The 128004-nt window shown below is 44.7% G+C and overlaps 7 protein-coding genes and 1 long non-coding RNA gene across 12 annotated transcripts; 4 read left to right on the plus strand and 4 right to left on the minus strand.

Moving 5' to 3' along the window:
- Window positions 1-4171: 4171 nt before the first annotated feature.
- LOC120738423 (latent-transforming growth factor beta-binding protein 4-like) lies at window positions 4172-63059 on the minus strand. Its single transcript, XM_040039642.1, has 38 exons — window positions 62604-63059; window positions 56446-56516; window positions 53727-54402; window positions 48721-48944; window positions 39178-39384; window positions 30756-31001; window positions 30357-30430; window positions 28238-28414; window positions 27551-27653; window positions 25264-25323; window positions 23866-23988; window positions 21461-21637; window positions 21229-21366; window positions 20444-20731; window positions 18819-18986; window positions 18443-18574; window positions 17882-18007; window positions 17508-17621; window positions 17123-17242; window positions 16154-16267; window positions 15934-16053; window positions 15579-15698; window positions 15042-15167; window positions 14794-14919; window positions 14355-14477; window positions 13707-13838; window positions 13438-13563; window positions 12806-12949; window positions 11760-12023; window positions 11583-11654; window positions 11132-11260; window positions 10899-11039; window positions 10527-10679; window positions 10048-10146; window positions 9794-9953; window positions 9434-9720; window positions 9094-9246; window positions 4172-8865 (listed from the first exon to the last, which is right to left on the minus strand). Exons 1-38 carry the CDS (start codon window positions 62807-62809, stop codon window positions 8723-8725), a joined length of 6162 nt encoding a protein of 2053 aa, XP_039895576.1. The 5' UTR covers window positions 62810-63059; the 3' UTR covers window positions 4172-8722.
- Window positions 60135-68164, plus strand: LOC120738425 (integrin-linked kinase-associated serine/threonine phosphatase). 2 transcript variants are annotated; one of them, XM_040039644.1, is made up of 11 exons: window positions 60135-60140; window positions 64439-64500; window positions 65366-65509; window positions 65637-65754; window positions 65837-65943; window positions 66311-66404; window positions 66485-66572; window positions 66657-66787; window positions 66860-66979; window positions 67295-67376; window positions 67930-68164. In XM_040039644.1, the coding sequence occupies exons 2-11, from the start codon at window positions 64458-64460 to the stop codon at window positions 68068-68070; spliced, it is 1068 nt and encodes a 355-aa protein (XP_039895578.1). In that variant the 5' UTR covers window positions 60135-60140; window positions 64439-64457; the 3' UTR covers window positions 68071-68164. The 2 variants fall into 2 exon arrangements, with proteins under 2 accessions (XP_039895578.1, XP_039895577.1); XM_040039643.1 differs by lacking the exon at window positions 60135-60140 and having other exon boundaries at window positions 64196-64500.
- A 1958-nt stretch (window positions 68165-70122) lies between these two features.
- zgc:162872 (BAR_ACAPs and ArfGap_ACAP domain-containing protein) lies at window positions 70123-79511 on the plus strand. The gene is made up of 22 exons (XM_040039662.1): window positions 70123-70526; window positions 70606-70663; window positions 71027-71146; window positions 71377-71430; window positions 71521-71579; window positions 71718-71901; window positions 71980-72024; window positions 72124-72219; window positions 72315-72389; window positions 72530-72633; window positions 72710-72761; window positions 74592-74692; window positions 74768-74879; window positions 74981-75174; window positions 75407-75476; window positions 75931-76025; window positions 76116-76183; window positions 76534-76694; window positions 76897-77006; window positions 77095-77205; window positions 77477-77538; window positions 78033-79511. Exons 1-22 carry the CDS (start codon window positions 70474-70476, stop codon window positions 78155-78157), a joined length of 2109 nt encoding a protein of 702 aa, XP_039895596.1. The 5' UTR covers window positions 70123-70473; the 3' UTR covers window positions 78158-79511.
- A 792-nt stretch (window positions 79512-80303) lies between these two features.
- wdr74 (WD repeat domain 74) lies at window positions 80304-82985 on the minus strand. Its single transcript, XM_040039664.1, has 3 exons — window positions 82853-82985; window positions 82038-82756; window positions 80304-81257 (listed from the first exon to the last, which is right to left on the minus strand). Exons 2-3 carry the CDS (start codon window positions 82647-82649, stop codon window positions 80742-80744), a joined length of 1128 nt encoding a protein of 375 aa, XP_039895598.1. The 5' UTR covers window positions 82650-82756; window positions 82853-82985; the 3' UTR covers window positions 80304-80741.
- A 2-nt stretch (window positions 82986-82987) lies between these two features.
- On the plus strand, window positions 82988-94292 carry LOC120738434 (protein IWS1 homolog). 2 transcript variants are annotated; one of them, XM_040039660.1, is made up of 16 exons: window positions 82988-83177; window positions 84155-84237; window positions 84887-85571; window positions 87006-87077; window positions 87194-87401; window positions 87572-87623; window positions 87710-87813; window positions 87897-88047; window positions 88144-88226; window positions 88343-88472; window positions 88551-88668; window positions 88747-88858; window positions 89440-89496; window positions 90458-90514; window positions 90637-90748; window positions 92219-94292. In XM_040039660.1, exons 1-16 carry the CDS (start codon window positions 83135-83137, stop codon window positions 92342-92344), a joined length of 2193 nt encoding a protein of 730 aa, XP_039895594.1. In that variant the 5' UTR covers window positions 82988-83134; the 3' UTR covers window positions 92345-94292. The 2 variants fall into 2 exon arrangements, with proteins under 2 accessions (XP_039895594.1, XP_039895595.1); XM_040039661.1 differs by lacking the exon at window positions 89440-89496 and having other exon boundaries at window positions 82989-83177.
- Window positions 94293-94324: 32 nt separating this feature from the next.
- Window positions 94325-100342, minus strand: ostn (osteocrin). Of its 3 annotated transcripts, none has more exons than XR_005696979.1 (5): window positions 99841-100342; window positions 97277-97375; window positions 96098-96327; window positions 95875-96019; window positions 94325-95801 (listed from the first exon to the last, which is right to left on the minus strand). XR_005696979.1 is itself a non-coding variant. In XM_040039665.1 (4 exons), the coding sequence occupies exons 2-4, from the start codon at window positions 97373-97375 to the stop codon at window positions 95932-95934; spliced, it is 420 nt and encodes a 139-aa protein (XP_039895599.1). In that variant the 5' UTR covers window positions 99841-100342; the 3' UTR covers window positions 94325-95931. The 3 variants fall into 3 exon arrangements, 1 of the variants encoding a protein (XP_039895599.1); XR_005696978.1 differs by having other exon boundaries at window positions 96098-96330; XM_040039665.1 differs by having other exon boundaries at window positions 94325-96019; window positions 96098-96330.
- A 3896-nt stretch (window positions 100343-104238) lies between these two features.
- Window positions 104239-106236, minus strand: LOC120738403. Its single transcript, XR_005696969.1, has 2 exons — window positions 105551-106236; window positions 104239-105459 (listed from the first exon to the last, which is right to left on the minus strand). It is a non-coding gene; the product is annotated as an uncharacterized LOC120738403 (long non-coding RNA).
- Window positions 106237-120596: 14360 nt separating this feature from the next.
- On the plus strand, window positions 120597-125672 carry gmnc (geminin coiled-coil domain containing). Its single transcript, XM_040039619.1, has 4 exons — window positions 120597-121021; window positions 122344-122429; window positions 122997-123113; window positions 123839-125672. Exons 1-4 carry the CDS (start codon window positions 120889-120891, stop codon window positions 124784-124786), a joined length of 1284 nt encoding a protein of 427 aa, XP_039895553.1. The 5' UTR covers window positions 120597-120888; the 3' UTR covers window positions 124787-125672.
- The last annotated feature ends 2332 nt before the right edge of the window (window positions 125673-128004 follow it).

The raw sequence follows: 128004 nt of genomic DNA on the forward strand, positions 1-128004 counted from the left end.
CCACTTCACTGTCTTTAGCAGGAAGTGACTGTTTGCTGCACTCCAACAGGAAAATCACGCTGTTAGTTGTGACGTTGGTGTTTGTACAGCACTTTATAAATCAGGACTGTGTCTTCCTTCTCTCACCCCAACCAATCACAGCAGATGGCCCCGCCCCTCCCTGAGCCTGGTTCTGCTGGAGGTTTCTTCCTGTTAAAAGGGAGTTTTTCCTTCCCACTGTCACCAAAGTGCTGCTCATAGGGGGTCATATGATTGTTGGGTTTTTCTCTGTATGTATTATTGTAGGGTCGACCGTACAATATAAAGCACCTTGAGGCGACTGTATAAATAAAAGTGAATTGAAAGCAGATGTTCGACAGATGCGATCAGCACGATTTTATGGAATAAAATATTCTCTCTTTTCCCAAAACAACCCAGCAGGTTACTGCCTGTGGATCACACATACGCACAACAGACAACAGTCTCCTTCACTTACACCGGGGCTTCACTTTTACTCAGTAATCAGTCAGTGAGATGATGCGAGGAAAAAACAAAGGTCTCCAAACGTTCTCCTCCCTGCAGAGGTGCTGATGGGATTCCTGATCATGCTAGGGTCTCTGAGCATGTGGTGGCTGTAACCGTGTAAACTGTCTGCATGTGTTGCTTAGAGATTATTTTACTGGATAAAATAGCACAGAGGGGGAAAAATCAGGCTCCTGGTTCACACAGGCTCTCCTCCAAAGTCCTCATTTACAAACGCGAACATTACAGTGTTCTGACAAACCGTCCTAATTTGGCAAAACGTCCTACCGCAAGTAGTTTATGCACATTTCTGCTGTCACAGAGTAATTCCAGCACAAATTTCAGTAGGTATGACGGTTTGCCACTTAACGTTGCCCATCAGAGTATGCTTGTAGCTCATATTCATAAAGCCAGGACAGTTTGCCACTTCATTTTACCCGTTAAAGTATGCTTGTAGGTAACATTCACAAAGGTAGCATGGTTTGCCGCTGAATTTTAGTTGTTAAAGTATGCTTGTAGGCAGTGTTGGTCAAGTTACTTGAAAAAAGTAATCAGTAACTAATTACTGATTACTTCCCCAAAAAAGTAATCCCGTTACTTTACTGATTACTTATTTTCAAAAGTAATTAGTTCTTAGTTACTTTTTTAAAAACACGATTTACAACCTGAGTAGATGATAAAGTGATAGATCTTTCAGCCCAATTCTACTTTTTCTGCATAATCCATCATACAAAATGTAATCAAATGGAAAAGTCTCTTTTTAAAACTTGTTTTATTAGTTTTAACCTTTTAACTTTATGCATCAAGCAAACAGTGTACTCTCATGCTTGCTCTGAAGTTTAGGGGGTTTTTTTCGCTGTAAAAAGAAGTTTTCTTCCCACGCAGTGAACAACGGACACTAATGTTTTTGTCCCTTTTTACAGAATCAAACTCAAAGTAAGGTCAGTACTTCCACGCTTTAAACGCTGCACGCTCATACTCTCTCTGCACTCGATATATTATCCATTGTTGATCTGCACACAGCTGTCGCTTACGTCACTGTCATGAGACACTTGCAAAAAAAATCACGGTTTTAGTAACGCAGTAACGCAGCGTGCTTACAGGAAAGTAACAGTAATCTAATTACCTTTTTTGCAATAGTAATCCCTTACTTTACTCATTACTTTAAAAAAAGTAATCGGATTACAGTAACGCATTACTGCCCATCTCTGCTTGTAGGTCACATTCACAAAGGTAGGATGGTTTGGCACTTAATTTCGTGTTGTGCGCATAAACAACGGGTAGGATGGATTCCCAGAACAGCGGCTAACAGCTGGGTCATCCTGTCCGAGTGCAGCAGGCCAAACAGCAAACAGCCACTTCCTGTTACAGACAGTATGTCCTCGGTTTAAAATAAACTCACTGCTGCAGCACTAAACTGCCCCCTCACACTGCTGTTTAGTTTCAGTGTCCTTATTTTCCTGTGAGTTATCGATCCCGTCACTAGTTAGCTAACATAAACTAATGCTAGCCAACCAATCACATGACGTCACGTCCCGTGCTGACAGCAGATGGCGCCAAACATGTTTTTAAAATTTTGAGCAGTTATTTGTTAAACCCAGCGTCACAGACATTGTTATATCTGACAGCGGGGCTCCGTGGGGTAAACCGGTGTTTCATGCCGTCTTTCTGCCATCAGCGCCTGTTCGAAGGCGGGAAGTTTGCATTTTATGCGCAGCCGTGAATCATCCTGGAGTGCAGAGAGCTAATCTGAGCCGAGAGGTCTGTCAGTGAACCCTGCGGCATCAGCTGACCCACTCACCTCCATCAGATCTGGGTCAACCTCGTGTCAGACCCTGCAGGACTGCATCCATCAGCAGGACTCGTTTATTAACGTGAGCCTTCATGCTCCTGCAGTCACAGCCCATCGTACAGCAGTGCTTCTGCCTCGATCCTATTACACTCTATTTTGGTTAATGTGAGCAGGTAAAGGTGTCTTCAAGGAAACGTGGAGCAGCTTCGTTCAACTTGCAGCCCTTAACTTCTCCACGTGACCGACCAGCTCCTTCGGGCAAAGTGTGGTTGTCACAGCGACACTCTCTCGCCCTAAAACAATGGTTCCCAAACATTTGTTTTGATAGGCCACCCTTTTGTTTTACAAGAAAATCTTTCAGCATGTGAACATAACCTGATGCTGCTGAAGTGAAGCAAAGTTACAGAGGTTTGATTACAGACACGGCTGAGCAGTCATTTGTAAAAGTTTACATTTGTTCCTGGACGGGCTGTTGGTCAGTTGTCCAGCAACTGTTTTATTGACCAGACTACAGGAACTCTCAACCCAGGCTTTTGAACCTCGTTCAGAAACGAGCAGGTGACGTCATGGCGATGGCGTCCATCTTTTATACCGTCTACAGGACGGCGTTGGAGCTGCAGGTGGACGTGTGTGAGATTTTCTGTGATTCTCAGATTTTTCTGGTCTTGATGCTTCTGCGTTGATTTTCTGTAAAATCTTTGATATTGTGTTAAATTATTTACGTTGAACCTTGAATTAAAGAAGTTGAAGCTTTTATTCTTCACTTTCTTTTAACTGCAGGCTGTGTGTGCTTAACTGAGCGTGTGCTGAACCAGGATATCTGCTGTGGCGTGTAACCAGCGCTGGAGGATCTGCGGCTGAAAGCTGATATTCCGCTGGCTCACGGCTTCAGCCTCGTATTGGGTGGACCTCTGTAATTCCATTAATGCTGCCTGCAGGTGAGAGTGTGTGTGGACAGATTGGCCTATAATACAAAGTGGCTTACAGGCCTGGATCTACACACACAGTGCAGGCATTAAGGTTATGGAGCCAGGTGGAGGATTAAAGCCGGCCAGCACACGAGCATCACCTGAGGTGACTCCGCAACAACGGCTAACTGTTAGCAACACGCTAATGCAGCTTTCCAACAGTGGACAGTGTAAACAAAGAGCTCAGGACGTAACGCCGAGGAGGACACTGATACCAGCAGCAGACCAGTCAGAGCAGTGACTGCTGCTGGTTCCGCTCCTCTTATTAACAACCTATCAGAGTTCAGTCTACAAGAATGCCATTACATTTAAGACGTAATTCTCCTTACAGATGACCACTGTCACCGAGAGGACATCAAATACACACACACTGTTTGACATGTGTTTGTGTGCAATGCGAGGCTGACAACTGAAGATGTTCAAACAGCCTGCAGAGTGCAGCAAGGACAGAAGCAGGAAGTTACATGCGCTCCATGAAGTTGGAAATCCTGGGTCGGAAATTTGAGCTGGAATCCCTGAGTTAAGCTGGAGTTCTCTGTCTAAAGTACAGAGAAGCCCTCTAAATCAGTATCTCCTCACGCTCCAACATCCTCTCTGCCTGACACTAATCACGCTAACCTGCTGCACATCCTGTCCAGCTCCATCTCTGATTAGTCAGCTGATAGAGGTTTCTTCATGTCCAGCCTCACATACAGCTCACGGTACGCGTTTCCTTTCCTCTGTTGGAAGGATTCACCACTGTTGTGTATTTGTGACTCGCTAACATACTGCAGTGTTTATAAGTGCAAAAAAACAGCCAGTGTAAAATGCTTATATCTCCGTAGTGACCGGTCAGGGGCTGCACGACCTTTGCTCCCAGCTGCTCTTCCTGTCCTACAGATTATAAAGAAGGGAAACAAAACCACGGATGCAGGTTTCAATAAACATGTGCAAATATATTTTCATTTCATGTCATACAAACAGTGATAAAAGTGTGAATCATTAGCAAAGTTAACAAGTGAACAAACATCAGAGACCAAAATGTACAAAACGTGCCACGTGAGCAAAAACGTGGAACAGTGCATGGTATACTTGGAGACAGGAAACAGGAAGTTCATCATGCTACGCTTCAACACGTTAACTGCATCCAGAGGTTAATAAAACACAATCAACACGTTCTCTTACAGGCCAGAAATATTATGGTCAAAATAAAGATTATTCAGTGAGCAGGTGAATTATTATATACACAATATGAGTGAGCACAGCTTCCAGTATATTCAGGAGTGGAAACTGCATAAAGTTTCTATTCATGTTCTGGAAAACACAAAAGTACAGACATGTCAGCAAAACAGCTAGTATTCCCACAAACAGGTTCAACCTAAAGTCTGGCCACGTTCTCAGCAGTTCTCGGCAAATTGAAATGTATCTGCTGATATTAATGTGCGTTAAGTTTAGTGAGACTCTGTATTAGCAGGCAGGTGTTTACTCGAGGCTAGAGGCAGAACATCACACGAAACCACCGTTTCTAGATTTTTCTATTATTTTTACACACAAATACATTTTTTAAAAAGACACAGTTTGGTTTAACTATAATGTTTCACATGCCTGTAAACGTCACTTTCTAGGTTATCAAAACATAATTCCAATTCAAATCAATTTGAAAATCACGCTGTCACAAAAAAACACCAAATTTGCGTCGATCAGATGTGACGTGTTCGGAGCCGCACCTGAGATTTGATGACATGAAGACAAATAAATAGAATCAGACTGTAAATCAGATGATCACTGAAATCTAAAAGTTAGAAAAAGGTAGCAGATAATTTTACAGTGATATAAACCTGCTCAGATTAAAGCCAATATTTTAATGCACAGTCTGAAATGTACGGAAGAGGATTAGGGACACTGGGAAAAAAACTGGCACGTCCTGTTTTTTTCTTTTCTAGAAATCTGAGGAAAAAACTGAGAAAAAACTTCTAACTTTTTTGTCAGAATTCTGACTTATTCTCAGAATTAAAGTGATTAAAGAGATTAAAGTTTAAAGAGATTAAAGTTTAAAGATTATTCGGATGAAAAAGTTTTTTTTCTCAGAATTCTAGAAAAGAAAAAAAAAAGACATCCCCATTTTTTTTTTTTTTTTTTTTAAAACAGTGGCCCTATTCCTCTTCCGTACTAAAGAACATATAACTGTCCTAATATTTAAAGTTAGGAATGTCTGTTCACAAAGGAGATTTTCTGTGACATTTTGTACATATCTGAATTTCAAAACGATATCATTTGTGAAACTGTTGGAAAGCTTAGTTTATAAATTAGCTCTTGAGCTAACAGTTAACAGTCCACTCGCTGCTAAAAGGCTGACAGAATATTTACTTTGGTTATTATAGTAAATGAACTCTGGGAATTCTGACTCAGTATGTTAGTACTTTGGTAAATAAACAACTTTCAGTACAAAAAAAAAAATTTCTGTTCCAAGTTAGTTTTTTTCAATCTCATCTAACATATCAAAAGTTAATAAATGTTGCCATAAACTATAAATCAACAATTAAAAAGGCACAAACTAGGGGACTGTGAACCCGTTGCCATGGTATTTCAATAATCAATATCTAGTAGAGAAAAAAAAACTAGCCTATTATCCTGCAGCTAACAGATCACTAGCTAGCAAACATGGCCAGAAAATAAACAAATATTCAGTTAAAAGAATTAAATGCAGTCTTCTAAAACTGTTGCGTCAGTATTTTTGCGACTACACAGAAAATTATTTTGAAGTAGAACAGTGCGTCAAAGTAAAACTCCCTGCTTCTTCATTCGGTAGTGTGCTAATAGCTAATGAGCACACGTGTATTAATATTTTTCAAGCTAATAGCTCATTAGTAAGCTTACTAGGTGTGTTGAATATTAATTTAAATATTGCAGTAACTTTTAGAACAAAATATTAGCTAGTGCTTGATAGCTAACATTTAAAGTCTTTAATTAGCATAACTTTAGGTTACGCTAGCTTTGACTGTAGCACATAGTGAGTGTACTAGCTTTAACTTTGCGCACTAACACGCATTTAGGCTCATGCTAATAAGGTAAGAACTGAGGCTGGTCATTTTATGAATGCATATGTTAAATACATTGACTCCTTTTTAATCTCAGTTTAATTGAACACATCGTTCTACTTTAATTTCTTTTACTGTAGCACACCAGAGCTAGCTGTATAAATAAAGCTGACGATTACGTCTGTAAAGACTTATCTGAACTTCACAAATCTGCTGGTTAAACAAAGCAAACATACATAAAGCATTTCTTCACCTGCAGGACAACTTCAGTCCTTTTGTTTTGCTGTACATGACCACATCCTGACAGTGTGTCATGGAAAACCTACATTCATCTCTCACTTTATTAGGTACACCTGTTTAACTGCTTGTTAGCTCAAATGTCTTATCAGCCAATCACACGGCTTAACCCAGTGTGCAAAGATGTGGTCGAGGAGACCTGCTGAGTTTCAAACTGTGCATCAGAATGGGTAAGACAGGTGATGTGTTGTTGTTGGTCTGAGTGTTTCAGAAACTGCTGTAACTGGGATTTTCCCACCAACCATCTCTGTGTTTACAGGGAACAGTCGGAAAAAGAGGAAATACCCAGTGAGCAGCAGTTCTCTGGGAGAAAATGACTTGTTGAGGTCAGAGGAGGATGACATAAAGGCAACAATAACTCAAACAGCTGCTTGTTACAGAGCCGTGTATAAAGAAGAGCACCTCTGAAGCTGCTGGTGTGGTGGCATCGTTTAAACCCCACAGCCTACCTAAGTGTTGTTGCTGACCATGTCCAACCCATCTTCTGATGGCCGCTTTCAGCAGGATAACACACCGTGTCACAAAGCTCAGATCATCTCAGCCTGGTTTCTTGAACATGATGATGAGTTCACTGTACTCAAATACTGAGGGAAACCAATGTTTCAGCCCAAAATCTCATTCCAGTGGATCACCTTTGTGATGTGGTGGAATGGGAGATTCTCATCATGGATGCAGATGACAAATCTGCAGCAGCTTTGGGATGATGTCATGATGATGTCAGGTTAATATGAACCAAAATCTTACAGGAATGTTGAGACATGAAGAATTAAAACAGGAAAAAGGGCGTCCAACCTGTTACTGCAGAGGTGTACCTAATAAAGTGACCAGTGAGTGTATTGGTGGGCTTTGGGTGCAGCTTGGTTCCTTGTGTAGTGCTTTAAATGAAACGGGGTCAAACAGGGCTAGACTGGGTCAGACTGGGCACGACGCTTCAAGGAGGTACGAGTCGTTAACTTTACAAACTTTAATCAACTCTTTAGTCTGATTGGAACATTCAACTCCCACACTCTTTAGAGGACTGTGGAGTGGACTGCACCACCAAGTCATACATCAGCTACAAACATCTGAATATTAAAGGAGACGAATTCTGTTTCCTGTGACGAGTTAGAGTTTGAAATACAGAGGGAAACAAAAGCTTCGACAGTGAGTCAGCTAACAGAATAAAGGAAGTACAAGCCAGAATCACTGGGAGCTGCTTCCCAACAGGCTTCCAGAAGCTGGCCAATCAGAAGAATGTGGGCTCATAGGGAGGGGGGCCTTAAAGAGACAGAAACAAAATCGGCTCGTGTCGATTAGAGGAAGATTAATGTGCCACTGTGTGTCATGTAAAGCTATTCTAGTGGAGTCCAGGAATAAAAATGTAGATGAAAGTGGTCCCTTTTAGGCCAAACCTTTTGTTCCCTAAAACAGAGTTTCTAAACCTGAAACATTTTTCACCCCCGTGTTTTTATGCTTTATAAAGTTATTATAATATTAGGTGATATTTGCTGTGTGTCACTGAATTTTCCGTGTCCTGTGCACTCCACACACACAAGGTGATGAAACAGATGCGTGTCCAAATGGAGTAAATACTGCAGTATAATAAGAATACTCATCCATGGGGCCATCAAAGGATAATCCTGGCTTCCTATGGGGGTTTGAGACAATGACACGTTGATCTGCTCAGGTTTATGTTTATGTATGAACTCTGACTGAATTACACACAATTTGAGGCAACCAGGTGTTTTACAGCAACCACACTGGGCTCTAACAGACACACTGATTTATCGTTGCTTTTATCACCACTCAGGTCCAACCAAACTACCACATGTCTGATAACTACCTGCCCAGTTAAAGAAAAACAAACACAATCCACCTGCAACACAGGTGAGGTGAACAAATGGAGGGTGTATTCAGGTCTGGATTGTGGAGGCATTAGTGAAGTGTGTTCAGGCTAAACCAGGACGATGAGTTGCTCTCTAATCAGACGTCGCCCTGTGTTGTTCAGGCTAACCCAGTCTAGCTTTGCCCAGTTTAGTGCAATCTAGAGTCTTTTAGTGTCCAGTCTATTCTCGCCTTGTCAAGTCTAGTTTATCTAATCTGGAGAATAAAAAAGCCTGAGCCAGTCTGCGCACTGGCCTACAGATCCCAGTCCAGCGCACTCTGCTCTAAGCAGCCACGCAGTGGTTCGGTCTGCGAGACATGACGTATCCTCTCCTGCAGACGCAGCGGTACGAGCCGTCGGTGTTCACGCAGCGAGCGTTCACGCACGGGTACTCAATCCTGACGCTGTCCTCACACTCATTTACATCTGCAAACACACACACACACACACAATCAGTAATTCAGTACTGGAAATCTAACATATAAATGTGATTCATCAAGCCCTGGTCACACAGCAAAGGACGACTGCCTGGCAACTGCTGGTTGCTAGGGGGAAATGTGAATCGGGTCTCTGGGAGTCTGTGATTGAGGCTTTAACAGTTTAGCTTCTTCTTTGCTGTCTCATAGTGATCTGTGCTCTTCTCTGCAGCCTTACCTATGCAGGTCATAGTGGTCATGTCCAGCTCGTATCCTTGGTAACAGTCGCAGGTGTAACCCTCTGCAACACGAATGCACCTGCCGTTCTCACAGCCGTGCAGGATCCCACAATCCTCAGCTGTGCTCAGGCTGGCGTATGACTCGTAACGCCCTGAGAGATGAGAGAAGGAGAAAGCAGGCTTCACTGTGTTGGTAGTTTCAGGTAGTTCACCTGCTGCTCACCTGGCCTGACCCGGTCCACCTCGACCTTTGACCTCAGCACTGAAGCAGCGCTTTATGTTCACACGTTTTTATATTTTTCTTTGCATTTTAAATAAAAGTTTTGTTTCTGGACTCACTCTCATACAGCCTCCTCGGTACCCCTCCTCCTCCGCTCCTGTCGGTGAAAGAAGGGAAGGGCGGCCCCGGCCTCCACGCCCTGTCCTCCCCTTCCTCCTCTGTCTCCTCGTAGCGCCCTCCAGGCAGCGGGGCCAGGCTGAGAGGAGGACTGTCGGGCCTGGATGGTGGAGGAGGCAGGACTCCAAGCCCAATGTCAGCTCGTGGGTCCGGAGGAATGCGGAAGGGAGGCGGTCTGGACTGGGAGCTGTCAGGAGGCCCGTAGTCTCCCTCGGAGTAGTAACCAGTGCTGTGACACACAAACATCTGTTAACGTAACCTGATGATTATTAGAACAGCGACAGCCATGAGTTTGGTCTCACCTGTACTCAGGCCTACGATACGTTTCATCTGGCAGGCTCCCTCTGAAGCCTGACCTGCTGCCCTCTGCTGGAGAGTAATCGTCATAGTCGGAGCGACCGTAGTCTCTGCCGGGAATCACAGGGAAGTAGTCGAGTCCATAAGGAGGCAGGTTTGGAGAAGCTGAGTTCATGAGGAGGAACGAGAAAGTCAAATTAAACTCGACTTTAGATTAAAACTCAAAATAAAACTGAGAAATGTGAACAGTTTTCTGTACCACTCCCTCGTCTTCGACCCGCTTCCGTTTCCGAGTCCGGATAAGTCGCCGGGAAAAGAGGCGGAGGAGGGAACGAACTGCACATACTGGCATACCCCTCTGTGGAGAGACGAATGCCAGTTAATCTGTTAAATATGCTACAAGGTCATCATACCAACTGATGATATTTGGATGTTTAAACTACAGCTGTGACCTCTACATTGAAATTCATCTTTGGGCTTCCACAGGGGGTGACAGCAGGAAGGCTTCCCAATTCAAATTCCAGTTTAACAACTTTAACAACAACAAAATTCTTCTCCTGTAAATGTCACCGCGTCGGGGTAATGGCTTCAAAATCTACAACACTGAATACACACGGCTTTGGAGCTTTTGTTGATTTCTGGAGGTATAAAAACAATAAAACCTCTCGACGTCTTCCTAACAGCCTTCCTGAGGAGACACCAGATGTTTTTATAGTTTCCAGTGGTTCTTTTGTTTACCTGTGTCGGGGGCAGGACAGAGGGCGCAGCTGAACCCCCAGCCCTGCCCGTACAGACAGCAGCAGTCTGTGAAGGTGATATGAGCTCCCATCAGAACGCTCTGACACACCAGGCCTGTCGTCACGTGCTGCCAGCATATGGACAGGTTCTCATCTGGAGAGCATGAAGAAGTCAGCACCAGAGCAGAGAAAGCAAAGCAAAACTGATGGCAGGAAGCTATTCATATAGTTTCTCGACTTTTGTGTGAGTCTGCATGCTGCGTCTGCCTGTCACTGTGCTGCTGGAACACCAGAGTTTCCGTGATGATGGACAATAAAGGATATTTCTATTATTTCTAGGGAGGAGAAGTAGAAGCAGGAAGCTCAGGTTTACCCTCATTGAGGTCGGAGGAGTTGACACAGTTTCGTTGGGTGTCGTCGAGGACCAGAGGAGGCTGACAGCTGCAGTAATACGAACCAACTGTGTTCACACAAATCCCTCCCACACAGCTCTCCTCTTCACACTCATCATGATCTGACACAAACAAGGAGGGAAAAAAACTTTATTGACACAGAAATTCAAATCGGTTTGAGCAAATTAAGCTGCTGAGCTTCGGTTCGGCGTACCAACACACTCCAGCAGTGTGCTGTTGTAAACGTATCCGCTGGAGCAGTAGCAGCTGTATCCCGGGATGTTGTTGACACACACGCCGTTCTTACACACCTCTGGATGGAAACGCTTACACTCATCCACATCTGGCAACAAAGGCACGAAAAAGGACACGTGTCTCAAAGATGTTCTCATTCATGTCCGCTGTACCTCCCTGCAGCGTTGTGACGTACGGATTGTTACTGATCCTGTTTTTTACAGTCCAGACTTTCTGAGTCTGAGGGTTTTAAAAACACTCTTATACCTTCTGGGTTACTAATTCCCAACTTTCTGAAAACACAGCAAATATCTGAAAACATATGGAAACGGTATCTGTGCCGACCGGACATTCTGCGACCCAGTAACATCATCAGTCAGGAAGTGAAATGCAGTGGGGTCAGGGTTAAAGAGGTCTGTCTGTGTTTGTACCTCTGTAGCTGAAGGCTCCTGGTCCTTCTGTAACATATCCATTCCCACTGGGACACAGAGTTAGAAACTCAGCTGCAACACAGAAAGACTTTATCAGAAAATGAACCAAAGCGCAGCTCTGAAGTCCTGATAGGTTGATAGGTGGCCTGCATTCACTATACACACAAGCTTTCCCACCTGTGTATGCTGTAGGGCAGGGGTGGTACTGGCAGCCCAGCCCCCAGCCCTGCCCCAGTGTGCAGCAGCACTCCTGCTGGGTGGTGTTGGTGGCCAGCAGGCTGCAGGTTCCCCGCTCTGCCAGGTTGTAATAACACTCCCTCAGCTCGCCGGGACGAGCCTGAGGAAGGGGCGGCAGCATCGGAGACAGCTCCACCACACTGGCGTGGAAAGCGGAGGAGGAGGTGGTGGTAGAGGATTGGCGGGCACGGACTACGTCTGTTTCTGAAGAAAAATGAGAATATGAAAGTTAAATTAGCATCTACCAAACAGGTTTGGGTGTTTGGCATGTTTTAGCTTTTGTTCAGCGAGGTCATCTTTGGCGACCATCACCGGTTATTTCAAAATACAGTTTTTCCTGTAGCCAGACGTGACCCAAGATATCAGCTAATGCTATCAAGCTTGGTTAGCATGCTCCAGGACACAGACCCAAGAATTTCACTGAGCAGAACCAGAGCTCAGACCTCTTTAGTACAATAACCTCACAGTAGCCTTTTTATTGATCCAATAATTGCATCAAAAAAGCTCAAACAGCGCAAACACAGAGGAGAGGTTCAGTTCAGGCATGCTAGCTAGCTGAGGTGAAGCCTAGCAGACAGCTAGCAGCTACAGCTACCATCCACCTGTCAGTCAAACAAGGCCAACTTTAAGCCTTAATAAAATTAGTCAGTTCAGTTCTAAAAATCATTCCCCTCTCATACTGTTGTTAAGAAGGGGTAACTTTTGTTAATTTCTGTTTTAAAGCTGGATGCTTTAACAAGGAGACTGACTCACTACAACCTCAAGTGGCTATTAGAGGAATTGCAGCTTTTGTTGGCAGTTGGGGAAAAGAAAGACCAAGGATCGTTATTCCATCTTCAGCAATGGAAGAAGCCCCCACAGCAACAACATCAGCAACAACAGAGATGAAAATCTTATTAACGGCATGGGGCTGGGATGGAGTTGGGTTGTGGCTCGTGTGAGCAGCAGCAGCTACACAGCAGCCATGTAGTCTCGTATGTGTTTACCTAGAGCTGCAGCGTGGACGCACCGTCTGGCCGCCGTGTCGTAGCTTTGACCTGCCTGGTCACATTCACACATGAAGGACCCCTCCACGTTCTCACAACGAGCTGAGCCACACACACCCGGCAGAGACACACACTCATTCACATCTGAAAGACACAAACGCATAAAGTAATTTCATTTCATTCACATAAACCTTTTTTAGATTGTTTTTGCAGATTAATCCATTAAAAAAACAATAATCTCAGGCACACGTCCAAATTTTGGGAAATAACACAAAACAAGAAAGTTAACAGCAAAAACGAACAATAATGAAACTGATAAAAAATGCTTGTCTTTGCGGGGCTGCTGTGACTCCGTGCCTGGGATCACCGTAATGACCCTAATATCATTGAAAAGCGCAGCGTCGCTGCATTCAGGAAGTGTTGGAATTCTTTCAATTGAGCAAATGGTTCAGGAGTTACAGATGTTGAAAACACCCATCTGATCCTAGCGACAGGTTAGGCTTTAGAGGGTCAAACATTGTGATGCTGAAAAAAAACATTTGTAGGATCCAAAGTCTTAAAATGTCTTTTTGTATTTTTAGACCCAAGAACCCAAAAGCCTTGAATCCTCACACTTGTGCTCTAACACGTACCCACACAGGTCTTTCCATCGGCGGAGGAGGTGAAGCCTTGGTCACAAATGCAGCGGTAAGTTCCAAACAGATTCTGACAGTAGGCGTTGGCGCCGCACACTGTCGTGTTGCCACATTCATTAATATCTGATTGAAAGAAGAAACGAGAAGGAAGTCAAGTCCATCCGTTCATCCATTTTCTACGGCTCGTCTGGCCTAAGCAGAGATGAGGCCTCCCTCGTTTGTTCTAAGTGGATGCTGAAGCGTCGGTGACATGTGCTCAGACTCACCTTCACAGATCCCAGCGTGGTTCACCTGGTAGCCTGGCTCACAGTTAGTGAGGCAGCTGTAGGAACCAATGGTGTTCTCACATCGCTGTGACCCGCAAATGGAACCACCGGACAAGACGCATTCATCAACATCTGAAAGAGACAGACAGAGGTCGTTAGACGTCAAGGTTCACAGCTTTGGATTGGCCTTAAACGTCAGTAATATAAACTTTGATTCACATGAGGCCAACACTTCCTATGGAGCACCTCAGGGTTCAGTACTGGGTCCAGTTAAGATATATGAGTAAGTATGTGCAGCTCGTTGTACGTTTATAAGACCACTGCTGGTCAGATTACAGAGACTGTATGGAGAAGAGCTTTGAACCACTACACGATGCACCTCATGGAAACCCATGAAGGCTTTGAATACATCGGTCCTATTTTAATTTCTTTCTTTGGCTGACAGGAAATCAAAATACTTATTTTAATATTCTTCTTCTATTTGTTACGATTCATTTATCAGTTTATCTGTTCGTCTATTTTTTGGATGGTACTGGCAGCCACGAGGAGATGGATACAGGCTGCAGGGTCATGACCTAATTAACAGGTCAGGCCTACTTAAACTGGGCTGAAGGTGTCACACTTGTGTGTGTGTGTGTGTGCGCATACCAAGGCAGGCAGTCCCCTCGGGGTTGGTGGTGAAGCCGATTTGACATTCGCACTGGAACGAGCCTTCGGTGTTCACACAGCGACCGTCCGAACACACCCCCGCCTTAACACACTCGTCCACGTCTGCACGAAGACACGAGAAGACAAAACTGAAGAGCCACAAACAGGCAGCAGCCGAAGGCCTGCAGAGCATCTCACGCAGCATGCAGTGATGTCTGCGGGCTCTGCAGGCCATCGCTGACTGCACAGGTGTAAAAGATTTTTGGACCTGACTGTAATATATCCGACACAACAGCTCCGACATCAGTCCTGCTTTCCTGCGACGGTCATGAGGCTGCTGTAGTATTAAATGAAATACTTAAACATCTGAATACGGACGTGCGCACAAACCCAAAGAAGCGTCCTGATAAACGTTCCCCGTTTGATCGGCGGGACTCACCGAGGCAGGCCGTCCGGTTCTCACTCGGCGTGAATCCCTGCGAGCACACACACGTGTAGGATCCAGGCGTGTTCACACACTCTCCTCTGGAGAAACAGAAATCTCCCTCCAAACACTCGTTAATGTCTGAGGACACACACACACACACACATTAAAATGATCTGTTTAACGCACCGTTCTGTACGAGGGCGCCTCATCACCACCCACACCTGGTAAAGTTATATTTAACTAGCAGAGAGCGACCTCACCTCTGCACTGCCTTCCCAGGCTGGAGGTTCGATACCCGGGCGCACAGTCGCACCTGAACGAGCCGACGGTGTTCACACAGACCCGCTCTGCCTCACACACCCTGCCGCTCGCACACTCGTCTATGTCTGCAGCACAGAGAGTGACATCATCATTGATCGCACTGTCGCCAAAGTGCTGCTCATAGGGGGTCATGTGATTGTTGGGTTTTTCTCTGTATGTATTAATGTAGGATCTACTGTACAATATAAAGCGCCTTGAGGCCACTGTTGTTGTGATTTGGCGCTGTGTAAATAAAATTGGATTGAATTGAATTGAAAATTGATCGGCCTTTCCTGACTGATTTGCTCAGAGGCTCCGCCTTCTGCCACTGCAAGCTGAGGATGGACGGATGATGAAACGGTGATGAGTCTAAACATAATGTTGATTTCTAAACAGGCTCAGCTCGTGTGTGTGTGTGTGTGTGTGTGTGTGTGTGTGTGTGTGTGTGTGTGTGTGTGTGTGTGTGTGTGTGTGTGTGTGTGTGTGTGTGCGTGTACCTGTACACACTCCATCCACGCTGTGGTATCCCTGCCGACAGTCCACACACCTGTAGGAGCCTTCAGTGTTCACGCACCGCTGACCGGGACAGGAGTCGCCGTCCTCACACTCATTTATATCTGCACACAGAGTGTGTGTGTGTGTGTGTGTTTAGACATCTTTGCGAGGACAGAAACTATACTTGTGGGGACCAACAGCCCTTACAGGGACAAAGTCCCCAAGAATTTTACAACACTTTTAAGAATCTAATTGTGGTTTTAGTGTCAGGGTTACAGTCAGGTTAGGCTGAGGGTTAGGGAAAGCACGGCAAGGAGATGTCCTCACTACGATATGAAAACGAGTGTGTGTGTGTACCTGTGCACTGTCTGTCGGTCAGTCTGAATCCTGCTCTGCAGGAAACACATCTGTACGAGCCCACAGAGTTCACACACATCTGCCCGGGACACTGAGATGGCTCTGCACACTCATCCACGTCTGCACACACACACACACACACACACACACACACACACACACACAGTGACGTCATACAAACAAACTAACATTTACATCACTAACTATCTGTGATGTGTACCTGTGCAGGTGTTGTTCTGGGGCTTGTAACCATGGTGACAGACACAGCGGTAGCTCCCCGGCGTGTTTTCACAGCGGCCGTTGGAGCAGGGATTCTGACGACACTCGTCGACGTCTGAAGGCACAGCGGGAAAGAGGAAACGTAAACAAACGGGAACGTCAGCGAGTTTCAGCAGGAAGGAAAGGTTTTTGGTTTTTCAGTCACTGACAGTTCAGGATCCATTTTTTAATAAAAAAGAACAAAACAATTACAAACAGAGAAACAAGGTTCAAATATGCTGTTTTTTTAAACACGTGGGCGTCCTCTGTAGTCCTGCATTTAACCCATTCGCCCAGCGCCCGGGAGCAGTGTGTACCTCGCTCAGGGGTACCTCAGGATAGCCGTTCGGTGGATTTGAACCCCGACCTTCTGATCATGGGGCGACCGCTCTACCTTCTTAATTACATGTTAGTATTGTTTTTAAATTTTTGGGATACTTTCATAGTTTACAAACATTTTCAAATATTTTTTATTTTTATTAGAGCTCAGCAGCATCTATCACACAAAACAAAAACATTCTGATGCACTATTATTTTACAGATACTTTATTTAATTTAGATTTTATTCTATATTTATCTTTTCACATTTTGACTTTTATATGAATATATTTACAGAAATCTTGTCATTTTCACAAGTATAAGTAACATATTTACTAATATCTATTCAGTTTGGGAAAACATGAATATTAATGCTTAAAGGCTTTGTAATAGTTTGTAACCATAATAATTGAACGGCAGGACGACAGCGTCTGAATGAAACAGCAGCTGAGAGACGTTTTTATAGAGTTTACTAAGAATTCTTTTCTATTTTTCAACTATACTGCTAATTGTAAAATTGTATTTTCTAATGAAAAAAAATCAACTAGATGTTTTCATTGAACTATTTAAATTAAAAAAATAATTATTAATATATTATAACATATTTGTTTACCTCTGCAGACGTTGTTGAGCAGTCCGTGTCCCGGCGGGCAGGAAACACAGCGGTACGAGCCCGGAGCGTTCACACACTCCTGACCCGGACACTGCAGAGGGTCGGCACACTCATCCACATCTGACACACACACATCAGTGATGTCATTTATAGCAGATTTATCAGTCAGTTTTAGACAGATGATTAAGGCCAGCTGTCTTCTGATTGGCTGACTGACTCTCTATGACAACTCTATGACGAGTTGAAAAAACTCCTGTAAACTGAGTGTTTAGAGCAGTCTGCACACGTTTAACGTGAGAGTGCAGCTTTTCTGAACCGTGTGAGGCTGTCTGGAAGTCATCTCTAAAATAGAAATGAATTAAGCTGAGCCATGGCGGCCCTTTACCTGTGCAGGTGTTGCCAACGAGCCTGTAACCAAGCCGACAGATGCACCTGTAGCTGCCCGCCGTGTTGTCACAGCGACCGTTAACACAGGGATTCTGCCGGCACTCGTCGATGTCTGAGGAGCCAAACAAACCTTTACTAACATGTTCTGATTTATGCCAATTTTTCCAACATTTCAATAAAAAGGTTCCAGAGTTTTATTTTCTGCCATCATGTTTTTCAGTCATATTTTCTGTGATGTGGTTACATAACTCGTGTTTATGTTGTGATCTTAAAGGTCCAGACTGTGCAGACGTGCTGAAGCGCCTCACGGCTGTCACCGGGCAGGAAAACAAACACGAAAACGCTTTAAAAAAGACAGGAAGTGGCCGTCACCTTGGCAACTGGTCTGCTGGCTGTTGCTTCTGTATCCAGATGGACACACACATCTGTAGCTTCCAATGCTGTTCACACACTCTCCTACTGAACACACAGCTGGAGACTGCAAACACTCGTTCACATCTACACACACACACACACACACACACACACACACACACACACACTATTATCATTATAAAAACATTAAAAAACAACTGAACAAATACAACATTCAGTTTCTGTGTGTACATATACACAAAACATGTTTGGAAACTATCCACGGAAAAGACAATAAGGAAAATATTGAATGTAAAATAAACAAAATCTATTCAAATTATGTTGCATTTGTTTATTTGTAAAATAAAAATTACTGTTATTGTAAAATATCTGTTAAATAATGCAGAAATATTTTTCTATAATAAACATGATGTGATACAATATGATGACTTTCAATAAGTTCATCTTTATTTGTTTTGATATGTAGTAACTGTTACTGCTACAGATCGTATTGTTACAAACTCTCAGTCAGCTGACATTTTCAAACAGGGCTGAAGGATTCACGTGTTCATATCTCACCCTGGCAGTGTGTGTGCTGCGAGCTGAGCTGGAAGCCCCGATCACACACACAGGTGTGTTTCCCACCTGGCTGATCCACACAGCGGCCACGGCCACACACACCCGGCCTGCTCTCACACACGCCTTGTACTGCTGCACGCACACAGAAACATGGCGGTTAAGGTTCGTCACCCGCCGAGCGTCTGCAGCTGACCTCAGGTCAGCGCTCTCACACATCAGATCATTCACATAAACACACCTTTGATCTTTCATTCTGCACAAAGACAGTTTTATCAAACGGATTCTGCTTTGATCTGAGTGAACTTTTTTCTTTTCAAAGGACGGAACAGATGAAGAACGTCCTTCCAACACGCCGTCCTCTCCGTCCAGTACTCACTCTGAACTCTGGGGGGCGTCGGGCTCACAGCCGGTCTGGCTTCCAGAGGGAGGTCTTCACTGGGTCTCGACCCACGCTCGGGGCTCTGCGGCTGGGCCGGAGCGGGGAGGGAGTCCCCTCTGGATGGTGGCGGATCGGCCCGATACACTGAAGAGAAACGATCAGCTGCTGAGAGCAGAAACAACAACGACAGGTCAGTTTGTCTTCAGCAGCTCCTTCCTCTCAGACTGACACAATCATCTTCATCAAACCAAGGTGCAGCAGGTAAAGTTTTTTCATAAACGCTGCCAAAGACTTCCTGCTTAGTAGATGCAGTTTTTATAGAAAAAGCTCTGCTAAGATTTTAACGAATCACTCAGCCTCGATTCAAAAAGCAAAGGAAATTAATATCAAATATAATAATAATAATAATAATAATAATAATAATAATAATAATAGTAAATTTTATTTAAAAAAGCACCTAAGACACCCAAGGACACTTACCAATGTACCACTTAGAATAAAACACATAATAGAACAACGACACAATGAAGAACAATAAAACAAAAGCACAAGATAAAATGAACAAAGTAGGTTCACAGTGAATATGCAGATTTGAACAGATTGGTTTTGAGTTGAGATTTAAACTGGGGGAGAACCAGTGTTTCTTATGTCTGGGGGCAGAGAGCTCCACAGCCTGGGAGCAGAGCAGCTGAAAGCTCTGCTTCCCACGGTGCTGAGGCAGAAGGAAGGTACAGCAAGCTGGACAGAAGAAGAAGATCGAAGTGAGCGGGCAGAAGAGATCGTGCTTAACAGGTCAGACAGGTAAGGAGGAGCGAGGTTATAAAGGGCCTTGAAGGTGAGCAGAAGTTTGTCTGAAATTTCACTGGGAGCCAGTGGAATTCCCCCAATTTTGGGGGGAGACCATGCAAGAGAAAATCACAGTAGTCAATGCGGGAGGTAACAAGATTGTGGACAAGAATGGACGTAGACTGGGTGGAAAGAGAAGGACGTAATCTGTTAATGTTGTGTAGATAGAAATAGGCAGAACGGGTGAGATTTATAGAAAAGTGAACTGTCTAGATGACACCGAGGCTCTTAACCTGAGGAGAAGGGAAAACTGTGGAGTTATCGATGGTGAGTGAGAAATGGTTCGCCTTCAGCAGGTTGGATTTAGTGCCAATAAGGAGGATTTCAGTTTTATCCTCATTAAGCTTAAGAAAATTAGAGCTGAACCAGGATTTTAATTCAGTGAGGCACTCTGTCAGGGAATAAGGTGGGAGGGAGGAATCAGGTCTGCAGGAGAGATGCAGCTGGGTGTCGTCAGCAAAACTGTGAAAGTGAAGATCAAATTTGAAGAAAATATAAAAGTGCAATAATAAAAAACAGAGGCAGAGCCAACTCACAGTGTTCGATGCTTTTATATGCTGCAGGTTGTTGTAAATCATGTTGTGTTCATGTTTGTGCAAACGTGTGTGAAAAGGCTTCTTTAACATAACCCAACAGCTCTTTAGTGCCAAACGAGGATTCTGCTCTAAATCTGACCTCAGATCTCCCGAAACCGTCTCACTGTCTGTAAAGTTGAAGTAAAACTGTTGCTGGTGTTTATCGATGATTCCGAAAACAAAACTTCGCTGTTTTGCTACCTTGGCTCCCGGCGGACGGAGGCTGAGGTCTCAGTTGTGTTGAATCAGGTCGGCTCTGCGAAGGCCGGGTTCTGCCCTGGGTGGCCGAGGTGCCAGCACTGCCAGGCTGCACAGGCCTGGAGGAGGACGAGGACGAAGAGGAGGAGGAGGCGGGAAAGCCTGTGCCTGGGTGGGGCTGAGGTTGGGGCTGGGGAGGACTGGGTCTGGTCCCAGCTCCTGTGGCACTGGAGGTACTCGCTCCACCAGAGGGAGGGGGTTTCAGTAGAGACCCGGACCCCGAAACAGGACCTGCAGGGGGGGGGGGGGGGACTCAGGCTCATCACACTGACTAACACATCCATCTTTGTTTAAATCGATCTGCAGGTGTAATCTTAATCAACCAGGGATTTTTTTAATCCTAAAAAAACAAATCGTCTTCAAACATGACTTAGAAACAACCAAAAACAAAAAACAAGAGTTCATCTGAAACAGAGTCAGAATGTAGCTGTAAATGCTGCAGTGTAACGGTGACAACATTAAATACGAGTTTAGGTTCAGTTTAAGAGGAGCTCAGTCTGTCAGCAGCTGCTGTTTCATTTATTAACGTCATTAATAGGAAAACTGGTTCTCAGGCAGGCTGTGAACCGTTCGTAGACGATAACTTGTGTCAACTTTAAAGTTTTTAATGCTGTCATAATTTATTATTATTATTGTTATTATTGATCATTAAGGTGGAGCAGACCCAACACTCCCATGACAGAAGCATGAGCAGCCGGTGTGCAGGATGCTGTGTGCTCAGCAGGTACCCTGGTTGTCCTTGTTGCTGCCGTTTACCAGCACAGCTCCGCCGCCCCCCTCCAGTTTGCTGACTCTCTGGTTGAATTTAAGAGTTGAAGGCGAGTATTGGTAACCAGGACCAGCGGGACAGATCTCCTTAAAGGCCACTGAAGGAGGAGATGGAGGGAAGAGAGAGGACACACCTGAAAATTCACCTGAAACCAAATAAGCTCAGTCGTGACGTCGTCCTCCTGAACCTACCTGAACCGAAGTACGGACACCTCTGGCAGTCAGGTCCCCAGGCTTTGCCGACCCGGCTGCAGCAGCAGATCTGCTTGGTGATGCTTTTGAGAATAGGCAGAGAGCAGGAGGACGGACCCAGACCTGAACCCAGGACCCGGTAACACTGACCCTTCTCCTCAGAAATGACACTCTGGGCTGAGGAGGACACACAGGAAGGAGGGGGACTCGTTACACAGATGATCCACCCCAAGCTCGGCCGGGACCTGAAGCAGAGCGCTGCATGCAGAACAAGTACATGCTGTACCCCGACCCGTTCGGTTTAAATGACACAGGAAGAGATTCAACACAGACGTGGCAGGTGATGCAGGAACGGGAAGCTTTCCGACGACACAGAACATCAGCAGGCCGTGTCAACAGATCTAAATTCAGATGGAAGTTTAACCACCTGCAGACATGGCTTTACAAGGATTTCAACCTCAGTAACCTCCCATGCAAACATCTGGATCATGGCTTCTATCAAAGAGGACACGAGTGTTGGCACCGCTCTGATATGGGCGCAAATTCTGGGTCTGAAAAATGAAACCGACACTGAAGTGCTCCAAAGCTGCATTCTCTCTACTGACCAGCAGGGGGCAACTCCTAAAAATGAGTAGATGAGCACGAAGCGTTCCTTCCTAACCAAGACAGTTAGGTTAGGAAGCTTCATCCATGCCTGCTAGTTAGTGTTCAGCAACATCCAAGTAAAATCCAAGAATTTCACTCATTGAAACTGGAGCTCTGATTCGTGGACAGGTTGTTACTACAGTAACCTCACAGCAGGTCACATGATGTCATTTAAAATGCTCCAAAAGGCTCCAACAGCACAAACACGGTCCAGAAGTCCAGTTCAGGTGAAGCTAACAGACAGCTACTGACACCTGTGCCACCATCCACCTGCCAGTCAAATAGGCCACGCCCCTAATAATGCACACTGTAAGCCTCAACATTATCCAAACAGGTGAGTTGTGCAAACATTCTTGTTATGAAGGAGAAAATTATCTGTAAAAACCAAACAGTTTATCAGTGTATCAGGCTGTAAACGTGTTTATTTCTGCTCTAAAGCTTCAACATGTGAGTCTGACTGACTCACTGCTGCCTCTGCTGGACGTCAGAGGAACTGCAGCTTCATTTGCTTCAGTGTTGGCTTCATTTTTATTCTGCTTTATTTCTTTTACAGGAAACAGACTCTAGACTGTGGGGAGGGAGCTGCTCCGAGGGGATAACTCAGCCCAGTAAGCGCAGGTTAAAACACAAACAGGAAGTAGAACAATAGAAAAAGCACAGCCACTTTGCTGCTTGTCCAAGTCAAACAAAAAACCTTCAATTTGACAAAACAATAATTTGGATATAAAAAATATTTCCAGGAAAGGATAGAGATTGAAAAACACACAAATCCAAACCAGACACACTGTTAAAAAAAAGTAAAGCTTTGATTAGAGCGCTGTCATCAGTTACCGGGTAGACCAGCATCCTGAAGCTCCTCCTCCTCTGATTCACTGAATGCCGGTCGGAATAAGCAGAGCACCGGTCAGGCTTCACAAAAACCATCTGAGCACTGAACCTCTCCCTGATGTTCCCCAAAGAACAACGAGCAGAACAAAGATTTAAAGTCGACCTTTAAAAACGCAGAAGTCCTCTCATTATTCCTGCTGAAGGTCTGAGCCCCAGTCCGATGAATCTCATCTTCAGATTTTCAGAAAAGCTCAGAGTAAATCAGCATTTCTTTGTAAGAAAAATTGTGTTTAGAACATCTTTAAACTTCAAAATACAGCAATGCTGTATTAGCCCAGTGTAACTTTAATACCTGAGTGGCTGTTTGAAGTTGAAATCAGCCAACACTGTGTAGCTTGTCTAATAAACTACACAGACACTGTAGTAATAATTTGTCCTGCGTTATATTATTTTATCAATTTCAGTTTGCAGGTTGTCTGTGTGTCCTAGACCGGGTTTGTGAGTAGACTCCTGTGGTATCAAAGTGAAAATCTTAAGTGACATCATTACACTCGCCAGTCCAGCCTTTTACACCTTAACACAAAAATGGCTGTGATGCTTTTGAACAGAACCTAAAGTTAAAGCTGAAAGTCTGCAGTGCAGTTGCTGAGGTGGTGCAGGGAGCCAAATCCTCACTGCCCACTGTGTTATAGCTATAGTAGAAATTAGAGTTATTTCCAGCTGTGCAGCAGCTTCAGCTTTTCTGTACTTTGATGGCGCTGCACAGCTAAACTTTGAGAAGTTAATAAAAGAGAGACGAGCCAACCAAAGTCCGGGAGAAACTTGGAGAGCTCAGACGGATTCAGGAAGTCCTGACAGGAGTCGGCGTCATTCCTCATTTCATTCCCAAGCCGGCGGCGGCGGCAGCGTGCATGTAAATGTGCGTTACTTACAGATGCAGATTCCATGTGAGGCGTCGAGGATGAACCCCAGCCTGCACACGCAGCTATAGCTCCCCCTGGTGTTCACACAGATGCCGTTCTCACACAGCCCCGGCTGCAGGCACTCATTCACGTCTACACACACACACAAACACTTCAGGCTTTTCTCAGCTGTCAAAGCGATCAGACGTCAAACGTCCTCTAAGACACCGTTTATTTACTTACGCCCGGATCCCGAGTGGGCTCATCAGAAAACTGATAAACTTTTTAAAGATGGATCAGTCCTCTGGTCATAAATAAAGAAATCCATTGCATAGGAAACATGGAGACTTTAAACAAATAGTCACATGAAGATTTCTTCATCTTGGAAGCAGTTCAGAAGGTCAAGAGCTGAAGATCGTACATTTGGTAGCTGACAGTTCGTTGGTATTATCTTTATGTTAATTCTGATCGATGTCACTTTTGTTCACGCAGTAAATATGTTTTTTATCGCTAATGTCTAAACAGACTGGAATATGAAGGAAACCAATAAGAAGAAAATCAGAGGAAAACAGGGCACCTTTTATAAACTTCTGACTTTAAAAGCAGTTACGACAGTTAGTTATGATTTTTTCTCCAAGAAATCTGTGTGTCGAGCTAAAGAGATTAATGACATCTGTGACCATGGCAGAGTAACTGTCCATGGCTGAATCATCACACTGAAGCCATTAATGCTAATATCAGCCTGTAGAACTACAGTCTAAGGTTAAATTAGGCAGTTAAACCTTTATTTGTTACAGCTCAGATTAAACACTGCATTTTTGGTTTCTTTCTACTAAAACTTTCTGATAAAATGTTGGTGGAAGAAGTTTTAGTTCCCTTTGCAAAGACGAACAAAGCTCAGTATAAAATAGATTAAATAAGGATTATTTTACATATTAATTCGTTAAAAGCAGCCACTGTAGTGTTGTTATTCCTGGATTTATTTGTAGTTTGATGACACATATCTGCAAATGACCACATGTTGATCCGATTTTGTCCTATGATAAGATTATGCCGTGTCATCGGCATAGTATTGTAACTGACCAGGGCTGCTCTGAGTATTTTTTGTACAAGTTTTGAAAACAGGAAGGCATATCTGCTAATTATTCCTTTATGTAATATTTTCATAACAATTATTCAGGCACTACGTTAAGCTGTCAGCCAATCCCGTGAAAACGTTAATTTTACCAGCATTGCTTCTTCTGCTGTGATTTAATGACAGAACAGGAGTGGATGGACCTGCGTACTGATCCGTTTTTCATTTAACAACAGAAGTTCACATTTAGGAAATGAAAAGAAAGAACCTTCTCCGATTGATCGTTTAGTTTCTCTGTTGTTTAAAGAACAGAATATTTCCACCGCCTGTACGATTACAACCGCCAAACTCACCGACACACTGCGTTCCATTGGCTCGCTCAAACCCAACTGGACAGCTGGCATCGCTCTGACCTAACAATGATCAATAACCAAATACACGGTGATCAATCACCAATTCTTGTGGAATAATTATCTGATCACATACTTATATTTAATGTTTGCTAGGAGAGAACACAAAACACAGTTCTGCACTGTTTATAAGAAATATATTACAAATTAAATTATTTATAAGAAAAAGGTTGTAAGATGTGCCACCGTGCTGCCTAATGTAAGATTAGGCAGCACGGTGGCACGGTGGTTAGCACTGTTCCCGCACAGCAAGAAGGTCCTGAGTTCAATTCCACCATCAGGCCGGGTCTTTCTGTGTGGAGTTTGCATGTTCTCCCCGTGTTTGCGTGGGTTCCCTCCGGGTACTCCGGCTTCCTCCCACCGTCCAAAGACATGCAGCTTGTGGGGATAGGTTAATTGGATAATCCAAATTGCCACTAGGTGTGAATGTGCGAGTGAATGTGAGTGCGAATGGTTGTCTGTCCCTGTGTGTTAGCCCTGCGACAGACTGGCGACCTGTCCAGGGTGTACCCCGCCTCTCGCCCTATGACAGCTGGGATAGGCTCCAGCGCCCCCCGCGACCCTGAAAAGGATAAGCGGAAGCAAATGGATGGATGGAGGTTGTAAGATGAACTCCCCAGAGTTTGTTACATTAAAGTCAAATTAGGTCAAACAGAAACACCAGGGGGCGCCATCACAAAGCCAAAGCTATAAACCAGGGGTGCCGAACTCGAGGGCCGGTGTCCTGCAGGTTTTAGATCTCACCCTGGGTCAGTTCATTACCAGGAATCTGGAGAACTTCAAGACTTGTTGAGGAGGCCATTTAAATAAACCGTGTTGGATCAAGGACACATCTAAAACCTGCAGGACACCGGCCCTCGAGGCCTGGAATTCGACACCTGTGCTATAAACAGCTTTTTAAAGATCTTCTGGTCAGTTTTAATGAACCGTGACAAACATCAAAAATCGTACCAGTTGTGTGTGTGTGTGTGTGTGTGCGTGTGTGTGTGTGTGTGTGTGTGTGTGTGTGCGCGCATCCAGGCCCTCTTTTCTGTTCTTTAAAGGTGTATGCCGTCATTCTTTACAGGCTGGTGTGAAGCTGGATGCCAGCAGTTGAGCTAACATGATTTCCTGAGTGTGTGTGTGTGTGTGTGTGTGTGTGTGTGTGTGTGTGTGTGTGTTTGTAAAGCCTACAGTCCCACAGTTGCATTCCTTTACTGTTAGTCAGCTCTAAAAGAACAAGGAAGCCCGATTACTTACTGTGTGTGTGTATGCATCTATGCTTGTGAGGACACACTGCTGGGTTCTCACTTTGAGGCAGACCTTGGGAGGCCTGTTAAATGGTTTGGACCTGATTCGATTTCAGTGTTGAAATCATGATGTTTCAGTTACGGAAACTCAGAAGGCATGTATTAACTACGGTCCCCACAAAGACAGATGAACAAATGTGAGTGTGTGTGTGTGATGAAGTCCAATAGTTACATAAGCAGCTACTGGTGAAATATTTCCCAAATATTAAAGTCATGAAGTAGCAGACCCTCACTCACAGAAAAAGTGTTAGTATAACTGTGCTAGTCTAGGTATCTTTGTGAGGACCTCTATAAATTCGAGCCTAAGTGAGGACATTAGTGAATAGTGAGGACTTCTTCTCTTGCAGAAAAAAGGAGAGCTTTCGAAAGACCTCTTTTATGACACCTTTGCTTGCTGACCCTAAACCACTAAATCAAGCCGGTGTAATGCTGCAGCAACACGTGACTTTACATAGCATGTGGCCGTCAGCTTTTCACATGAATGTCGGTTTCAAACTCCACTGCTGGCCCCTCACTCTGCCACCTTTCTACCTTTTACAGAAAAAGGCGAGGAGGAATAACAGTGCATTGTTTTAATATTGATGGGTCATTTTCTTTTGGTATAAAACACTGCAATGACCACCAGCATGAAACAGATGTCATACTATAATATTCTTGCTTGGACCAGGGAGTGTAAAGGAAGAGTTAGTCAAACCTTCAACAGTGCACGTCTGGGTTTACTGTCCAGGGATAAAGTTAGCTATGGGAACTTTTTTAATTACCAGAAGGTTTTGGGGCCTAATTTAATGTCTAAAGCAATAATAAAATGTCAGACATATAAAAGTCTTCAATGTTTTCTGACTGATCACAGTGAGGTCACTCAAGGTAGGTTATGGAAGCCTGAGTGGACCACACAGTGTGTTATGTTGTGTTATATGAGTATTGTGTGTATTTTTGTATACCTGTGATCTCAGGACAGATGACACAGTCATCGATGCCCCAGGCCTTTCCGATCCCTCTGCAGCACATTTCCTTGCTCCGAAGGCCAGGAAGAGGAGAGCTGCACTAAAAACAAACACAGTCCAGGATAAATCTGATGGACCGCAGCCATGCTAACATCTATCAGGCTGGACTTTCATCAAAACAAGACACAACAATATGCATCGTGTAGCAACGGGATGATTTAAGGACTTCTTTGTCATTTTAAAGGATGTAGGACCATGTGTTTGCATTTTCTGCTTTTTGTAATCACATTAAAGTTGATCTATTCAGTATTTCCTTACTTCCTGTCATATGTCTCCTAACACAGTGATAACTCGCTAAATGATGAGGTGTATATGTACAAGCTTTCAGACTGTTTGTTCTACTCTTGGATCCCTATGATGTCATAGACAGCACTTATCCCTAACTTGGGTTCAAGGTCATGCTGACTTTGCAATCCAGCAGTGACAGAAAAAAAACAGCCTATGTGGGGTAAAAAGTGCCGAAAAGGTTGTTTTTTGTTTGATGTGACAGAACACAGTAATTATCCACCTGACAGTCGTAGAAATCTCCAAACATGGAACATTGAACAAAATCCATGTTAATGGGTTAAAAACTAAGTTCTCCTTTGAAAACCTGGTATTTTGTGTTCATATTTTGCCACCCACCTGTCCGTCTTGAACCTCTCTGAAGCAGTACTTAAAGCCGGACTGCTGGGTGTAGACGCTGTCCCCTCTCACAGTCTGGGCCAGGACTCTGCTGCCAGCAGGAGCCGGAGCACCTGCTGACCCTGAGGAGGAGGAGGAGGAAGAGAGCGTCCGCAGGGTGGGAGTGAATCCAGACACCTGGAACAAGAAGATTCAACTTACCTACGAGCAAGTGAATGCAAAAGACTACAGGCATATTCAATGAAAGGGTTAAAAATAAATGAATAAATTACATTAAACTTGATCTGTGGTTAAAATTTTAAAACTCCTGCAAGAAATTAAGACGACTGTTTAGATGTGCGTCTGTCAGTCGAACCTCGGATACAGGAGGAACAATGTGGTTTCGTCCTGGTCGTGGTGCTCCCAAGGATACTGCACAGGAGTTTGCCCACCAGTCTATATGCTCTTTGTGGATTTGAAGAAGGCGTTCGACTGTGTGGGATTCCTGTGGGAGTTGCTTCGGGAGTATGGGGTGACTAGCCCATTGCTATGGGCCATTTGATCGTTATACAACCTTTGCAAAAGCTTGGTCTGCATAGCCGGCAATAAGTCGGACTCATTCCTGGTGGGTGATGGACTCCGCCAGGGCTGCCCTTTGTCACTGCTGATGGCCTCCAGCTCGCACTGGAGCAGTTCCCAACCGAGTGTTAAGCAGCGGGAATGAAAATCAGCACCTCCAAATCTGAGGCCATGGTCCTCAAAAGGGTGGAGTGCCCACTCCGGGTTCAGGGACGAGTTCCTGCCCCAAGTGAAGCAGTTTAATAATAATAATAGTGGATTGCATTTATATAGCGCTTTTCAAAACCCTCATAGCGCTTTACAATGCCACTATTCATTCACCCTCACACACTGGTGGAGGCAGCTACAGTTGCAGCCACAGCTGCCCTGGGGCAGACTGACAGAAGCGAGGCTGCCATATCGCACCATCGGCCCCTCTGACCATCACCAGTAGGCGGCAGGTGAAGTGTCTTGCCCAAGGACACAACGACTGAAACTGTCCGAGCCTGGGCTTGAACCGGCAACCTTCTGATTACAAGACGAACTCCCAACTCTTGAGCCACGATCGCCCTGTCTAAGTATCTCGATGCCTTGTTCGAATGATGCGAGAAGTGAGCGGGAGATCAACAGACGGATTGGTGCTCTGGCTGGTCACGAGCTGTGGGTAGTGACCGAAAGAACGGGATCACAGATACAAGCGGCGGAAATGGCTGGCCTCTCCCTTAGAGATAGGGTGAGAGGTTCTGCCAATCCGGAGGGGCTCAGAGTAGAGCTGCTGCTCCTCCACATCGAAAGGAGCCAGTTGAGGTGGTTCAGGCATCTGACAAGGATGCCTCCTGGGCACCTCCTGGGCACCTCCTGGGCGAGGCATGTCCCACCCCTCCAGGGCAGACCCAGGACACGCTGGAGAGATTATATCTCTTGGCCGGCCTCAGAAGGCTTCGGTGTTCCCCCCGGAGTAGCTGGAGGAGGTACTTAGGCTGCTTGCCAAACGACATGGCCCCGGATAAACGGAAGAAGGTTGATGGATTTAGATGTTTTTAAAGAACTTCCAAGAAATTTTTTTTTAAATAACTAAAGAATTCTATATTTAAGAAAACAATTGTTTCAAATAAAATCAAAGATTTAAATGATAAAAAAAATAAATTATATATAGATGTAATATAATTATTATTAATTATTAAAAATGTAATAAAAGATCATTAAAAGATTTAAAAATTCCAATTGTAAAATTTAGAGATTATTAATAACATGTAAAATAATAAATCTAAGAACAAAACAGAATATGTGGAAATATAAAAATATGTAAAAGCAGATGACATAAATGCAAAAACTGAATATTAATGTTTATGAAATATCTACAAAATGAAAAGCTTGTAAAACCTCGATGACTGTGAGAGAATATTATTTAAATGCCTGTGGCCAGTAATAAACAAAGATATTTACAAAACTATAAGAATGTAAAAATACAAAAAACGAAACAGCTGTTCTTTGTTTTATCAACAGCTTGAACAAAAAGTTTATCATCACATGATGACTGACAGTTTAATCGTCCAATCAGAGAAGCTGTTAATGTTCTTACCTTCACCTGGTGGACCTTCACGTTGGCCTCAGGGGGGTGCTGAACTCTGACCTTCACCATGGGCCCGCTGGGGGCTGCACGTGAGTGTGAACATTAAAGGATAACTGCAGTGAGGCACCATTCACAATAGCAACAAATTACCAATGGAAGCCCGAAGCTGCCAAAAATGTATCAACTAAATGACCAATGACAAACGAATAAAGATATTATTACATATAAACATAATAATGTCAGAACAAAACTGAGCAAACTAAAACAGAAATAAATAAAAATCTGTAAAATATTGAGATATCAAGAAATATTTTTAAAAATTCTATATTTCTAAACTCCAAAGAGTTACACAAAAACGTCATAGCCACCCACAGACACAGTTGGGGTTAAAGGTCACAGGTCGCTTACCTCCAGCAGTCATCGTCTCTGCGTCCCGTCCTAGCGGCAGCAGGAACTCAGACCGAACCAGCTCCTGATTGGATGCCATGGCAGAGAGGAGAACGGGCTTGACGATCTCATTGGTGGAGAAGGCTGCAGAGGAGTCTGTGGGTGTGACAGGGATCTGGCAGAACTTCCCGGTGAAGTTTGGCGGGCACAGGCAACGGTCCTTCTGCAGACAGACTCCGCCGTTCTTACAGAGCAGAGGACAGAGGACTGCGGGAGGCAAACAAACCTGCTTACTTATCTATTCAGTAAATAAATACAATCACAGGTTCATGATTCCTGTAAGCTGTTTACAGAACAACAGCAGTAAAATCTGTCAAATTAGGAAGAGCTCACACACAGGCTAAGGATCGAAATAAAAAATAAAGTACCAAAAGCTTCAGTTCCTTTAATGGACAGCAGAGGCAGCAGTGAGTCAGTCCCCATAGACTGCCATGTTAAAATAACACCTCTACGCTGGGAGGATGCTTGTATTAATTGTATTAAAGCTTAAAGTTGAATAATTGAGTGCGTGGCCTCTTTGCCCAACAGGTGGATGGTGACACAGGTGGCTGTAGCTGCTAGCTGTCTGCTAGGCTTCACCTGAGCTGGACTTCTGGACTATGCTTGTGCTGTTGGAGCTTTTTGGAGCATCTTTAATGACATCATCTGACCAATAATATGAAATAATTCGTCATTTTCTACATCAGTGTTTGATTACTGAAGTAACCAGGAGACAGAAGAAGTTTCCAGAAGAAATCTGACCGTGTGTGAGTTTAATGAGCCTGCTGCTCTGTCTCCTGGGGGTACCATCTGGACCAATCTGGGAACAACAGAAGAAGCATTTTAAGAAATGATTGGTGACATGTGGGTCTGAACAAAGCTAACTGCTACGATGGGATAGCAGGCTCCACCCACTTCCTGCATGCTGTGTGAGCTCAGCCTCAGGACGCTGGTGTACAGTTACCCAGAGTTCAGCTGCTGCTAATTAACTGATACACAAAGGCCTTAGCACTGCAGCCATGACCTTTCTGGTCTTCAACCTGCCAGTTTGAGTCTAAACACCAAAGCTAGTCCTGTTCCCTCCCCACAAAAACACAAATGCCATCGCTCTGTGATCTGACAAAGTGATTGCTGAGGGTGATTCTGCACTTACAGCTGTAATTCAGGCACCCGACACTGTCATCTCTGTTTGATGAGTTCAGGTTTAAAAACAGACATCGGTAGATGTTTCATATGTTCAGTTTCTTTCTTTTTAACTGTAACCACTGAATGGTTATTTTCAACTCATTTGCAGTATTGGAAATTAAGACTTCTTCAACATAACCTTTTATAATCCACAGGCAGTACCTTTTCAGCCCCCGGGGGAGTCTAGCGCTAAAACATAGACGATATAAAAGATGAATGTTGTTACTGTGACGTCCTGTTCTGAAGTTAAGCGTTTTCACCATTTACAGTGTTTTGACGAGTGAGGGGAAGCTCTGACCTCTTTTCTGGCACTTAAAATGAGCAAAATTTCAAAAATGGACTTTCTGTTTTATTGCATATAACCTGCGATGACTGAGCTCATAAACCCATCAGGAAAATGTTTACAGAGCTCGGGGCTGGGGCTGTTTTTCCATAGGCTTGCAGAGGAACTCTTGAATCGGATCAAACTCGTGTTTGAACTTCAGTAAAAAGATGAACGACTTCCACTGCTGACGCTCCGTGTGTGTCCGTGTCCACGCCCTCACAGTGTGCGTGTTTGTTGATGTTACTCTATCACTCACACACACACGCACGCACACAGCACTGCTGCGTGTGTTGCTGTAAACACAGTTATCATGCTGGACATCAAACCACAGATGGACCACATCAACACAAACACACTCGGAGAGTTTGGACGACGTTCCTGGGGCAAAGCTGAGAAAAGACAGAGCGAGTGTGGGGGATTACACTGATGAAATACTGTAAACACTGAAAAACTGATGGAGAGAATAAACAGAGACAAACATGAAAAATCTATGAGATGAACTTTGATTTTGCCCGTCTCCATTGGCCAATGTCTGGAAGCCTGCCGAGAGGCAGCACCTGGAGGCTTTGAGCTGTAGCTGTACTTTATCCTGTGTCTGTGAGGAAGTTTAAAAAATGTAGGGTGCCAAGTATTCACAGCTTCGGGCTCACATTTTATGTCTTTAACGAATGATCTGAAAGTCTGGTCAGGTTTAATCTGAAAATCTGAACGTCACAAAACATCATCAAACACACTCCAACCCAAAGCCACAAAAGAGCAAAGACTAACACTGATTTAGTTTAGCTCACACACAGCACTGCAGCTCACTAATGACTCAGTCACACTAAGATAAACATGAGACAGTCACCTCCTGAAGACTAGTGAAAGTTGGTGTGTGCCCAGTCATTGCATGGAATATTTTCAAATCAAATCCCTTTTACTGTCACATCACAGTGCAAGCTTTACAAACAACAGAGGTGTGCAAAACACAAGAAACATAAGAAACAACAAAATATAAGAGCAGGAATGTGGGAATTTTAAGGATAAATATATGTACAAATATAAGAATTCACTCAGCAACCATTTGGAAGTAGTTGAATTGACCAACCTGGACTGACTGAGACAGACAGACTGACTCCATCTTAGTCCCTTTTTATCAGCGTGTCGATCAGCGTGTCATTATCCGGTCTTTCAGTGATGATGTATGAATCCTGCTTCCGGGTCCAAACTACTCTGCGTTTATTAAGGCTGTTGTGTTTTTAACATGTTTTAATGCTTTTTATTTTGTTCTATTGAATCTGAACAAGCCCCTAAAAACAGTCAGTGATCACTGTCGGCCTCTCTGTTCATTTTAAAGCTCAGTTTTTAAACCTTACGATGTAGCTACAGCCCAGCCCATGCAGCAGTATGTTAATGACTAACCTCGTATTGTGGATGGATTATCTCAGTTGTTCTCCTGACTGAAGTTTGGTCCGTTTACAGCATCCTGCCATGCGATTACATTTGTTCCTGACCATCGGGAACCCTCAAGTTAACTTTTATCGAGTGGAAAAAAGTTAGCGTTCATCTTCCAGCTTCAGTGAGTTTATGCTATGCTAACATAGCTGCGTAGCTAGCGATCACATAGCACATCATTATATACCAGCTAGCCCAACTTCAGTAACCCTACAAACGTCACTGCTGTTTAGTTTTCTCTCTTCTTTATGTTGGAAGTGATAACAGAGCTGTACGTTTGAATTCTTTCAGAAATCTCTCAGTCAGAACATGTTATATCATGTTTAGGTGGAAGCTAGCGAGCTAACTTCCTGCTAACTTCTAACTCTGTTAAACTTCATGAATTCTGTTTTCATGGATGCCTGGATGTTAAACTTTATTGTTACACCTGGTAAAGCAGCAACGCTGATGCAGACCTGGTCAAAGCACCAATTTGAAAGGCAACAAGATCACAAGTTCACCACACGTGGTTGCAGTAACTGTGGTTGTGCCGTTGCCTACATACACTATTTAGCACCCCTGTGTGAGTGTAACATTCACGGTCACTGGTGTCTTTACAGGTTTTAAGGAGGTTACCCACAGAACCTTTACGTCTAATGCAAAGCGCACATCTCCGTGTTTTTCAGTTATGGAAACTCGGTACATCTGCCCTCAGATAGGACTTCAAAACCAGGAGCTTTCTAAAAATGTTGCACTTATGATGTAAATGTGAAAAAAGAAGGAAGAAAACAACAATAGCATGTGTGGTTTCCTGCCACACCGCAGTGACCGTGACCGTCACCTCCAGCAACTCCCACAGCTCACACTCAGCTTGTTTTTTCCTGACCCGCAATCCGAATTTATCACTGAACAACAGATACGAGTGTGAGACGCAGCAAACCGCACATGCACAAACTCTCCCTGACAATTCAGCAGCTAATTTAGTCAGCTCCTGCTAGCCTGGTGGATTTACTTGAAGAAGTGTGATTAAAAGTAGCTGAAGAATCTGCCAGCCCCCACCCGTGGATGTGCAGACAGCCGTCATCGGGTTATTGGGATATGGAAGAAAAACTTCAAAACGTTAAGAGTCTCAGGAAGATTTTCTCCTCTTTATGGAGGCTTTTGTTGCTTTCTGTTTTGGTTACCCAGTTACAGTCCAGTTCCTGTAATAGACTTAAATTACCCGAACCCCACAAGGAATACATTATCCCCCACCTCGCTCTGTAATGTTAATCCTGTCCAAATGGAATGACATCCATGCTAGCAGCTCTGAGAAGTTGCTCTGAAATGTTAATATTTAGTTTATTTAGTAGAATTTCTATTGCTTTGGTTTGTATGTTTTGACAGATAACATCTCCCATGATTTCCTTTACATTCGTGTACTTCTCTGTTTTGATTGTTAGTCTGTATGTAAAGCGAGAGAGGCTGATGGGGGAAACAGCTGTTTGGACAGGGGGATTAACCTCTGACCCTATGATGTCACCACCTCCTCCCTTGTGTTTGTGTGTGTTGCTGTCCAGTCTTACCTCACTGCCTGTTTAAACATTCACACATCACCAGCAAAATATCCTGGGCACATATGTGTGTGTGTGTGTGTGTGTGTGTGTGTGTGTGTGTGTGTGTGTGTGTGTGTGTGTGTGTGTGTGTGTGTGTGCATGTTCCTGTCTAGCTATCTTTGTGAGGACCGAAATCTGCATTCTACTATACTTGTGAGAACCAACAGTCACTTGTGAGGACACACTCACCGGTCCTCACAAGTTTGAAAATGTGGTTTTAGTGTCAGGGTTACAATTAGGTTATGGTTAGGTTTAGGGTTAGGCATTCATTTTTAATGGTTAGGGTAAGGGGCTAGGGAAACCATTATGTCAATGAAGGCCCTCACTAAGATAGCTGAACGGGGCTGTGTGTGTGTGTGTGTGTGTGTGTGTGTGTGTGTGTGTGTGTGTGTGTGTGTGTGTGTGTGTGTGTGTGTGTTACTGATGTTGTGAGGACAAAGAGCTGTAGTCCACATACTGAGGACTTGACATCCTTATGACGACAAAAAGCAAAGCCCCCCCGTGACATAAGAGTTATATTGCTTGATTAAAACTTGGCTGAAAGTCACCATCAGGTTGGCTCTCCAACAAACTAAGTTACTATGATGTCCTCTGAAACACAGGGACGTGCAATGGGGCTATTTTTATGATCAATGAAAGCCATATGTCAGTGGTCACTCTTCTCCCTCTGCCCCTCTGATTCCTCTCCTTCTCTCCAGATGTAGCACTTGTTGCACAAATATCCAGAAAACCAGCAAACAGCCATCGGTATTCATCAACATGAAAATACGATGGCGCAAACTCTTCAAACCATCAATGAGGGTAAAATGAAAAAATGTGGAAAACCCTTTTCTAAACCAAGGCCTTTAAAGCATAAAACAGAGGTAGGCACAACTACATATCTGCAGGTGTACACCCCCCACCACCTCCTGCTCTGCAGAGGAGGATTTATGGTTTACTGACCTACAAATAGTCACAGACAGCTATCACTGTTAACCTTTACTGCAAGCAGACTGCCACTTCCTGAGTTTAGTGTTTGAGGCAGCAGCTCTTTCTAAGAAATTTAGGTATGGTGCTGAAAGTTGCCAGGGAAACACCTGGAAAGAAACCATGCTTGGTTAAAAAAAATAAAATCAAGAGCAAACACTTTCCACCCCTCAAGACAGCGTGGAGAGAATACAGGAATAAACAATAATGCTGAACTTTAAACGCCTTTTCTAGACTGGTGAGATGAAAACTGGTGATGTTAGCCATGTAGCAACAGCTTATTACGTGAGCGAACTGATACAATTTACTGCAAACAGACTCCTGGTCTCTTTTTCTAGTAGTTCAGAAAATATGGATGACTACAATCAAAGCATTGTCATTTTCTAATTTTGAGTCAGTCGCGCTCTGCAGGAATCTTGAGTATCTCATACAAAGGGCACCTGACTCTTGGGATCTGATAATCAGCAAATTGCACTTCTCTTACACAGACACCAGTGCAGCGTTCACGACCTTTGCCTTAATAGCAGAGCATCTGCCCAAAGAGCTTATTGCATAAACAGGCTAATCTCAAACTAGAAAACATCCAAGTATGAACTTAATTACCGTTTGGTATTCAAATGGAGAGCAGCCATCACCAGCACCATGCTCAGTTTCACCGAAAAGAAGAAAACAGGAAACATCGGGGTAACTTTGCACTGCTGGAGACAGTGAAGTCAATAAATGATGGTGCTGAACTTCTAATAATGTTTACACTGATAAAATGAAAGCTGATAATGCTTTTGCATCAGCAGCCTGAAGAGGGAGCCAATGAGCCATTTGTTAAGACTGAAAACAATCAATTTATGGGATTAGCTCAATCAAAGCTTCAAAACTAACTGCCAAACAGTTAAATTAATACTGTAAATACTGCATTTTCTCTTGGTGTAATACCGGCTCAGATGAGGCCTTAAGCTTGTTGGTAAAATGCTGCCCCCTGCTGGGGAAGGTTTTAAAAAGTGCTCAATTTAAATTCGCAGATTATCTGGTAACATGTAGCTTCCACTCCTGAGGGGTTTTAAAGGTCTGACTATGGAAAAGAATATTGAAATGTTTAATTTTCGATTAGTTTTGACCCTTTTCAGATCGTTCTGCTGTGAAATTTGGGATGAATTAAGATAAGCACTCATCTTATCTCAGTGTGAGTTTGACTTCCAGTTCGAAGCCTTTTTTGTGGGGCTTTTCTGATCGAAGCAGATTAAATATGAATCATGGTAATTGCGATACAATTACAGTTGGAAATAATGTAACAAGTGATTGGTGATTAGATAAACTGCTGGCTTGTGTTTCGACCCACTAATTAAGTTTAAATTAAACAGCGCTGGACGCTCTGTGCTTCCTGCGAGAGTCCTGAGCTGTTTGACAGCTCCGACTCGCTGCCAGCAGGAACGATTAACACTCACTGACCAGGGATCAGATCAGACTATACAACTATTCACTGGCTGGGCTTCAGCCTCCCAACTCTGCCAACCATCAAAGAGCTGCAGGTCACATGACTCAGCTGGAGCAGCTTCACACGTGAAGCCTCATTGAGAGCGTGAAGATCAAATGTTCAGTGCAGGAGTTATTATCTCTGACGGGCTGGAATTTTCTCGAGCTCATTCGCTATAAATTTTGGTGTAAATCTCAGGTTTGAGCCTCTCATGTTACCTCAGATTCAAGTCCAAGAGTCCAATATCCGACTTTAGCAAAGTAAATCTAGGCAGAGATCATCTGACAACACTTACAGTAATTCATAAAGAATGTCCAGATTCCTCAAACAAAGAAGAAGAAGAAAAAACCCCAGCAGCATTAAGATAATAAAACATTCCTCGCTATTTACGGGCAACAAAACACAAAAACGGATGATACTGCCAGCAGTGGTGGACTCGGCTGGGAGAGAAGAATTAAGCAGACCCATTAACAAAAGCTGCAGTTCCTTTAACATCCACAAGAGGCTGGTGTCAGCAGTGAGTCAGTCCCCACAGACTCCCATTCAAAACTTTACAGCAAAACTAAACATGTTTACAGCCTGATGCACAATCTGTTAGGTGTGTAGATAATTTTGCCTTCATCACAACTGTACACAAAAAAATGTTTTTATAGCTCACCTGTTTAAACTGTATTAAGGCTTAAAAGTTGTATTATTGGGGGCTCTTTGACTGACATGTGGCTGAGGCTGTTAGCGGTCTGCTCGGCTTCACCTCAGCTAACTGGAGTCCCTGAACTGGACCTTTGGACGTGTTTGTGCTGTCAGGGCCTTTGTTAATACTAATATGTGACCGATAACATGGCCGTTGTGAGGTTTATGGTACAAAGCTAATGTAGCCTTTGGTGATTCACATGTAACGTGAAGCAGGTCAAAAACAACCCGCAGTAAAACTGCTGGTTCGTGTTTGTTCGGTGAGTGCTTGTTTTTTAGCTACAGAGGATTCTGTGGGACATTTGGACGCTGCCCATTTTAAATAAGAACATATTAATGACTCAAATGCGTTTTCATGACGTTTTCAGGGACATGAACGGGAAATTCTGCGTCTCAATTATTTTCATAAATAAAGGTTGCGTGGTCTCACAGCACCATCTCGTGGTCTGAACTGGGATTACATCAAGACCAGGTGGCCCTAACTGGACTTCAGCTGATATCTCTTCAACACAATACACGGATGTCGTGGACATAAAAGTTTGCTCACATCCTGCTGATCGCTTCACATCACTTCATACTGGAAGCTTTACACCAACTTCCAGCAGGAATTTAAATTTGAAGCAGATTTAAGACAAGCTGCACAAACCTGCACGTGTGCATTATTTACTGCACGCAAACATGGCAGTGAACCTGACACTGTCCCTCTCTGTGACAGAGTTATTTATTCACATGCAGGTCTTTAAAGTTAAAGCTTCAACTCACAGACTCTGAAGCCTGGTCCGTGAGAGCCGTCTCTCCTTCCTCCTCCTTCGCCGCCGCTGTACAGTGTCGTCACGTTGCCTCTCTCGCAGTAGTTGACACATCGGTCCTGGCTACAGCGCACCTTGCAGATGGTCGGCGTGAACATCACCTGGATCGTCTCTACTCCTCCCCCTCCTCTCACTCCTCCTCCTGCTGTCTGTCCATCGGCTGGCAGAAGAGAGGTGAAGAAGAAGATGAAGGAGCAGGACAGTGACAGGAAACAGCAGAGTCGCCGCATGTCGAGTGTTTGGAGTCAAAGTTTGCGAGCGTGATGCATCGCCAAAAAACTCCCAAACCTCGGCGCTCTGGCTCTGCCCCGCTTTCTCTCTTTCTTGCTCTGTGGTGGAGTGCGAACGAGCGTCGCAGGAAAAAAGGAGGGAAGGAAGGAAGAAGAAAACACGTTTCCCCCCTCCCCTCTCCCAGTTCGGTTTTTCCCTAAACACTCCTGAGTGAGAGCGAGCGAGCAGGAGAGAGAGAGGGGAGAGAGATAATTGAAAGCAGTGTGCAGGACTGGGCTCCGATCCAAACAAAATGTTTAGCGGGGATCTGGTCCATCAGTCCACACTGAGAGAGCAAGCATTACTGTATCAATCTCTCTCCCCTCTTCACTCCTCCTCCTCTTCTTGCTTTATTGGCCTTTTCTTCGGTACAAACAGAGCCCCACTATCTCTGCACATAGTTTCATAACCCACTGCAGAACATTGGAGGACGTCACGGTGGTGATGCAACCCCGGTTTTGGGTTTCTGGGGGTCAAATTCACCAAAAGTTTTAAAGTGGCTCCATGGTGCAGAGTTTGAGGGAAAGCCTCAACTTTAAACCGACAGAATCCGATCATTTCCTCCACCTGTGAACGCAACACTGACCAACACTGACCTTTGACGCTGATACCATGCCAACGTGACCCAGCATTCAGTGTGTGTTTGCTCTGTGTTTTGTCTCCATCAGCCTCCAAAGGAGGCCCAACACATCCATACACAGTGTAAAAGATGGATGTCACATGACGAGCGTTTTTGCCGTCGCCATTTTGGTGTTTTGAAGCCAGATGTGTCAAACGAGGATTGGAGCTTCCATTGAAACTGCACCCCTGGTGTCACAATCCTCCCCTACTTTATGATTATTTGCTGACTTTTGCTGGAGTCAGCAAATTATTTTGCTTTCCTCTTTTCTATTGCTGGAGGTTTCTTCCTGTTTAAAAGGAGTTTTTCCTTCCCACTGTCGCCAAAGCGCTCGATCAAGGGGGTTGTCTTTGTACTATCGTAGGGTCTTTGCCTTACAATAAAAAATGCCTTGAGACAACTGTTGTTGTGATTTGGCGCTGTATAAATATAAGTATTGAAGTGCACACTAAGCAGTGCGACTGGTTGGTTATACTGGGAAACCAGTGGAAACAGTCTGTTTTATTTCAGCTGTGTTAAACTGTCTGAGAGAAACCAAAGAACAAATCAAACATGCAAACTTCATATGAGGGTGAGCTGTTCCACACACAACAAAGAAACTGCTTTGGACGAATAAGGGATCAAGTTGATCCTAAGGATCTATGTTTCTACCCTCCCTCTCTCTTTCTCTCTGAGCACTGAGGTCTGAGGGATATTTTCTGGAGATCTGATTGGTCAGTGGATCACGATTTCATGCCTGCTGATCTCTGATCAGCTTTAGAGCAGCTTCCATATCACTCCATACCATATCCATACCATATCACTCCATCAGAGCACTTCGCTCTCACACTGCAGACTTACTTGTTGTTCGTAGAGTATTTAAAAGTACAGGGTGGGCCATTTATATGGATACACCGTAACAACATGGGAGTGGTTGGAGATATTAAAGTCCTGTTTGTGGCACATTAGTATATGTGAGGGGGCAAACTCCTCAAGATGGGTGGTGACCATGGCTGTATCCCAATTCAGGGTCTGCAGCCTTAAAGTACGCATTTAAGGCCGATTACGTCACAGCGGCGTGCCGAAGGCTGTCCCAATTCAAAGGCTGCTCGAAATGCGGCCCTCAAATGCGTCCTTCATTTCCCTGAATTTTAAGGCTGTGGCAGTGTAGACTTCGTGGCCCAACATATCCCAGAATGCATAGCGCGGCGGTGGGTGTGGATAACTTTGCCAAAAAAAAACGCCGGGTGAGGGGCACCCGAAGAGTGAACTTTAAGTACTGAATATTACGTCACTTATTTATGTGCAAATGTTTAATAACGAAGAACATTAAACATTACTGTTGGCCACATGTCGGCAAAGTCATGTGACATTAGTGACGTTTGTACTAACTTGGTTTTAAAGCCTTTACTTTAAAATATACGCCGTTCAATAGCTGAGCTTAATCTTACAGAGAATGATCAAAGCTCATGTAGAAACAAACAAACAAGTGAACAAAAGATTTCATTTCATTTCTGTCAAACAAAGCTGTATGACACGTTTCCAGCTGTTAGTATCATGGTTGCTAGGCAACCTGGGCAGCGCAACGGAGGCTAGACCGTCCCATTTCACAAGCCTCGCACTTCCGGCCTTAGCGGTCTTTGAGTACGCGGCCCTTGAGGATCGTTGAGGCTGCAGACCCTGAATTGGGATACAGCCCATGGTGGCCATTTAGAAGTCGGCCATCTTGGATACAACTTTTGTTTTTTTTCAATAGGAAGAGGGCCATGTGACACATCAAACTTATTGGTAATGTCACAAGAAAAACAATGGTGTGCTTGGTTTCAACGTAACTTTATTCTTTCATGAGTTATTTACAAGTTTCTCTTTGTTCACAGCCATTGACATGTCAAAGAGGTTAACACGTGAGGAGCGGATCGAAATCGTGTTGATATCTGGTGAACACAGTAACCGGGTCATTGCAGCAGATTTCAATGCAAGACACCCTACGAGACCACCCATCTCCCATGCTACAGTCAGCAAACTGCTTGCTAAGTTTTGGGAAACTGGTTCAGTGTTGGATTTGCCAAAATGTGGACACAAGAAAACTGTCACTAATGAAGAAACATCAGTGGCTGTTCTAGCTTCATTCAGCAAGAGCCCACAGCGTAGCACTCACCGCATGTCACTGGAGAGTGGCATTAGTTGAACATCCCTTCGGCGGATATTAGCTACTCACAAATGGCACCCTTACAAACTCCAGCTACTGCAGCATCTCAGCGAGGATGAACCAGATCGGCGCGCAGAATTTGCAGAATGAACAAAACAAAAATTGGAACAGGACCCTCAGTTCACGCAGAAGATTTTGTTCAGTGATGAGGCAACTTTTATGTGAATGGTGAACAAACAAAACCACCGCTATTGGTCTGACACTAACCCACATTTGATGGATCCCTCCAAGACTGTTGGAACAACAAAAGTGATGGTTTGGTGTGGTATATGGGGCACAACGATAGTGGGTCCATTCTTCATCAATGGAAACCTCAAGGCCACTGGATATTTGAAATTGCTACATGATGATGTGTTTCCCTCTTTATGCACTGAAGCTGGCACGTTCCCTGAGTTTTTCCAGCAAGATGGTACACCACCACATTATGGGTGCCAGGTCCGAGCATTCCTAGATGAACAGTTTCCTGGAAAGTGGATTGGTTGTTGTGGGCCAGTTGAATGCCCCCCACGGTCTCCCGATCTGACCCCCTTAGACTTTTATCTTTGGGGTCATCTGAAGGCAATTGTCTATGGTGTGAACATACAAGATGTGCAGCACCTGAAACTACAGATACTGGATGCCTGTGCTGGCATTTCTCCTGCAGTGTTGCTATCAGTGTGTGAAGAGTGGGAGAAGAGGGTTGCGTTGACAATCCAACACAATGGGCAGCACATTGAACACATTTTATAAGTGTTCAGAAACTTGTAAATAACTCATGAAAGAATAAAGTTACGTTGAAACCAAGCACACCATTGTTTTTCTTGTGACATTACCAATAAGTCTGATGTGTCACATGGCCCTCTTCCTATTGAAAAAACAAAAGTTGTATCCAAGATGGCCGACTTCTAAATGGCCACCATGGTCACCCCCCATCTTGAGGAGTTTGCCCCCTCACATATACTAATGTGCCACAAACAGGACTTTAATATCACCAACCATTCCCATGTTATGACGGTGTATCCATATAAATGGCCCACCCTGTAGAATGGGAGGCAGAGCCTTTTCGTCAGATCAGCGATACACGGCTGCTCATAGGGGGCCGTCTGATTGTTGGGTCTTTGCCTCACAGTATAAAGCACTTTGAGATGAATATTATTGAGGTTCTGTGCTGTATAAATAAAACTGAACCACTGTTGGACTTCACAGGGTGACACTGCGCACTCCAAACCGGCCCCGTGTCACTGAACCAGTAACGGGGGCCCCAGCAGAGGTGAGGCTGTTGCTCTGGCTGGAATAGAGGCTGGTTGTTCCTGTGGGTGTTTTCCTATGAGCTCATGTCCTGACTGACAGACGGAGAGCTGCTGTAAGGCAGAAACAAAACAAGCAATATTATTATTGTTATTACAGCACCACCAGTTTCTTAAGGCTCCGCTCTCACCGCAGGAGTCAGCTTTCACAAATGCTCATAATGATCTGCTCTGTCACAGTTTAAGGAAACGGGAGCTGATGGCCGGCGTTTCATGCCAGCGGGAGCTGCAGGTTTTATTCCTTTTAAAAAGTGAACAACAAAGGTGTGCAAAGGAGGATTTTGCAGCTCACCAACAGGTGCCAGCTAATATTTTTGTTAATGGTACATAACAAAACTCATAAACTCAGTTTTTTTGGACCTGGGTTTGTTTTTATGTTGTCAGCTGTTTTTTTTAACTGATAATCTGACAACGATGGACAAACACACAAAAATTATGGATGCATGTGTTCCAGTCATCCTTAATAAAAGGACTCAGGTCAAGCCAAACTGGAAACATCTCAGAACCAGCTTCCACCAGAGCTATGAGAAAGCCTCCATCTGCAGCTTTCAGCCGTTCCTGCATGAACCGGGTTCTCCCCAAAGCAGAACAAAGACAGGAACTGTTTACAGGTCTAATCACGGCGATCAGGCCCAGACTCTGACACCGCATTAACGCTGTCCTTATCTGAAGCGCACAATGAAAACATGGCTTCCAGCTCCATTAACACATGGTGGGTGGAAACAAACAGCGCATTCCTGCAGCGCATGGCTGATAGACACGCACCTTTTATCCATCAGCACCAACATATCGGCTCCGCTCAGGTTATTAGAGAAAATAATGATCCACACGTAGTGGTATGTGAGGCAAATACACGGTTACTCTTACTGTGCCCAAACATGATCGGGCACGTTAAGAGCGCTGTGATATCTGTAACACCACACCAGAATTTTCACTTTTTTTTTTAATTTTTTTGGCATTTTAGCCTTTATTGGATAGAGAGAGGCAGGAAAACAGGGAAAGAGAGAGAGGAAGACATGCAGCAAAGGGTCGGACTGAAACCCAGGCCACTACATGCAGCACATAGTTGCCCGCTCACCCACTGAGCTAATCTGGCACCCTTTTTATATGAAATTATATGAAAAAGCCAATATGGCAACCTTAGAGTGCAAAGGGTGCATCATAAAGAGTTGTTTGTATTTTACTTTAATTTATTTCAGAGTCAACCTCGACCTTTGGTTATTGTCTCATCAGCATCAGGTCCAGTATTGGACACAATTTTGTCTTTTGTGCTATTTTATCAAACTTTGGCCCATTCTTGATTTCTTCGTTTTTTTGCTTATTTCTCACACTTAAAGTTACAGTGTGTAAAATCTCACCACTAGATGTCAGCAGATTGCAGTTATGTTTTCTTGCACTCCCACTGTAGCATAATCCTAGCTACAATGGCTGCTGTAGGACAAAAAGCTCCCATTCATCTGTACTGAGTGTAGGCTGTCAGTCCGCTGCTTACCTCAGCTGTTAGTATGTGTCCACGTCTACGTACTCTGGATATGAGTCGATTTGAGCCGGTGACGCTCACGTCTGTCTGATGACAGTGTCACTAAAGCTAGTTGTTGAGTATACCCTGAACTTTTCTGTCTTTTCTGTATTAATTATACATGTGATTAACAAACTATTTAATTTTTTTTTATCAAGTTGGTTCCATTAATTGTTGAAACATTAAATACATTAATAAATAATTCAATCAATTTATTTTTGCACTCATGGCCCTCAGTGTTTATTTTTGCTGCTGTTAGCTGCCATTAGCTGCAGTTAACTCCTGTTTGCCTCTGTTCTCTTTCTCTTTGATCCCTAGCTGGCGTTGGGTCTGGATCGACTCCTAAGCCCATACACTGCTGTGGGTGCCAATGGTTGTAGAATTTCCTTCACAACTCGTTGCCATGCATGGCGATCGTTGGCGATTGTCCTGACCTCATCAAGATTTATTCTGCCCCTGATGTCATCTTCGACCTGTTTTAGCCATGTTTTCTTCGGTGCCGTTCGGTGGATTCTCTACTGGGTGGGTCGTTTACGCCAGAGGAGTTGATGTGGTAGTCTCCTCCCATCCATTCAACACACATGGCCAAACCATCGCAATCAGCGTTTTTGAATTTGCCCCTCAATTGGCGGTTGGTTGTCGCATCTCCGTCAGATGTCCTTGTTTCGAAGGCGGCCTTGAAGTGATACTCGTAATATCTGTCGAAGGCAGCGTATCTGGAAAACTTCAAGTTTGTTGAGGTCTGCTTTGAGCACCGTCCACGTTTCAGATCCATAGAGTAAAATCAGCAGGATCAGCGTCCGGAAGAGGCAGATTTTGGTCAAGATGGAAATATTGGTTCACTTCCACAAGCACCACTTTAGAGAAGTGAATGCTGCAGTTGCTTGAGCTATTCGACTGTGGATCTCTGCTGTGGACGCGACCTTCCTTTGCTTGATCAGTGAGCCCAGGTATTTGAACTGCTGGACTTGCTCTATTTGGATACCGTTGAGGTAGACGTTGGCAGGCAACCCATCTGTTGTCAACACCTTCGTCTTGTCAGTATTTATCTTCAAGCCATATGACTCGGCGGCGCGTGCGATCTTATATTGAACGTCCGTGGCTTCGGCGTCATCCTCAGCCAACACACTGCTGTCATTTGCAAACATGGGATCTGTCACGGTGGCATTTTCATCAAACTGGACTCCGTGTCTGCCCCTGAAGACTTTCCTCATGATGGTGTTGACTACGATGTTGAAGAGCAGCGGTGAGGCGACGTCTCCCTGGCAGACTCCAGTGCGGATGGTGAATTTAGTCGACATTTCATTACAGATGCATATTTGGCTCAATTATCCATTGTAATTTTCCTGCAGGAGCTTAATGACTTTTGGTGGGATGTGCTCTGTCTCCAGCGCCATCCAAATTGCTGACCAATCGATGCAGATCGATGCGGATCGAAAGTCAATAAAGACGATGACCATCCGTTTCCCACATCGAATTCGCTCTTCCATCACCTGGCGAATGCTGAATATCTGGTCACAGCACCCACGGTAAGGTCTGAAGCCGTCTTGCTCCTCACGGCTCGTTTGTTGGCAATGTTTCTGCAGGCGTGACTGAATTACTTTCATGAAGACTTTTACAATGATCAAGAGCAGACTGATGGCCTCGATAGTTTTGGCATTCTCGGTTGTCGCCTTTCTTCAAATTCAAATTCAAATTTTATTTGTCACGTACACAGTCATACACAGTACGATATGTAGTGAAATGCTTGGACAACTGCTCGTGACCTAAAGAAAACAAAAAAGGAAAAGGCTATGAATAAGATAGGAAATAAATATGAAAAATTAAAAAGGGTAAATTTAACTAGGAAGGAATAAAATATAAATTGAGGTTAAAAATGAAATAACTGTACAACACAAATTAGAATGAAGGGTAAATTTAACTGGGAAAGAATAAGATAAAATATATAAATTAAAGTTGAAAATAAAATAACTGTACAACAAAATACACAATACACAATATAGAACTATATAAGAATGTATGAAGAAATATAAATAAATATATACACAATAACAGCAGCTGTACAAGTATTAACTGGAAATGAAGAATGTAGTGACCAGTGTTGTGCAATCCACATTATGTCTTGTGCAGTGCAAATATGCTTAAAGTGATTTAAGTGATGAAGTGAAAACAATGTCCAGAATGTCCAGTGTGTGTGTAAGAACTATATGTGTGGGTCAGTACTGTGTGGTGGTGTGATTGAGAGACCGTATCGCCTGCGGGAAGAAGCTCCTCCTCAGTCTCTCTGTGTTGGTCTTCAGGGAGCGGAATCGCTTTCCTGACCTCTTGAAGACTGGGATAATGATGGCTTTCTTCCATGTTCTCTGAATCGTCTCCGTGAGCCAGATGTTTTGTAGAAGAAGGTGCACTCCTCGGAGAAGAACATCACTGCCAGCCGTAATCGATTCCACGGTGATTGCATCCACACCAGGTGCTTTACCAGTGTTCAAAGTCCGGATGGCCGTCTTCACCTCTGCCAGGGTCGGTTCATCATTCGACACCGGGGTCTCTGGTGCATCGATGGGTGGCGGTTCTGCTGGTGGTCCTTGTGGCGGGTCGTGATTGTACAGTGTCTCGAAGAACTCCTTCCAACGCTGTAGCCGCTCAGTCGATGGTCGTACGAAGGTGCCATTGGCCTTTCGGATGTTGTCGTTTGTTGATTTGGTTTTTCCACTCAGGCGTCGGAGCGTTCGATAGTTTGCCTCTGTTAGCTGCTGTTAGCCTCTGGATGTAACTTTTTGGACTCCGATGCTTGTTTATCAGAGAGAAAATTTGATTTTTAGGACACTTGAGCCCCACATTAGCTGACGTAATGTTAGCTTGTGACCAGCTGTTGTTGTTTAGCCAGGTTGTCAGCTGTCTGGAGACGGGAGGTGCTGACAGTAAATAATTGCAACAATAATTGCAACGGGAATAAATAAACATGTTTATGTAAATTTTTGGATGTTAAAGCCCTGACTTCATTAGAAGGCTAGAGGTGAGGAGGAAGACGATGAGGTGGAAGGAGGAAGGAGAGAGAGCAGTGCATGAGCTGCAGAAAGATATAATCAGAAAGAAATTTTGAAAATATACACATAGAATGTTAAATGGCCATAAATAGTTTGAAAGAGCTTCTTGCAATCTGTGAATTAAAAGTAATTTTACTAATTCTAATTTTATGAGAATACATCAATTCACTGGAAGACGCAGTTATGCACTACACAAAGTACATCTATCAGTACAGTATTCTCTTGTTTACTGCACTGTTTTCAGACCATCAAACACATTTTAATAATAGACAGAGATACCTGAATATATACAAAACGTAGTTTTCAAACAATAACTTCATGTATTAAAGGGGGAAAAAAAACTCTATCCTTTCCAAAGAGTAAAGTTAATAAATTCCCAACTTAACAACGGCGGCAGTTACTTTTTCACACAGGGCTTTAAGGAGATTTTATCCCTTCATAAACAAAATTATCATTAAAAAACTGCATTTTGTATTTACCTGGGTTAGCTTTATCTAATATTAAAACTGTTTGACAATATGAAACATGTAAGTGTAAAAAAACATTCAAATAACTGACATCACTGACCTGTCAGGGTGTTGAAATGGACGCTGTACTGCCCCTTCTGGGTGTGGAACGTCTTCACACTTGTTTTCAGCGAGGAGGATGAGGAAGCATTAAAAGGGGAGGTTGCACTGTGAACTTTATTCCTCTCCCTCTCAATGTGCTTCATCAGCAGGGCGGCCATCTTGTCACCTCTTCCTCCCTGTGACAGAGTCTTTCTCAGCAGCACTGCCTGGACCTCTCTCAGGCTGTTACATACATTATATAACAGTGAACACATAATATGTAGTCAATAAACACAAAAAATACATAAACAAAAAATTTACTTTAAATATACACAAAAAAAAACTATCATTTACAATGTAAGAATATATGATTACAATTTTACCATCAGACTAAATAACACTAACAGCTGAAGAGTAATAACACTAACAGCTGAAGAGTAATAGCACTAAAAGCTGAAGAGTAATAGCACTAAAAGCTGAACAGTAATAGCACTAAAAGCTGAACAGGAATAACACTAACAGCTGAACAGGAATAACACTAACAGCTGACAGCTTCTGTTAACCACAAGCTGGAGAAATTTACATCATACTGGGAAAACTGGGTCAAATATATCACACCTCATAGGCCAGATTTTATTTTTACAAACCAATAACTGTGATGTATGAGAGTATATATTTATAGGATCACCCCCTACCAACACATCCGTTTTTTTTCTTTTTTTTTTTTTTTTTTTTTTTTTTTGTTTTGTTGTTGTTTTTTGTTTGTTTTTTTGGGTTTTTTTTGCTTTGTTTGTTGGTTTTGTTTGTTTTCTTATTTCGGATTATGTGATTGTTTCAATTGCTTCTATAGTTGTAAATATTCTCTCTTTATGACTTGGATGTAAATTAAAATACTATTTTGGTATCTCAGGCAGATAACCTAAGCAAGAAGTATGCTTACATGATGTACATACTGTGAATGCCTGTTTTTGAAACCTTAATAAAAAAATATAAATCAAAAAAAAAAAAAACACTAACAGCTGAAAAAGAATAACACTAACAGCTGAACAGCAATAACACTAGCAGCTGAACAGGAATAACACTAACAGCTGAACAGGAATAACACTAACAGCTGAAAAAGAATAACACTAACAGCTGAAAAAGAATAACACTAACAGCTGAACAGGAATAACACTAACAGCTGAAAAAGAATAACACTAACAGCTGAACAGGAATAACACTAACAGCTGAAAAAGAATAACACTAACAGCTGAACAGTAATAACACTAACAGCTGAACAGCAATAACACTAGCAGCTGAACAGGAATAACACTAACAGCTGAACAGGAATAACACTAACAGCTGAACAGGAATAACACTAACAGCTGAACAGTAATAACACTGACAGCTGAACACTAATAACACTGACAGCTGAACACTAACAGCTGAACAGCAATAACACTAACAGCTGAACAGCAATAACACTAACAGCTGAACAGTAATAATACTAACAGCTGAACAGTAATGGCACTACAAGCTGAACAGTAATAACAGATAACAGATAGCTAATTAGATAAGTTCATTTAATAGTAAGTTAATAGTAAGTTATTAAGTTAATCTTTTATAACTTTAATTGTAGGTAGCATCTTTTAAAATAATTTTATTCATATTTACTATCTTTCTAAAACTTCAGCCACTGTTAGCATGTTTTTAGAGAGGTTTTGCAGACACGTGACCACTTAGTGCTTGTCAGCCATTTTGCGTGTGTAACAATCTTGACACCTGAAGTTAGTGAAACACATACCAAATATTATGCAGATCAGATAAACTATGGCAACTATGAGTAAACAAGTGTTGGTGTGAAGTCCCTGGCACTTTCCCGGACTTCATGCCACATGATTTATATCATTATGTTATCAACGACCCCTCAAATTATACTGGAGAAGATCTGAAGCCCAACAAAATTTTGCACGCTTACTAGTATTTTGTGTCAAGATAGGTAACAAACATCAGTCACTGGACTCTGCCTGGAATTGCAGTCACTTGAATGAGTGGACCACGGTCACTGATCACTGCTTAGACATTTACTTGATTTTTTATGACATTTTGACATGTCTCTGTGTATTATTCCTTACACTGTCGACGAGTCAGCCTCGCTGATTGATGACAGTGACACTGAGGTAAATTGTTGATGAGAACTGTTGTAATTTTCTGTCAGTAAGCACTGCTGTTTTTGCCTGTTAGCTGCTGTTAGCACCTGTTTGCCGTTGTTACTGAAAACCTTTGTGAAGTGGCTCTAACTTGGGCACATTCCCACTTAGCTAAAAACTCTCATTTGATGTGAGAATATAATTAAGCTGTTTTTCAAACGAAAAGTACTTTTAGGATGCTGGAGCCTAATTTTAGCTGGCATGATGTTAGCTTGTAAAATTATGTTGTTGTTCAGCTGGCCAGGTACTGAGGGCAACGTGTCTGATATATTTTTAGTCTTCTTTTATCACAACCAGCAGGAAAGTGATAAAAAAGATTCTCTTTCTGTCGCTGACAGCAGAATATAGGTGTTGGGAAAAAAAAATAGCATTGATAATTTCTATGTAAACAATGTTACTGGGTATGATCCGGTCATCATGTCCAATCTGCACATGATGTCACAGGCAAATCTTCTATAACTTTAGTTCTTGCTACCATTTTTCTTTATAACTTTAACCATAGTTAGCATTTATCTGTGATCCTTAGCCATTCTTAGTATAGTTCCTTAACTTTAGCTGTTTAGCAATTATGTAGCAAATGTACTTTTTATGCACTATCTTTATGGCATCCATAACGTCTAAAAACACAGGAAAACACTTAAGTCAGAAGACCAACTTCACAACTAGGGAAATGTAACCCTCTAAGAAATCTTTTTATGCAATGATTTGCTGTAAATTAAAAAAAAAAAAACTGTTTTCACAGGAAATCAAACAGAATGTCAGTTACAGATTATACATCTGACCCAGTGTAGCTCCAGTGTTATGCTTTCCTAGGGCAGTAAACTGAGAGAATGATTTCAAGTAGCCATAAATAGAGTGATAGAAAACAGTGGTGCAGCAGCAGCAGAGTGAACAAACAGCACAGATTAATCTGCTGGAGCTGATAACCACAGAGACGCCCTACAGTCTGATGCAAAGTTTATTTTTCATTCCTGAACTTAAATGTTACAGCTGCCGCTTTGTCGCTTTTTATGAGCCACAAAAAGCACAGTACAGACAAAACCGGCTCTAGATTTAGAGCTCTGCAGAGATCTGAAAAGCCTGTTCCAAACATGCAGCTTCTGAACATTATTTCAACTAGAAGAAAAGATATAACTTTAACCAGTTTAACCCTCTGGGGGGGGGGGGGGGGGGGGGGGGGGGTCAAACTTCTTCCAACCAAAGACTCTGTAAATACTCGAGAACTCCCACTTTCTGGAGTTCCTGTCCATAGGATGTGCTTTCAAGCTTGTATGGACTGAATAAGGAGCTAATAATTTAAATTTTGTGGGGTTAACCTTTTACTTCATCATGCTTTTAGTTTAGACACGTGAATCAGTGCTGGATTTATTAAAAGTAAAACGAATTGCTGTAAATTCAAAAAGCTGTACTTTCAAGATTGTTAGTTAGACCAACGGGTTTTTGAAGCGTAGCCTGTAAAGGTGAGTGCATGCTCAAAATGATGAGTTAACATCGTTTGGTAAGTGACACGATGTTGACAATATTGATCCGATCCTTACTCAAAATCCTGGATCAGATATCAGCAACCAGGTCTATCACGTCTGAGTCCGTGTTGTTCTGAGTTTACTTCATCAGAAATGCTGAATATTTTTTTTAACAACTCATTCATTTCACACTGCATCAGTACAAAGGTACCAACAGACACCTGACGGTAAGGTGTTGGTAAAAACCTTCCTCATCAAGAGGAAGTTTCTCAAGCCGTCCTCAGGATGATGTCAGCTTAAGACACTGAAACAACACCGAACACCGACCTGATCTTAATGCAGGTTTGATGTGCAGCTAGAAAAAAACTTTAGGTTTTTGTTGATAAATAAGTGTTGATGAATTATTAAATCCTTGTTTAGTCATACTGAAATTATCAGCAGATACCCAAAGCCATGATTTCAAACCAGAGAAGGAAAGAGATGAATTGCTGACACTCTGTCCCAGATCAGAGGGGTTCGGTGTTTATCCAAAATCTACACAAACTCAGAGGCATCCTTAGCAACCCTCTTGTTGTTGTGATGAAAAAGGTCTTTACTGTGAAAAACTTCTGTTTAATCTGCAGCAGACAGAACATAAAACATTCTCCCACAGCCTGTAGGGACCATGGCTCTAACCTTTGACCTCCACCACCTGACCTATGACTCAAGGGTTGTGCTGACTTTCAGTTTGTGAATCTGGATTTCAGCAGAGGTCAGACTCTCCGGAGAAGTGAAAGCTCAGGTCTTTCTTCCCATCTCCTCATCTGGATCTGAGGGGACGGATTTGTGGAACAAAGATCAGGATGGATGGAGAAGTTTTCCCAGCTGATTCTGGAACATTTAAAAAATTTTAGAGCTTCCAGCAGCTTCGGGAAGTAGTGCCTGATCTTTGTACAACATACAGTGTACAGTACAGCGTATATAATCAAATAAAGAACTCCACCTGGTGTCTGAACAGAGAACGGCACTGACTGTGCAGTGATGATGAGGAAGAAGAAAAAGCAGGCGAGAGAAGGACAAAGAGGAGCTACAAAACAGCTGGTTAAACTCTCCAGATACTAAGGAAAGGTGCCTCAGTGCATCCTTCATCATCTCCTTTAGCAAAGGAGACACTGGAGGATCCTTTGTGAAAGGAGAGGGGGTTAGACTGTCCCCCCACCTTAAACACGCTCTGAGCTTAAATAAAGAGAGTTACAGAGTTAAAGTTTCCCATCAAGGTCGAGGAAGAGTGGACCAGAAAAGACTCAGGAGGGATTTTATTTTTGTGACCCAGGACAGAGGAGTGGAAACAAGGAGGTTGGGAAAGGAAAAAGAGGAGATGAGTTTTTTGTTACCTCAGCTTTTTTGCTCCCGCCATCTTTTTCTCCTTCCTCTCTTCTGTCCTCCTCTCCTTCTCCTCTATCCTTGCCTTCCCATCATTCTGATCCTCCTCGTCCTGTCCTGGATCAAACTCGGGTGGAGGCGTTTCGAAAGTGCCTGGTCTCCTCTCCTCTGCTTCAGATCCAGAATCAGAACTCTGATTGGAGGCTGTCAGCCCTTCATCTGGATCTGGATCGAGCCGGATTACAGTGGGACTTTTTGGGGAGGCTTGGTTCTCCTCACGAGTCAGAAACCGCTTGGAAACACCTCCTCCACTGTCAGCTCCATCATTCTCTTCAGTTTGACCTCCAAAGCCTACAGCCTTGGCAGGACCAGTGTCAGGGACCTTTGTGTCCTCCTCTCCTTCAGCCTGAGCGGAAGTCGGGTACGGGTCTGAAGGTTCAGGTGGAGGTTCAGGTGGAGGTGAGCTGGCAGCAGGTTTGGTGCTTCTCTGGGGGCTCAGAGCTGGTTGTGGTGGGATCCGGAGGGGTCTGAGGTGGACCGGGAACTCTGTCGGGTGGATGGATGTCAGCAGGCGTCCTGGTGCAGAAAGGGGCAGCTGACAGCGGTAACCATGGAAACCTCGTCTGCACACGCACCTGTTAAACTGTCGACACAGCGCCCCGTTACGACAGGGAGGAGAACACCTGGCTGAAGAAGAAGGAGAGCGCGCTTCATTACAGAACATTACTGCAGCGTAGACAGCAGTCAAATACCCTGATGTAACAAAGCCAAGCCGATCTCACTGTGAAACCAGCAGCTCATTGGCTAATGGACCATCAGTCATAAGTCATTAGCTAATGAGCATACCACAAATAATCCTCCATTTGAAATGTAGACTTATTATTATTCAATGTGACCCACAACGACAGTCTGAGCCCCAAACTCAGCAGGAAGATGTCTACAGGGGTCAACAAAAAGCTGTTTTCTATGTCTGTTTGCACAGTTATCGCCATCTGGTGGCTTTCAGGCAGAATGCAGCTGTAACACTTATCATTACGCACTTTGTAGCTGAAAGACGGGTCGGTAACATGATCAGGTATAAAAAGAGCATGTTTAGGAGGCAGAGTTTCTCAGAAGGATAGATGAGCAGAGGCTGACCACTCTGCAAAACTCTGCGCCTTCAAACTAGAACAGTTTCACAATAATGTTCCTCACTGTGAACATCTGTGAATGAACATATATATATATATACACACACACACACACACACACACACATATATACACATATACACACACACAGATATATATGTGTATATATACATATATAGCACATCTCTCTCTGTGAGCGTCAGCAGCGCTGCATTAAAACATCAGTGCACGCGCTCAGGAACGCTTCCAGAAGCCAGCGTCTGCGAGCAGCTCAGCGTGCAGGTTACTGCTGCATCACTCAATCACTCAGAGGAGCACCTTTAAAACTGATCTGAGGTCAGACCCAGGTTGGGGGGGGGGGGGGGGGGGGCTGATATTAAAACAGGTTTTTAACTCTGCAGTTTCTCAACAATGTGACTAAACACAAAAATTCACTCTGCACGCCCTGAGCTGAGTGTGTGTGTGTGTGTGTGTGTGTGTGTGTGTGTGTGTGTGTGTGTGTGTGTGTGTGTGTGTGTGTGTGTGTGTGAGAGAGAGAGAGAGAGAAAGCGAGTCAGAGGCAAAATCTGTTTCTATTCACGAGTTTCTGCTTCAGACAATCCCCATAATCCCGTCCTGAAAGAAACCATTAGGATCCACGTGAGTAAAATTACTTTTATATGTGGCTAATCTGCACAGAATAACAACACACACACACACACACACACACACACAGATGTGTATAATATAATATCCCATCATATCCTGCATGGATTCAGCCCCTGGATCCAGATTAGTCTGAGATATTTTGTCTGGGACGTCCTGATGATGTTTCACAGTTTGATTTGTTTTTGCTGATATGAAGAGAAAAGCTGAAGAACAATCACCCAGTTTATTCTCCTCTCGTTTGGAGCTGAACTGCTAAACAATAAGTGTTGAAAAAAAAAAAACATCATCTGGATGAACAAATCAATCATGTGACCCTGTGACAGAGGGCGAAAAAAGTTGTTAGGTTTTAGCTAAGAATTCAAATCTGAGTTCAACAGTGAGCGCTCAGTTTTTACGGACTCAGGAAGTGAATTTCCTGCTCATCGTCTCCACTAATGTTTCAGCAGCTTTTGCCGTTTCCATGTTAGCTTCGTTTATCAGCACCAGAGGTTTCCTTTGATTAACAGGAAGAAGCAGGTTCAGATTTTATGAATTAAAAACGAACCGTTAGCTTTGAGAAGCAACTCTGCTTTAAACTTTGTTCTGTGGGAGCGCCTGCAGGTCTGCAGGTGGAGTGCATAAATCCAGCTCTGCATGTGGACTCCACCACCCAGCATCATTTCACACTTTAAACTGTGATGCACGCTGACAGCAGCTCCACCTGACCTGCATTATCAGATCCGTCTGTGCAGACTCAGCAGCTGGACACTGGGTGGATGCTATGGGCATCCATCTGGGCTGCACCCTGAGGACCAAAATCAACCAAATCTGCAGATGGATCAGTGTGCATGCTTGTTGCAGGTGTGTGCTGCAGATTTGTTAAACTGCGCAGCAAGCTGAGTGATGTTGACTAAAATAAAGAAGACTTCTAACAAAATTCATGCTAGTGGTAGTTCCCTCACGTCATACTCACGTTTGGTGCATCTCCTGGTTTTAGGCGACAGCATCCATCCAGCACAGCAGCGATCTCCACATACTCGAGGCCTGCAGAGAAAGGAGGCGTTTTAAACTTTAACACTTGATTTAGAAGTAATAAAAGGTAGAAAACATTCCCTCCTTACAAACAGGCAGTCCGCTATTTGCGGCTGGGTTCACTGTCTTCCAATAAAATCATTTAAACATTCCCAGTAAACCGTTACCTCGCAGGTCTTCTGGAAAAAGGAGTCAATTCACAGACAAACCTTGGATCAAGAGCCGCTGCCCCTCATCAAAGTGACGGGCCAGTGTGACTCCACAGCTGTGTACAACAGGAAGTGTGAGGGAAACCAGAGAAAGGATTTGTTTGAAAGCTTAACACAAGCAGTCAGCTGATCAAAGGTGTTGGATCACCCTGCAGAGAAAACATGATCCCAAACAGCCAATCAGAGCCCTAAAGACACTGAATCCTGCGCATTAGGGTTCGTGTTTTTTTCCGAGACAATTGCTCTAAATCCAAAACTGAGTCTGAGATTAACTCAAATCTAGAACGATGAAACCAAAGTGGAAATCACTCTAGAAACACTTCCCAAAGACAAAAGGTCTTTGTGAGTCTTTCTGGCATCGAGACCACTTAAATCCACCCAAGAACTCTTCCACACCAGGGGAGCTGGTTCTAGGCTGTTGTCCATTGGTACAAAATGCTCCAAAACCAGAGATTAAATATCATTGAAGTCTATTTTACTCACATTCACATTAAAAGTGAAGAAACTGAGACAGTCTGAACAGCAAGTTTCCAAGAGGTCCCAAAACCAAGTCCTGAAGTGGTCAAACTCTGTGCAACACAAGTTATGGAGTCAGTCTGAGGTCACACAAAGACCCGAAGATGAGCAGCCTAAAAGTAAATGGGCAAGTTCTCTGGTGCATATTTTTGATGGAGACATTTGTGTGTTAGGCTACACTTTTGGGAAATGCCACTGATGCTTCTCCACTGAAAATAAGTGGAACAAGTTCTAGATTGTAAAGAACGCTGTGGGAGTCGTGGTAACTGTGGGAAGTTCTCCAATATTCATTAACAGAGAAAGTTCTGTCTCGGCAGCAACTTCACTGCAATCCTTTGAAGCCAAGTCCGTAGATCAGTCTGAAAACTGGTCTTTGTGCACCTGGAGACAGCTTCGAAAACATCGAACATCAAATACTGATCCAGTTCTCGCTTTGCATCGTTTTGCATGAACGTAACAGAAACACAACTTTATGTTAAACATCTAAAATGCAGCTGAAAAAGGCTTAAGAACAATCTGGGCTGCAGGCTTGCTTCAAGAACATCTCGGTATCCCAAGGAAGTGGATGTGGAGGGGAATGTGAGGGTATCTCTGTGACCCGGGTAAGTGGAGAAAATTGATTATATATAATGTTTAGGCTGGAGATCTTCTGATGTTCAGACATGAAAGCAACAAGGCGGTCTAACAGATATAACTCTGACAGCGATGAATAAACCGGGCTCGGGCTTGGTTCGGGTTTCGGGGGCGGCGGCAGAGATGAGACGCTGTTTGTTAAATGTAGCCGACCGAGTGTGGACACAGCTTCTCTGCAGAGGATTTAATCATTACTCACAGCGTACCGGTCGTATTGTAGCAGCACAGGAGGCCCCACTAACTCACACCGGGATCAGTGTGTGTCCAAACAAAGATTTAGCATTACCACACATACAGTCCTGAACCTGTATACACACAGACGGGTGAGTCCGGAGAGAGGCGCAGGGGTACAAGTTAGAGCAAAGACCCCTTCATACAGGAACGGCAGCTGATAGAAATAAGCACGTCGCAAGATTTCTGCTGGTTCACCAGATTAAATTTAAGACTTTAAGACCTTTAATACAAAGACATTCGAAGGATTTTCCTGAGTCTGCAAAGCACGACAAAAAGCTCCGCTTAAATACGTTTTGTTGATGCTTTCACCTGCAGCCTTAGAGCAACACAATCATCGAATAATCCCCAAGTATTCAAACTGCAGAATAATCTGAAGTGTCTGCGGTTTAAAATAACCCTTCTTTATCTTATACTGGAACTTAGTGTGTCCTCTCTCTGAAACAAGTCTTTTAGCGTCTCCCACTTTAAAACAGCTTTCACCTGATCAAGTGAAAGTTAAAGCTCCGCTTTCAGAGTCAATCGAATAAATAAAAATCGAAACACATTCAGTTTAGTAGAAACACATCAGAAGCTAAAAATAAGAAATCTTTCCTCAGGAAAGCGACTGAGAACAAATCGTCCTACAAGCAGAGTAATGACCCTCCTCCAGGTCATGCATTTCATTTTGCAGCAGCTTTTATAAAATTAACTGTTTCTCATCTAATCGCTGCACTTTAAGGAAACGAGGGACTAATGAAGTTAAGCTGCCAACAATAACACGGTGACGGTCATATGAGACTCTTTCTGGGGACGAAGCACAGTGCTGAGTCTGAATTTATATTTTCATTACAAGCTGTTCTGTTAAAATGACTACAACCTGTGCCACGTCAGGTGCAGGGGGAGGGGCATAAACACACACACACGGTTGTTTCACTGACTTTTCGGGGACATTATCCCAGAGTTTCACCAACACCAAAGACCTACAAGAATGACCCAGAAGTCAGGAAGGAGCCCGAGTCGGGTCGAGTCAGGGAGTCCACAGCTTCTCTGAAACCACGAGCCTGTGTTTGCTTCCTACGCTCTCAGACACTTTGAGCTTCAAAGATTCTCCTTTAGCCTTCAGACACTGAGCAGCCTGTTGGCCTCCACATTTCATCCACAAAGAAAACTACAAACACAAAGCTCGCCCTCAGTCAGTCTGAGCTTTCTCTGTCCTGACGGGACGACCGATTAGAGTGACAAAAAAATCAAGTGCTATAAAAGAAACAACAGAAATGTGCTGGAGAAGCTGAGAAGGGTCGATAAAACATTTTATTTATTAACGTGTAGGGTTTTTGGTATTTCCTGTCGTACATCTCCTGTTCCAGAGGGAAACGCTCATTTTAAACATGACCAAAACTTTAAATACTGATGTCGGTGTAGCTTCAGACTTCTCTTAACACTCAGTTTCTTACAGTTTTTTCTACTCTTGGATCTGTGAGGTCATAGAAAAGGCATAGCTCTAGTACGGTCACCTCATGTTGAGAAGCTCCACCCACCTAATATCTATGAGGGGCAACCAATCAGAAGAAAGATCCTTTGTGGGGACAGAAATGAAAACAGCTTTTTTCAGATAGAGAATGAACTGACGGGCTGCATCAAGGCCCAGAACGACATAAAGAGGGATTATTTTAAACTGTGACTCATGCAAAGCTGCTCTAACAGAGTCCAAGAAAAAAATATGGAACTGAAATAAACAGAATAGATCCACACAGAAATATGTGTGCTAATACACACATTCATACAAAGAAACTTAACATAAGCAGGAAAATGTAAAAGTATCGATACAGGACAAAAATAAAGGTAAGCACAGTGTTGAGCATTTAATTACGCAAATAAAATAAAACAAAAACTCGACTTTCTGACTGCTACGTGGACGCAGAGCAGAGCTGCTGTCATTAAACTGATCTACGCTGGTTTTAGTCGCAGCAGCTTCTTCTTCTTCTGTTTGAGATTAAACCGGTGTCAGCAGCAGGGAGGCTTTAAGATGTTTCAGAGTCAGCAGAATCACAGACAGACGTGTGCCGTCCTACACGCTAAGTATTAACATGTTTTATATACGATTCTGTCAGACAGCATCTCCACCATCAGCCGGCTTCTCTCCTCAGCAGATGTTGCTGTAACGTGGTTCCTGCTGCAGACACTCGGATCATTCAACGTGCAGCATGTGCACGGTGAGAAAAGAAAAGTGGACTTTGTGATGTCTGGCAGATTAACAGCAGAACTTCTTTGATTTGTACAGAAAATCCTTAAAGGATTTTGACTTTTGAACAAACAAATGTTTGCTGCTGAAATTAATGCAACTCTGCAATAAGCAGCATTGTCTTCTTCTGTGGTTTTATGTAGAAAGACCGTCTGCAGACTCAGCAGAAGAAGACTTTTAATGTATTTATCTCACAGCAAACAAACAATGTTTGTTATAAAGAGTTTGTCAGAAGCAAAGTGGCAGGATTTTGGTTTCACTGCAGATGCTAATGTATGCTAACACGAACACCAAACTCCCCACCGTCTTCTGATTGGCCAGCTTACCAACCTCACTGCGACAGGAGTGACTACCAACTCGCACTCTCCCATTTTACCTGAGCACACCTGCACTTCACCACACAATAACACACAAAATTACACCACATACATGTTGAAGGTCATGTGATCACATCACATGACAACAATTTCCAATCAAATTAAAAAGATCACTTCATGGGTCAAAGCACCAAAAACAAAGCAAATCAGCTTTACGTAGAGTGTGGGACCAAAAAACGTTGTGTGTACGTTTGATCATGTAGAGCGTTTGGAGAGCATGACGCTAAATCAGCCGCTTCCTCTGACAGTACGCTGAAGCCAACGAGGCCTGCTTCTACACAAACATGTCTGCTTTCCCCCCTTTAAACCGGCTCTGTTTAAACACACACTGTTTATAAGGACGATAACCCCGACCTGAGCCTGAATCTACCCCTAAACCCGCACGGTCAACACACACGCACGCACACATTCCTGAGCTGCCTTACGGTCACACTACATCACAGACAGGTAGACCAGATGCTCTCAGACATGTTGTTCAGGGTAATCCAGCTGTTTTAATGTGTCCAGCACCTGGAAAGCAGCCTCTCCTGAGGCCTGCACGATGAAGCAGGACTTTGGTCTTATCCATAAATATGAATGTAAGGATTTCAAAAATAAGAACAGCATAACATGTTTTGCATCGAATATGAACAGAGACATCAAACATCTAGTTTGATAAAAATATTTTTGAGCTTTAAAATCTGTAATTCTGTTCACATGATGTCGACTGTTTTAAAGATATCAGTCCCCTCCTGCAAACTTCAGCTGCCTACAGGTGTCCAAATCCACCTTCAAGCATCCAGCTCTACGTGCCCAAAAGTGCTCCCACAAACATCTGTGCATTCTCCTGATGGGAGGTGGTCAGCTCCTCCCAGACCTGGGTCAGGGCATCCGTGAGCTCCTGCGGTGCAATACACAAACCTCACCTCTGGATTCAGGTCTGAGGAGCATGAGCGCCGATCGGTGGCATCAGTGCCTTCGTCATCAAAGAAATGCCTGAACACTCTGAGGCCAGGCATCGTCCTCCACCAGGAGGAGCCTGGGGCCCGCTGCAGGTGGACCCGGCCTGACAGAGTCTGAGGATTTCATCCTGGTTTCTAAGGGCACTCAGGTACCGGTAGCTAACACCTGGAGGTCTGTGGGACCGTCCGAGGATTTTCCTCCCCAGGGTGCCGAGCCGGTCCTGCTGGATGTGGCTGAAGGGTCGTAACGTTCACCGCGGCGTCTCCAGACTCTGTCTCTTGTGCTCAGTGTGAGCCTGCTCTCATCCACTAGAGCTGGACCTGTTGGTTCTGCACAGTGATGTGAGCAAAGATTCCCGTGCAGCAGGTTTGGCCCTCCTGCAGTCTGATTCTGACAGTCAGTCGGTCAGAAACGTGCACGAGGAGCATGATGGAGGTCTTACTGTAGCATTCGTGCAGTGCTCCTCCTGCTCCTCAGGGAGATGCTCTTCCACAGCTCCCGTGGACACAGAGGAGGAGCCGGTGCACCTGTGCAGCAGGTCCCAGCAGTTGGATGACACCAGCAGAGCACAAAGCAGAACTAGAGAGAAATCGGTCAGGATGAATAATACCTGCACAACCACTCACCTGAGGGTCACACCTGCACAGCCTGAAGCTGAAGTCCTGTTGTGTCTGTGATGATAGAGATTTAAACAGCAGACAGCACACCTGCGGGACTCGCTGTGATGACAAGCCAACACAAAGCACACAACCAAAGCTCCTCACTCAGCTGAGCCTGTTTACACACGGGTGTGACGTCACCGTGACCAGGACACACAAAGTTTTTTGTTCTCTCCTCTCAGATGATTTCAGACATGAAGTGAGCCGCAGACCGACAGCAGCCCGGCTGATTATAAGTGAGTTATTTGGGTTGGTGGTGTGCTGTGGAATGTGATGGTGATGATGATGGTCATATGTGCGGTGCTCACCCTCTCGGAGCTGCTCTCCGGCGGTCCCCGGGCTTCCCTCCGCTCCCCCGCGGTGCTGCCGTGGTTGTGCCCGCGCTCAGCCTCCTCCCCCCGGCCGGGCTCGTCTCCAGTCCCGCGTGCTGTTGTGCGTGCCCGGCGGGCTGCAGTGCTGCGGAGCAGAGCGCTGCAGCCCAGCAGGTCCAGAGGCAGAGCTCACAGAGCCGCATGTTCTCCGCAGGAGCTCCGAGATCAGCTGCAGCTGAGAGGTTCAGGCTCTCTGTGAGTGTGGGACATCCGAACACCCACAGCCGCTGCTGCCGCCAGCCAACTGGAAGAGAGCAGCAGCCAAGCAGCCAATGAGAGGCCAGAGGCGGGCGAAGGAGGCAAGGAGGGAAGGAAAGGAGGGAGAGGAGTGTGCTGTGGAGAGCCTGTGCTGATGGTCTTCTGCGGTGGCTGTTCTCTGGCACCAGAGGGTGCCATCACAAACACCTGACTGTGTGTGTGTGTGTGTGTGTGTGTGTGTGTGTGTGTGTGTGTGTGTGTGTGTGTGTGTGTGTGTGTGTGTGTGTGTGTGTGTGTTAACTTGCTTTTCACATCTCTCCCTTCATGCAGTGATCTCTGCTTTCACTCTATATTCTGGTCATGTCCACTTTTCAACCAATCAGGATTCAGCCTCTGCATCATTGTAGGGTCTTCACCTCACAATAGGCTTTTTGAGGAGGCCGAAGAGCTTATTGCGATTTGGTGCTACATAAAAAAAGAACTGAACTGAATGGGCTGTCAGCCTTCTGCAGGACTGCACGCGAGCACGTCTGCGTCGGCTGCACACCTGTCTGCACAGACAAATAAGACACAAATGCAGCACCGTAACTTCAGCATTACTGTGTAAGCTGTCAGCAGCCTGGGATCAACAAATAGTTCTTAAGTCTTTTATCAAATGCGTGTTTTACTCGTTTTATGACATGTAACCTCAGTTTCTGTCAGGATGAAGCTGAACCATCGCTTATTCAGATGCCCCTCTGTGTGTCAGTGATTGACAGACCCATGAGGTTATCCTCACTTACTTAAGTTAAGATCAGATTAAGATCTGACCGGGGACTTTCCTGACTATGGATCCAAAACACTGATCTGTAACGTGGACAGCTGCAGGAGTTATGGATGGACTGGTTCTTATTTACTCTCTAGTCAAGCACTCAAAGCACTCTATACAGCACGCCGCATTCACACAGGCACATTTGCTTTTCCCAACTTAGTGCTTTCCAGCATTCACACTCCGATGGATGCATCAGTATCTTTGGCTGGTGCAGTCAGGCATAGACCACCAACCTTCTGATTAGTAGATGAATACACACTCCCTGCTGATCCACAGAACACTGTAAATACAGTAAATTCTGATGTTTGTGAATGCTCTTTATTATTTGACAGAAACATGTAAAACATAATTAAATAAAACCTGATGTAGCAAAATATGTGCAACTGCTAAAACTTTAGGTCCTTATTGCGGGTTAAACGTAACGATGCTATGGAAACGAAGTTGTCTTTTTTTAGAGCTTGCTTCACAGACTTCCGGACATTTGCAGCTCGGATATTTTGAAGCTTTTGTTTTGAAAGCAGCGGCCGGAAGTAGGTTGTGTGTAGCCGTGTGTTGCTAATGCAGGGCTAGCTCTGAGGCTGCAGATGAAGAACAGTTCCTGCTGCAAAAGAAGCGACAGCGGGTCTTTAGCACAGTTTGGCCCGCTTTAATAATCGTGTCGGTTTAACACGAACTGGGTCAGCTCACACACCCTGACACGGACACCCGGACACGGAGAGCTGGGGCAGAAGTGGCGGTTCGCTCAGGTATCCGGGTTCGTTAGCTTGTTGCGGGGCAGCGGGATGGATCTGTTCGACGATCTGCCGGAACCGACTCAGACCTCCGGTGAGTTAACGGGAAGGTTTGACGTTAGCAGCAGGGCTAAGGCTCCATCACAGAGCCGAGTGAGCTAACGTTTGCGTTACTGCTGCGGGAGCCGTGCTTCAGTTCACACCCCACAGACATGACTGATCGATTACGCATCGATTTATCGGTCAGCAGCTGCAGGTTTCATTAGCTCAGCGACAGTTTTTCACCTCTAAAATGTGAAATCTGACTGTATAAAAACACTAAATAGTCAGCAAAGCACCGGGAAAATGAAAAGTGACGTATTTCCTTCCATAACGTGGTTGTAGTGAATTACATTTTTTTTCTAAAACTCGGTATATCCGCGTAAACTCGCAGTTATTGATCTCTTTGATTATTAATAACTGGTATCAGTGAGGAACAGCCAGACAGGCTGTCTCTGAATCATCACCATCTCACCCCCCCCTGCATGTACGTCCCTCCTCTGCACATGCCCAGACCATCTCACCCTCTCTAACTTAGATGCTCCTGGCCTCACTTTCCATATCAGTCACGGCTCTTTACCGTTCCTGCTCTCACCTCCACACTCCTACCTTTCTTTCTGTCTCGCTGCCCTCAAACACACCTTCCTCCTCCTCCTCCTCCATCTTTATCCAGCAGGAGGATATTTTCCACCAGCACCCTTTGCAAACGGACAAGAAGCAAAAACCCGTAGCTGGTGCTCCTAAACAGGTCTATGAATTCAATAAAAGTATAAAAAAGTGTGAAATTCCACGAGCTGAGATGTGGAGTGTTTGATTTTGGTGATGTTAGACTGTGATGAATGCAGGACCAAACGCAGGTAAATGGCGAGGGTTGTGTCAGGAAGGACATCGGGCTAATGTTTGATGCGATTCCTCCTCAGGTCCTGCTCTAGCAGCGCTCACAACTCCACCCCCAACCACCAGAGAAGAAGAGGAGGAGGAGGAGGAGGAGAAAAGGTTGAAACGGAAACGAGATGAAGCACACAGGAAGGAGGAGGAGGAGGTCAAGAAAGTTTGCAAAGAAGGTCTTCAGCTGTTCCACCACAATGTTTGTTTGCTTCTTTTCCTCCAATCAGACGCGAGCACACGTGAATACGACTCGCAGAGGCGAGGGCGGACGCCGCCGGTCTCACGCTCTCTTTGTGTGTCTAGGCCTCCCAGTGCTCAGAGGATACGTGGCGGCGAGGCGTGGCGAGCGCGAGGAGATGCAGGACGCTCACGTGCTGCTGCCGGACATGAGCGGCTGTCTGTCCACGCTGCCAGGAAACGTGTAAGAGGAAGTCACGCCCACCAATCATGATCGGTCACAGCTCCTCCGTGTGGTCTCTCTGACGTCGTGTCTTTGTCTGCAGGTCCCGAGTTTCGTATTTCGCCGTGTTCGACGGCCATGGCGGCGCTCGAGCCTCTGGATTCGCCGCTGAGAACCTCCATCACACTCTCGCCAAGAAGTTCCCCACAGGTGAGTTTCCTCCACGCTGTTCACGACCCGCAGTGGTCAATCCCCCCTCGCTCTTATTTTGAAAGTCCAGTTGCTGCTGTCTCCTGTTTCCCTGCTCGCTGTGCGGTCATAGACGTGATTGGATGGATGATGGATGATGGATGAGGCAGCTGCTTGTTTTAATGCCGCAGTAATAATAGTGACGTGAAAACTGACATAAATCACGTTTAATTATTAGAAGAATTAAACTGCTTTAATATCACGTCATGTCCACAAGAGGGCGCAGTAGTCCAGAGAGACCCAGAGTCATCTGTAAGTTTACTTTGACATAAACGTGTGACAGAGCCGTGGTGCCTTCTCATTGGTTAAAGCACGTCGTCTGTTTCAGGAGATGCTGAAAACGCAGACAAGCTGATTAAGAGGTGTCTCCTGGACACGTTCAAGCAGACCGACGAAGACTTCCTGAAGAAGGCCTCGAGCCAGTAAGACTCTGAGCGCCAGTGTGCCGCAGCTGTTTTTAAATGTGGAGCAGGAAAAGTTGACGAGCTGTTTGTGTGGACAGGAAACCGGCGTGGAAGGACGGCTCCACGGCCACCTGCGTGCTGGTGGTGGATGACATGGTGTACGTGGCCAACCTGGGAGACAGCAGGGTGAGCCGGCGTTTCTTCACCTCCACCTGCGCTTCTTTTTCTTCCTGTCTTAAGCTTCCTGCTGCGCCGTTTCCGTGTCTGCAGGCAGTCATGTGTCGGATGGAGGCGGCGGCAGACGGACAGAGGAGGTCGGTGACTCTGGCGCTCAGTAAGGAGCACAACCCGACCATCTACGAGGAGAGGATGAGGATCCAGAGAGCCGGCGGCACCGTCAGGTCCGAATCCTCACCGTCCTCCACCAGCGCCTCTCGGCCTCAGCTAACGGTGATGTGTTCGTGTCTCCGCAGGGATGGCCGCGTGCTCGGTGTCCTGGAGGTGTCTCGCTCCATCGGGGACGGTCAGTACAAACGCTGTGGCGTCATTTCGACCCCCGACCTGAGGAGGTGTCAGCTCACGCCCAATGACAGGTAAGGAGAGACCAAAAGGTGCTCCACGAATGTAGAAACAGAATCGTGACGTTTAAAACAGCCCGGTCTGTGTACCTGAGCTCACCTGAGCATCAGTGTAGTGACAGTGAAGGTGGAGCTACATCAGTGCACAGCCCGTTGGCGCCAATGAGAGCGTGATGGAGAGTTCACTAACTAGAAATAAAACGTGTTTAATACATAAGATGCTGCACAGTAGAAACAACTGGAAACAGCTGGATTTGGACCTAAACAGCTTTGGTTTGCTGTGATCTGGGAGGCGCCCAGGTGTGTGAGCACTGTCCCTGCTCTCTGCAGGTTCATCATCCTGGCCTGTGACGGCCTGTTCAAAGTCTTCTCAGCCGACGAAGCCGTGAAGTTCGTCCTCGGCGTCCTCCAGGTATCAGCCCGTCCTCCTTAACACCACAAATCACAAGTCGCTGCGTCAGCAGGAAGTGCGACGGATGAGTGTAACAAAATAAGAGCGCAGTTAGCGTGTCTGCAGATTAGCTTCATGTAACTTTGGATTGTTTTTCATCTGTGAGGGTGTAATCTGTCACCCAGGTAATCTAAGGAGCTCAGGAAGAAAAGCAGCCGTTTCTTTAAGTTTCATGTTTGACGTTTGACCTCTCACTGTAGGATGGTGGAAGCTGGACCCTTAATCGAATCGAGGAGGGGGCCCAAGGGTCCATCTTTCACCATCTCACAGTGAGAGGTGAGACGTCTTCATGACGCTTAAAGAAACAGTCGCTTTCCTTCCTGAGCTCCTTTAGGCTACATGTTCAATCGAGGCTCTGCTTCATAGTTTAGACTTATATGTATGTTTTAAAAAAAGAGACTGTATGCAAAAGATGGAGACACCCACTGCGACGTCACCCACTGGTTTTGGCCTTAATCCAGTTAAACATGTGAGTTCTGCTGGGTGACCTTCATCCTCCTCTTCATGCCTACAGGACGGGAGCAAAGAGAAGGGGGCGGGGCAGATGGAGGAGGAGCGGCGGTTCGAGGCCGCCTGTCAGCAGCTGGCAAGCGAGGCGGTCAGACGAGGCTGCGCTGACAACGTCACTGTGATCCTGGTTTCTATTGGCTACTGAACTCATCGTCCTCATCTTTGTTTCTGTGTTCTTGCTGCTGTAACGTCCGCTTCTTTTACAATAAAAATTTTTATTTTCCGTCTCCATCAGCTGATTTGTCCCGTCAGTGTTTGAATTTGTTAACTTTATTAACACAAACGCGACATAAAGAGGAAACGCATCAGACCGTGCAGCCCGATCATTAAACAACACAGCAGGGACAGGTTTTTTTCTTCTTCTGTGATGCAACAAAAAATCCAGCTGGATGAAGAAAACCTTTCAAATTCTAATTTTATTTGTCTCATGCACAGTATGATATGCAGTGAAATGCTTACACAACTGCTCGTGGCCTAAAGAAACAGAAAAGAAAAGGCTATGAATAAGATAGGAAATAATGTGAAAATTAAAAAGGATCAATTTAACTAGGAAGGAATAAAATATAAATTAAAGTTGAAAATAAAATAACTATAAACAAAATACACAAATACACAGTATAGAAATATATAGGAATGTATGAAGAAATATAAATATATATACACAATAACGGCAACTGTACAGTATTAAGTGGAAATGAAGAACTATAATGTCCAGTGTTGTGCAATCCACATTTGTAAGAGTCTTTTGCAGTGCAAATATGCTTAAAGTGATTTAGTGATGAAGTGATTCGATTAGATGTTCAATGTTTCATCGTAACTTCTGATAAAAAGCTATGTACGCCATTTTTTCTGCCAATAAACAGGAAACGAAAGGTGAAATTATGCTGGTGAAAGTCGAACGTTTCACTTTGTTGGCCTCGAAAGATTACGTGCATTTTATTCCTCACAGAAGTCGGTTTGCAGCAGCGAAAAACACTGAAAACATGCAAACATCTTTTTTTAAAAGAGACTTGAAACTACAATTAATAAAAGAAAACTAATAACATAATTTTGTAGGGCTAAAAAATATTTGTATAGTTTTTTTTTTTAATATTTTGTCAATATATTTGTTCTAATCTGAATTTTAAAACAAATGCATATACACTACACATAAAACCTTAAATATTTATGTATTTAAGTAGTAGTGTCTGTTATTTACTACATGTTGAGTTTTAATTCAGTCAGTGAAAGGAAATCAAAAAACAATTACGAGTAGGCGTGGGTTCAAAAAGATCGATATTAGCTTGAATAACACGATATCGATTCATTAAATCCTGAATGATTTTTAAATATAAATTTATTTTGACAGAATCTCAGGTTAAAGCTCACGAAGCTATTTCAACAACCACCAAACAGCTAAAACAGTAAGTGAGAAGCACAAAGATGTAAACGCAGAGCGTGGATCGTCCACAGACGCCGTCGGCGCTGAGAGTCGACGGCTCACAGATCCTGAAGCTGCAGGTTTCGTCACTCTGACCAACACTGACTGAACCAGCAGCAAAAGAAGATCAAACTGCGCTTCACGTTTGATAACCATGCTCATGAGCTCCCTCTGACTTTGGCTGCTGTACTTCCTGCACAGCTCTCTCTCTCTCAGCACTCAGGGGCCAGTTTACCATCAAATCTCTGTTTCCTGCATTATTCTCTGTTTATTAGCCACCAGTCTGCTGCTGTGTTCAGTGCTGTCGGCCTCTGACAGCAAAGCCTCGTCTCTGCTGTTCAAACTGGACGAATGGAAACTTTTACAAATGACTGCTCAGCTGCGTCTGTAATCAAACCTCATCAGGTCATGTTCACATGTTCATTCATGGTTTGCTTCAGTTTTTGATCGACTGCAGAATATTTTTAAGGTCTTCTGCTATAAAAAGCCAGAACAGGAAAACCTGCTTCATGTTTTTCTGTTGGATCCTCAGTTACACCTGCTGTGATGCTCACACCTCTGATGAAGTCTCAGTGTCAGCTTTGGTTTATACACAGATATAAAACATGGATATGTGCTGATAAATGATCAGAATTAGAATATTTCTGACTGTCAAAACTGAATCGAAATCAGCGACGATACTCAGCCCTAAATAAATAACGGGCACGGTAGGTGTGGTTCCGCCCCGGGCCGCTGGGGGTCGCTGGAGTTGCTGTGACTGTCGGCTGGCTCCGAGCCAAACAAAGCGGATATTAGGCGGACGTTGTCGGTTAGCAACAAGTCTGACAACAGCGGGCTGCAGCGGGACAGCTGTTAGTCCGAGAACAGCGGCTGACCCGGGTTAGTTACTCTCTGATCTCAACCGCGCCAATATGGAGGGCCGACCGGGGCGCGTGTGCTGCGCGCGACGGATCCACCCGCTGTGAGGCTGTGGACCAGGCGCGTGAAGGAGTCCGTCCACGTCCCCGGCGCGTGTTTAAAAATGATTCATTAGAGCGGAGCTAACGGCTAACGGCAGGATGAAGCACCGCAGCTAACTTCATTTACACTCGCACTCACTACAGGGACACGGGACTGCTGGGTGACGTCATGGACTGCCTGCTGGACTTTGAGGATTGCGTCAAAGACTCACCTGAGTTCAGGTATGCGCGCGCGCACGCACACACACACCAATCTGCGCATGTTCATTTGTAGTGATGACGCTTTATTTATTTTATTCAGGCTGGCTCTGGATCAGTTTGAAACAGATGTTTCACAGCTGGAGACAAAACTGGACAAGGTACAAGTACTACTACCATTACTACCATTACTACCATTACTACTATTACTACCATTACTGCTGTAATAAAAACTGTTAGAGACGCATGGAGACAAGGTACAAGTACTTCCACTACAAATAGTGGTAGTACTATTTGTACTAGGCTACTGATACTGCATATACTAGCGCTAATACTGCTAGACAGTACAAATACTGTAGCTAATACTATTACGATACTAGTTGTAATTTCACAGCTAATAGTAGTACTACAAATACTGTTAATACAGCTGTATACTCACTAGTACTGATGAAGTACTGTTAGAAGCTAACTGTTACTAGTGAGGCAAGCTGATTGGTCTGTACTGTCTGTTTCTAAACAATCAGGTGATGAAGCTGTGTGGGAAGATGGTAGAGGCGGGACAAGCGTACAGCACTGCCAATAAGCTGCTACTGAGCGGTCTAGCTGAGCTGTGCACCAATCAGACGAAGGACAGCGTGATCACAGTAAGCAGCTCCTCGATGCATCTGAAAAACGAAGAAATCGCTGCATCCGGTCGTCCAATTTACTTTCAGCTCCTGACGCCCCACAACGTCTGCTCTGTTTCCTCTGAGTTCATTTATCCAACACTACCAGCTAATAAGCCAGGAAGGACTAATGACCTAACATGTCTGCTCAGTTTCTCGGTGGGGTGTTGGGGCATTTCCTGTCTGACTTCCTATTTCCTTCCTCTCAGACCTGCTTGAACCAGTTCCACCAGGGCCTGCAGGAGATGGTCAGCTTCCACACTGTGAGTCCACGCTCAGCTGTACTCGTGTTTGTTCGTCTGAGCTCCAGCAGAGACTCATGTGTTTGACTCGTGTGTGTGTTTCACCTGCAGATGTTGTTTGATCAGACACAGAGAGCCATCGGCCAGCAGCTCACTAACCTCTGCACGCAGTAAGGCATCACTCCGGGGGGCTGATCAGTATGTCGGGGTTCCCGGGTTCAGTGTAGAGGCCGTTGCCACAGTAACAGTAACACAGTTTAGCTCTGAGCTGCTCTGGTGATGACACTGCTGCTCTTCATCTCTCTGAGGTTCCTGCCCCAGTTGGCGGAGACCAGGAAGGAGTTTGTCCGGATCGGCGAGGATCTGGAGACGGCAGCGACGAAGAACGCTCAGGTGTCTCGACATAAAGCCGCCGACGCCGAGCGGGCAAGTCACCTGCTGCTCGCTACACGCAAATGCTACCAGCACTTCGCCTTGGATTACTGTCTGCAGGTGTGACACCTGAGTGTGTTTAACATTGATGACATGAAGGAACATCAGATGCTTTATCCTCTGTGTCCTAATTTTCAGCTCAACACCTTCAAGACTCAGCAGAAGGTCGACATCTTAAACTCTGTGAGTGAAAACACAACTCGTGGGTCTGTGTGATGTCATAGAGGGGGGACATACCTGATACGACCATCTTCGTGTACTGACTCAAGTTTGCGTTTCCAGATGTTCTCCTTCGTCCACGCTCAGTTCACCTTCTTCCACCAGGGCTTTGACCTGCTAAGAGACCTCGAGCCCACCATGAAAACCATGGCAGCGCAGGTCTGTGACCTCTGACCTCTTTGTGCTGGTTTGTGTGGTAGCCTCGGTGTGGAGTAACGGCTGTGTACACGTATGTGTTTGTGTGTGCTCCACAGCTGTCACAGCTGTCTGCAGACTGCACGGCCAAGAGGAAGGAGCTGGAGAACAGACACCTGCTGGTCCAGCAGAGGGTAAGGAGTCCTCACAGATCAGCACATCTGTCCCAGCAGACGCTGCAGACAGATGTTAGATATGTTGTTCAAGGAGGGACGAATACATTTAGACTCGAAGCAGAACGAACGCTCTGAAACACGCGTGTGTTTGTTCTAAGGATGCTTCAGGTGAGCCGATGGTCAGCGCGTGTCCTGGCAATGATGACATCATCCGGGGTTACCTGTTCAAACGCTCGAGGAGGAAATCTAAAATGTGGAAGAGGTAGAGACCCGCAGTGTCACATGGCCTGCTGACCTTTGACCTCAGTGAATCCTTCTAACTTGTAAACCTGTTTCAGATCCTGGTTCACCATCAGAGACAACCAGCTCATATACAGGAAGTCCCACAAGGTGAGACCCGGCCACTCAATCAAAGAACAGCTAATCAAAGGGATCGATTTCACTGCCTGATAACTGATCAGCTCAATCAAGAGGTCTGAATTTGTTCCCAGCTGGACGTTCTGTTTATGGTGGTTTAACTTCTGATTGGATTCACACCCTGTTACAGCCATTAAACAGAGTTCAGCTCCTCGGATTGATTACATGTAATCAAATCCAGCCTTAAATCCACCTGCGGGAGAAAATTACTGCCCAGCTCCAGCTGAGATCACAGCTGAAGACACCTCACGTGACTTCATGTTGGTGTGACAGGTGTCCCTGAGATTTCTCTGGAAGCTGACCGCTCTTCCTGCTTTCATTCAGAACAATCGTTAGCATGTTTTTGTCTACGTTTATTCATTCTGCAAAATTTACTTTTTTCTTTCTGTTCACAAATTTTTACATCAGAAACTCAAGTTTAACATTTCTCAATCTAAATGTTCACATGATGACAGAAAATTAAAAGTTCAGTTTAAATCAGTTTTAAAGTGGACCTCCTCTGATTATTACCTGCTCCGTGACACTTCAACAGGAGAAGCTGTGATAAACTGTGAGTTTAGAGCTCACAGGGTTTACTCTGTGTACACTGAGCTCATTATTAATCCTTTGGTCATGTTTGATATGAACATCCATGACAGGAAATAATGAAACACTGAAAAAGGTCCACTTTAAAAAAAAATCTGTATTTTTCACTTACTCTGATTCGACGCTAAATTCAAATAAAAACAAAGTAGAAACCCTCCAGACAGTCAAGTTACACTCCACTGGTCCTGGAATCACAGGAAGGCGTCCGGTTATACCACCTCACACTTAGGTGAGTTTTCTGCTTTTAGTGTTTGAAGAAAGAATTTCATGGATGAATGTTAGTCGGAGGAAGAACTGCATAAAATTCAGGATGATGATGGTGGTGTGGATGATGATGATGGTGGTGTGGATGATGATGATGGTGGTGTGGATGATGATGAGGATGGTGATGATGTTGGTGAGGATGGTGAGGATGATGATGTTGCTGAGGATGGTGATGATGATGATGATGATGTTGCTGAGGATGGTGATGATGGTGAGGATGGTGATGATGTTGCTGAGGATGGTGATGATGGTGAGGATGATGATGATGCTGAGGATGGTGATGATGGTGAGGATGTTGGTGAGGATGGTGAGGATGATGATGTTGCTGAGGATGGTGAGGATGGTGATGATGGTGAGGATGGTGATGATGTTGCTGAGGATGGTGAGGATGATGATGGTGATGTTGCTGAGGATGGTGATGATGTTGCTGAGGATGGTGATGATGATGATGATGATGTTGCTGAGGATGGTGATGATGGTGAGGATGGTGATGATGTTGCTGAGGATGGTGAGGATGATGATGATGGTGAGGATGGTGATGATGGTGAGGATGATGATGGTGATGTTGCTGAGGATGGTGATGATGATGATGGTGATGTTGCTGAGGACGGTGATGATGGTGAGGATGGTGAGGATGATGATGATGCTGAGGATGGTGATGATGGTGAGGATGATGATGGTGATGTTGCTGAGGATGGTGATGATGATGATGGTGATGTTGCTGAGGACTGTGATGATGGTGAGGATGGTGAGGATGATGATGGTGATGTTGCTGAGGATGGTGATGATGATGATGGTGATGATGCTGAGGATGGTGATGATGATGATGGTGATGTTGGTGAGGATGGTGATGATGGTGATGTGGTGAGGATGGTGATGTGGTGAGGATGGTGAGGATGGTGATGATGTTGCTGAGGATCATGATGAAGAGTCATGTTGAATCCCACGCCGCAGGAGGAAGCTGTGGTTCTGTTTGAGGATCTTCGACTGTGTGCTGTCAAATCTCTGGATCACGCGGACCGACGCTTCTGCTTTGAGCTGCTCTCCGTCCAGAAGTAAGACAGTGAACACGGCGTTTTCACACCTGTAGGGTCATGTGATATGGCGTTAATTGACCTGTTTGTTTCCAGGTGTTGTGCTCTGCAGGCCGACTCGGAGCAGCTGAAGCAGGCCTGGCTCAGTGCTCTGCAGGGCAGCATCGACCTCGCCTACAGAGAGCGAAGCGACACTCAGCTGACGCAGGCCGGTCCACACCACGACCATGATACACTCACCTCTGAATATTACAGCTAACTCCCCTCCCCCATCCGTTTGGCTGACGAGTTCTTCCTCTCTATGTGCAGCCTAAGGAGCTCCCCCCTCTGCATTGTGGCGGGGACGTCTGTCCGGGCCCTCCCGCCCAGAGGCCGGCAGCATTGAGCGTGGCCCTGAGGGGCCTTGGGAACCAGAGGTGCTGTGACTGCGGGGAGGAAGAGCCTCGCTGGGCCTCCATCAACCTGGCAGTCACCATGTGCATCGAGTGCTCGGGCATACACCGGTAACAGCCCAGGTTTCAGGAGGACTTCCTCCTCATTTCTTCTTCACTGCTTTTTAGCAGGTTTCAGGCTTTAATCTCGCCCTTTGATCTTTCATCAACTTTCTCTGTCCACACACAGCCTGTGGGAACCGTGAGAAGTACCCACTGGTGTTTGGTGATCTTCATAGTTTACTGTCAGAAGATGAAAACCAGCAACACGTTGGCCGATGTTCTTCTTTCTCTGTGTCTGCAGGAGCCTCGGAGTCCATCTGTCGAAGGTGCGATCTCTCACTCTGGACTCCTGGGAGGCCGAACAGCTGAAGGTAGAAGCGAAACACTCTGCACTGAAGCTTTAACACTCCGGCATCATAAAGTGAAGAGCAGACCGTAAAGTGAGGAAGCTGTCAAATATAACGCCACGAGGAGAAACGAGAAAGCTCAAAAATCAGATTTCTGCCTCTGTGTGAACCAAACACCCTGAACTAATAACAAGCCGACAAATCGCTGCTCGGTCATTGAATCATTTCAGGAAATTGCTCTAAACAGTCTCTAAAAGGCAATCAGCTGTTTTGTAAACTAACACAAGAAGTTCTCGGCTTCTCTGGATCTTTATGTTTGAAAACCCACCAAACTGACCCCAGAACAGCCCAAACTGCCTTCACCTGCCCCGAGTCTAACCGGGAGAATCTCACAGTGCTGCTCACGTCTGACGTTGAAAAAAATCAATGAAGAATCGATCGCAGGCCCAGATTCTAAAATGTGAATGCTCCTCCTCAGCTGCTGTGCGTTCTGGGAAACGATGTGATGAACCAGATCTACGAGGCGCGATGTTCAGAGGAGGGACGAGTCAAGCCCCGAGCCGACAGCCCGCGGTAAAAACACGAGCCGCTGAAAGGAATCGGCTTTGGTTGAACGTGAATGTTGGAAGCAGAGACTCAGCGTCCTGTTTTTCTCCCTTTCAGGGGCGAGAAGGAGGCGTGGATCAAAGAGAAATACGTGGAGAAGAAGTTTGTCCAGGCCAACGGCGCTCGTAAGTCCGACCGTCTGCACATTTTAACTAGAATTTAAGAAGTTTGTTTAAACTGGAACGATACCTTATCAGCGCATTCATCACTGCAGTAATCTATTACTTTTACATTTTACTGCTGGATTCGTTCCCGCCGCTGCTCTGAGCCTCACTGCCCCCTGTAACACCTGACCCATCACGCCTCTCTGCTGCAGCACCCGTCTGTTCACTTCCTGTCCCGTGCACGACAGCTGTGTGGTTGGCTTCCTCTGTCAGTGCTCGCATCGGCGTGTTACGGCGTCCTGTTGCGGCTCAGCACTAATTTAAATTTATTGTGTTTAGAAAAAAAATGTTTTCTCCGTTTTCTGTTTCAGAGCATCATCGTCATAAGGACTCAGCCATGCTACGTCTCTATCAGGCGTCTTTGGCAGGAGACCTGGTTGCCATGGCGTCCATGTTGGCCGAGGGGGCGGAGGTCAACGGGAGCGTTGGCGAGGAGGAGGGCCGCACGCCGCTGATCGGAGCAGCGATCGGGGTGAGCATGCACAAAGAAGAGGAAATGTTACTGAAAGCACCTTTTATTGATTATTACTCATTAATAACATCACTGACTCCTACGTGACATCATCATCGTTGTTATCAGTAATATTATTTCTGCACACTGAGCCTTTAGAGAGCTGTGATGTAAACAGAATACAAACTTCGTTGCTTTCACTGTTTCTCTCGGCTGCCTGCAGGGGTCGCTGCTGGCGTGCGAGTTCCTGCTGCAGAACGGCGCAAACGTCAATCACAGAGACCTTAGAGGACAGGGGGCGCTGCACGCTGCCGCCACTGCTGGTCACACCGGGTAACCACACGAACACAGACATGCACACACACACGCACACACAGCATGAGCTCGAATCAACGCTGCTGGTTTTAATTGGCCGTTGCAGACAGGTGTGCCTGCTGCTGAAGAGAGGAGCCAATCAGTACGCAGTGGACGAGAGAGGTCATGACCCTCTGGCCATCGCCGTGGAAACGGCCAATGCTGACATCGTCACTCTGTGAGTCACAGGAAGTGTTTTCAGCCTTAACATTGTTTCCACGGCATCCTGAAGATCAGAAAAGCCCGCTGATGTATGAAAAAGTCGACACGTGACGTTTCACGTTTCAGACCGTGACCAGAGTCCAATCATAAAGTTTCTCGTACGTCAAGGGACTGATCTGATTGGTCGAGGCGGGTCTTCAGAGCGCTGTGGAAACACACGACCGATAACGGAGTCTTTCAATTCCTTTGTGAACTCTTTTAACGTGATCATGACTCGTGTGTTTCAGGCTCCGGATGGCCCGGATGAACGAGGAGATGAGGGATTCGGAGGGAGTCTTCGGCGCCGCGGGTTAGTCGACTCCAACATTTGTCTCACGTTTGTCTTCAGCTGAGAAGGAAGGTGAAACCAGATGGCTGAACGAGCGTCACGCAGAGCTGCTGCAGTCCAAAAGTCAAAATAAAGATTATGTCCTTTATCAAAGTTTTGTAGCTAGGTGAAATCTGATTGGTTATTTTAAAGGCGCACTCTTAATGACCGGAGCAGGAACTGTAAGTGTAACTTTCGTCGTCACGGAGACGTCAAAACGCTTTGAAAGTTTGTCGGCTTTTTCTCAACACAAGCTTTTCAAACCTGTTTCCCTGTGATGCAGAGTCCTGCTGGGCGTGCTCACAGTTTCTGAAATGGTCGCGAACCTTTACCTGAACCTGGGTTAGGTTGGGGTTAACCTGTGAACCTGATTGGCTTATATTTCCTCTGTTGATTGGCTCTTTGGAGGCAGGGGAGAGGCCAGGCCTCCTCCCATGATGTCTCCTGTTAACTTGTGACTGTCGTGTTGTCCTCAGGAGACGATGAGACGTTTCAGGACATCTTCCGGGACTTCAGCGACATGGCGTCACATGACCCGGAGCGACTGAGCCGGCGGCACTTCAGCCGAGGAGGGGCGGAGGAAGAGGAGGAGGAGGGGTAGTGTTGAAAGGATGGAGAGCGGTGACGGTAACAGTGTAAATTATTCTGTCACGAGTACCAGCCCACGCAGGAGGAAGACCTCAGACACCTTCTTCTTGGATTACCGTTGACAGAGAACCGTTACCGACCTTCAGATAACCACGAGTGCAGCTGAAAATATTTCCTCTCATATTAACCTCAGATTATTGAATCTAAATATATTTTATCTGAATAATCACGTCTTAACTCTCATGAGAGGAGATCAATGTTACAGAGGTTTGTCCTCAGTCACGCAACTTTACTTCAGGATGTAGTTACAGCTAGCGCCCCCTGCTGGGCACAGTTAATCGGTTACTAATTTACTGTGAAGACACTGACACGTCCTGAAAAACTTCCAACAGCACTTTATGTCCTCACAATTCAGACAGCGTTCCAGAAAACGTTTCCAGATGTTTCCGCTCCTGCGCCGAAAAATAGGAATCACCGAAAGCTGGAGCGGATCGCTGGGAATGAAGCTGTTTTATGTGTGAAAGGTGGTGCTGTTTGAGCTCTGACAGCTGATGGAGCTACAGCCTCCACCTTTTGTTTTAATCTGTCTCTGTTTGAAAGTCCGAACACTTCACATCCCAGCTTGGTAATAACGAGGAAATACAACAACAGTAACACGTGACCTAACCGCACAGTGAAGGGTAATAACAGACACGTTTTGGTATCGTGGTTTTTAGATGTTTATTAGACTGAAACGTCTTTAATGTAATAACAAATACAACGACGGGGAAACGAGAGAGAATATTTTAACACTCTGAAACCCTTTGAACAATAAAATGTTTCATATTTGGAGGTGAATCTTTAATATAGTGACGTTTATGTGCTAACATGTTTTTACATTCTGGGACAAATTAGGATTAAATTGATCCAAAGTTCTCCCTCGTTTGAAGGTCATGTAAATAGTTATTACCTCGAGTCTTCTGCTGTATTTCACAGTAATATTTACAACTGGAACCAGAAAAACGTGTCTGTGAACGTAAACGTTTCAGCTGTTACTGTAAATATTTGGCTGTCGTTTCCACGTTTTTACCGAGCTGTGACGGAGCGTGAAGCCGTGATGCTTCGCTGAAACTCTGATGTACGGTGGGAGGAAGAAGAAGCGTCAGGGTTGAATTTAATAACCTCCCTTAATGCCCCGCGTTTAACAGTGTGTCCAAAAGGGATTTCAGACTTTTGCTGCTCATCTGTTTTTGACTGTTTGTGTGAATGAACGAGGCCGCGAGGCTCGTCTCTGACTGAATGTTTGACACAGCAGGACGCGTCGAATCACGCCGATGACGCCGTTCGTTACTGCTGTGATGCTACTGCTCAATAAAACCACTGAAGAAGAGTCTCTGATGTTTGTTCTCACCAATCACGCGGCACTTTGCGCTCCAGCTGTTTGAAACATACAGTTTGCTACAGTAATTCATACCTGTGGATTTCACAAGCTCCGCCCACCGTCTGCACACCTGCGAGCACAGATGTAAAAAATAATACACTTTCTGTTTGTTGTTCTCTGAAAAACATTTAAAAATTAAACATCCAAACATGAGCCCATGAGTGGAAATAAAAACCAGGGCGGGACTAAAACTTTACCTGAATGAAGGGGTGTGGCCTAACATTTCAAAATGTCTGTTTTTTTGTTTTAAATAAAGTCTGATGTTTCTGATGGGCTGAGTGAACATTTCATTTATTAAGAGCACGCTCAGTGTGAAATCACAGGCCTGTGTTCACAGCTGGGAGGGGTCTGTTGTTATTTACATGTCACAGTAAACTGGGGCTGTTTGTTTCAGCCAATCACAAACAAATGCTGCTGACTCAGGACTTTTGCACAGTACTGTAGTTCATCCCATGTTTCCATCAGACACTGAAAACGAGTTGTGTGTGCTGCTCAGACCTGCAGCTTCTGCCAGTGAATGCACCTTTAATAGGGGCAGCTTAGGCTGCGTTCACTGACCGATGAGCCACATGCAGCTCTGATCCTGAGTGGGTCACACGGGTAGATTTATCGCTTAAAAACCTCAAATTGAGTTCCTGAAATCCTGAAAACAGGAAGTTTTTCATGCCTGTTATTTAAATGGTCTGGGTAATATTTGTTAGCATTAAGGCTGTGAACCCTGACAGGTCAGAAGGACAAAACTGAAAAACTGGAAGCCCTCCTTTCCCCCCACATTCTTATCCACTGGGCCGCATGTTTGAGCGCCCTGCACAGAATTACAACTGGATTGTTTTTCCACTGTTTTCTCCTCTGCTGCAGTTTTTCCTCAGGAGCTGAGATGCTCCGTCAGCACATTTAACTTCTTTGATCAGACACAGGAAGCAGAGACTCCTTTAATCATAATTACACGTGTATTTTCAATAATTACAATCATAAAAAACCACAAAGACGTTTTAGGGCACTCATACATTTGTCTCCCCAGGCAGACGCAGACTCCACCTGTTCACAGGTGAGAAACATCTACCCAGTACCTGAAGCTTTTCAAAATAAAAGGCCTCCAGTCTGAATAAACGCTGCTTACAAGCCCCCAGCTACAGCGGTTAAACGTCCCACTGTCCTCTAAAACCTCAAATGCCTCTCAGTCCTGTGCCTTCTTCCTCTTCTTCGTTGTCTCTTTGTCTTCTGTCGTTTTCCTCTTCTGCCTCTCCTCCACCCGCTCCATAGCGTCCCACACATCATCACCTTCGTCTTCCTCCTCCTTTACCTCAGACTCCGCCTCCCCTGCAGTTGCCCCTCCCTCCTGCAGGTCTTGGCTGGCGAGCAGGAGGCAGTTGAGACGGGACTTGAGGTAGACTTTGTGCTGCAGTTTGCGGTCCTCCAGGCTGTGGATGCGCAGGAAGCGGTCCAGGCCGCAGGACGCCACCAACGGCTGGGAGGCGTGGCACTGAAGCCCCCTCACGCCGCCCGCCAGCCCCTTGACACAGCCACGCACCAGGCCCTTCCTCAGGTCCAGCAGGGCGATGTGACCCTGGGTGTTGCCCACCGCCACCGCTGTGCCGTCAGGCGTCAGAGAGATAGCGGTGAGCGGGTACTCGCCGTACTCCGCCTCCAGGACAGGACGCCTCTGAGGAGACGAGGGGTCGAACACGTGCACCTGAGAGAGAGTTTCAACATAACTTTATTTAAAAAAAACAAAACAAAGCAGGTCATCAATTGACAGATTTAAACTTTATTTTCTGCTGCTTAATTATTATTATTTTATTTGTTTTTACACCTAAAAGCATTTTTTCCACTGATCAGGAATCAACACCGAGGATACTAAAGACCTCAAAGGGAAATCAATATTATTGTTTCTTTTTAGAAACACTTTAGAAATTATCCACAACTTTAACTTCAGTTGTGTTGTTTTTGTCTTAATAATTTTATGGAATATCCCTTTAAACTTGTAAACCTGGAGGAAATTTTAAAGATCATAAAAGTATGAGAGAAGAGAAAGTAAACCTTAAATCAAACACCTTCTGAATGGAGAGAAAACTGATGAGGAATCGGTCCGAAACCAAACTGACGATGGCTTTGATAATAAAATCATCCATAATTTTAGCCTTAGTTTGTTTTACTCAGACAGTTTGTTGTTGTCCTTTAATATTGCTCAAATGTTAGCCGACTTAGAGAAAAAATATAATACATGTAGAGAGCTGAGGATTTACACGAGCTTTAATTTTGTCATAGACTTAAGAAAATTTAAAATTAAACACTTTTTGAACGGAGTCTGGTCTGACTTTTGAGCCAATTCTGAGCCAGAAGAACGTTTACAGATCACACAAACCAGATGTTTGTGATAAGCTTGACCTTTAACCCGGGCCAAAGTAAACTTTAAATGGGTCTTCTTTAAAAACACCTTTTGTCCTGCTGAGGGTGAGTCACAGCTACACACCTGGTGGTAACCCGTGCAGGTGACCACTTTGTCGGAGTCCGGGATGAAGGCCATGTCCCGGACCCAGTAGGGCCGCCGGAGGTCCAGCCAGTCGTCCCGGAGGTTCTTGGCGCTGAACGCGGGCTGCTCGGGCCTCTGGAGGTCCCAGATCTTCAGGCCGTTCTCCTTCCCTCCGGTGGCCACCTTGTTTGGGTTCGCCGGGCTCTGCCGCATCCTGCACACGTTCTTCCCGGCGTCCACCTGTGTCACGGGCTCGTCGCCGCCCTCTTGCCTCCACACGCGCAGCGCGCCGCTCTCCGCGCAGGTGACCAGTGCGTCGCCGCCCAGCGCCGCTAGCCCGGAGAAGCAGCCCTCCGCCGGGTCCCCGCAGCGCCGGCTCTCGGTGAACGCGCCCTTCTCCAAGCTGAACGTCTTCACGGTGGCGTCCACGCAGCCCACCAGCAGCTCGCTCTCCGCCGCGTCCCCCCAGCACAGCGCGCGGACCTCCTGGTCTCGGCTCAGGTGGCTCGTGTTGCAGAAGTTGAAGGCCTGTTTCCGGGACAGGCTGACCCCCTTCAGGATCCCGGTCTCCGAGCCGAGCCACACGGAGCACAACCGGCTCCGGTCCCCCATCACACCGGACTCACACACACCAAACCAGCCGAAAAAAAACAGGACAGCTCCGGGTCCGCGTGGATCCTCTGTAGACTGTGGCGCGTGTCTAAGTCGTCACACTACAGCTGGAGTTTTTAACAGACAGTGTCACGCGGTTCAAAGCTAAGAAAAACTTTCGGCAGTACAATTAAAATCAAAACAGTATAAATAAAAATACTTACACGACCAATGTTCTGGTATTGTTTTTTCTAGAATCATTTGTCATACTAATAAAGTTTATTTTTTCCAAAAAGACAGTTTACGTCATTAGGAAGCGACCGATCCCTTTGCGCATGCTCATATGATGCAGGTAGTCACCATTTTGGCTGTGTGGGCTAGCAGAGGCTAGCTGTGGGTGTAATCTTCCTCAGACCGTCGTTACTTCGTTCAGGTTTATTTCTTCCAGTGGACAGAGGGGGGTTTCCGCCCTCAAGCCCAAACTCAAAGCTTTCTTCGTCGGGGAAATGGACGGAGAGGAGGACGATCTAATGTCCGGGAACCGCTCCGGTAACGCTTCTGCTTTGTTTCCTATTTAAACGACTAACAGGACAGCACTGACCAACTGTAGTAGCTAACTGAATACTAACTGAATTCGAGCACCATGAGCGCGTCCTAGATAAACATGATGCAGAGGTGGGTTGTGATCACGCGGAGGGATCGTTGTTTGTGTTTCGGGGTTAGCGACAGCATCGGCGCCAGTTTCCAGCAAACATGTCCCGGTTTAGCGTCACGACCGGCTGGCAAACATCTCCTGAGCTCTCCGTCACATTTACCTCCAAAAGACTGAAACACGCGGTGATATTTCAACGTTATATCCGTGGAGGAAACCAGCGGAGCCATCCAACACGAACCCGGCAGAAAGCGGCCTTCCACCGAGCCAAGCTAAACCATCAGTGTTTGTTGGCCTGATTACATAACAAACGTTTCATAATCAATATAACCGGTTAGACATGATACACCAAAGAGAGCCGAATCAATACGAAAGCCTTAAAGATGAAGTCTGCTCATGTAGGTGGACTTTATGATGTTTTTGTCACGCGGTTAGCCATGAACCTAAAATTAGTCACTTTTAAAGTGAAGTTTGGCGAGCAGCTGCAGAGGATCCAGGTGTTTGTTTTTGAGCTGTTTACAGACCAGCTGATGACATCGTGTGATCATTACGGAGACTTTTTAACACTAGAAACGTTTCCTAAGCTGTAGCCTGTTTGACCGTTAATGTACAGACTGACTGTAGTGTAATCTTCTACTTCTCACTGCTGCTGTCATATGTTCTATCCAGTCCTAATAAGCCATGATCCTTGAAAAGCACGATTATTTCTTTGAAAGGCAGTTTATCGAAGGGAATGCAGAGAAAGCTGTTGTGTAGTTTTCATTCAGTTTTACTTTGGCAGCTTGGTAAAGTTACTGCATACTTTTTGCAGCTCCTATAAATGCTTTTAAAAAGGACTGAATTTAACATGAATGTTCCCGATGTGTTCTTGTAGATGATGGAGGCGGCACGCCGGTTCAGGATGAACACCCAGCATCAGATGGCGAGGAGATGAGGAGCGCCGGGCGCCGGTCTGAGGTCAGAATTCATCTCATTGATTCTGCAGATAATTCATTGACATCATCAGTTTTCAAACGTTTATTCTGAGCCGTTTCATGTTGTCTTTGCATTTTAAGTAGTGCCTGAAATTCATACTTCAAATCAGGCGGATTTACACGGACATGGACAGCTGATCTTCCATGTTTGGACCCGTGTGGGATGAGCTCTATGTATGATATTATGAGAGTGTTGTTTTTCCCAGCATGTCAGTGATTGATCAGTACAGGAGCTGAAAGAGTCACAGGTTAGAGAGACAGATGTTGCAACAGCTGGAAAACATGAGTCGACACATGGATTGGTGCTGCAGCTGCAGTGATAGAATAGAATAGAATTCAACTTTATTGTCATTGCACATGCACAGGTACAGGGCAACGAAATGCAGTTTGCATCCATCCAGAAGTGCTTTAGTGATATAGATATATTACAATATATATTAGCAATAATATAGATATGTGAGTATATTACAGAAATGGGTCTATTATGGTATGTTATATGGATGTGGACGCTGTCAGTATTTGTTACGTTTGCTGGAACAATGGCGGCTCCGGTCTGTTCGGACTGTAAATATGACAAACACCGTCTGCAGACCGCCGTGATCGGGCTGATAAACTTTCTTTGTTTTTGTCAGGACGAGGGCAGCAACGACGAGGACGACGCCATGGTGACAGGTGGCGGGGCCAGCGGCTCTGACAACGAGGACTGCCGCAGGGCCGACAGCGACTCGGAGGGCGAGGGCCCCAGGGGCCGTGATGACAAAAGTGACTCTGAGGCGGAGGCGCCGAGGCCCGCCGACAGCGACGATGAGGATGGCTCATCTTCAGTGAAACGCAGGGTGAGCGTGTCTGAGGAGGAGTCGCCGCCGCCAGAGAAACGCAGGACGAGCGGCTCAGATAACGAGGCCTCATCGCCGCTCAAACACGGAGCATCTGACAACGAGGAGGGGGCGTCGCCGCCGCCCAAGCGGAGAGGGAGCAGCTCGGATGTGGAGGAGCGGCCCAAAGCGGCGGCAGAAAGCGATTCTGACAACGAGGATGCCAAAGCCGCGGCATCCCCAGAGCGCCGCTCCAACGCTGACAGTGACTCTGACACAGAGACGCCTGCCAGACGCAAGGCGGCGCAGATAGACTCGGATGAGGAGGAGAAACGGGAGGAGGAAGGAGGAGGGGAGAAGTGGAAGGGGGTCATGCAGTCAGACAGCGAGGAGGAGGAAGAGGAAGGGCGGAGGAAGGCTGCAGCAGGAAGTGATGGAGAGCAGCAGGAGGAAGAGGAGAGGCAGCAGAGAGGTGACAGCGACGAGGACGACGAGAAGCCAGGTACGCGCGTGGCGGTAAGCCACGCCCCCAGGCAGACTTCAGTTGAACCGTTTTGTGACAGGAAATGATGTCGTTGCTCCAGAAACACTGGATCTGATCAGTTTGATTCAAATTAACGTGAAGATAAACGAGCAGCTCTGGGTTCAGTGACCGAGTGACGGCCTTAATGAGCGATCGAGCTAATGACTGTTTCTATGGTTACAACGCTCTTACATTGTGGACGCGTTACTATTGTCAACACAGACGGTTGAAGCTGTTTTCAGTTTACCAGGGGGCGGGGCAAAACAATCACACGACCAATTTAAGATGACACAGCAACAAGTGTTTAAAATATATATCAGTTTTTAAATTGTGTTGATCGGCCGTGAAAAACACGAGTTATGATTAAAAATGTTTATTTCTGAATAAAATCGTGAAGTTTAGAAGAAACACAAAAACTGTTTCTAAGGAAAGAGCTCGAAAGCACCAAGAAAAGGAAAAAACACTCCTTTCCTATTGGTGGAAAAATGCACCATGTCGACCAATCAAGAAATGATATGACAACATGGCATTTGGTTGTTTAGGAAGAAGGCGGAGTTTTAGGAGTGACGGCGGTGAGAGATTTGTGACGTTTAGCATGTTTGGAGTGTGTAGTTAGTGTGCAGTTTTGTTGTGTGTCAGAACAATGAGGTGACGGCTGAATGTCACAGGATTACATTGTAAACACTGGAGTGACACAGCTGCAGGTGTCAGGTGGCGTTCTCCTTCATCGTGCAGTGGACACAGACACAAATCATTTGTGACATCTTATTAGATTTTTCTGTAAATAGTTAGAAATGAAAACACCTTGGCTGCATTTTAGGTAAATAGCTGCAAATAACTTTGTTGTTTGCAAAACGTGCAAAGGTTTTAAAAATGTACAATTTATATTTCGAGTTATGAAAATGATCCGTTAACCATGTTTGTGGTGGTTACAGGTTGCGAGGTTGAACAGGATGAAACGAGGCGAGATGCTTTTAAAGTCAGCGCTCTGAGAGGGTTCAACTTTTTTTGTTTTGGTTTTTTAATAATGCAATAGTTACTTTTCCTAGTAATTAGTTACTGTGATAATATAGTAATTCAGTTACTTTTTTAAAGAAGTAACTATAAGTAATTACTTTTTCAAAGTAACTTTCCCAACACTGTCTGGGTTTGCGAGGTAAAGCAAGTCTGTGGTAAGGTGTACCCGTCCAGCAGGGCCACAGTGATCACACACGCCTGCTTCACCGAATAAAGAACATGTGATCACTTTTAGTAATGGTAAACACGTGCTCTCACAGACTTTCCTTTGGCGAGCTGCTCGTTGTGTTCGTGGTCAGACTGAGACGGAGTCACCCGCCACGTTCGCCGGTTCTGTTAATATTTCAGTTCCGTTTTAGATGCTGTGTGAGTAACCAGTGAGCTTTGTGTTTGCAGTGAAGAGGAAGAAGGCCATCCTGTCCGACAGCGAGGACGAGGACGAGGACGAGGAGAAGGCGGAGAAACCAGGTAACGCAGACCTGACGGCTGGAGCAGGATCTTTGTTTGGATGAAAGTAAAAGTTGATGCTGCGAGGTAAAGCAGCGCTGTTGTGTGACGTTTGTCGCTCTCAACGGTCTCCTCAGTGGCGAAGAGGAACCGGGCGGTGTCGGACGACGAGAACTCGGACAGTGACGCCGACTTCGGGGGTCCCGATAAAAGTTTGGCGGCCAAACTGAGAGAGCTCGGCTCAGACAGCGAGAGCGAGGAGGACGACCGAGCGAAGGCGGCGGGGAACAAGGACGAGAAAGCGCTGTTTGGCAGCGACAGCGACTCCGGAGAAGACCAGGAGGAGTGAGTGCTGACGTCGAAACTCCTCGCAGAAAACTCAAACCCCCCCTACAGGACAGCCTGAGGGATGCAGCTACCACCTCTGCAAGAAGACACACATGCAGAGTTTTAATTTCAAAATAAAGAGTTTAATTCTGTGGCTGCCAGGAGCTGATGTGCCTGTTCTGTTGCAGGAAGATGATCGCAGACATCTTTGGCGAGTCTGGAGATGAGGAGGAGTTCACGGTAAGCCTCGATGTCGCGTCTCTGTGCAAAGACGAAAGCGAGATCAGCCGCGAGCAGTTCCCGTTTCACAAACTGTCGTCCTGCAGGGTTTCAACCAGGAGGACCTGGAGGGCGACGGCAAGGCGAAGCAGAAGGTGCAGGCGGAGGAGGAGTCAGACTCTGACGAGGGCGTCGACCGCAGCGGCCAAGAGTGAGTCTGCTGATCAGCAACACGATTTTAAACAAGCGTTGTTGTTTCTGCTATTAAGTGTGTGTGTGTGTGTGTGTGTGTAGCACCAGCATGATGTCAGACTTCGACATCATGCTCGCCCGGAGGAAAGCCATGAACAGCAAGAAGAGGCGGCACCGCGATGGAGGCACGTTCATCAGCGACGCCGACGACGTGGTCAACGCCATGATCACCAAGATGAACGAGGCTGCGGAGGTGCGCACGCTGCTCTCGCCCCGTCAAAATAAAAGCCTCACAAAACTCCGAGCTGTGATCCTCACCGACTCTGTGTGCATTTGTTTTTATTTGCAGGAAGATCGAGCTCTGAACAGCCAGAAGAAACCAGCGCTGAAGAAGCTCATGCTGCTGCCGCAGGTCGTCATGCACCTGAAGAAGTAAGAGCTCCGTGTTAGCTTATAGTTGAAGGCTTACGTGCTGAGACCAGCGCCAAAGAAAAGCAGGTCCTTCTCCTCCGTGACTGCATTGAAGACTCTTATCGTTTGTCCCTCAGGCAGGACTTGAAGGAGACGTTCATCGACAGCGGCGTGATGTCGGCCATTAAAGAGTGGATCAGCCCTCTTCCTGACAAATCTCTGCCCGCTCTCAGGATCAGAGAGGAGCTGCTCAGGATACTGCAGGAGGTGAGCGCTTAACGCGACGCGTCGTTCTTCAGCTGCGTCTCTAAGATTCAGTCGTTCATGGTGTGTTTCGTCCTGCAGCTGCCCAGCGTGAGTCAGGAGACGCTGAAGCACAGCGGCATCGGGCGGGCCGTCATGTTCCTGTACAAACATCCCAAAGAGTCTCGAGCCAACAAAGACCTCGCTCTCAAACTCATCAGTAAGGCCAAGCTCCTTTTCTGTAGTTTCCCTGTCTGACCGCGGAGGCCGCGGTTTCTGAACTCTTTCTCATCTCCAGACGAGTGGTCGCGGCCGATCTTCGGTCTGACGTCGAACTATAAGGGGATGACGAGAGAGGAGCGGCAGCAGAGAGATCTGGATCAGCAGATGCCTCAGAGACGGCGCCTAAGGTAACGATGATCGCAACGTCCGACCTCCTCTGATTCCATCGTCATCCAGACGACACTAACGTTCTTGTTTCTGCTTCATATCTGCAGCGATTTAAGTTTTATTTACATTATCCATAAAATTACTCATATTTGGCTTTATTAGAATCACTGTCAGCCGTCGTTAGGTTTCAGACCTTTTCCACAGCGAGTCGTCCGAACCATGCAGTAGCTACAATACTGACCGACCCCCCCGGGCTGATGTCTGCTCTGTTTTCAGCGTCCTCTTCCTGTCATGTGATGATGTTTGTCTCTCACCTGAGAACAGTTTAACCCTCATTCTCCATCTTCTGCTTGTGTCAGAGTGTCAGGTGTTTTGTACAGGTGGAAACCCCGCCCCCCCAGTGCGTTTGCTATATCTGTGAGCCGCATTCCCACCGCTGTTCACTCTAAAGTCACTCAGCACGGCTTTACCTGAAACCCATTTGAAAGCTTCGCCTTTCTCGATCTTCTCTTTGAATATTGTGAGATGATTTCTAAAGGTCGTAGTTAGCGTGAGGCGTAGTTTTTCCTCTTTCACTCCTCTTCCTCCGTCTCATCCCCAGTCAGCCTCAGAAGGTGGAGAGGGCAGAGGAACCTGATGTCTTTTCTCCACCAACCAGGTTCAGTCCTGACGTTGCATGGTTGCACTGAGTGACCAGGTTTACCTTCTTTAACGCGTCTCTGCAGGTTTTGCATCCCTCTGTCTAAAGCTTAGTAACTCCTCAGATACCCACAGCAGCACCAAAGTGACCAGAATGAATCCCTGAGACTTAAATGACTTCATGAGTGCAGCTGCACGATTTAAAGGTGACCCGTTCTGCTCATTTCCAGCTCCTTTTTCATTCTTGGACTCTAATAGAGTCTGTTTGCATAATTTGCAGTATAAAATAAGCCTCTAAGTATCTTCTGATTGGCTGCTCCTCACAAACAGGTGGGTGGAGCTTGTGAGATGAAGCAGAATTGGCCGGTTTGAATACTTTGCATTTATTTCAGAGTGATTCAACTAAAGAAAATGACTGAAGCTGAGATTTTATATTTGATTCAAGCCCTTCTTGTAACTCTGTTTTTACCACCTCCACTCTGAGCTCATCTAGCTATCAAAATAAGTCAGCTTAGAAACGCTAACATTAGCTTGGGCGCGTTTCAGGCGGACTGGATGCCACCCGGTGGTTGAAACTGGTACTGCACCGGAGTGGAGGACTGCCTTATTTCAGCTTCGGTCCATATCTGCGACACAAACTAATACAGTCACAGCTGTTGATAGTTTTAATATCCACTGTAGACATTAGGGGGCGCTGCTGCACAGAGGGGTTAAACAGAGCAGAGACTGGAGCCTGTTTCTGTAACGGCAGTGTTAGCCGTGTGTGTTTTACTGCCCTAACGATGTGGAGCTCGGGCAGGGCTGAGTTTGTTCCGTGCGGGAAGTTTTGGTGCCGACTAACCCGTTCGGAGTGACGTGCTGCTAACAGCATGGAGGCTCAGCCGGTGAAGAACATCGCTCAGAAACCTGCGAGGCGCCTCGGTGCGGCGGAGCTACTTCACACTCGAAGTTGAATTCGTGTCTTCTTCTTCTGTTTGTAGTTCTGGAGGTCAGACGCCTCGCAGAGACCTGGAGAAGCAGCTGACCGGAGAGGAGAAGTAAGTTCTCAGACATCTGTGGTCAGGGGGCGGGATTTGTCATAACTTCCTCCTCTATCGTCTGGAATTTTGTGCCGTGTTTAAATTCCACCCTCATTAACCTGAACGCCTGCTCCCAACAGAGCTCTGCGGCCCGGAGACCCCGGGTTCTGCGCCCGGGCTCGAGTCCCGATGCCCTCGAACAAAGACTACGTGGTTCGGCCCAAATGGAACGTGGAGGGGGACTCCAGCAGGGTGAGTGGTCACACGGGCCGATAGCGTGTGCTTCGGGGCGTGGCTACACATCAACTAAACGGCAGAGCACCCCCTTTAGGCACAGTCCTATGAAATATCCAGAGTTTAACATTTGGTTTCAGTTTTTTCGTAATTGAGTCAAACAAATTATTTACTCACGATTTACAAAATGAATAACAAATACAAAATTCCAAAATGAAACAAATATATTTTAAACCTCTCTAAGAGCAAACGCGTTTTTAAAGAAAAAACAATATGAATAACAATGATGAACTTTTATATAAACAGTCAGTTTTCTGAAGTTTGAATAAAGTTGAAACAAACACTTCAACACTTTTGTGCTGGAACAGACATCGGGTTATTTTCTGCTTCTGTTTGATTGTAAAGCTCTGAACAAGGAGTTTACCTGCTGTCAGGTCAGGAGCTGAGCTGTGATTGGTCCTCTGTAGAGCGGCTGTAAGAAGGCCATCAGCCTGCTGGAGAAGCACAAACGGCGTTTCGCCGAGCAGAGAAAATTGGGGCGGCCGCAGGGAGCTGTGAAGATCAGCATAGAGGGAAACAGAATGCCCCTGTAGCTCCCCTGCTCCCCTGCAGGGGGCAGTAAGTCTGTCTGCATGGTGTGAAGAGCCTGACTCACCTGCAGTGTGCAGACCTACAGTGGAGGCAAAGTTATCCAACCCCCAAACAGAGTTCACTGAACACAGCAAAGAGCACACGATCGATCACACTTCAGTCATTCAGACCTCAGACTTCCATCATAACGTCAGACCAATCACTGGTAAACCTTCTGATCGTGTCATAACCAACGGACAAAACCTTAACTTTAACAAACTAATGTACTCAGAGGTCATGTGACCTCATACGCAGTGCCCGGGGTTGAATCATTTTCCTTCCTGCTGTATGAACACATGAACATCTCTGCTGCAGCCGTCGAGCACCTCTGAGCCTAATAAACACCAAACTCATGCACTAGAGAGAGATAATCACTAAGAGACGGGAAGTAACGTTCCACAGGTGAGAAGGTGTGCAGTGTGTGGGACAGTGTACCTGTATGAACATTTGCATGGCTTCATTAAATAAAATACATTTACTGTAGAAATGAGTCAGCTGACACGGAGGATGAAATGTTTTCACTTTGATATGGAATCAGCCACACGTCCAGCAGCAGGCTTCCAGAAGCTGTCCAATCAGAAGCAAATAGATGTTCAGGGAGGAGGGGAGTTAAAGCAGCTTGTTTCACACAGAGCGAGGGGGCAGAATCAGACAAATAAAGCTTATTTTGAACTGTAAATGGTCTTTAGGAACAGTCTCCCCATTTGATGGCTCTGAACGCGGTGTTTGTGAAACATCTTCCTGCATGAGCAGTGAAGTGTGCGAAACAAACCGGTTGTCTTTGTGTTGTTACCTCAGTGTGTGGTTACAAGATGTAAATCCTATAACTTCCTGTTCTGTGTGTCTGTCTGCCTCCAGGGTCCGGTGAGGAAGAGTTTGTCCCGTGTTGATAAACAGATGCGTAGATTTGCTGACATCCGGCGCCTGACGAAGACGGGTCACGCTGTTAAAATCAGCGTGGAAGGCAATCGAATGCCGCTCTGATTAATTTTTTTTTTCTGCTCTAAACTCAGTAGGATTTATCGTTTTTACTTTTTATTGTTTTGTTTCTGAATAAACCCGCAGCTTTGCCCTCCTCAGGTCCAGCTCTGCCTTACTGAAAAAAGGGGCTGTTGTCAGACCGTGTTGGCTTCAGTCCAAATGTGTTATCTGCTGTAAACTTGTCTGTCCTCTGAACAAAACGCATGAAATACTCCAAAATGATCCAAAAATAACGTTTCCTAATGCTAACAGTTTAATTATTTGCTTTATTGTTCAACTTGTGTTAGCAGTTAGCTTGATTAGCTTGACCTGAAAATCAGCGATAGTCGCAGTGTTAACAAATACTGGCATCACATAGTATTTTCTTTTCTTTTCTGTTTTTTTGTTTATTATTGGCAGCATTTTTATCTCAAAGTCTAAAATGTTTGCGAGTGTTTGTATTTCTTTAAGGTGAAGCTGTTATTTATGATGATGTTGTATCAAAAGCTGAGTCATGTTAGCAGTCATCTACATTTGCTATGCTACGGAGCTAATAAAATCTGTAAAAATAGCCTACTGTTTTAGCTTTACCTCGGCTCAGAGTGAGTTGGCTGTAAAGCTAGCATAACAAAAATTATGATGTTATTGTTAGCAATCTATATTAGCTTTGTCTTTTAAAAAAAAAAAAAGTGCAGCAATAGCTTATATTAGCTAGCTATGTTAGCCTTATGTCAAAACTATTAAGGTCTGTAAGCCTTCTAAGCTAACATTCATGTTTATCTATATGTTAACAGTGAATATTGAACTATGGCCACATATTATTATCAGTCCTGTCACTTTACTTTCTTGTGTTCTTTTAAGTAGAACATCGTTGTTCACCTTTAGATTGGTGGTGATGCACGGTTCATTGGGCGGAGTTAGTGATCACATGTTTTAAAGTAAACCATAATAGTTTCTAGCTATCAATAATGCAGACATCAGTAATTTAAGCTAATGCTATAAACCTTAATAGTTCTAAGGAATGGTTAACATAGATAACTTCAAAGTGAAATTAACATCAAAGCCATTTTAGCTTTGTTAACTGGCTGTTTTGGTAGCTAGCATTGAGCTATATCAGAAAAAACTAATTAAACAAATGCTATCATATTAGCTAATGTTAGCTTCACCTTAGAGGTGACAGCTATTTTTAGCTGTCAGCAAATTACACTGTTATTATCTTAGCTGGTTTGGAGGTGAAGCTAATTTTATTTATATTTATCTCTTAGCCCAGTTTTGGAAGTTAGCATGATAACACTGACCTTAGGTAAAGCTAATTTAACAAAGGCACTGATTTTTGCAGGTAGCATTGCAGATAAAAGGTTGATTTTAAGCATTTGAGCATTTTTGGCTAACATTAGCATAATGTCATCTGATTTAACCGGCTGTGTTCTTAGCAATAGCTAATGTTAGTTGTGAGCTAGCATTGTCCTAAACATCTGTATTCTTATGTAAGCTTCAAGCCATTTGCCTACATTTAAAGACTAAATTGCTCTGTGGTATTAGCTTGTATTAGTAGTTAGCTTGTTTGTTTTTCTTTCTTTTTTTTCTTTCTTTTTTTAATATATTTTGTAAACTGCCATACTGACAGAGTTGCTGGGTTAAAGATGAACGTGTTGTGTAATCAGGGGATCATTTTGGAGTTTCTTGTCCAGAGTACATTCAAGTTCTCTAGTTTGGATTTGAGGGTGAAGTCTCGTCTGCGCTCTCCGTCTCTGAATGTGAAGGTGTTTGTATTTTGCTGATAGTCTGGTCCATTATCTCCCTTCTCTGCTCCCATAGCAGCTGTACAGAAGTCCTCAGTGGATGAGTTCACACAGGAAATGCCGGGACTCTGATTGATCCGGATCATTCGTGGATTGTGTGAACCAGCCGTTCTGTGTGCACTGTTCTGGATCACATGATCTTTTCTTAATAAAGACTCAACAAAAACTCACCTGGCTGTACGCATGTTTATTTCTGGGAGGATGGGGAGGGGCTTACTGGTGGAGCCTCTAGTGGACATTAGTGGAACTGTAGCTTTTAGCACATGATCTAAAATCCTCAAGGGTTTGAAAAAGAGAAGAAATCAGTCATACTCAGAACTTCATTGTCATTTTCTTTTTATTAAGCACAGTTAAACTCGGGCAGGAAGAAGCACATCAGAACAGAATCAGTGAGCAGGACGGTTTCCACTGCAGCGCCACTTGGACGCTTAAACCTGTTTTTGGACTATTATTTTATTTTTTTCTCATTTCAAGTTTACAAACTTTAGATGTGTTACAGTCATAGATGGTATAAAACATGGACGTAGTTTCCTGGTGAGGAAAATAAAGCTAATCCAGGAGAGTTAAATCTGCATTCTATCAAAAAGCCACTAGGTGGCGACTGCTGCAGTTGCAAAAAGACTTCCAGTGCTGTAGAAGCTTGACCTCTGTAAACACTTTGCTGCTGATGGACTCAGGCACTCATCTTTGGTCATATTGAACAGGAAGTCTGCTTTGCGACTAAGGTGTCGATGATGAAAATGCTAATCTCATGACTTTGAGATGACGTAACAGTAGCTTTGTCCACTGTTTATGGTCGCAGTAGAAATGTGCCGTTGCTGTGGAAACAGTCCTGCGGCACAACTCTGAGACAAACGTGCGAGGACGAAACTCGATTGGTGTTGGACGATTGCGAGGGCAGTCGAGGCAACAACGCCTCCAGTCAGGGTCCCAACAGCAGGAGGAGCCGGCGATGGTGCATTCAGGTGACACTCGGAAAACTGCAGCATTATTGTTCCCTAACGCTAATCCTAATGAGGTTAAAATGTTCAAACTCTAACCTTTAATTTTTTTAAATTATATGTTAAATGCAAAGAATCAAAAAGATGGAAAAATTTATAAATGAAAAAACTCAAAACATCCAAATTATTCTTATTATACTCAAAGTTGCACGATTCTGATGATTTGATCTTTCTGAGATCAGGCTCTGATTTTATCCAAATACAAATTTTGAAGTTGTAACATATTTATTTCTTAATAAATCTGAAATCAAAGCTTTTCATTGGTGGAAACTAATAAGTATATTTAATCTCACACGTCAGGATATTTGTTGGTGCTGATAATTCGAGATTTTCTCACATTACAGATTTCACCTTGATTAAATTCAGTATTTTAAAAAAGAAAAGTTTTATTTACCTGTAAGTTTTACAGGTAAATAAAATACTTGTTAAAACGAGTTGCCATGGAAGCAAATCGCAGGTGTTGTTGAAATCACTTCCTCTCTATGTGTGCCGACTTTACGGAGCTGCATTTGAACGCACCATCATTGAACAGTCATGCTTTGTGTTGGGCTGTCCAGGTGAAGTGAGGGTGTCAGGTGGGCGTGTCCAGGTGAAGTGAGGGCGTCAGGTGGGCGTGTCCAGGTGAAGTGAGGGCGTCAGGTGGGCGTGGTTCAGCAGGTGATTGGCGGTTTCATGCATCTGTAGAGATAAATGACTATTTTAGTGTTTTTACTGATACTTTTATGAAAATGAGTCACATGCAGTTCTGCACCTGTCCAGTGAGAGCGCTGTGGAGAGAGGGTGGGCTTTCAGACGGAGGGGATGTGGCCTACCCTCTGCCGTTTGGCAGACGACCCATCCCGATTCTGTCAATGGGTGGTGGATTGAGTCGTCGCCGTGGCGACTCCACCACCTTACTGCAGACAGAAGAACATGGAGGCGTTAGACTCATCCCTGCGTCTCAGGTGTTCTCAGGTATTCTCACAGGTGACTACCTCTGCTTGTCTGACCCTTGCTGCTTCGTTTCCATGGAGCTGATGGACAGGCGGTCCAGCGGGACGTTGTTGATGGGAAAGCTCCTCTTCCTCTTTGGCTCCATGACATCATTTTCCATCCTCATCAGGTGATCCGATTGGAGCAGTTTTGCCATCAGCTCCTCCCCCACCTTCACACCTACAGGGCGGGACTGAGGGGCTGCATGAAACCTCAAAACGGGCTGGTCTACCTGCTGGATTAGATAAAGGCGTAACAAGTTTATCTACTGAAAATGAGGCGAGTATGAGAGGATGTGTGAAATTACCTGGGATAAGGCTTAGAGCTGAAGGTTTTGTACATGATATCCAAGGAAAGGAGTGTGAGTCTGATCCAGTGCTTCCTGTCCAGTTTTAAGGACTTCCTGTACTTTAACACGTGAACACGTATGCCTCCTGATTACTGGGAACTTTGGTCTGCTGATAAAAACGTAAATCAAGGGGATGCTGTGAAAAGCCTCCATCTTTATTTTCAATGAGGGAGTCTCCGTATGGAAAACACTGAACTGTGTTTTTGTATGTTACGCCTCCACACTGAAGCCTGTCTCTCACGCCACGGCCCCGGCAGCGAGCGGTGTCTCACTTCCTGTCCGCCTGCTGCCTCAGATGACTCCGACATATCTTGTGTCATCCAGACTAAACAGAAAAACGTTTCGGCTTTCCCTCCCCGCCGCCTCACGCCATCTGATATCAGCACCGAGCCCTCGAGGGAGGAGCTGCTTGTTTTGGCCCTCGTGATGGTGTGACGGGATCCTGCCTAATAAAAGTACTTATAAAGTTTACCTGAAGTACATGATGTAAAAGTACTTCCTCACAGGTTACATTAAAGCGCACAGAATGGAAGTATTTGAAAGAAAGTAAATGTCCTTTTCCCACTGGTGAAACACGAACGTCTGGTCCTCACAAAGATAGAAAGACATGCACGCGTGTGAGTGGATCAGTGCGAACTATGAACTGTGATGACGTTTATGCATTATGGGGACATCAGAGCACTGAGAGGACTTTTTGTACAGGGCTGTTTGAAAATGGGTTTTAGGAGTCAAATGAGTCCCCGGAGAGCCAGAAGGGTGTGTGTGTGTGTGTGTGTGTGTGTGTGTGTGTGTGTGTGTGTGTGTGTGTGTGTGTGTGTGTGCGTGCACTGACCCGAGCAGGTTGCGGTTGGACTCTGAGGCCGTCGACGCTGCAGCGGAGCAGGGTGAAGGACAGGAGGCCGGGGAGCAGCAAACAGAAGCAGAACTGCATCTGAAACGATCAGTCAGGTAAACGTAATGCTTCTCTGAACTGGCGTAAAGGACCTCAAAAACACAGAGTAATTACATTACTATCTAACTTACAGTTTTACCTTTTCTCTTCTGCATAAGCATGTAATGAGTGGCTAAGCAACTTATGGCAGCTCCTGATAAACATGGCATTTACGATAAGTTTCACTCCACGGAGACAGCTCTCCTTAGGGTCTCAAGCGATATCTTGATGAAAAATGATGCAGGAAAATGCTCTGTTCTACTCATGTTGGACCTCACATCAGCTTCCGACACAGCTGACCATCACATCCTCATTGAAAGGCTGAAAAATTGGGTTGGTGTATCTGGAACTGCCTTGGAGTGGTTCTCCTCTTATCGCCATCACCGATCCTTTTCTGTGGTGGTCTCCGATTTTAGGTCATCCTCTACCTCCCTTACCTATGGTGTCCCTCAAGGGTCAGTTTTGGGGCCTTTATTGTTTTTAATATATCTTCTCCCCCTCCAGCATATAATGGGCTCTTCTGAGGACATTTCTTATCACTGTTATGCTGATGATATTCAGTTGTACGTTTCTTTTATGCCCGAGGATTTATCTAAGCTTCAGCGTCTGAATGATTGCTTAGATTCGATCAAACGTTGGATGGCTGCAAATTTCCTCCAACTCAACGAGGGGAAAACCAAAGTCCTCGTATGCGCCCCTGATAGGTTTCTATCGCAGATAGTGAAAGCCCTCGGTCCTCTCTCACTCTGTGTTAAATCCTCTATCAGGAATTTGACTCGAGTCTCACATTGGATGGGCGTGTGAAATCTCTGGTTCGGTCTTGTTTTTATCATTTGAGAAATGTGGCTAAGCTAAGCCCGATGTTATCTCGCTCTGAACTTGAGATTGCTATACGTGCATTTATTTCGTCACGCTTGGATTATTGTAATTCGCTGTTTATGTGTCTAAGCAAAGGTTCTCTGGATCGTCTGCAGGTTGTGCAAAACGCTGCAGCGAGGCTTTTGACAAAATCCTGCAAGTACTCACATGTGACACCGTTGTTATCTCAGTTACACTGGCTTCCTGTTACATTTAGAGTCAATTTTAAGATCCTGGTCTTGACCTACAGAGCTGTACACGGACTGGCACCAGCCTACATCTTTGATCTGCTACAGCCCGATGTCCCCAGCAGGTCTTTGAGGTCATCTGATCAGGGCTTACTTGCTTTAAAAATACTAAGAGGAGGACTGAGGGTGACAGAGCTTTCTCCCCATTAAGAACTGTGGACTCAGTAGCTGTTTTTAAAAAACAACTCAAAACTCACCTTTTTAAAACTGCTTTTGGTTAATTTTTTGCCTGTTTTATTTTCTCTTTTTAAATCTTTTTATGACTTGTAATCTTATGTGCAGCACTTTGTGATTCTGTCTTGAAAGGTGCTATATAAATAAAAATTTATTTATTTAAAACCAGCTCAGCTGCAGCGTTAACGTGATCGAAACATTCTCCTCCACATTTGAGCGTGAGTGATGTCATGTGCACATCTCCATCTTTTGTTTACAGAGTGTGGTTTTTCACAAAGACGTTAATGACGGCTCTGTGACATCAGCAGAAAGAGCTCAGTCTGACCGTTTCAGGCCCCCCAAACCGGGTCTGACCTCTCAGAGGAACCGAAGCGTCCTCACAACAATGGTTTTAAATACACACACATGAGGAGGGGGGCACTTTTAGCTCGGCTGATGGCTGTAAGTGTATTGTCCAGCAACATCGGCTAATTTTAGCATTTTCCATCCCTGCAAATAAACGCCTTTTTGACCGTCACATGCACACTCACTGACACTCCTGTACACACACACACACACACACAGTGTCCCCTGCAAGCAGACACGCAGAAACAAACACTTGTTGTCGTGTTGCGTCACTCACATACATTCCTGACGATGCACAAAGGTTTGTGCACGGTCCTGTTCACACCTGCTGCTGATGCTGAGGAGCTGCAGCTCTCTCATTCATGCACGTGTGAGGACAAACACACACACACACTCTTACACTGCAAATCCTTCCATTCACAAAAATCTTCTTGCAGCCCAGCAGCAGACTGAACATCAGCATCACATTTTTTAGACTTCCTCTGAGAAGAGAGTTCTCGTTCATCTCCAGGTCTTATTTTCAGTGCTAAACGCTGCTCGTGTGAAGATTTAAAGACACATTTAATTCATGTTCACCTGTCCAAGTCTCTGTTTTCTTAGCCAGAAATCATAAATGAGATCATGCACACACAAGGTTTTCAGTTTCACAGAAAGTTGGCAGAAAGAATCAAAGATGACTAAAAGAAGCAGCAAACAACTCACACACAGAAAACTGCGAGCAGAAAACTTCGACTCTGAAAGGAATTTAAATTTAAATAGAAAATGTTGGGAAGTGGCATTAATTTGCACCTGTGCACACCTGTGTCTCTCTCTCACACACACACACATGCATGTTTGTACCTTCAGTGTTGAGCTGATCTCTGCTGCGTTGCCTCGCTCTGTTTCTGTGTCTTCTTCTGGCTTCACACATCAAGTTTTATTGCAGCTGCCTGGGAATCTCCTATCCAATCAGCAGCCTCTGCTCCGGTGGCATCACTTCCTGTTCTTCTTTTCCACCATCATGTGTGTAAGATGTCATCATCAGGTCCATTACCTGTTAATGAAAGCTCCTGGGAGCAATCACGCCTCCCTCCGTCCTCCCTGCTCTCAGTTTCCTCCTGAAGGTCAGTTTTTAAAATAAACACATTCAGACTCGTCTCTGTTCTCCAACTGCACCATCCGTGTGCTCCGATCGCACTCCACACGAGACATCAGATCTCTCCCAGAGAAACATTAAATGTCTGCAACCTGAGTGAGTCTGCAGGTTCACCGAGGCAGACTTTGGAAGTGCAAGAAACAGAAAGCAAACACGAGAATGGGCCGCCAATGAAACTGTGCATAAAGTTCACCACTGCTGCAAAACAACGGCAAAAAGAGACAAAACTCCCACCAAGACACACAAAGCGAAGTCAAAAGATGTAGCAAGGCAACAACAAAATGAGCACAAAGATGCAAACAAAGAGAAAATGACAACAAACATCAAAGACATGAATAGTTACTAAATAACAATAAAAAGTAACAACAGAGATGCAAAAATAAGAAAAAAAGATACAAATAGTTTTGAAACCAAACAATTTGTAGTGCTTTTGCATCACAAATAACAACAAAGAAACACAAAGTGATACAAAAAACAAAAAAAAACCAAACTTCTGTCAGACTCTTTGATGAGTAACAGAAACAAGCTGCTGCCACACTGACTGATGCAGTTATGTTTACAGTATTAATAATAAAGAGAAGCCATCTTGGACAGGAAGTGGCTGCAGAAGTAGAACCAATCACATTCCTCTGCTGGCGTGCAGTTTCGTGACAGGAGTATCGTGTCAAAGTTAGGATGAGGTCATACGGCGACATGTTTTTCTGTCCTGCCGTGAACTCGAAGTTGATCCCCATCTTCTTTGTGTTTCTGTTGCTATGGCGACAGGGCTCTCTCCCACTTATCCTCTCGGGATCGTACGACCTCCGTTCCACCCATCCGTCCGTTCGGGATGGAGAATTTGGTCATTGAGAAAACACACCTGGGTTAATAACGGTAATGACACTGCAGCTAATATGCTAATAATAAGCCCACCATCCCCCAACCAATCACCCTTTAATTAGTCCACGGCCTTCTCTGCTCGAGGTGATGTCATCTTAGCACTCGTTTTTTTCTTCCTGTTGCCCTTTCAGCAGCACACACAAGTCTAAATACAGGAGCCTGTAAGTCTGCAGTGCTGTGAATAACTGAGCCCACAGAACCTGCTTAAACACCAATAACCTGAAATAAAAGTAAAGTGTGGCTCTATGTGTCTGTTGCATTATGGTTGAGGACTTCTGGTCCACTCGTCTTCACAGTGTTGCTTCAGTTCATTGACATGTGCAGCATTTATCCATGCATAGCTCTCTGAGCTCTGCAGCACTTTTCTTTTTCAGCCGTTCTGTTGGAGATCTGTTGCTGTGCTTGGATCATTGTCCTGTTCATGGTCAGAGCTTTAGCTGTGGGACAGACAGGCTCACACTGGTATACAGAGGAGTTCATGGTCCACTTAGGGACTGTGAGGTGCCTGAAATGTTGGTTTTGTGCTTTATGGATTTACAAAAGAGCCATATTTGTTCGCTCTATCTCTAACCGTGCCGTCACGAACTTTAACCTTTAACATGCTAACTGAGACCTGTATAGTACGAGATGGAGCTTTTGGGTTTGATAGGGTGACTTTGCTGAGACCACTGGTGGGAAGATTGTGGAATTATGTTATCACACCTAAATCCACCCGAGGTGGTTTTAATTCCTATAGAAGCAGTGAAGGTGTTCTTAGTTTTCCACAGGACTGCACAGAGTCCCATCTTCTGTGGCGGTTCTGTGAAGTCAAACCAGGTCCAATACCAAACTGGATCTGAACGAACAGACGCTGTAACCAATTTTATTTTCTTTAAATTATTGAATGAAAAACAAATAGTCACAAAATTGTGTTATGAGCCAGTTAAAACAAAAGTTAACTATCATTTTCTAGCAATGACGTTATGGTTAGCCAAGCTAACCGACTAACCTTAATGTTCTCTGTTTCCGTCTAAGCCTGTGAGAGATTTAGTTTCTGTCCTCATGTGCAGTTTGTGTTGGAGTCTGTGTTGTGCTGGGAAAACAGCGTCTGGTGTTTGGTGGTGTTATGGCCCTTTAACACAGGCAGTAGCATACGCTGTGCTAACTGCTAGCTTCATTGTTTGTGTGATTTTTTTATCGCCCACTAATAAGACACAACCCCTGTCTAAACTACACACTTTGCCTACCTAAATACAACAAGCTACTTTACTGTCTAAACAAACCTGGCATGCTCAAGTTTGTCTAAACATGTTTGCTACATGCCTGAAAAGGCGTTTAGCATCCAACTCTATTTCTACGCTAAAGTTAGCTAGCATTTCTTGGAGTGTTTCAAGTGTGACTCCATCACAGTGGATCTGTGTCGCAGTTATTTTACTGATTTTGTGGTGTGATGTCCGAGTACTGGTTATTTGATTACTTCCTTGAATGCTCATATAACTTATTGTCGGTTGAGCTGCTGTTCTTGTACGTTACGTGGAAACAGTTAGGCGCTGTCAGCTGATTCACTTGGCTGAACGGGAATCAGGAGCGGTTAAACTAACAGGAACATTTAAAGGTGAGAAATAAGTGACGCTTCAGGTGAGTCATTGTTTGCCCTTTTTGGATCGTTCATCAGTAACGTCACCCTGGCAACAGAGACAACACAGTTACCTGCAGCAAGGGTCAGGGAGCGGGCTTGTGGAGCCAACATGGCTGACGAAACGCCTCGGCAAAGCAGCATCATGCCAAGAATTCAGTTGTCACAAATGTAATTAAAAAGGTTATTAGCAAATCAGGTCAGCTGACGTATTCAAAGCCTGACTCGCGATGGTGACGCCGCATCAAAGCTTCAGAGCCTGCAGAGGCTCTGAAGCTCTTTAGTTTGTTCACAATCAGCTGTTGAAATCTGTCCATCAAAGCAGCAGCCTGACAATGTCCACTAGAGTCCGTCCCCATACACACCCATGTAAAAAATATTTAAAATGTTCAAACTTTACAGCAGAAATTACCTGAGTAAACACACACTTATTGTGTTTTTTTTTAAATAACTCAGCCACGTGGAGTCTTAAAGGTAGAAGATGGATGCTGAACAACACAAGGACCTCCAAAAAGTTGATTCTGTCAGTTCCTTAATCTTAATTATGCAAATTCTCATGACCATTGATCAACAACCACTGACCAAAACCACCAAAACTGACCAAACCATCAAAGCCCACAACAACGTTTCTTACACTCATTTACTGCTTTGTATGAGTAGCTTTGTATGATTCACAAATCAAAATAATCATTACTTTATAGAATCATATACCAGTCCTCTCAGTTCATCCTCTGTCTCAAATGAGCAGTTTTAGCTCATCTTTAAGGTAATGCTCTTCTGATTGGATGCCCCTCATAAACTAAAAGCTTGGTGGGTGGAGCTTCAGTGCCCACCGGCCATATTAGGGATGTGACCTCTATATGACATCAGCGATAAACTGACTGTTTACAGCCGTCTGAGCTCTTTATTAGAAACTTTGGCCATGTGGAACATGAGCAGGAGATGTTTATAACAGGAAACAAGGAGAAGCAGAACAGGCCCATGGTCACATGTCTGATGAACCTTCGCAGGTTTAAGTGTTTCGACTGCTGATGTGGTGGTGGTGTAGCTAAGAGCAGCTCCTGGATTGGTAAACTCCTGTGATGAGAGTTTTGTGTGTCTTTGTTTTGGTGTCTGACTACCTTCAGACCTCCCGATAACCTTCAGAGCAGATCCACACAGAGCCGCGGCTCAGCTTTCACTGTGAGAGCTGACTGAGTAAACAGTGAGATCCAGGAAAGCCGGAGGCGTGAGACCGAGGACGGCAGGGAATATCCAGGGGGAATCCTACCGGCTTGATTTGGCCCAGAGAAGCTTCACTTACAAGATCTGAGTCATCCGATCCATGAATCATCAGCTGGAGCTTTACGCCGTTGCCGCAGAGTCAGCAGGATGGCGGACCGACGGGACAGAAAATCCTGCAGGGAGACAAATGAGCAACACTTTCTTTTCCGCTCCGAGAACTCTAATCTCCTTTAAGGGGACAGTTGGCGAAGCACAGACTCAGCTCTGCTTTTTTATGGAGGGAAGTGAGAGCAGCCACCAGTGCCTGAATAACAGCTGAAGGTTGAAGGATATTTACCAGGCTTGGGCTAAAGACGGGAGGACTCGGCACAGAGCTGGGAAACACAAAAGTTCAAGTACAAAAACGAGTCTAAGTTTCAAAAGCTGAAGAGCTCAGCAGACGTGTCTCAAACAGCAGTCCAAAAACAAAACAGTGCTTAGCCAGTGAACAAACCCGGATAATCTTAAAATGAGCAAAATTCACAAAATGAATAGAACAGAAGGCCTTTGTTAATGTACAGGTGAACGATGCAATGTGAAGCATCTCTCGGAGCGGTGCAGGCATCATGAATCCATATGAATGGAAATAAGAGTTAACATGAGTTAAAATACACGCACATGTATCTCGTAGTCTCTAGTAGTACTGCAGTGTTTAGAGTTTGGACCAAAGTTTTTCTGTCGTCTAAAGGTTTCGGTACGAGAGCTCTCAGAGAGACTTTCCTGTGTTCGCAGAGCGAGGGTTGTTTTTACACAGCAAGCCTGTTTAACCAGATGAGTCGCCCCCTGCTGGCTGTTAAAAGAAGGCACCTTTGTGTTAGCTTCACTTTGGCATCTTTTATACTGTCTCTGTTTGCAAAGAAGAAAACATTGTTCACATTATTGCAATAAAGAAATTACAGGCACCTCTGAATAACTGAGTCCAGTCTTGATTGAAAGGAAGTTTCAAAATAAAAGTCACGCTGATGTTGAAGCAAGGGACAACGCAGGAGTGTCAAAAGCTGCAGTTCCTCTAATGTCCACTTGAGGCTCCGGCAGTGAGTCTGTCCTCGTTAAAACTTTACAGCAGGAATAATCACGTTTACGGCCTGGTACAAAAACAGCCACGGTTTCTATAATAGCTGTGTATTAAGTTTGATAACTAGGGGGCGTGGCTATGTCCACCTTTAATGATCAAGTGAGCAGTGAGTTATTTTTATACAGCTGGACTTCTTTTTGAAGCACAGAAGCCATGAAAATAAAGTGAAAAAATAAAGTAAAGTGCACAGTAGCAGCTGCGGCGATGTTAACCTGCACTCGTGAGAAAAAGCTTAAAATAAACACGAGGCCGGTGGGGAAGTTTGTCTGAGGCCAGGCGAGCCGAGAATCTGATCCGCTGACAGAGGTTTGTTGCTGTTTGACGGACGACAGAGGTCTCAGGTTTGATTCCTGCTAACGACCGTGCACGTCTCCTCGGACGGCCCTTTGTTACCTGATGCGGCCAACAGACGGAAACAAACATAGTGATGTCTCAGCAGACAGAGGAGCGCTTGTTTTGTGCGTCTGTGGCAACGACAGCTGCAGGGACGAGCTGGTGGAAAAGAACAAATTAATTTAACACACAGCCGGTGGGTGGGTGTGGTGGGGTGGGGGTGGTGTTCCCAGTTTCCAGTATCTCTGACCTGCTGGAGCTCCCTCACACTCCCGTTGAAAGTGTTCCAGTCATGACTTTGCGGTTGTGACCTGGACTCGACCCGTCCCACACAGCAGACCTGCGAAAGCCATCAGCTGCTCTCGGTCTCACCGACAGCAACACGGCTGCGACTAAAGGGACGAAACCACCAAGCGGATGGTTACAGCTCCCCACAGAGCCCACACATAAACTTTCTCTTATTTACACAGTGTTCACGCTTCCTTACGGCCTTAATGACAACTCACTAATAATTCTGACTATGATTAATGTGCCTGAAAGACAACATCGGCTCATATATCAGAATATCGGCTCTGATCCTTCGGACTCACCGAGCTGTTGGTGTTTAACTTTAAATCTTTAATTTAATTTGTGTCCCGTTTATTATTTTAGGTTTTGATCTTCCTGTTCAGCTCCAACTCGCCGGACCACCACGCTCCCAAGACATGCTGGGAAAGCAGCAAAGGTCTGTTTCTTTGTGCTGATTGGCTGGCTGCTTGCCTTTGTTTTTATACTGACTAATGAGCCAATCACACGGCTCACTGACACACGCGGGGTGAGGAGCGTGATGAGAAGCAGCTGGTGAAGAAGCAGTACCTCAAGTGTGTGCCTGTCCTCCAGGTGGCGCCAGAGGAGGCGCTCGGGGTCGTTCATCGTGTCCTTCAGGACTGAAGAAGATGCTGTGAATTACTTTTATTGTCATCTGTCATTTATCTTTGCTTTCTACATCATTGTGGAGCCCTTAGTGCACAGTGAGGATTAAATGATGTAAGATGGTTCATTTTGTGGTCGTTTTTTGTGATTTCTCAACTGTTAATTATAATATTTTGTCTCTTTGTGATGTTTTTGGTTCTTTTATGTCTCTGTGGGATTGATTGATTGATTGGCTGATGCTGCATCAGTTTGTTTTCATCTTCTGCCCTTTGGACCATTTTCTACGTGTTTGCAGATATTTTAAACCACTTTGTGGCGATTTTGATGCTGTTTTTGGTTGTTTTGTGTGTTTGTGGGTATTTTGTGTCAGTTTGTGCACATTGAAACTGACATTCTGACTCTGTGCGTGTTTCCAACCCGGCAGAGGCTGAGGTGAAACAAAAACTGTGGTCAGTCAGAAGGAGGAAACACTTTAGTGTAAAAGGCTCCTCCAGTGTTAACCCGTCACCCCACAGCTGTAGTTCCTCCTGTGGCCACAAGGTGGAGGTATATTAAAGCAGCTTTTATGTCTCTCGGTTGTTTCATAGCATCTTCTGTCTTTTTTCTCTAATTTTATATTATTTGACGTCATTTTGGCGCTTTTGCTCCTGCTTTTGTCACTTCTGGTCATCCTTTAAGGTTTTGTGATTTCACATCATTTTACGGTCTTTTCGTGTGTGTAATTACATCTGTTTTTGGACAGTTTTTGGTTTTATGTCTCAGTGCCTTTTTGGAGGTAATTTCACGTGACTTTGTGTCCATTTCACTTTTGTCTTGGGGGAATTTCATCGCTCTTTGAGGTCATTTTGTTATTTTGTGTCCACATGTTGCATCTTTTTGGCCAACTGTTTGTCATCTCACATCATGTTCTGACCTGAAGTGACATTTATGACATTTACAATAAAGGACCTTTATTGTAATGTATTTATTGTTGTGCAATTTTACATCAGTTTGTGGCTTTTGATTTCTTTTTGTTTGTTCTGATTGTGATTTTGTTGTTTTTTCATGGTAAATGGCCTGTATTATATAGCGCTTTACTAGTCCCTAAGGACCCCAAAGCGCTTTACATATCCAGTCATCCACCCATTCACACACACATTCATCACATTTTAATAACTGCATTGAAAGTTTTGACATGCTTTTGTAATTTTACATCCTTTGTGCACATTGTTATGTTTGGTTTGTGTTGTTTTTGTCAAGGTTTTTTGTTTAATTGTTGTGTTAATTAAAAAAACAAAAGATCCCTGAAGAAGAAACATAGATGTAAAAACTTTCTGGTTTCTGTTGAATGAAACTTTGATGCTCAGTGTGAGCTGAATCCCTGCAGTGTGTCTCAGGTGCAGACCCTCGCTGTCTCCAGGTGACTGTGCTGTACTTCTGTCTCTCGGTGTCTTCGCCGTCTGCTCTGATTATGAAGCTGCTAAAATCTTGTTTTTTTTTAATCTGAAGTTCACTGAGTTTGTGTTTTTTACATAAAATGATTCTTTGAAGCACAAAAGCTTTGATTTGATTAACTTGGGTTTACTGACCCTTTAAGTGATGCAACTTTTTGAGTCTCTCTTTGAACCCTAATTGGCTGCTGCAGAGTGAAGGAGGTAAACAACAAGTAAACAGTGTGTGTGTGTGTGTGTGTGTGTGTGTGTGTGTGTGTGTGTGTGTGTGTGTGTGTGTGTGTGTGTGCTTATTGGCAGGTACCTGAGGACCTGATTGATGCCAGCGGCCCCCCGCGACAGCAAAACTGTGGCAGCAGCGCTCTGATTGGTGGGCTCTTCCCTGGTCTGTGCATGCTCATTGGGGACGCTCTGGCCTGTGTCCATCGCTACAGTGTGAACACACACACAGACACACACAGACACACACACACACACACACACACACACACACACACACACACACACATATCTGTCTGCCCTTCTGAGGACCGACACTGAAGGCTGATGAACTCCTAACAAATATTTACACAAATCTCTGATTTTTAAACCAGTTTTAAAAATGTTTAAAAGAAAAACTTCTATCTAAATGTTCTTCTAAATATATGTTTTGAGTAGTGCTTTCAAAACCTTCCTTCCTTCGTTTCCTTGTTTCTTTTTGTCTTTTTCTTTCCTTCCTTCCTTCCATCCTTTCTCTGCTCCTTCGTCCCTTGAGTCCTGTCTTCTTTTTGTAAATGACACTCTGTGAGGTGGGGAAGCTGTTTTATGGTGACTCTGTCGTGACTGCAGGTTTCAGACGTTTGCTCTACATTTCCGACCAGGAAGTTTCATCCATCTTTTATATACAGTCTGTGATGATGACATCATCCTCCTTGTGGCGTTCGTAGATGTCGTTCAGTCGCTGCTCCATTTTTAAAGTCTGCACGTTTGTGTTCTTTGAACGCTGCAGCCACGCGTCCTCTCACACCAGCTGTTACGTATCACCAAACTCCACCCACCTCCAGTGTTAGACACACAGTGGAGTAACACATTAAACATTGTTGTGCATTCTCTGAATAGCTCGATTTTCTTTCTTTCGCTGCTACTACTACTACGGTTGCCATGAGGACCGGCGTTGTTGGCTCGCCGGTTGCCCCTTCAGGCTTGGCTGCTGTTCAGACACTCAGTGTTTGGTTTAGAGACACAACAGCCACCGGCAGCCCCGCTCTCGGCCCTTTCTGCTCATGTTTGGGTGCTTTTGTGGTGGCGGTGGCTACACTCGTCTTTCAGAGGAGTGTTTGTGTTTAAAAGAAGGTTTTCAGGTTTACAAACCTCCCGTCACATTTTTAAGCCCAGCAGTTTGTCCTTAGGTGACACCAGAGATCGGAGGCTTCGCACTCTGATGGATGGACGAAGGAGATCAAATAAGTTTGAAGAAACACAACGACAGCATGAATTCTGGTTCTCAGTCCAAAACTACTCGGGCATCAAATGATTTAAAGGATTTTCTTTATTTTTAATGTGAAGAAGAAAAACAAAGACTTCAAAACTGACCGAAACACCTAGATCCTCATAGCAGGGTGAGGACGGCGTCACTGCTTCCCCGTTAACCTCGAGCTGGTCTCAGCTCACCTGTTCAGGGTTAGGAGAGTGAAAACACCTCACTGTGTCAGTGTCTTCTTTGGTTTTCAGTATTTACTGCTGTGCTGTCATGTCTGTCAATTTTAAATCTGAACTAAGATTCCAACAAGAAACTTGTGGAAGATGAATCCTGGTGAATCCTGTCTTCATAAACTGGTGTTTGCAAACTTTTAGGCCTTCGTGAACTCGATGTGTGCTGCAGACGTTAACAGCCTGAGACACTCGGAGCTGTTTTGGGGACATTAGCCGCTGTGTTAAATTGAGCCGTATTAGCACGGAGCTCTAATATGGAAGTAATGAAAAGCTGCGTGCTCAGATTTTAGATGTAGAGGCGTTAGTTTGCTGGATTCCTGTTGGGATTAAACCAGATTAGTTTGGGGAGTGGAGCGAACAACAGACCGACAGCAGTCCGTGAGTCCGACCTGCTGCTGTTAGACTGAAATATCAAAAACCTTCAGCTTTTATGGGCTGATGACGGTTTTACTGAGGAAAACTGCACCGAATGCTTCACGACGTTCTCTTTTAGTTTGAATCATTTTGTGTCTCAGTATTATATTTATGTATAAAGGAACAGTTTGCAAAAACAGTTTCCACCTCTGTCGGTGCGTTTGGGGAACACACTCATGCTTCTGAGGAAATACGTGGATTGAAGATACGGCTCCACGAGGAGGCATATGTGGTCGGTGTTGAGGGTGGTCCAGTGGTTTATTACTATCTCCACTGCTTTGTAACTGGAACATCATAGGGACCGTTAGCATAGATCGTGACAGTTTATGATTTATGAAACTGAACACTGTTGAGTAATGCTATCAATGTTAGCACTGATTAGTAGGTTTACAATGGAAGACACACGTAGACAAATGATCAGTTTCAAACATGTCAGTTGTTAACATTACATCAGCTGTAGTTGCTTCTTATATAAACGTTTAATCACCCTGCTGTGTATCATCATGAGAGGATTGGCCGTGTGGATGCTGCATGTGGCTTGGAGCAAAAAAAACATGCACAAAACGGCACAGTTTAAATGTTAAAGGTTGCGTTTGCAGCTTTGGTCACTGTTTTAACTGTAATTTAAAGTAAAGCTGAGATATTTGACTTGAAAAGATAGAAAACGGATCCAAACCAGTTGCCAGGTGTACATTGCAAGTCTAAACTAAAATGCTTCCATTGGCCACGATGAGGAAACGTACTGTAGATGTGCAAAAGTCTGCACTGACTAACATCCAGCCATGAAATGAGTGTAAATTCTTGGGTTCTCCAATAGTGTAGAAAAGAGCACCTCCGACACATCCAGCCAATCAGTGGACGGAACATTCTCACGTGGTTTGCAGTTTGGCTTTTTGATTGGCTTGGAGTTCACCTGGATTTTCCTCTGTGTGAACAGAACCCAAACTACGAGACAAAGCTACGTTTAGAATAGAATAGAATAGAATAGAATCGCCGTTTATTGTGATTGTCATGTACATCGAAATGATGGGTGCTCCACACCAACTGTGCAGGAATAAATGACAAACAGGAGCACTTAGCACTTAGTTCCTCCTACGCCGGGCGGTGCATCGGGCAGCTAGTGATCTCCATCGATGTCAGTCAGCAGCAACTGCTTCAGCTTCGTCCCAGGCAATGTCGACAGTTCTCAGATCGTCCATGAATGTTCGACGCCATGTGGTAGCAAATTCTCAGGATTCGCCGCAGGCCACGTTGTTGAAGCACGTTCAGGTGTTGAATAATTGCACTTGTTGAGCGCCAGGTTTCACTAGCGTAAAGTGCAGTAGGGAAGACGATAGAGTTCAGTAGTCTGATCTTGACCCTAACATTCAGGGTTAGGTTGGAGACGTCGCAGGACACCAACTGCCTTCCCTACTCTGGCGTCGACATCCCGATCAGAGACCCCGTCATTCGAGATGATGCTGCCAAGATATGTAAAATTCTCCACCTCTTCAGCACGTTGTTGGTTGGTTGTTGGGACCGGCTCTGCCATTGCCGGTCCCAAGCCCGGATGAGAAAGGAGGAGGGTTGGGCGTGGGGCTAGCAACCCCACCCTGTAAAAACTCCAACTGCTACAGAAACAGCAAGTGACAAACAGGAGAAATATGTATAATTAAGAGGAACATATAAAAACTATACAAACTCATCAACTGATTTGGGCGGGGTGATTTGTAGACCGATTAGCAGATTAGTCGACCAAACCCTGTTTGAGTATGAGGCATGATTTCCAAACCTGCTGCTATGGGTTGCACATAGCTCAGTAGCCTAACTCTAACTCTTAGAAGGAATTTTTCAGTATGAATAATTTCACTGGAAATATTTAATTCAGTAAGTTTCTAAATAACAGTGGCATCATTTAACCATCTATTAACCTCTTCATTTCAAAGATTTACTAAATATAATGTAACAACTTGAAAATTTGAATTAATTTTTTCAAAGTGAGGAAGTTAAACTGTTGAAACTAAAATCTGAAATTTCTCAGAACAGTTTGAGCTTGTTTTTGCTTTTCTGTCTCCACTAAACGGAGAAACATTTGAATGGTTCTGTGATCGTCTCCAGTGTTTAGAGAACAAACAGCATCGTGTTACAGCGATTCAGTTACACCACCTGAAACTGACTGACAACATACAGGTTTGCCTCACTTACAGGAGGATCAAATCTCCCCTCCTTTCAGTAACAGGAAGAACGCTTTGTACAAACGTTTAACACGCTTCAGTAGTGGCACACTTTCATTCACACACTCAAACACTTGCTGACCTCTTCTAATCAGCTCGCTCATACAGACGGCCAATCAGAGGGACTGCTGGTGCTGATGTCACCAGGTGTGTTGGTATATTGTTCTGAATGAGGGATCGGCACGCTGCCTGGGTGACACCTGACTCCTCTGTGCTGTTAGTGGTGTTTGGAACATAAGCTGTCATTTTGACCTGTTTCTATTGCAGGTTGTTGAAATAAATGTGAAAAAACATCATCAAAGATAAATCGCAGATGGTCAAGACAAACATTACTGCGGGGTGATGTGCTGTCATGGCTCTTTATTCTTCTGAAACATAAATATGCTCTTATAGAAGATGGTATCATCACTGAAAGTATGCTTTGTGAGGGAACCCTCACTTTCTACCTTTAGATGATTGATTTGATTGAAGGAAATTCTTTATTTTTCAACAAACCTTTAAAGAAGAGAATATGAACAGAGGCTGGATGTACAGATGGTAAAGAAAGATGTTTTACCTCGAGTTGGTGCACAGGAATAACGTGAAGTAGAGTCATTCTGCATTGTGGGTCTGCTTAAACAGAAAGCAGACCCACAATGCAGAATCAGAGGTTGGAGTTAATAAACATAAACTAACCTTGATGACCTCTTTTTTTACCTCAGTGTACACACACACACACACACACACGCACACACACACACACACACACACACACACACACACACACACACACACACACACAGGTAATTGGAAAAATGGAAACATCAGGGAACACAGCTGGAACTAAAAAATGTAAAGATTTTAAATGAGGTATTAAATAAGATCAGATCTGGTGAAAACCTTCATATATACAAAGATCATCAGCATAAACAGATTTTGAATGTATTGTAGTGAAACATGGAACCACGATGACCTCCACCTGCATCCTCCTGCTTCAATCAATCCTTTAAAGCACAGGTGTTGAACTCCAGGCCTCGAGGGCCGGTGTCCTGCAGGGTTTAGATGTGTCCTTGATCCAACACAGCTGATTGAAATGGCTAAATGACCTCCTCAACATGTCCTGAAGTTCTCCAGAGGCCTGGTAATGAACTGATCATGTGATTCAGGTGTGCTGACCCAGGGTGAGATCTAAAACCTGCAGGACACCGGCCCTCGAGGCCTGGAGTCCGACACCCCTGCTTTAAAGGACGCAAACTTAATTTAGTTTAAAAACCCTGTTTCAAAAACGCTGCGCCGAATGTGAACAAAAACTGCAACTTTAGTTACAATAGAACATGAAAACATATCAGAAGCCTTTCAGACATTCAAACGTTTTTGCTGCCCTTGAATTCAAAATGAGAGCACATTTTCCAAAAAACTGTAAAATGTCTTGATTTAAACATGTGATATATTTTCTGTCGTATTGTGAAATATTGGTTTATCAAGTTTACAGCGTGCATTCTTTTTCTGTGTTTTAGACAGCCTTCCAAATTTGTTGAATTTGGGGTTGTTAAATTTGACTTGCACATCTCAAAGGCACTTTATGGATTAAGATAAACATCTGAAAGGTATGACATGATGCCTTCTGCTGTTCTGCAGAGACTACAGGCTGAATGTGTCCCTTAAACAAGTTGTGCTGTGTCCAGACCTGTGAGCGTCACTGAGGTTATTGATTGGTTGACTCCATTACTAACATAATAAGCGAACTTGTGTTAGAGAGGCATCGAAGCACGTGGAGCAGAGACGTCTCAACCGTTTAGATTTGAGCTGTTTCAGGTGATGTTACCGTCTATTCGCACACAAAGTGTTTTTCATGTGTTAAAGACATTTGATTGCCAACCTGTCAGACTGATAAACTGATGTAATATGAGAACATGTTGCTTTCATGCAGGAGGTGAAGCAGCTGGTTGGTCCGCCTCAGAGATCAGAACCATGGGCGATCGAGGTTAGACGCCTGGAGGTGTTTCTCTCTCTCACAGGGCTTTAATTGGCCCTGAGCTGCCAGCAGGGCGCCATTGTGCACGTAAAAGAAGCTTAGCAGCACGAGGCGGGCAGCCAGCAACACACACACACACACAGAGCTCTGTGTGTGTGTGTGTGTGATGGCCGGGTGTGATGTGTGTGTGTGTGTGTGATATCATGCATGCATGAATGTGTGTGTGTAACGAGGATATTACATGTCCTGTGTGTCCATGTTTGTGTTTTGAGGGGGGTAGTTAATGTGTGTGTGTGTCTTCAGCTTATCTCCACAGGAGACACTCAGGTTTAACCAGGCAGGTTAACACACACACACACACACACACACACACACACACACACACACACACACACACACACAGAGAGATTGATTTCTTTCCTCTCATGCAGCCATAAACGTGACCTCGAGCAGCGCGTTGGCCGTATTTCGTCCTGCGTTGGACGACACTCTCGTCTTTTTGCATCGCTCTTGTTCTTTCGAGCGGACTCGAGTCTCTGACACTCTTCAGTGGTCATTCACGGCCTCTGCAGCTCGCTATCAGTGCTGTTCACGTGCAGCTCATCTTTACGTTTACAGCTCGTGGTCAGTTTGGACCTTATAAAAACTGCACTTGGGATTCTTCCTAACCCTCGTTCCAGAACAGCTGCAGTTCTTCTTGGACTTGGACTCAGTGTGACTGTTGCATGGAGGTTTTCAGGCTTTCATGCCTCCTGCAGCTCGTGCTCAGACATTCTCATTCCTGTGTGGTGTACAGCACAGACTCCGTGGTTTACGGGGACGTATGAGGGTCTGTGGTTGACGAGTGAAGGTTGTTATTGGTGTGGGAGTGTTGAAATGTGGTTTACGGTTCCCCGATTGTGGTCATGTCGATGGTTACCATCTTGGGTGGGTTCACCGGCTTCTCCTGGATCCAGTTAAAACTTTTCTGAGTGAAGCAGCAGATTGTTTAATCACAGCGAGGTCAGATTTGGGTGCACCTGAGGTGGAGGTGGCGTCCAGCAGAGAACAGGCTGCTGGCAGTCAGGCAGCCGCCGCTGTTGTCCAACAAATCCTGCCGCCCGGCCCACTGTTATTAGGATCCCAGCAGGGAGGAGGAGTAAGGAGGAGGGCGGGCGGGATTTAACATCTGTCCCACTGAACCTGTGTGAGACCACCAGGTAGCCCACCTGTAGCCCTCCATACTGCCCTGCAGAGGGGTAATTATCGGCTAACTGCTGCCGCCACCGGAGGCAGGTTGAAGGTGTTAAAAGCAGCAGACATTAAAACACGTGAGCTTTTCTTCACAGCCACACGTACACAAACACACACATCCTTCGTTCCTATGACTCTGAATACAGCCGACGTGAATCTGTCTAAAATCACATAAATGTAAAATATTCAGTGTTTGCAGACGTCATCGTGACTCATGAATTATTTTAGATATTTCACTTTGTGTCTCTTCTTTTTTCCTCTTTGTAATTTTTTGAGTTTTTATGTTTTTGTTTTACATTTGTAGTTTTTTAGGTTTTTGTGCACCTTTGTTGTTGTCGGGTCGTGTGTTTTTTTTAAATTCACATGCTCCAGTGCTCCAGGACTGAAGCCTGCCGGATCAGGTGCTGATGAAGAGGTTAACACGCATATTTTTAAAACACAAACAGCACTTGTTGCCTGGACCCTCACTGCTCTCATTAAAGACTCAAATAAATTCACACTGAACTGATGATGAAGCTGCACAGGAACCCATGTCAGAGTTTCAGTGCCTGGCCCAAAGACACTTCAGCAGACACCAAACTAAACCAGCTGGCTTCGGTGGGTCAGTAATCCTCCGACCTGCTGCCTGTCGGACGCGTGCTGGTGAGCTACGGCAGCCCGGAGGCTCCGTGTAATTGGCAGAGGGCGTCCTGATCCAGCGGCTGTGAATGAGAGCTCAGCACGAAGGCCGGCTGCAACGGAGACACTTCAAAGAGGAGCTGAGAGGGTGACCTGCTGACCGACACTCCCAAACACACACCCACACACACACACCCACACACACACACACGCACACACACACAGAGCGCTGCTGACTTTAACGAACCTCTGACTTTTCCTCTGGTGCTACCACAAGGTGGATGTTTGCAGTTTCCATAGAACCCGTTGAACCACAGTTGTGATGAGCTCTCATCAGTGTGGAGGTCATCACAGAAAGATGCGATGCCACGATGTGTCATGATTATTAAAAATACAACGTTGATATTAATAAAGAGCAACTAAAGGAGCAGACACGAAAACTACAAACTAACCATCAACTCTGAGCTCGAGCAGACAATAAAAGATCATCTGATCCTCAGAAGGTCTTAAAATTACGTAACCCAAACCTCCGATGAACTACAACACATGACATATTACACCCTGTAATTATTCATTCAGCATGAGCTGAACCAAGAGTCCATCCTTACTCCATGGAGCTCAGAGGGGAAACCTACAACCTTTGAATTTCTTCCTCAAAAGTGGCCTAGAAGTCCAACCCACTGCCCGCTGTGCCACAGAGCCACACATGTTTGACAGCAGCAGGCTTGTACAGCGGTTGAGGGGTGAGGATTTCGGCTCCTCACAGTCACTGAGTGGACCACAAACTCCTCCGTATACCAGTGTGAGGCCATCTGTCCCACGGCTGATGACCCAAGCACAGCAGATCTGCACCAGAACGACTGAAAAAGAAAAGAATCAAAGTGCTGCAGAGCTCAGAGAGCTGTGCATGGACGAATGCTGCAAACCTCGATGAACCGAAGCAACGCTGTGAAGAGGAGTGGACCAGACTTCCTCCAGTGATGTCAGAGACCGATACAGTCAGACGCATCTCTGTTAATAAATGCTGAAATGACGAGCTGTCTTTGTTTGTATTTGAGTCGTTTCAGTGCTTGAGCTGATAGTTCCCCGGTGAGGGAAGAACATCCCAGCAGTATCTGAAGCTGTGATGGTGGATTTGGAACAAGTTTGTCACAATGTCCAACTCCTGGATCCAGATCCATTTTTTTCCAGACCCCACCTGTGATGCAAATCAATCCATAAATTTGGAGTTAATCTGAGACTGTCCTGTCTGTACTGGCTGCTCGTTTCACTTCAGCTTTTATTGGTTTAGTTTTGATCAGTTTCAGTGTTATTTTAAGTCTTTATTATATTTTAATGGTATTTTTCAGATGTCAGTAAATAAAATGACCAGAGCCTCAGCAGGTAAGCAACAATCATATAACACAACAGTTTTAGTTCTGCTTCTACTTTTTATTCTTAATTCAGTGAATAAAATGTTTGTCACGCCTAGTTTTAGTTTTAGGTTTTTCATTCATTCTGGGAAACTTTGAAATCTTAACTCTTAAGCTCCTTTAACTGCCTCCTCCATGAGTGTGCTGAACCTGCCCTCTCCTGCAGGCTCGGCATATGGCCACTGTGTTCACACTGCTGCTATTTGATGAGCAGCAGGTCTGCTGGTGGAGCTCATTAACCCCCCAGCCTCCACCCCATCTACAAGTGCTTAACCAGCCACAAAAGCTGATGGGGAAAGTCATTTTTAATGGTTTAGCAGTCTCACAGCAGGGGTGGGGGAACAGATTTGTCCCTCGGCTGGTGGTGAAGAGCTGCCTGACGCTCATCAGAAGCCTGATCTTGACTTTCAAGACCAGAGTAAACGATCTGAGCCTGAGAGCCATTGCTGCAGCCGACCTCTGACCTCTGACCCAGCAGAGAGCTCAAAGGTCGCTGCATAATCTGCTGTATTGTACTCAAATAAAAATAAATCATGTATCTCCCCGCACCTCCTCTTTTTTTCCTCCTCCCTTTCTTCTTCGTCCCTCTTCCTCCGTTAATGTGTCACCTCTCTGGAATGCCGGTCTGTGAATTAGACTCCTAATTGTTGCTGCAGTTTAACAGACCTGCTGTCAGACTGCAGATTAACTCTGTGTGTGTGTGTGTGTGTGTGTGTGTGTGTGTGTGTGTGTGTGTGTGTGTGTGTGTGTGTGTGTGTGTGTGTGTGTGTCAGTGATGAATCGCAGCACTAGCAGCTGCAGACAGGTTACACTTGCTCCGTCTCTGCATTCAAACCTGTGAACATGCATCCTGGTCATGCCTAAATGCACTGAGCTGCTGCTGTGTGATTGGCTAATGAAACGTTTGTCTTAAGGAGACCAGGTGAACAGGTGTACCTAATACCTAAAACCTGATCCATCCATCCATTTTCATTCCAGCTCCATCAACCACATCTGAAAACATCTCTTCCCTCCCATCGCTCGCCTCCACGGCAGGAGCAGAAGTCTTAGTTATCCAGGACTGCTCAAGGACTGGGCCTTATGAGTGTCAAACATGAGGCCCAGGGCCAGAACCGGCCCAGCAGAGACTCCAATGCGACCATCTGGACGACATTTTTAAAATATGAAAGAGCGCAAACATTTTGGACTTCCAACTTTTAATTTTCGTGATTTTTGTCCTGCTGAGAACAACCCCCGTACTCCCATTCACACCCCACCAAAGTAATGAGTAATAAACAATTAACGGACTGAAAGCTTCTCACCTTTTCTCTCTGGTCCCACTGCCACACTTTTACTACAGAAAAACACCTTTTCTGTAATTTTACACATTTATAGCGCAAATCTGGCTGAGATTGTTTTCCTTTACTACAGCTGTGTTTCTTTAACATGTATTAAATCTGACCCAGAGCCTTGTGTTTGACAGTATCACATAATGGTGTTTGCAGTCTGCCCACTGATCCTGTCACGTGTGGCTCTTTTCTGAATATTCCACAAAGTGCACTGAGCCCGCTTTCGCCTGAATGAATGAACTCAGAACTGGAGTTTTTCCGCGCCGTGCCTGCAGGGGGGACCCTCAGCTCCGTCCCGACAGCTGACTGCACAGACGGATCTGCACACGCACACCTGTCTGTGTGAGAGCTGCATTTGGCTGCAGTCTGGCCGGACCCTCAACCGGGCATCGCGACATTTCAGCCCGTCACCGCTTCTTTCGGGACCCGAGCGAGAGTCCGCTGAGCTTTACGCGCAACACGCACTCCGAAAACCCGGGAAGACTTCTGCGCCCCGCGGCTCTCCTGCGCTCTGAGTCTCTGCAGGTAGAAAACACGATGAACACGCAGCTGCTTTAAAGTGTGGACTTTTTTAACGCAGGTGCAGTGAGAGGCGCAGACCGCAGCGGAGTTTTAATACAGATTTTAAAAGGTTTTATTAAACAGGTTTATTTAAAAGGTTTGGGGGGAGCTTTGGACACAGCTTCATATCTGTGCGGTTAAAATGATTGTGCTTACTGAGAAAGGTGCAGTTATTTTAATCCAGTGTTCAGTTTTTTAACTATCCATTCTTATGCCGGTACTTTACACATTTAATGATTATAACAGTTACAGTCAGGGGCGTTTCCAGGGCTTTTAAAAATGAGGGAGCCCACAGGAAGTGGGAATCTTTAATCAGAAATGTAAAAAAAGACTTATGAGTTGATTTTCATGCACTCATTCAGATGGATTACAAAGACTTTAAATACAGTGTTGTGTTAAATAAGAGTTTTACAAAGTAGTGAGAGTATTTTGACTAAAGTAACCCCCCCACCCCCCATGGTTAGAGTCCATTTTCCCCTGAATTGTCTGAATTAAGAGATTCAAAGGGACACGGGGGAGTCTCCGGGCGTTTTTAAATGGGGTGGCACAAAAACCAAAACAACACAGTGGTGGGATTTCTGTTAAGCAACGGTTCTGCATGTAGAACATTAAATCTAATCAAATCTATAAGAAGCAGATCTCTGATGTTTTTTGAAGAGTTTCTGTGTAAAATATCTGAGCTCTATGATGCATGGCACACACTCAGTTAATATTTTACAAGGTTTTTGTTATATTTATGTTTTTTTAAATTATTATTATGAATCAGATCTGAATATGTTCAGAATGACAGTCATTCTGAACATATTCAGTAAAAGGACTAGATGGGATTATGGGTGAAGGGGTAATAATTAAAGTGGACACTCTGGTTTGCAGAAGCGCTTTCAAAGGAAATAAACCATGAAGAAGGTTGTGACGGCTGCAAGAATATTAAAAACATGTGCAGCATTGGGTGAAATATCTTCTAGTCCCTGCTGAACTGCCCCCAAAATTTAACGCTAAATATCAGATGATTTAGTTCCAGGTTCAACTCCAGAATTCCAATTTATAAATTTCCAATACTTGGATTTTATTTTAAAATGTTGTATTAAATTCATTTTAAGTGCAGAATGAGCTAAAAAACAAAACAAAAAAACAACAACTAATTGGAGTGTGTGTACTTTCCCCATTGTGTATTGCTGCAGGCAGTAGTTTTACTGCTCCTGTTTTGTGATCTGTGACCTGTAGGGGTGCACTCTCATGGAAATGTTTACAGGAGTGGCCTTCTAACATCCCCTGGAGCATTTCTGTAGTAGATCCTTTTCTACAGTAGTTTTATGACAGTTTTGGCAGCAATGTCGGTCCAAATACACCAAAACAACAATGAAAAATGGAATAAAAATGGCTGTTTGTTTTGGTATTTGTTGGCTCTATTTTTCATGGTGAGGAGAAAAGATTTCTTCTGTTCTGTAAGAGTAGCCACACTTCTTTAGGTACATTTTTTATTCTCGAAAACAGCCTTGCAGTTTCTGCAGTCCCTCTTGTTGCCTGTAGGGGGCAGACAGCATCACTGAATAAATGTTGTACAGATATCTCAGTGTTCAGGTGTCCATATACTTTTGCGTTCTGAAGTGTTGATCGTCACCATATCAACACTAGTCTGAACCTCAAACAACTCTTTGAAACCGTGAGCCAAAGTGTGGAGCAGCTAACGTGTCCCCACAAGGATTAAACAGCCCCCACAAAGATAGATACACAAGTATAAAAACACACTCCCTCCCTCCCTTCATTTGTTTCTCTGTAGGGATTCCCCGTCCTTCTCCATTTCTTCACCATCACCATCTCATGCTCCAGGCCCTGGCTCTCAGCCCAGACACTGTTGACTGTTCCATGGAAACCCTGGCCTCTGTTTGGGGCCATGACCCCGTTGACCTCAGTGACCTCGGAGAGCAGCGTGACGAGTCATCGCCCGAATGGGGTGAGTCCAACTAACAGCATCAGATAGTAACAGTTAGTGAGAGGCTGAGGATGCAGAAGGCAGCTGTACTCTGCTGACTGCGATGTATTCTTCATGGAAGGAATTATTCTACATTTCTATAAATGCCACATTCAGCAGAGTGAGAATCAGCGAGCTGGAGGATCATTCATCAAACACAAGAAGCTCCCAGCAGGTTCAACATGAGCGATCTGTCTCAGCTCTCTTTGCTGCAGATGGAAACATCCAGAACAGTTTATATTAAGATTCATCTTTTAATTTTCTCAGGCTCTTCTTTCTCCAAGAGTCCAATTTGTCAAGAATGCCCTGCCCTGGTTTCTCCACACTGCAGCTCCTCTAACGACCACTAGATGCTGCTGATGTGAAATCAGAGCCTCAAGACCAAAAACCAAGGACTTTATAACCATCCACGCATTGTCGTGAAGACTTTTAATAACAATTAAAGGAAGTTTTGATGTGGTAGAAGTGAAACCAGTACTGATGAAATGGAAGAAACCTGCATTCTTACTAATGGCCAGCAGGGGGCAGCTCCTCTGGTTTAAATAGAAGTGTCATTATATAGACGTCTATGAGGATAAAAGCCTTCTGCTCATTTATGGTCGCGGCAGTTGGTTTCAAGTCCTTTTAAATCCAAGGTGTTTTAAATTAGGGTCACATTAGAGTCAGCTCAAAGCGAGCCATGGTTTACCATGCGAATGAAAGGTCAGCCCCGCCCCTCACCTGTCACATCTGGTTTCAAAAAGCTAAGATAGCGGCGGCTAACACATGAATTATGCTTCTGTGTCAGAATTATGCCGTAATTAACCGGAACCTTCTATGTAACCTGATGTGCACCTCCAGAGAAATGTAACTAGACGTCGGGTCGGTGCATACCACAAAGACTTGAATGGCGTGCAAGGTTGTGGTGTAGGAGAAAAATGAGTTTCTGGTTACGTCAGTTAGGACCCAGATTTCCTGCAGAAGTCTAAATCAAGCTATCAGTCCTCAGTTTGAGGGTTTAAAATTGGATCTCAGCAACTAATGGGTGGTCTCACAGGTGGAAGCCTCGGGGCCTGAAACATTAAGACAAATCTATTTATTTATTTATTTGGTTATGTGGACACAAGTTTCAAAAGAACCAAATCTCTAATGCCCAGCTGGAGGTTGCTCCAATCTTGAGCATACACTCCTGTGTTAAAATGTAATAAAAAGCCTACTCTGACTTTGAGAGCATGGTTTTGAATCCAGAACTTCAGCCGGGCAAATAATCTGACTAAATCCTCCACTGCCACCAGTTTAAAGTCGGATGTGTGTCTTCCTCTCAGAGTCTCATTGTGTCTTTGACTCCACGCCTCCGGCTGCTCTGATGTGGACGGAAGATCTCTCTCCTCACCTCCAGAGAAACAAACAGGTACCAACAGGTTCTCACATTTAATTTATTATTGTTTTAGTGCACACGAACTACAGTTAGCTCAGCAGCTGAGGTTAAACATGGAGTGCAAAAGACACAACCTGACCCTCAAAGTATAGCAGTTCCTTTTTTTCCTTTTTGAGTAAGCTACTGTAACACTTCTTCTTATTTCAGCTGGTACACTGTGAACGTAAACATCTAGCGTGTCTAACTGACAGCAATATTTGTTAGAGAGCATGCACAGGGTCAGAAATGAGTCCATCAGAGGGACAGCTCAGAGTCAGAGAGGCTGAGATGGTTTGGACATGTGCAGAGGAGGGACAGAGGATGATGAAGATGGAGCTGCCAGGCAGGAGGAGAAGAGGAAGACCTCAGAGGAGGTTCATGGATGTAGTGAATAAGGACAATGCAGAGGGTTGGTGTGACGGAGGCAGATGATCCGCTGTGTATTCAGTAAACCATAACACATTTCAAAAGAACCGGTCGATGTGTGCCACTGAACCTCTGCAGTTCATATACCCGCGTCCTTATAATCTGCATTGCTGTGATGTGATTGTATCCTTCCAGCTCCAGGACACTCTGCTGCAGAGGGAGGAGGAGCTGGCCAGGCTGCAGGAGGAGAACAACAAGCTCAGAGCATTCCTCAATTCCTCCTTTGTGAGAAACCTGGAACAAAAGGCAAAGGTCCGTGCAGCATCAGACACACTGACAGCACATCTCACATATTCAAAAAAAGAGATCTGAAATAAACCAGCAGTCTAAACAAAGACACTCAGATCTTCATCTACTGAGCTGGGAGTCATAAAGACATATTTCATGTGTCCTGGGTGTGCCCGGGGGATTCTCCTTGTTAGTCATAGCCCCCCAAAAAGAGAAAAAATAACTTGCCTAGGAGAAACAAGTTAGACGCCCAAACCACTTTAGCTGCCTCCTTTCGATGTGGACGCTCTAGTCTTCCAAATGGCCGACCTCCTCACCTTATATCTAAGGCTGAACTGCTTGTAACGCCCATCTTGTGGTCGTAGTTGAAGGTAGGAACTATTCAGTAAACTACCAGGTATGCCCTCAGCCTCAGCTCTCACGTTAACACAAAAACTGGTATGGGTCCACATCACTGCTGACTTCATACCAACCCCATCAGCCTTCAGATCCATCGTCACCCTGTAGCTCTAACATGAATATGTTTTGTACAGAAGTAGAAAAATTATGTACAACAAATTATGCCAACTGAAACATTCAGACACTGTTAATGAAACCATGGATCACTAATCCTGGAGACATCTCAAGTCTTTCAAAGTTCACTTTTATATCAGTCCAAAATGTCTTTTGCTCTATCAAAGCATTAAATGTTTGCCACCGATAAAGAATATAATAACACGCTGCTGTTATTCGGTCCTTGTTTCTTATAGAAACTAACTGCTGATGGGAGGAGGAAGCTGAAGAGAAGCCTGGCTTGCTTTGACAGTTTCTGTGGGGATCAGCGAGCGCCCCCCCAACAAATCAGCAAAAGAGTCTGCAGGAACCTCACTGCCCAGTTCTGCTCGGAGTCTTTAGAGACATCTGCTTGCTCAGAACCAAACCTGGACCTCTGGGTCCTTCGAACTCTGGGACTGAAGGATCGGGACACCATCGATACATCAGAGGAATCCTCCTCTGAGTGGAGCCTCAGGAGTTTGGTTTACGATACTGCCGTCAATCCATCCTCATTCCCAGAATGCAATCCCAACTCTTCTTTCGGCCCTCCTGTCATCATATCCACAGACACTTCAGTCCACAGTTACTGTCAAAGAGCAACACATGGAACCAGCTGTAGGTACAGTGCTGCTGAATGCCAAGAAGCAAACTGTGAAAATCCTCCTGAGTCAGCTTCAAACTGCCCAGACGGCTTCACTGCCACTCGAGTGAGCACACATTACGAGTTTCCTGAAGCCACGACCAGGACCTACAGCGCCCCGTCTGCTGAGACCTGTTCTCTCACTGCCTTCAGTCAAGTCCAGACTCTGGAGGGAAATCCTGCTGACCATCACTCTTACTGGTCTTCACTACAAGAAACCCAGACACCATCACAAGACACGATCCAGTTCAACCCACCAGCAGAAAGAGTCTTCCCCATCCCCGTGTTGCCTTCAGGTGCAGACCAACCCAGGAGTTCTGCTAGTGGCTTCATTCCAACGAGCCCATGTCATCCTCCGGCAGCACCACATACGCCTCGCAACCGGACAGATTTGGCATTCAGCATGTCCCTCAGTCCGTCCAGCAGCGTCAAGACCCACAGCTTCCCCCAGGGACAGGCCTTTGTCAGAAAGGACGTGGAGGGCCGGTGGAACTTTACCTGGGTTCCCAGACAAGAACCGTAGGAAACCAGATGGTCCTTACTCTGAAAGACAATTAAAAGCCTCACGTTGTCTTACTGCATAAACATCTCAGGCTGATCCTTTAGAACAGCAAGTTCAAGTGGACTCACTATGGCTTTTAGACAATGTTCTGGACTGAGTATCAAAAAATGCCTTGAAGGACCCTAAGATTAATCTTGAAGACCACACGGACAGATGTTTAAACAGCTCAGAGACCTTTGTCCTATGACAGCTTGAAGGAAACACCTCTTTAAGTCGCCTTTATGATGCCTATATTAATGACGATTACTTGATTGCATTCTGTTTACTCAATAATCCAAAAGCTAAGAGTACAGTAGCAACTGGAAAAGAAAAACACGAGCCTGAGCAACCAAACCATTTTATTAAGTATAGATCTAATAAAAAAACGTAATCTTAACTTAATGAAACATTCAAATTAACAAAACTGCCTAAAATAACACCTGTATGCGTTTAGTCTGTATTCGAAACTGCCACATAAATATAATAGTACTGAAACTTCTGCTGCTTTGAATCTGTATTTTCTACATACATATATGTGTATCACATGAATGTCAGTGAGGGACCAGAGCCATTATGACCAGATGACGAGTTCATTTCTGAAATCTTGTTGGCTCCTGCGAGTTAGCTGAGGACCTACTGACTATGGTTCAACGAGAGACTTTTAAATGGACCAAGGCATTGGAAATGTGCTGAAGCCAACATTAAGCCCTGGGGCTGGAAATTAAGCCAAATCCAAAGTGCCCAAAACTGCAGTTCCTCTAATGTCCACCAGAGGCTCCAAAAATGAGGCAGTCACCCCCCTTTAAGTCGGACATCATTAGCCGTTTCTGGGGCCAAACTCTGCTTCAGGTCCCAAAGTCCAACGAACACTGCGGCATCACTAAGTTAAAGGTTTTAAAAACTGAGCTTTAAAATGAACAGTGGTAATAAAAACTGAGAGAGGCCGACAGTGATCACTGACTGTTCAGATTCAATAGAACAACATACAAAGCATTAAAACATGTTATAAACACAACAACGTTAATAAACACAGAGCGGTTTGGACCCAGAAGCAGAATTCATACGTCATCACTTACAGACTGTCATGTTAAAATGTCCAACATTACAGCAGAAATAAACATGTTCACAGTTGTGCACAAACTTGTCACCTGGTCATAATTCATAACTGGTAAAGGTTACTGTTGTAAAGGAGTGTATTTCACCCCAAACCACCATCCTTTTCAAACTCTACCCCACTAGACTTTGGTGCCTTAAAAGAACCAGTGGAAATAAAAGTAAAAGCAAGTAAAAGTAAAACTACTCTGAATCAAAAAACAAAACCAAGTTCAAACACTAATTATGACAATTGCCATCACCCCTCCAACCTTCTCGCAGTGTTTAACATAAGAGTCATTAGGACTGATTCACTTTCTGAGCCAGCTTTAAATGATCACTAAAACAAATAACTGCTGTTTTAAACTTGGGGTTTAAAAAAACAACAGAAAAAGTTCGTTTTTATGGTTCACAGTGGATGGTGTTAACCATATTTCACACGTTTTCCATACTGGTGTGTTTTTAGGAACCTTCTACCAATAAATTCAGCAAAAGTTTTTCAATGATCGCTGAAATTACAATTGATTCAAATGTGCCCAAAGCTGTTGTTGTTTATGTTATCATGTAGCTGTATTGTTTTCAAATGCAAAGTTTTACTTTAAAATCTCATTTTTCTACCATATCTATGAAAACGTGTCTGATAACATCGTCTGCCTACATGTGAGTCCAATTAACATGAAATTGTTTTCATATTATTTGGAAAAACATTTTCTTAACCTATCAGATATGTTTACATGTGAAAGCATTATCCAACGTAAAAATAAAATGTGCTTCATTTCTAAGTGTTGGACTCTAAATGTCAAACATGTCAAACAGCAAACACAGTTATTTATTAGAAGGTGTGTGGGCCAAACTAAAGCTTTTTATGAGCTTTATTTTTCCCTTTAGGATGTCAGGACACAGATTTGGCTCATAGCGTAGTCTGACCCCAACATCAGCTGACATTAGCTCAGTCGACACAAAAGCTCATTTCCTTGCAGGTGTTTGGTTCCAAACCAAAGACGTGGACAAGTTAGAGGTTCAAATCTCAGAGATTATCTGTCCAAGAGTTTGTTCACTGAGACACTCCACAAGCTGTTTTCACCCAGACAACCACCGAGAGACGCCTGCCTTTCAATTCAATTCAGTTTTATTTATACACCAACTCACAACAACAGTCACCTCAATGCGTTTTATACTATAACCCTACAATAATACACACAGAGAAAAACCCAACAATCATATGACCCCCTATGAGCAGCACTTTGGCGACAGTGGGAAGGAAAAACTCCCTTTTAACAGGAAGAAACCTCCAGCAGAACCAGGCTCAGGGAGGGGCGGGGCCATCTGCTGCGATTGGTTGGGGTGAGAGAAGGAAGACAGGATAAAGACATGCTGTGGAAGAGAGACAGAGATTAATAACAAGAGAAGTCTACTAACACATAGTGGTCGTGTCCAAATTCATGGGCTGCGTCCTCCTGAGGCCGCATTTGTAGACCGATTACGTCACAGCGACGCGCCGAAGGCTGTCCAAATTCGTAGACTCCTCCGAATGCAGCAGACAAATGCGTCCTCCTTTTCCCCGAATTTGAAGGATGGGTCGGGTGTGTCCTTCGTGGCCTACCATATCCCAGAATTCATAGCGCGGCCCAGCCAAACTCCAGTTTCCAACAATGGCGGCTGCTACTAAGTTTTAAAATTACTCATACTAATCTTTCTGGGTCACAAAATAAACTTTTAACATATTTTCAGGCGAGAAAGTAGCTGTGTAAACATTAAATATCTGCTCGGTTTATCAAGACATCGCATATTTGCAAAAGTGCTTCGACGTTTTCGGAGACGTCTGCTACCCACCAGCTCGACAGCTAGCCGGGAGCTTGAGGGTCACTGATGCGGCCGAGAACGGCACAACTCCCGGCACATCATTTTCAGATCACCGCGGACTTTCGCTGCTCAGGTTAAACGTGATATATAAGTCACTTAGACAACCTAAAAATGTTATTGTTGGGCTTTTTTCAGTGTTTTATTTGTTCGTGAGTAAATCGGTTTGGCTGAGATTAAAGTTATTAGATTAGATAAAATAAAACTTTATTAATCCCCCAGGTGGGTTCCTCCTTGGGTTTTACACA

The sequence above is a fragment of the Simochromis diagramma genome, unplaced genomic scaffold (assembly GCF_900408965.1).
Source record: "Simochromis diagramma unplaced genomic scaffold, fSimDia1.1 OVJJ01000031.1, whole genome shotgun sequence".
In the NCBI taxonomy this organism is placed as follows: domain Eukaryota; kingdom Metazoa; phylum Chordata; class Actinopteri; order Cichliformes; family Cichlidae; genus Simochromis; species Simochromis diagramma.

Coding starts and splice junctions, on each gene's coding strand:
- LOC120738423 (XM_040039642.1), bottom strand. CDS start 62,809: ATGCGGCTCTGTGAGCTCTGCCTCTGGACCTGCTGGGCTGCAGCGCTC. Junction 21,638..23,865: donor CTCACATGGAATCTGCATCT/GTAAGTAACGCA, acceptor TGTCCTCCTCAG/CCCAGAGTGTCATTTCTGAG. Junction 18,008..18,442: donor GCAGCACACACACTGCCAGG/GTGAGATATGAA, acceptor GTGTGTGTGTAG/ATGTGAACGAGTGTTTGCAG.
- LOC120738425 (XM_040039644.1), top strand. CDS start 64,458: ATGGATCTGTTCGACGATCTGCCGGAACCGACTCAGACCTCCG. Junction 65,944..66,310: donor CGCCAAGAAGTTCCCCACAG/GTGAGTTTCCTC, acceptor CGTCTGTTTCAG/GAGATGCTGAAAACGCAGAC. Junction 67,377..67,929: donor TCGTCCTCGGCGTCCTCCAG/GTATCAGCCCGT, acceptor TCATGCCTACAG/GACGGGAGCAAAGAGAAGGG.
- zgc:162872 (XM_040039662.1), top strand. CDS start 70,474: ATGGACTGCCTGCTGGACTTTGAGGATTGCGTCAAAGACTCACCTGAG. Junction 76,026..76,115: donor CCCCGAGCCGACAGCCCGCG/GTAAAAACACGA, acceptor TCTCCCTTTCAG/GGGCGAGAAGGAGGCGTGGA. Junction 77,539..78,032: donor GGGAGTCTTCGGCGCCGCGG/GTTAGTCGACTC, acceptor TGTTGTCCTCAG/GAGACGATGAGACGTTTCAG.
- wdr74 (XM_040039664.1), bottom strand. CDS start 82,649: ATGGGGGACCGGAGCCGGTTGTGCTCCGTGTGGCTCGGCTCGGAGACC. Junction 81,258..82,037: donor CCTGCACGGGTTACCACCAG/GTGTGTAGCTGT, acceptor ACTCTCTCTCAG/GTGCACGTGTTCGACCCCTC.
- LOC120738434 (XM_040039660.1), top strand. CDS start 83,135: ATGGACGGAGAGGAGGACGATCTAATGTCCGGGAACCGCTCCG. Junction 88,227..88,342: donor GTCGTCATGCACCTGAAGAA/GTAAGAGCTCCG, acceptor TTTGTCCCTCAG/GCAGGACTTGAAGGAGACGT. Junction 88,669..88,746: donor CCTCGCTCTCAAACTCATCA/GTAAGGCCAAGC, acceptor TCTCATCTCCAG/ACGAGTGGTCGCGGCCGATC.
- ostn (XM_040039665.1), bottom strand. CDS start 97,375: ATGCAGTTCTGCTTCTGTTTGCTGCTCCCCGGCCTCCTGTCCTTCACC. Junction 96,331..97,276: donor TCCAACCGCAACCTGCTCGG/GTCAGTGCACGC, acceptor TATCTAATCCAG/CAGGTAGACCAGCCCGTTTT. Junction 96,020..96,097: donor CAAGGGTCAGACAAGCAGAG/GTAGTCACCTGT, acceptor TTCTGTCTGCAG/TAAGGTGGTGGAGTCGCCAC.
- gmnc (XM_040039619.1), top strand. CDS start 120,889: ATGCTCCAGGCCCTGGCTCTCAGCCCAGACACTGTTGACTGTTCCATG. Junction 121,022..122,343: donor CGAGTCATCGCCCGAATGGG/GTGAGTCCAACT, acceptor TCTTCCTCTCAG/AGTCTCATTGTGTCTTTGAC. Junction 122,430..122,996: donor ACCTCCAGAGAAACAAACAG/GTACCAACAGGT, acceptor GTATCCTTCCAG/CTCCAGGACACTCTGCTGCA.